The sequence below is a fragment of the Callithrix jacchus genome, chromosome 16 (genome assembly GCF_049354715.1).
Source record: "Callithrix jacchus isolate 240 chromosome 16, calJac240_pri, whole genome shotgun sequence".
Lineage (NCBI taxonomy): Eukaryota > Metazoa > Chordata > Mammalia > Primates > Cebidae > Callithrix > Callithrix jacchus.
In genome coordinates this window covers 73,801,946-73,946,124 of record NC_133517.1, presented here as the reverse complement: position 1 = coordinate 73,946,124, position 144,179 = coordinate 73,801,946, and the positions used below count along the sequence as shown (strand labels likewise).

General features: G+C 44.1%; 1 protein-coding gene, 1 long non-coding RNA gene and 2 pseudogenes across 2 annotated transcripts; 3 read left to right on the top strand and 1 right to left on the bottom strand.

The window, feature by feature from the left end:
• The first annotated feature begins 38,421 nt into the window (after nucleotides 1-38,421).
• Nucleotides 38,422-83,513, top strand: LOC128929926 (uncharacterized). The gene is made up of 4 exons (XR_008477250.2): nucleotides 38,422-38,506; nucleotides 63,908-64,005; nucleotides 75,513-75,677; nucleotides 77,988-83,513. It is a non-coding gene; the product is annotated as an uncharacterized LOC128929926 (long non-coding RNA).
• FBXO32 (F-box protein 32) lies at nucleotides 50,298-93,232 on the bottom strand. The gene is made up of 9 exons (XM_002759250.6): nucleotides 92,909-93,232; nucleotides 86,535-86,647; nucleotides 85,004-85,053; nucleotides 83,700-83,792; nucleotides 66,311-66,404; nucleotides 65,269-65,453; nucleotides 58,213-58,395; nucleotides 56,969-57,112; nucleotides 50,298-55,813 (listed from the first exon to the last, which is right to left on the bottom strand). The coding sequence occupies exons 1-9, from the start codon at nucleotides 93,022-93,024 to the stop codon at nucleotides 55,724-55,726; spliced, it is 1,068 nt and encodes a 355-aa protein (XP_002759296.3). The 5' UTR covers nucleotides 93,025-93,232; the 3' UTR covers nucleotides 50,298-55,723.
• Nucleotides 93,233-132,869: 39,637 nt separating this feature from the next.
• On the top strand, nucleotides 132,870-132,949 carry LOC118148746 (small nucleolar RNA U3; annotated as a pseudogene).
• LOC100389379 (actin, cytoplasmic 1 pseudogene) lies at nucleotides 132,945-135,747 on the top strand (annotated as a pseudogene).
• Nucleotides 135,748-144,179: the final 8,432 nt, after the last annotated feature.

The window sequence follows — 144,179 nt, the reverse complement described above, 5'->3', positions numbered from 1 at the left end:
AAAAATAAAAAAATTAGCTGGGTGTGGTGTCATGTGGCTGTAATCCTAGCTACTTGGGAGGCTGAGGTACAAGAATCACTTGAACCCAGAAGGCGGAGGTTGCAGTGAGCTGAGATTATACCACTGCACTTGTGCTTGGGCAATAGAGCAAGACTCCATCTCAGGAAAAAAAAAGTATGGGCCCCATGGGAGAGGTAATACTGGGCCAGAGTCATTTTTAAAACCCTTTCATTTTGAGTGAATTTAAGACTTAGAAGAAATTGCAAAAATAAAAGGGAGTTCCCATGTATCCTTCATCAGGCTTTCCCCTATGATAATGTAGAACCAGCATACATTATCAAAACTAGGAAATTGATATTGACATAGACACAATAGTGTGAACTAAACTACAGACCTTACCTGATTTTCATGAGTTTTGACATGCTCTTGTGTGTGCATGTGTATAAACAGTACTATGAAATCTTATCACACATATGGATATGTGTAATCACCACCACAACGAGTGTCCTTCACTGCAGAGAAACTCCCTCATGCTATAGCTTTGTAGTCAGACCCTTCTGCCAACCCTAACCCCTGGCAACCACTCATCTGTTCTCTACCACCAGAATTTTGTCATTTTGACAGTGTTCTGCAAATGGATTGTACAGTATGTACCCTTTTGAGATTGTTTATTTTTCACTCAGCGTAACATCTTTTTTTTTTTTTTTTTGAGACAGAGTCTGTTGCTTAGGCTAGAGTGCTGTGGCGCGATCTCGGCTCACTGCAACCTCCCCCCACCGCCCCCCGCCGGTTCAAGCAATTTCCGTGCCTTAGCCTTCTGAGCAGCTGGGATTCCAGGCCCCCGCCACCATGCCAGGCTTATTTTTGTGTTTTCAGTAGAGATGGGGTTTTGCCATGTTACCCAGGCTGGTCTCGAACTCCAGGGCTCAAGTGATCCAACCACTTCAGCCTTCCAAAGTGTTGGGATTACAGGTGTGAGCCACCATACCCAGCCAGCACGACATCTCTGAGTTCCATCCATGTTGTTGTGTGTGTCAATAGTGCATTCTTTCCCTATAACTTAGAGTCATATTCAGTTGTATACCCATTCACAGTTTGTTATTCTGCATGAGGGTCATTTTAAATTCTGTCCAAGAGGACCCTTTGGGAGGGTGAGAGAAAGCAAAAGAGTGAAGCCTGAGTGGAGGGGATTGCCAGAGAACCAGGGCTGAGGGCAGTGGCAGCTGGAATGGAATGCTTCTCTCTTGTCCTGAGAATTCCAACTGGAGAGGTTCCCAGAGATGGGAATCGCCAAAGATCCCAATAAGAATGCCCCAAGTGAGAGGCAGCTTTATATAGCTGCAAAGCCCAGTGAGCAGGAAGTCAGCTTACAACTGTGCCAGTTAGAAGCCAATTAAAGTAGCTCCAGACATAACAACTTACCTCTTTGCCTTCTGTCCATTTGGTCCTAGAATCTATAACAGCAGATAGTGAGTTGGGGAGGATTATGGGGCATGGTGCAAGACAGAAGAAAATGACTAATTTCCCCTCACCTCCCTTGGAACTGCCAGCTCTTACAAAGAAGGGGAAGAAACCTTTTGAGTGAAAATGGAATTGTTGATTAATAGAATGAACTGACTCATTGAATTACTCTAGTAAGACCATGTTTGTGACTTGATGTGACCATCAGACTGTCATTTCCTGAAAATGACACAGCAGGCAGGAGCCTGCAATTGTTTTCATCTGGAATGAGGACAAGATTCTTCCCTCCTGCTACCCCTCCTCCCTATTCCCCCTGATAAAATGTATACATGGATATGCAAATATCTCTTTGAGATCTTGTTTTCAGTTCTTTTGGATATGTATCAAGAAATGGGATTGCTGGTCATATAATTGCTGGTAATTCTATTTTTAATTTTTTGAGGACCCTCCATTCTGTTTTCCATGGGTGATACCAATTTACATTAAAGGGATGATGGAAGAAAAACAATAAAGTGGTATTTTGATTATGTTACCATATCAGCTACATATTTAACTTGGAAATAAGTATCTTCTGTATGTAAGCTCTTGTTTTAATAGTATAATTTCCTTAAAGCAAATTCCTGAGAATGGGATTCATAGGTCAAAGAACTTGGAAATGGTGGAGGTTCTTGAGACATATTGCCAAATTGCTTTTCTTTCTTTTTTTTGGAAACAGAGACTTGCTCTGTTGCCCAGGCCAGAGTGCAGTGGTGTGATCTTGGCTCACAGCAACCTCTACCTCCTGGGTTCAAGCATTTCTTCTGCCTTAGTCTCACAAGTAGTGGGACTACAGGTGTGCGCCACCACGCCTGGCTAAGTTTTGCATTTTTATTAGAGATGGAATTTCACTGTATTGGCCAGGCTGGTCTCCAACTCTTGACCTCGTGATCTGCCTGCCTCAGCTTCCCAAAGTATTGGGACTACAGGCATGAACCACCACACCTGGCCCTAATTTTTGTATTTTTAGTAGAGATGTGTTTCCACCATGTTGGCAAAGCTGGTCTTGAATTCCTGGCCTCAAGCGATCTGCCTGACTTGGCCTCCCAAAGTGCTGGGATTACAGGTGTGAACCACCGCATCCAGCTGCCAAATTGCTTTTCTAAAGGTTTGTGCCAACTTACATTCCCACCAAATATTGTATGAAGGTTTTATCACATATTAAATGGCATGAGATAATGTCATAAGATTGTAAATGTAACAGGGTTTAAGTGCCATTTTGATGTTTGGAATAATTTTTAAAGTGTTTTCATAATATGATAATTTTTGCATTAAGTATTTTATCAATGTCTCTAAGCTTGGCTTTAATATCGTGAGTATAGAATGTGGCTGAGAGTCTGATTTCATAAATTAATTACTGGCCAGTCATATCCAGGTTCCAGAGGGTTCCTTGGAGCAGTTATAACCAGACCAAATCCTGTAGAATTGTGGGCAAGGAAGAAAGGGAGAGGCAAGGGCCAGAGGAACAGTGAATATAAGAGACAGGTTCAAGGTCTCTATTTATTTATTTAGAGATGGAGTTTTGCTCTTGTTGCCCAGGCTGGAGTGCAATGGTGCGGTCTTGGCTCACTGCAACCTCTCTCTCCCGGGTTCAAGTGATTATCCTGCCTAAGCCTCCCAAGGAGTTGGGATTACAGGTGCCCACCACCATGCCTGGCTAATTTTTGTATTTTTAGTAGCGATGGGGTTTCACCATATTGGTCAGGCTGGTCTGGAACTCCTGACCTCAGGTGATCTGCCTGCCTTGGTCTCCCAGAGTGATGGAAGTTCAAGGTCTCTAAATGAGAGGTAAACTGAAGCAGGAGGCCAGAGCAATGAGATGGCCACCGTGATGTTAGGAGATGAGATGGGAAAGAGCCTCAGGAAATAGGGATTCTTGCATGGTCCCCAAAGAGGGCAGTGGGGTAGGGAATATGCTTCCTCCTACCCTAAACACCAGTAAGTTCAAAACTTTGTTTATGTATTTATTTATTTATGGTAAAAATATAACATAAAACTTAACATCTTAACCATCTTTAAGTGTGCAGTAGTGTTAAGTATATTTGCATTGTTGTGCCACAGATCTCCAGAAGTTTTCCTCTTGCAAATGGAAACTCTGTACCCATCAAACAACTCTCCATTTTCCTCTCCCCATATCCCCAGCTACCGATTTTCCACCTTCTGTTTCTACGAATTTAACTACTTTAGATACCTCACACAAGTGGAATCATAAAGCATTTATCTGCATTCTTTTATTTAGCTTAATGTCCTCCAGTTTCATTCACATTATAGTGTATGATAGGATTTTTATATTGATAGATTGAATAGTATTCCATTGTTTGTTTATATCACATTTTCTGTATCCATTTTTCCATCACTGAACATTTAGGCTGCATCCACGTCTTGGCTATTGTGAATAATGATGCAAGGATCTTGCATGTGCAAATATCTTTGTGAGATCTTGTTTTCAGTTCTTTTGGACATATATCAAGGAATGGGATGGCTGATCATATAATTGCTGGTGATTCTATTTTTAATTTTTTGAGGGACCTCCATTCTGTTTTCCATGGGCTGTTCCATTTTACATTCCACCAACAGTGCACAAGTGTTCCAATTTCTCTGTCTTTACCAGCAAGTACTTGTTATACAATCTCCCTTCTTTCTTTTTTCTTTTCTTTTTTTTTTGAGACAGAGTTTGGCTCTTGTTGCCCATGCTGGAGTGCAATGGCACCATCTCGGCTCACCACAACCTCTGTCTCCTGGGTTCAAGCAATTCTCCTGCCTCAGCCTCCTGAGTAGAATGCACCACCATGCCCAGCTAATTTTGTATTTTTAATAGAGATGGGGGTTTCTTCATGTTGGTCAGGCTGGTCTCAAACTCCTGACCTCAGGTAATCTGCCCCCCTTGGCTTCCCAAAGTGCTGGGATTACAGGCGTGAGCTACTGTGCCTGGCGCTTCTTTCTTTTCATAGTGGCCATCCTAATGGGTGTGAGGTGATTATTGTGGTTTTCAGTTGCATTTTTCTGATGATTAGTAATGCAAACATCTTTTCATGTGCTTGTTGGCCATTTGTATATCACTTTTAAGGAAATGTCTGTTCAAGTACTTTGCCCGTATTTTAATTGGGTTATTTGAATTTTGTTCTTGAGTTGAAGGAATTCTTTATATATTCTGGGTATTAGTCCCTTCTCAGCTGTATCATATGAGCATATTTTCTTCCATTTCTTCCATAAGTTGCCTTTTCACTATATAGATTGTGTCTTTTGGTGCACAAAAGTTTTTAAGTTTGATATAATTCATTGGTCTACTTTGCTTTTTGTTGCCTATGTACTTAGTATCATACCAAGAAATTATTGCTGGAAATATGTTTTTTTCATTTGTTTAAGCCTGTGGGAGGCAATGCTGTCTGAGTGGACTTTAACATCTTGGAGAAGTAAGCCTTGGTCAAGCTTACAGATAAGAGACTAGGCTGGCTATTCATCCTGTAAAACAGCCCTACGAATTTCCTGCACATTTACTCTACACCATGGAATCCAAGATCCCACTAACAATGTGAACTTATTCATTTTGTTTGTCTTCTCTCTTCTAATGTTATTTTTTTTTAACTGCAGGAAAAATCACAAAATAATAGAATTCTTCTTTTATAAGGTAAATATGGGAGCATGTCATCTTTTGAGTGAGGAGGAGAGGTCAAAATAAAATACTAAAATGTAAATAAAACTTTGAGACGATCAGATGGAGACCTAGTTAAACCTTTTCTTCGAATGCCACCAACACCAAAGAGCAGCAGCAGTTTGACTAATTCATTCACCAAAAGTGATTATCAAATGTCTACTATGTTCTGGGCACTAACCAGCCAAGGCACTATGGATGTGTGTAAGAGACAAGTTTCTGCTGTCTGTGAGTCTATGTACAATATCATCTTCTGTTAGAAGCATTAACAAATGTTTTGCCTGCCCTCCCTCTGCTAGAAGTTTGGGGAGCCATGTTATGGACTAAATGTTTGTGTCCCCCAAAACTTACATGTTGAGGCTTTAACCCCCAGTGTGATGGTATTTGGAAGTAGGGCCTTTGGGAGATAATTAGATATCAATGAGGTCATGAAGGTGTGGTCCCCATGACCTTCTTATTAGTGGCCTTATAAGAAAAGAGACAAGAGAGGTTCTTCTCTCTTTTTCTGCCACATCAGGACACAGTAAGAAAGCAGCTATCTACAAGCCAGGAAGAGGGCTCTCACCAGGATCTGCAGGATCTGAGCCCTGCTGGACCTTGATTTTGGACTTTCCAGCCTTCAGAGCTGTGATTTCTGTTGTTGAAGCCACCATCCAGTCTATAGTATTTTGTTATGGTAGCTGACACAGACTAATGCAAGGCATAAGGGACAGCGACATGCTGCTCATTTTCTCTCAAGGGCTCATGAACTTGTTACCATGGCCTCTGCAGTCCCTCTGTGTTCACTTCTCATTGCTAAGGGCAAATAACTGATAAGATGAACACATTCCATAACTGGAGGATAAAAGGGATGAGGCCCTAAAGGCTGAGGGTTGTAATCAGGTGTCTGAAGGAGTCAGTGTCCCACAATAGGACTGTCTGTGGAACTATTTCTCAGCATTTCTCCAGACTCTACTCCCCACTCGCTGGTTGAAAACAGAGTTTCTGTCATTTCAGTGGCCTAAGTGCTCCATTCAAGAAACACAAATTAGGATGAAAAGAGGTATTGCTTTTGCAAGCCACGACCTAACAGAGGAGACATTCAATAGCACTCTCACGTTGGCTGAACAAGGGCAATTGTGTATGTGTTAACCTACTGCTTGTTTTGCGGTTATTTGGCTGTTTTATTTCTTCCAGATGGAGTGAGAATGCACAGTGAGTTGGGGTTTCTTTTATATTGACTATTTTCTCAATACAATTTCTCTCAAGTCTTCATGATAAAGAGTTTTCAATATCCTGGGAGAGGTGTATTAGGTTTATGTAAGAAATCCAGTTCACAACATTCGTTGTTGTAAAGAATTATTTATGCTTAAGTTAACTATTAACCTATATATATTTCTCATTTTATAAATATAAGTCCAAAATATGTATTTTTTTTTTTTGAGATGGAATCTCGCTCTGTTGCCCAGGCTGGAGAGCAGTGACAAGATCTTGGCTTACTGCAACCTCTGCCTCTTGGGTTCAAGTGATTCTTGTGTCTCAGCCTCTGAGTAGCTGGGGCTACAAGCACACACTACCACGCTTGCCTAATTTTTGTATTTTTATTAGAGACAGGGTTTCGCCATGTTGCTCGGGCTGGCCTTGAACTCCTGGCCTCAAGTGATCCACCCACCTCGACTTCCCAAATTGCTAGGATTACAGGTGTCAGCCCCCACCCCAACCCCTATATTTTTTAAATAAAACTTTCACTTCGGAATATTTTAGATTTACAGAAAATGTGCAGAAGTTCCCATTTGTTCCTCACCCTGTTTCAGTTTCCCCTAATGTTAGTTAACATCTTATATTATCGTGGTACTTTTGTCCAAACCGAGAAGCTAACATTGTGCATTATCATAAGCTAAACTCTACGCTTATTTTAATTTCACCAGATTTTCCACTGACATCCTTTTTCTAGTCCACGATCCAATTTATTTATTCATTTATTTGTGTGGGTTTTTTTTTTTTTTTTTTGAGATGAAGTCTAGCTCTGTCACCCAGGCTGGAGCATCTTGGCTCACTTCAACCTCTGCCTCCCCGATTCAAGCAATTCTCCTGCCTCAGCCTCCTGAGTAGCTGGGATTACAGGCACATGCCACCATGCCTGGCTAATATTTATATTTTTGGTAGAGGTGGGGTTTTGCCATGTTGACCTTGAACTCTCAACCTCAAGTGATCTGCCTGCCTTGGCCTCCCAAACTGTTGGGATTACAGGCATGAGCCACTGTGCCCAGCCTGTCACTTTTAATGCATTAGTTTGTGATCTTCTTAGAGCCCAGAGTTAAAACATTTCTCTGGTACTTTTATTAAATGTAGTATTACTAAAAGCAGCTTTCTGAATTGGATAGACCCTAATGGACTCTTGCAGCCCATACACTGATCAGTTCTTGTAATTAAGAATCCAGTCCCCAGGAGGAACAACTGCAGGTGTGGGCTGCCCTGACAGAGTCCAGCCTTGGCCTGGTTGATACCGGTTTTGCTATATAACATGGCTAGTGTGTTAATCAGGCTCTTGCAAGGAAATCTAAGGCATACTCAGTTGGGATTTTGAAGAGGATTTAATGAAGGGACTGTAAACCTAGGTGGGGCAGTGTATTAGTCAGCTATGTTTCCCAGGCTGCTCTCAAACTGCTTGGCTCAATCAGTCCTCCTGCCTTGGCTTCCCAAAGTGCTGAGTTTACAGGTGTGAGCCACCATCCCTTGCCTCTGCTTCCTCTTATAGGGATACCAGTCATACTGGGTTAAAGGCTCACTCTGCTTCCCTGTAACCTCATCTCAAATTAACTAATTATATCTGCAACAACATGATTTCCAAATGAGGTCACATTCTAAGGTCCTGGGTATTAGGACTTTGTTGTAGTGAGGGTTCTCCAGAGAAACCGAGCCCATAGGATGGTTACGTATCTATATGTAGAAAGAAATTTTATTATAAGGAATTAGCTCACATGATTATGGAGGCTGGCAAGTCCCAAGATCTGCATAGTGAGTCAGGAAGCTGGAGACACAGGAGGGCCAATGGTTTAGTTCCAGGCCATGTCCAAAGACTTGAGATCCAGGAGACCTAATAGTACAGTTTCAGTCTGAAGTCTAGCAGGCTTGGGACCCAGGGAGAGCTGGTGTTTCAGTTTAGGTCCAAAGACAGAAAAAATCAATGTCCCAGCTAAAAGGCAGTCAGGAAGAAGAAACTCTCTCTTACTCAAGGGGGAATCAGCTTTTTGTTGTATTGAGACCTTCAATGATTGGATGAGGTCTGTCCTCATTGGAAGGGTAATCTGCTTTACTCTGTCTTCCAATATAATTGTTACTCTCACCAAAACACCCTTACATAAACCCCCAGGATAATGTCTGATTAAATATCTGGGCACCCCATGACCCAGTTAAGCTGAAACATAAAATTAACCACCACATTTGTAAAGCATCTTTTTGAGAAGCACAATGCAACCCATAAAAGTAACCATCATGCCTAGAGAACTTTTTTAGATGAAGAGATAGAAGGATTAATTCAAATCTGTATTTACTGCTTAGGGGTCTTACGCCACTCCCACCCATCAATGAAGGCGGAGGCTATTTTCCAGGATTTTAGGGTTGCTGGCAGCTGGGCAATGCCTCGGGAGAGCTGTGAGTGGGGCCAGAAAGGAAGGAAGTATGCCAAACAGTGCTAAAAAATACCCAAAGCTAAGACATGTGTAATTAGCTGTGACCTCCTTTGCCCTTCCTCCTTGCTAAAGCAGAGTGGGCAAGATGGCTCATAGTTATTGATTGCCTTCTGCTAGTCACTTTGCAGGCATGGCCTCCCATAGTGCTTACTCTGTTTTCTAGGGATGTCAGCAAATTACCACAAACTTGATGGCTTAAAGCAACAAAAATATATTGTCTAGAAGTTAGAAGTCTAAAATCAAGGTGGCAGAGGGGCCACGCTCCATCTGAAGTCGTCAGGGACTGAAGTCTTCAATCCTTCCTTGCCTCTCCCTGGCTTCTGGTGGTTCCTGGCAATCCTGGTGTTATTTGGCTTGCAGCTGGCTTCCCCACAATATCTGCTTCCATTTTTCTTTTTCTTTTTTTTTAGATGGATTTTCACTCTTGTTGACCAGGCTGGAGTGCAATGATGCCATCTTGGCTCACCACAATGTCCACCTCCTGGGTTCAAATGAGTCTCCTGTCTCAGCTTCCTGAGTAGCTCGAATTACAAGTGTGTGCCACCACGCCCAGCTAATTCTGTATTTTTAATAGAGATGGGATTTCTCCATGTCGGTCAGGCTGGTCTCGAACTCCTGACCTCAGGTGACCCACCCACCTTGGCCTCCCAAAGTGCTGGGATTACAGGCGTGAGCCACCGCTCCCAGGCTATCTGCCTCCGTTTTTCATGGCCTTCCCTCTGCTTCTCTGTGTGCCCCCTCTTCTTATTAAAACAGCAGTCATTGGATTTAGGGCCCACCACGATCCAGCATGAGTTGGTTTTACATTAATTACATTTGCAAAGACCCTGTTTCCAAAGATGTCACATTCTGAGGTTCTGGAAAGGCATGCATTTTGAGGGAGACACTATTCAACCCCTTATGGTTCCTACAACTCTTTTTCTGTGGAAGAGAAAGAGGCAGGGAGAGTAACTGGCCCAGATCACAGTTAAGTGGCTGAGCTGAGTTTTACCCATATTCACTAGCCCAAGAGTCTTCCTTCTTCCCCTCTGCCCTCCTTCCTTTCATCACCTATTTTCTTGCTGAAGGATGCCCTGGGTATTAGTTTACCTTCATTTGAATGGACAACAAGGCCCCTTGTTAACTGTTAACTGTTGGGGTGAGGAGATGGGAAGGTGTGCTGTAGAAGGTCTCTCAATCTCCTTGAGAGTTTTCTTTTTTTGTAAAAATGGAGAAAACGAAATGTCTCATTTGGTGATTGAATGTATTATTAAATCACATACAAGCAATCACAAAATCAATGTGTAAAAAAGTGTTCGGGAAAATCTTCCAAGGCATACAAGCCCTGAGGGACTTTTGTAGAAAATTATTCAGAAAGTAAAGCATCCATTACACACCTAGGGTATTAATTAATTTGTATTCTTGAATTTCTTTCTTTATTTTTATTTATTTATTTTTTTGAGATGGAGTATTGCTCTGTTGCCCAGGCTGGAGTGCAGTGGTGCAGTCTCCGGTCACTGCAGCCTCTGTGCCCTGGGCTCAAGCGATTCTCCTGCCTCAGCCTCCTGAGTAACTGGGATTACAGGTGCACGCCACCACACCCAACTAATTTTTGTATTTTTAGTAGAGATGAGGTTTCACCACGTTGTCTAGGCTGGTCTCAAACTCCTGACCTCAAGTGATCTGCGGGCCTTGGCCTCCCAAAGTACTGGGATTACAGGTGTGAGTCACCATGCCCAGCCTGTATTCTTGAATTTCTACATTGTTGACATGCCTTGAAGTTTTAGAAAATGAGCAAAAAACAGAAATCATGTAGCACAGATATTCAGCATTGCCGCATAATTTTGGGTTTCTATTTGATCTCTTTCAAGCAGTAAGTAATTTACTTGGATCTTCTCTGCTAGGTTATAACAAAAGTTGACATTATATTTCTGCCACTTACTAGAAATATCATCTTGTTCATGTTACCTAACTTTATGATCTCAGATTGTGAAGGGTAAAGGAAAGAGCACATATAAAAGCTCCTAGTACATTATAGGTAGTTAGGAAGTGAAAACTTTTTAAAAAAATCACATTGTTATTATATTACCGTTATTAATATCATTGGTATGCAAGACACTGAGTTATAAATATTTGACTTGTGAACATACTTATTTTAAAAATTGAAATACTTTTTGTCTTAAAAAAGTTACAAAAATAGTACAATTTCTGTATATTTTGTCACCCAACTTCTCCTATTGTTTAACATCTTACATAAGCACAGTATGATGATCAAAATGGAAAATTAACATTGCTACAATACTATTAAATAAACTATAGATTTTACTCGAATTTGCTAGTTTTCCCATAATTTTCTTTCTGATCCAGGATCCAAACCTGGATCTCCCATATGAACTTAGTTATGAGGAGACAAACTCAGTCTTTTATAACTTCGTTTTTCTTTGTCTTTCGTGATCTTGACACTTTTGAAGAAAGCTGATCAGTAACTTTGTAGAATGTTCTCCAATTTGGGTTTGTCTGTGTTTTCTCTGATTAAATTGAGACAATACAAGTTTGGCAAGAATATCTCAGAAGTAATGTTATGCCCTTTCCAATACACCATATCAAGAAGTATACAATGTTGGTGTATATTATTATAGGAGAAATTAGCTTTGCTCTCTTGGTTAAAGTGGCGTCTTCCAGGTTTCTCCACTAAATCACCATTTTTCTCTCTGTGACTAACAAATATCTTGGGGAAATACTTTAAAACTATGCAAATACTGCCGGGCATGGTGGTGCACGCCTGTAATCCCAGCACTTTGGGAGGCCAAGGCGGGCGGATCATCTGAGGTCAGGAGTTGGAGACCAGCATGGCCAACATGATGAAACCCTGTCTCTACTAAAAATACAAAAATTAACTGGGCATGGTGGTGCATGCCTATAATCCCAGCTACTCAGGAGGCTGAGGCAGGAAAATCACTTGAACCCAGGAGGCAGAGGTTGTAGTGAGCCGAGATCACACCATTACATTCTAGCCTGGGGGACAAGAGCAAAACTGTCTCAAAAAAAAAAAAAAACAAACTACGCAAATATCCTATTTCTTGTACCTTCACCCACTAGTTTTTTATGGTATTTGCCTATTAGGGATTTTCTGTTTCCTTCATTTCTTTTCTATTAATAGGAATTCTTCTGTAAGAAAGAGTCATTCCTTCTCCTTCATTTATTTTTTATATCAATATGGAATGATGAATATTTATTTTATTTTATAGGGTATAATCTAACACTGTCATTATTTATTTTGTTGGTCCATGGTTCCAGCTCTGGCCGTTAGGAGCTTAAACAGATTGGTTCTTGCATCCTTTCAACATGCCTTATTATTTTCAGTGCTTTCTTGCTTTTTGATGCTAACCTTTTAACCTAGGCTCATCTTGTACTTTCTTTGCCCCAACCATGGAATTGATCTTATCTCCAAAGAACTCTAATTGCGTTTCTTGGAAAATGGCGTTAGAAACCAAGATCTTGACATTGAGTATGCTTATTGCTACTGGGATGTCGTTGCTTCTACATCCTCTCAGTGAACAGAGTTTGGAAATATATGTAGGTATGCTAGCACACATAAATATGTTTACATTTATAAATTATAAAATTGTATAATTTAAAATTTTTATATTAGAAAATTATAAATGTTATTAATCTATATTTATTTCAACATATATCTGTATAACTACTAGAGACCGCAATGAATACATTCAAAGGTAAATGCATGAATATCTCTAAGGCGTGCTTTTACTTATCTCCCAAAAATAAAGAGAGTAAGTTCATTACAATATTGCAGAGTCATTAGTACTTGTTTACTTTCAAGTTTTATGTTGTAATTCAGGTAGCTGAAGTTGTCAGAGAAGAGACCTAGCCTTATATAATTCTGCAACCAGAAAAAAACATTATAGAAGTATCCAGTTCATATTTCCCGAACTGGTATTCCATGGAACACTATTTTAGGAGGTGTTAATAGTGTTATCCTAATTAAAGGGTTTTGTGGTTTGGTAAGTTTGGGAAACAGCATTGTAGATCCTCCACACTTGTGTAACACTGCTCATGGATTATTTTATTTATATGTTTATTTATTTTTAGGGGATGGGGTCTTGCCATGTTGCCCAGGCTGGTCTCAAACTCCTGGGCTCAAGCAATCCTCCCACTTCAGTCTTCTGAGTTGCGAGATTACAGGTGTGAGACACCATGCCCAGCATGCCTATAGATTATTAAAGGAGTTTTAAAAAATTTGTTTTCCAGGCTGTGTGCAGTGACTCACACCAGTAATCCCAGCACTTTGGGAGGCTGAAGCAGGTAGATCATTTGAGTCCAGGAGTTCGAGACCAGCCTGGGCAACATGGTGAAACCTCGTCTCTTGAAAATACCAAAAAATTTAGCTGTGTGTGCTCCCGTAGTCCCAGTTACTCAGGAGGCTAAGGTGGGAGGATCACTTGAGTCCTGGAGGGAGAGGTTGCAGTGAGCCGAGATCACGATATTGCACTGCAGCCTGAGCAACAGAGTGAGAGCCCACCTCGAAAAAAAAATTGTTTTACAGAATAATTCTGTGTTCAAAACAAAATATTTGTCTAATAATTTTATGGAGGCAGAAGCTACAAAAGAAAGTAAACATGTCAAATCTGTATGCATTTTCTGTTGCACAAATTTATTTGAGGTTAAATGTTGGTCTATGCAATAACCTGAAATGTTGCAAGTATTATAATTGTGACCAGATTTTTTTGTTTGGAGAGGCTGCCATAAGCTTGCTTCAAGTGGCTTTTAAAACCTAAATTGCATTAGCTTTACAAGGGGCAAATATATTCTTTAGAAAAAAGGTGTTCTCTATTCCTGCTGTTGAAATACTGCTTCACAAAACTTATGGCAAAACTAACAAAAAAGGGAAAAAATCCTATTTCAAAGTAGTCATTTTATGGACAAAGGTAGAAACCTATAATCTTTCCTCTACCACAGCATTTCATATTTAAACCTTCTATTTTTAACCTGATGGTGGGATTCATGGCTAATGCTTATGAGATCTGTGTCTAGACAGTTGAGAAAAACAGGAAATGAGTTACATTGTCCTAGTAACCTTTTGTTTTCTAGCTCCAAGCTGTGCTCCTTTAAAAAAACATTCCTTCTCTCCTGAGAAATTTCAGGGCGTTTAAGGAGCTATAATAATCCAAGGCCTCTTCAGGGAGCAGAGATAGCTGTTTTGGTGGAAAAGGAAATGAGAACACAAGTTTACTATGCTCGGACCGTAGAAATGAACGCAACCATTCTAAGAACATGTTTGCTGTCCTCTTCTGATTGCAAATGCGCTCCCAGCTGCTTCTGACCATGTCCTCCTAAAGGGCAGGAACTCATTCTCCATCTGTGCCGGACACATTGATGCTTTAGGATATGCAATGATCCCCAAAGGAGCAAGTTAAGAAGAGACAGCTGACATTTATGGAACACTTTTCTATGTGTCAGGCACTGAGCTAAGCACATTACATACATTATCTTACTTAATCCTCAAAGCTATCATCCCTAAGGTGTGGTTACCACTATTGCCCCCATTTTTTTTTCCCTTGAGAGAGGGTCTCTCTTTGTCCCCCAGGCTGGAGTACAATGGCGTTATCTTGTCTCACTGCAACCTCTGCTTCCCAGGCTCAAACGATTCTTATGCCTCAGCCTCCTGAGTAGCTGGGATTACAGGCGTGCACCACCATGCTTGGCTTTTTTTTTTTTTTTTTTTTGTATTTTTAGTAGAGACAGGGTCATCATGTTGGCCAGGCTGGTCTTGAACATAAGCACAAGTGAGCTGCCCACCTTAGCCTTGCGAAGTGCTATGATTACAGTCATGAGCCACTGCGCCCAGCCTATTGCTCCCATTTTACAGATGAAGAAATGAAAGCACAGAGAAGGTAAGAAATTGGCAAGAGTAGCACAACTGGCATCTGAACCCAAATCAATATTATTTTATAACCTGTGTGCTTACTTGGTGTGCTATACCCTTGGAGGCCTGTCGTGAAGATTACAGGAGATGACATGTGTAACAAACTTATCACAGTCCCCGGTCCATGATAAGCATCGCAATTAATTCCAGGTATTAGGTACATGTATAAGCAAAATGATGCTCTCTTACCATGTAAGTAGGCGATGCTACTCATTCTCTTGATGTATTAATAAGACACTTGGCACTTAATACTCTTAAGTATCTATTGATTTGAAAAGAATTGAATAGTGGTGGTGATAATTGGTGCTAAATGTATTTATATTATGCAGCATTGAAGATACAATGATGGTGACAGTTGATCAGGTTAGAGAGTTTGTAAACAAGTAAAACTGATCTACATTGAGATGAAGTCTGCAATGTTGGCTTGATTAACCATTGCTTCTCAGATTCTATAAAATGTCTATACAAAATATGTAACAAACATCGCACCAAGTGCCTGCTTTGTTAGACTCAAAGCCTGTAGGGATACAATGTTAAATAAGACTTAATCCTTTTGCCCATGGAATTTACAGTCTAGTAGAGAATTAAAAAAAAAATTGCAAATTATGGTAAGTGCCACCAAGAAAAATAATCAAAGAGTTAAGATACAGAATAATGGAGTTGGGACATGGGAAGGAGGGTCTGGATCTTCCTTTGTATGTAGTAAAGGAAGGCTTCCTGCAGTAGGTGACATTTAAGACCAGATGATGGGAAAGAGCTTAGGAAGAGGGAACAATACACACAAGGCTATGAGGTGGGAAAGAGCTTGACGAGTTCAAGGAGCTGGAGGATTGTTATATAATGCGTGGGTTCGGTTGCTTGGTGGGTGAACATCTTTACAGATGAAGAAACGAAAGTTGAAGAATTTGCAACAGTAGCAACTGGCATTTGAACCCAAATCAATACGATTCTGTATAACATAAGTTCTTGGGATGCTATACCCTTGTAGGGCTATTGTGAACCCAGTGACCACAATCAAGGAGAATACAACAGTGGGGTTTCAGTACTCGCAGCCAGTAAGAACACTGGGCACCGTTCCCAAAGCAGTGTCTCCTGGAATGAAGGTGAGAGCAGGGCTTTTATTGTGCTGCTGGCTGAGTCATTGCCTGTAAACGTGGGGTAAAGGTAGTGCAGGTGGCGTAAAGGTAGTGCAGGTGACGTAAAGGTAGTGCAGGTGGGGTAAAGGTAGTGCAGGTGGCGTAAAGGTAGTGCAGGTGACGTAAAGGTAGTGCAGGTGACGTGAATGTAGTGCAGGTGACGTGAATGTAGTTCAGGTGGGGTAAAGGTAGTGCAGGTGATGTAAAGGTAGTGCAGGTGGGGTAAAGGTAGTGCAGGTGATGTAAAGGTAGTCCAGGTGGGGGTAAAAGTAGTGCAGGTGGCGTAAAGGTAATGCAGGTGGGGTAAAGGTAGTGCAGGTGGGGTAAAGGTAGTGCAGGTGGCGTAAAGGTAGGGCAGGTGGGGTAAAGGTAGGGCAGGTGGCGTAAAGGTAGGGCAGGTGGGGTAAAGGTAGTGCAGGTGGCGTAAAGGTAGTGCAGGTGGGGTAAAGGTAGTGCAGGTGGCGTAAAGGTAGTGCAGGTGGGGTAAAGGTAGTGCAGGTGACGTGAATGTAGTTCAGGTGGGGTAAAGGTAGTGCAGGTGGCGTAAAGGTAGGGCAGGTGGCGTAAAGGTAGGGCAGGTGGGGTAAAGGTAGTGCAGGTGGCGTAAAGGTAGTGCAGGTGGGGTAAAGGTAGTGCAGGTGACGTGAATGTAGTTCAGGTGGGGTAAAGGTAGTGCAGGTGATGTAAAGGTAGTGCAGGTGGGGGTAAAAGTAGTGCAGGTGGCGTAAAGGTAATGCAGGTGGGGTAAAGGTAGTGCAGGTGGGGTAAAGGTAGTGCAGGTGACGTAAAGGTAGTGCAGGTGACGTGAATGTAGTTCAGGTGGGGTAAAGGTAGTGCAGGTGGTGTAAAGGTAGTCCAGGTGGGGGTAAAAGTAGTGCAGGTGGCATAAAGGTAATGCAGGTGGGGTAAAGGTAGTGCAGGTGGGGTAAAGGTAGTGCAGGTGGGGTAAAGGTAGTGCAGGTGGCGTAAAGGTAGGGCAGGTGGCGTAAAGGTAGGGCAGGTGGGGTAAAGGTAGGGCAGGTAGGGTAAAGGTAGTGCAGGTGGCGTAAAGGTAGTGCAGGTGGGGTAAAGGTAGTGCAGGTGGCGTAAAGGTAGTGCAGGTGACGTGAATGTAGTTCAGGTGGGGTAAAGGTAGTGCAGGTGATGTAAAGGTAGTGCAGGTGGGGGTAAAAGTAGTGCAGGTGGCGTAAAGGTAATGCAGGTGGGGTAAAGGTAGTGCAGGTGGGGTAAAGGTAGTGCAGGTGACGTAAAGGTAGTGCAGGTGACGTGAATGTAGTGCAGGTGGGGTAAAGGTAGTGCAGGTGATGTAAAGGTAGTGCAGGTGGGGGTAAAAGTAGTGCAGGTGGGGTAAAGGTAGTGCAGGTGGGGTAAAGGTAGTGCAGGTGGGGTAAAGGTAGTGCAGGTGGCGTAAAGGTAGTGCAGGTGGGGTAAAGGTAGTGCAGGTGATGTAAAGGTAGTGCAGGTGGGGTAAAAGTAGTGCAGGTGGCGTAAAGGTAATGCAGGTGGGGTAAAGGTAGTGCAGGTGGGGTAAAGGTAGTGCAGGTGGTGTAAAGGTAGTGCAGGTGGGGTAAAGGTAGTGCAGGTGGGGTAAAGGTAGTGCAGGTGGTGTAAAGGTAGTGCAGGTGGGGGTAAAAGTAGTGCAGGTGGCGTAAAGGTAATGCAGGTGGGGTAAAGGTAGTGCAGGTGGGGTAAAAGTAGTGCAGGTGGCGTAAAGGTAATGCAGGTGGGGTAAAGGTAGTGCAGGTGGGGTAAAGGTAGTGCAGGTGGTGTAAAGGTAGTGCAGGTGGGGTAAAGGTAGTGCAGGTGATGTAAAGGTAGTGCAGGTGGGGGTAAAAGTAGTGCAGGTGGGGTAAAAGTAGTGCAGGTGGCGTAAAGGTAGTGCAGGTGGCGTAAAGGTAGTGCAGGTGGGGTAAAGGTAGTGCAGGTGGGGTAAAGGTAGTGCAGGTGGCGTAAAGGTAGTGCAGGTGGGGTAAAGGTAGTGCAGGTGGGGTAAAGGTAGTGCAGGTGGGGTAAAGGTAGTGCAGGTGATGTAAAGGTAGTGCAGGTGGGGGTAAAAGTAGTGCAGGTGGTGTAAAGGTAGTGCAGGTGGGGTAAAGGTAGTGCAGGTGGGGTAAAGGTAGTGCAGGTGACGTAAAGGTAGTGCAGGTGGGGTAAAGGTAGTGCAGGTGACGTGAATGTAGTTCAGGTGGGGTAAAGGTAGTGCAGGTGGCATAAAGGTAATGCAGGTGGGGTAAAGGTAGTGCAGGTGGGGTAAAGGTAGTGCAGGTGGGGTAAAGGTAGTGCAGGTGGCGTAAAGGTAGTGCAGGTGGGGTAAAGGTAGTGCAGGTGGGGTAAAGGTAGTGCAGGTGGGGTAAAGGTAGTGCAGGTGGCGTAAAGGTAGTGCAGGTGGGGTAAAGGTAGTGCAGGTGGGGTAAAGGTAGTGCAGGTGGTGTAAAGGTAGTGCAGGTGGTGTAAAGGTAGTCCAGGTGGGGGTAAAAGTAGTGCAGGTGGCATAAAGGTAATGCAGGTGGGGTAAAGGTAGTGCAGGTGGGGTAAAGGTAGTGCAGGTGGGGTAAAGGTAGTGCAGGTGGCGTAAAGGTAGTGCAGGTGGGGTAAAGGTAGTGCAGGTGGCATAAAGGTAGTGCAGGTGGGGTAAAGGTAGTGCAGGTGGCGTAAAGGTAGTGCAGGTGGGGTAAAGGTAGTGCAGGTGGCATAAAGGTAGTGCAGGTGGGGTAAAGGTAGTGCAGGTGGCGTAAAGGTAGTGCAGGTGGGGTAAAGGTAGTGCAGGTGGCATAAAGGTAGTGCAGGTGGGGTAAAGGTAGTGCAGGTGGGGTAAAGGTAGTGCAGGTGGCGTAAAGGTAGTGCAGGTGGGGTAAAGGTAGTGCAGGTGGCGTAAAGGTAGTGCAGGTGTGGTAAAAGTAGTGCAGGTGGCGTAAACGTAGGTCAGGTAGGGTAAAGGTAGTGCAGGTGGCGTAAAGGTAGTGCAGGTGGGGTAAAGGTAGTGCAGGTGGGGTAAAGGTAGTGCAGGTGGGGTAAAGGTAGTGCAGGTGGCTTAAGGGTAGTGCACCTGCAGTCGCAGATCCTGCTTCTTCACACATGGCATGTATTGAAAATGGCGAATATAAAATTATTGACAGGCTCAGAGAAAATGTTCGTTTCAGCCCCAAGTGGCTACTGTGCCTCTTAATAAATTCCAGTCTTCTTTATGGAATTGGTTAACCCCTTTATTAAGCCCTCTCTTGCTTATATGTCTTGTATTGATATTTGAACCCTGTATACACAATACTATAACTCAGATGGTTTCTTCTCACCTAGAAGATATCAAACTATAAACGGTGCTGTAAACTGAACCACACAGGGACACGCCATTCTTCCGAGGACCCTTAGATCAACCCAGGAGGAGCTCTAGCTACTGTTCCCCATTTGACGCCCCTTTTCGGCAGGAAGTAGCTGGAAGGAGTCGTTAGTCAAAACCCCCTAGCAGCAGTTAGTGTGGCATCTCCACAGAGGGGAATGTTATAGGAGTTATTAAGAAATTATTTTAGGCACATAGAGAGGAAAAGGGGTGCTTGGGAAGTTTTCATTTTTTAAAGCATCTCCAGAAAAGTTTCTTGTAAAGCCCTTAGAGCCAGGCTGGCAACCTTTGATATGCAAATGCCAGCCATTAGAAACTGGGTCTACCCAGACATGGAGATTCCCATGGCCTAATTGCCCTTTGTCCACATGTTCTTAGCAACATGGCTGCCCCCACGAATCCCCATGTGTGTAGAACATCATGGCACCCTACATTTGCATAATACAAGGCTAGGGTGGGAGGGCCAACTTTTTTGAGGGATACATGAATGACATGCCCAGTCAAACCCATCCCGTGAGCCCTATAAAAATTAGACACCATCTCCTCCAGCCTCTGTATGTATACCTAGCTGGTATCTGTCGCAGGTGGGGTTCCATCTCAGCTTTGGAGCCCCCTCCTCTGTACAGGGGAACTTCTTCCTTCTCCCTTCCTTCTTGTCCCTTCTTGTCTATTAGACTCTCCGATCCTTTAAAAAAATGGCGAATAGACTCCCCACTTGGTGTGCTTTTTAGTGTGGTAATGCTGAGAATTCACCAAAGTTTATCTCTAATTGAGGCATCTCTACTTCCAGCTGGTTTTGGTTTTGCTGTAGCTGGGCTTCTTCCTGGAACAACAGAAACTCAAGGCAAAACAGTTACAAGTGGTTACCCTATCATAGTGTGCACCCAAAGACCGGGGACCCTGGGTTACAGGATGAGTGTGGCTGGAGCCTAACACAATGAGAGGAGACCAGAACCAGATCATGCAGGGTCTTCATGGCTCTTGATAAGAAATTGGGTTTTATTCCAAGTTTAATAGAGACTCTCCAAAGGGGCCTGAATAGATGAGTGCCATGATCTGATTTGCTTCCATGTGGAGAAAGGACTAGATGGAATAAGAAGGTTGTTGGACCTCATTGTGCAAAAAATGATGGTGGCTTGGATGAAGCAGCCGCTGTGGAGAGAAAGAAGCTGACAGATTGACATATTTGGAATTGACAAGACTGGATCCATGATACTTGGATGTGGAGGATGAGGGAAAGGGGAGAGATTAAGGTGACTCATAGATTTTAATTTGGGGAAAGACCATCTCATGGGTATTAAAGTAAACAAATATGTAAACTTATTACTATCTTAGCCAGTTTTTGCTAGGTTCTGCTCCATTAACAAATAGCCCTCAATTCTCTGTGATTTATACAGCAAACGCTTATTTTCCATTTGTGTTTTGGTCCACTGTGAGTCCACTGTGGCTTTTCAATTGGGATCCAGGCTGAAGATATAGCCCATATCTGGGACACACCAATCGATGGCAGATGGAGAAGAACTGTGGTAGAACCATGCAATAACTCTTGAAACCTCTACTTGATGTGACACGTGTCACTTCTGCTTGCATTATGTTACACATCAGAGCCCATATCAATGGGGCAAGGAAGAATTATTCTTTTAGACAAGAGGATAAATATTTGGAACCATAACATAATATACCCCAATTTCAAATACTGCTATGGAGTCAGCCCCAGGATATGGCTTGTTAGGTTAGGAACTAAGGAAGTAGTGCTACATGCTGGGTCTTTTTCTATGCCTTACCTAAGGAAAGAAAGATGGTATGCAGAATTTGAAAAGGAGTATTTTGTGGATTTTCCCAAATAGAAGAAAATTGTTTATTTATTTATTTATTTGAGACAGAGTCTTGCTCTGTCACTCAGGCTGGCTTGCTGTGGGGCACGATCTTGGCTCACTGCAACCTCTGCCCCCTGGGTTCAAGCGATTCTCCTGCTTCAGTCTCCCAAGTACGTGGGATTACAGGTGCCTGCCACTGCACCTGGCTAATTTTTGTATTTTTAGTACAGACAGGGTTTCACCATCTTGGCCAGGCTGGTCTTGAACACCACCCACCTTGGCTTCCCAAAGTGCTGGGATTACAGTTGTGAGCCACAGTGCCTGGCCAATAGTTTTTTTTCAAATTATTTTTTAACATATCATCTATTTATAAGATATCAATATCTCAAATTACAAAAGGGGCAAGGTGCAGTGGCTCACAACTGTAATCCCAGCACTTTGGGAGGCCGAGGCAGTTTATTACCTGAGCTCAGGAGTTTGAGACCAGCTTGACCAACATGGTGAAACCCCATCTCTAATAAAAATACAAAAATTAGCTGGGTGTGGTGGTGGAGCCTGTAATCCCAGCTACTCAGGAGGCTGAGGCAAAAGAATCACTTGAACCCAGGATTGCAGTGAGCCAAGATCATGCCATTGCACTCCAGCCTGGGCAATGGAGCGAGGCTCCACCTCAAAAAGAAAATAAACAAAATAATAAAATTACAAAGGGTATACAGTGACTCCTTCCTAATTCTGTGCCCATCAACCAGTTACCCTCTTGTATGCAACACAAAGTGTGTGGGACTTTGGAAGCCTGTGGAAGAGGGCATCTTGAGGAAGATGGAGTGTACAGGTGGTCAAGTATTTCCAAGAGGAAAAATGAATGGACATACTTAGAGAAGCTATGGTCATAAAAGGCCACCATAAGTTCAAGAATAAATTTATACCAAAGGAGTCTCATTGCTTTTTAAATTTATCATGTTACTGTATAAGACTAGTTAGAAAGGAGAATGTCCATCACTTCTTGGCCTTTTGGCTAAGATCAAGTGTAGAAAGGAGAATGCTCCAAGTGAAGTGTGTCTTCATTTCATTGTGGCAGCTGGCACAGGCCCTCATGATCAGATGTGGGTGCAATGGAGAAACGTGGCTGCTAAACACACAGCTGGAGGGCCTCAAGGCTGGTGGAGCCATGGCACCCTGATGGGCTGTCACAGGTTGAGAAACTTGCAGGTGGAGTATATCCCTTCATCTCATCCTCTTCAAAATATTCTGTTGCCAACTTGAATAAAGATACAGAATGTATAAGATACAAGAGAGATGACAGAAGCGAGACCTCCAAAAATCTTTGTAGACTTGAAGAAGAGATGGAAATCAGGATAACACATAACAGTAACGAAAATGTGAAGTCCTACAGCTAGGTATGAAAAAAAAGGTTCAACAAAAAGGTTCAATGTGATGGGGAGCCACAAGTTCTAGGCCTTTTAGTTGACAGAAAACACAGTGTGGGTCAACAGTAGGTCATCGTTGCTTCCCACAATTAATTTCATCTTAATATATATATTAAAATGTGATATATTAACACACACAAGGAATGCAGAAGAGGGAAGGGGATGAGTTGCCCTGTATCTGCACTGTTTGAGCCACATCTGGGTCCTGTGTCTTGAACTTCTGGAATGCTTTCAGAGGGAACAGGGCGGTGAAGGACTTAGAAATAATTGCAGAAGTCTCAGAGTTCTACCCTGACTGAGTGTGGTTTCTGTGAAAAGACTTAGGGCAGATGGCACAAGGGCTGTCTTCTGTATTTGAAGGGCTGACGTATGGACATGAATTAGATTTACGTTTGTGGCTTCTGGGGTCAGAACTGGACCAATGAGAAGACGGGGAGGTTTGTGCACAGCCCAGAGAAGAGCTTCCTTCCAGAGCTGTTGTAGGCGTCAGCTCCTTGCCACTGGAAATCAGTGTTGCTGGAATTAAAGCGGGGCCTGGATGACCAACTATTAGAGATGGAGATCAAAGAACTTTCCTTAAATGAGGAAGAGGCATTTCCACCATACCCTGGCCCCAGGTGGACATATCATGTATGCGCTGTTCAGCTGGTCTCACACTGTTCTCTAACACATCTCTTGTCCCCTGTGTCAAAATTGCTCATAAAATAGTGTCACCTGGATATCATCTGGGGCTTCCCTTCCCCTCAGAGATCTCTACCCTTGACCAGAATCCCCATTTGTGTGATAGCCTTGAGCCCTCCCATGGTTCCTGTGATTCTGGGGCTTCCTCTCCTGGTCAGTCTCTGTGTCCCTCCAACTCCTATCATGAGAAAGGCCTGTGGCTGTTCAGAGGAGAATGACAACTACAGAGGGTTTGTGTGGGACCAAGGGACAGTCTAGGCTGGAAATGCAGAATAGGGTCCTGTCATGGATGGTTCCTTTGTCAGAGTCCTGGTAAGAAACAGATGCAGTACTCCAACTGGATCATTTGGAGTGTAACATCTCCCTTAACATAGTCAATGGAGTGTTTACAAAGGCATGGGCAGAGTTAGGAGAAACACCCAGGGATGATGCAATGGCCAACGTAATAAGTAACAGGGAGCTGTGGGCCGGGCCTGGTGGCTCATGCTTGTAATCACAGCATGTCAGGAGGCCGAGGCAGGAATGACAGTGTGAGCCCAGGAGTTCGAGACCAGCCTCTGCAACATAGTGAGACCTCAACCTCATCTTTACAAAAAATAAATAAAATTAGCCATGCCTGATGGCATGTGCCTGTAGTCCCAGCTGCTTGTGAGACTGAGATGGAGGATCACTTGAGCCCAGGAGGTTGAGGCTGCAGTGATCTGTGATCGCATCACTGCAGTCCAGCCTGGGCAATAGAGGGAGACTCTGTTTCAAATAAGATAAAATAAAAATAAAATGATGGAGAGCTGTGGCAGGCAGTGCAGCGGACTCCCAAAGTCCCCAAGTTCTAATCACCTGTTTTTGTGAATATTGCTAATTTGCATGATAAAAGAGACTTTGCCGAAGTGGTTAAGAATCTTTATGCAGGGAGATTATCCTGGGTTACACAGGTGGCTCAGTGTGATCATACATCCTGATCACTGGGAGGCTGGCTGTAAGGTCAGAGATGGAAAAGGGATGTGACCATGAAAGCCAAGGCCAGAGTGATGCTGGGCTGTGAATGGAGCAGCAAGGACACTTTCTAGAAACAGAAAAAGACAAAAAATGAATTATTTTCCAGAGCCTCCAGAAGCAATGGAGCTCTGCCAACCCATTTAGACTTTGTTTTTCTTTTTGGAGACAGAGTCTCTCTGTCCCCCAGGTTGGAGTGCAATGGCACGATCTTGGCTCACTGCAACCTCTGCCTCTCAGTGGGCGCCACCACGCCTGGCTAATTTTTGTATTTGTAGTAGAGACGGGGTTTTGCCATGTTGGCCAGGCTCATCTCAAACTCCTAACCTCGGGTAATCTACCCACCTTGGCCTCCCAAAGTGTTGGGATTACAGGCGTGAACCACTGTGCCAAGCCCCATCTTAGACTTCTGACCTATAAAACTGTAAAATAACACATTTGTCTTGTTTTACGGCCACAAGTGTGAGGTAATTTCTTATAGCAGCAATAGGGAGTGGATGCAGGGGGCTTCACAGCCCTTATGCTAAAGGAGCAGCAAAAGGAGGTGGGTGTGACTGGATCCCAGGGAGGCTGCATGGACAGTCAGCTGACATCCAGCAATCCTGTGGGCTGGCAGGGTGGTGTCAGTTGGAATAAACACTCTGCCCATACCCTGCCCTTCCTTCCAATCTTCCTGCCTTCCTTCTACAGGTCAGGCCTAGCCAGAAGCTACAGGCAAGGAACCCACAGGTGAAGTTCAGTGGGTCCACCTCCCAGGCCACAAAGAAGACAGAGAAGAGTGGAAAATGAATTAGAAGTGGAGGAAGGGTTGACTTGGAGCGGGTAATGCTTAGAGAAGCCTTTAATTGAGATGGGCTTTGCAGGGAGAGTTGGAGTTTACCAGCCAGACAAGCCAGGGAAGGGCATTCTGGACAATGAGGCCAGCATATGCAACAGAGGCATGAAGTTGGCCCCTCGTTCAGGGAGCTGCATGCCATTTGGTGTGGCTGGAACAGAGGACGCATATGGCTCTCGATGAGGCTTTGGGAGCACTGGCTTGTTGTCATGGTGGCAAGCTTGGGTGTTAGACCAGAGTTAATGGGAAGCTTCAAAATGATTCTAAAATTTATTACAAAAATGAAAAAAGTAACTCTTGGCAAACTTTGAAATAGTGCAGTTATTTTTTGTTTATATTTATTTATTTATTTTTTTGAGATGGTGTCTTGCTCTGTTGCCCAGGCTAGAGTGCAGTAGCATGATCTCGGGTCACTGCAACCTCTGCCTCTGGGTTCAAGTGATTCTTCTGCCTCAGCCTCTGGAGTAGCTGGGACTACAGACACGTGCCACCATGTCCAGCTAATTTTTGTATTTTAGTAAAGACGGGGTTTCACTATCTTGGCCAGGCTGATCTTGAACTTCTGACCTTGTGATCTGCCCACCTTGGCCTCCCAAAGTGCTGGGATTACAGGCGTGAGCCACTGCACCTGGCCTAATTTTTGTTTTTTTAGATGCCCTCTCTGTGTCCATCCACATCCCTCCTCCCATCCAAAACGAGGTAGACATTGTTAATGGTCTGGTGGCATCTTCATTGACGTATTACGTGTTTTGTGATATAACATTTCAAATCTGCCAAATACAGAGAAAGCAGTAAAAGGAATTATTTACCCATTACCCAGATTCAACAGTGATCTATTGAGTAATTATAAACAGGAGAGTGATATGATTAGGAATGTGTTCTAAAAAGACTTGTGAGACAGCTAAGCAGGTGGATTGGAGGAGCTCAGCCTAGAGGAGAGGAGATTGGTTAAGCATTTCTTGCAAAATTCCAGGCAAGCAATGCTGAGGGCTCATGTCAGAGGGCAGGTGGTGGAGGAGAGGCGGGAGCTGATCATGGAAAAGTGTTTAGAACTGATGGGCTACGTGTGTCTCAGTCACGAGTGTATTTCACTGGATCTAAGATGCTATGCAGGATTTGGGTATCTGGAATCCTGCTCCGCAGTATGGATTAATGAACATGTTTTATGCTTATGCTTATGAAGTGGAACTCGCTATTTGTGAGTAAAGAACATGATTTGGGGGATTCGTATGGTTGGGAACCTCAGAGGAGCCTCTTGGTTTCACAAAATGCTACCCTAGATGAAATGATGTCATTTATGAGGCCACAGTCCTCTTCAGGCAGGGGGGCAGCTATATCGTGTTTATTTAATAAAAATAGATGTTTTGAATGGTAGTGGCTTCCAGAGAAAGCTTGGATTCCACAGGCAGATGGAGCTATTATCCATGCTTTTTCTCCCCAGTGACAGGCTGCAAGCCTGTAATCACAGGGACCAGCAGCCCTCGTTTGGGAGCTGGAATGGTTCTACCAACACCACTTCAGTCCTTACCTCCTTCCCTGGCTGCTGAGGCCGCTGACCTGGGGGACATCCCTTAATGAGATACAGCAAAGATGGCTCAAACCCAGCTACCTTCTTGTTATCCACTCAATCGTGGAAAGCTCTCATACCCTTGTGTGCTGCTGGGGGGCAATGAAAACTGCCTCACCACCCGTTCAGCTCCCAGACCTCTGTCCTGTCCAAGTCCCTCTTCCCCAGCTTCAAGCGATATTTGCAAGTCTGTTGCCGCAACAGCCATGCATAGGGCAATGAATTGACTGCCTTGCATGCTGCTGGCACTTCGGATACAGGACATGATTTCATAATGTCCATCTCACATCCATCTGCAGTTCTCCTTTTCTCCCTGACAGTGGCTGCTAGTACCCTTGTAGCTGTCTTTGTTTCTGGAGCTTATGTGGGGGTCGGGGAATAAGGGCGTGGGACAGTGGTTAGGAGTAGGCAGAGCTGCCTCCTGACTTGGCTGTTCAAGAAGAGGTTTCTCTCCTTTTCCTGTGGGTTGTTGTGGGCAGGTCTCCCTGGGTCAGGCATTCCAAGCTGGCTATCCTTTGCGTCATGGGAGCAAGTCCTTTGGGAGTATCTCCCAATGCATTCCGCACTGGAGCTTCTGATAGAGGAGACAGAAAGAAATTGTTCAGGCAGGCTGGGTGCAGTAGCTCATGCCTGTAATCCAGCACTCTGGAAGGCTGGGGCAGGCAGATCACTTGAGGTCAGGAGTTAGCCTGGATAACATGGTGAAACCCTGTCTCTACTGAAAACACAAAAATCAGCCGGGCGTGGTGGCGCGTGCCTGTAATCCCAGCTACTTGGGAGGCTTAGGCAGGAGAATCCTTTAGACCCGGAAGGCAGAAGTTGCAGTGAGCTGAGATGATGCCACTACTGAACTCCAGCCTGGGTGACAGAGTGAGACTCTGTCCCCACCCCCCAAAAAAGAATTATTTAGGCAGACACTGAGGGTAAAAGAGTCTTCTGCAGGGCTTCCCTTTTACCACAAATCAGCCTAAGAAATTTTTTTCTAATAAAGAGCAGCCTGAAAAATCAAGCTTGCAAACATAGATAAGCAAGCTGGAAGCTTGCACGGGTGAATGCCGGCTGCTGTGCCAATAGAAAAGGGCTACCTGGGGTCCAGGCAGGTCCAATATGGAGGCTCCATCTTCCCTTTTATTTGTTACCATGTGTACAATAAAGAAATAGGCAACCTGGTGCCAGCCAGGTAGAGAACATCTGTATAATAAAAGATTAGGGTGGGGTGGCCAGAAATTCATACCCTATGCAAATGGCACACCTGGGCTGACCAATCTTTTGTCCCTGTGTAAATCAGACACCACTTCAAGGTCATCTAAAAAAACCCCTGCATTTGACCGTAGAATTGAAACCCTTTGGGGACCCCTCTCTCTGCAGCAGAGAGAGTTATTCTCTTTCTTTTGCCTATTAAACTTCCACTGTTAAGCTCACTCTTTGTGTGTCTGTGTCCTAGTTTTCTGTGGCCATGAGACAATGAATCTCAGGTATCACCCCAGATGAATGACACTGTTTTCACTTTGGGGATTTATGAATGATTCTCCTGGAGTCCCCAGTGTGACTTACAGGAGAAGATAGGCTCTTTCCATAAATACCGTTCTCCTTTCCAGGCTGTCCTTCTTTCTCCTCACCCCTTCTTTTATATTGATGCTGGGAATGGAATGAGTAAGATAAATTCTGGCCTCTTGGTAAGCCCTGTAGGGAGGTGGCTGGCTCCAACTTGTTATATGTAAATTTTTGGTACCACAAAAGAAGTAGCGCTTGAATAGAAATTTCCTCAGCGAGGCCATTTACTTCTATAGAAGGGTGCAGCTCACAGACGGAACAATGGTGAGAGCACACCTGGACGAGGGAGGGAAAGGGGTTCTTATTCCTGATGGAGGTAGCCCCTACTGCTGTGTCGTTCCCTATTGGCTAGGGTTAGACTGCACAGTCTAGGCTAATTCCAATTGGCTATTTTAAAGAGAGCAGGGGTATGAGCCAGAGTGGCAGGGTGGGTAATTTGGCAGGAAAGGCAGTTATGGGACAGGTCAGAGCAGGTAACCAGGGGTCAAAGCAGGTGACCAGAGCAGACGACCAGAGCAGGAGACCAGGATGAGTCAGAACAGACCAGGGGACTGGGGGAACAGATGTGAACTACTGATTAGAACTGGTGGAAAAGGTTGTTCACTGAAACTACAAGAAAGTTAAACTTTAAAATGAAGAATTAAAGAACGAGAGCTGAACATATTGACACACTGATTCTTTGAAGAGAAACTTAGAGTTCAGTGTATCTAACAATTTATTGAAACTGGAAACCAGAATAGCAGGAGGATTCTCAGTTCCATTTGTCCTCTGGACTGGGTTTTTTTAAAAAAAAATTATTTATTTATTTTAGTGACAGGGTCTTCTGTCACCCAGGCTGTAGTGCAGTGGTGTGATCATAGTTCAGCAGCCTCAACCTCGGGCTCAAATGGTCCTCCTGCCTGCTGAGTAGCTAGAACCACAGGCGCACATCACCATGCCAGACTAATTTTTTTAAAAAAACATTTTATAGAGATTGTAGTCTCACTATGTTGACTAGGCTGGTCTCGAACTCCTGGCCTCAAGGGATTCTCCTGCCTCAGCCTCCCAAAGGGCTGGGATTATAGGCATGAGCCACCATGGCTGGCCAGCATTAGGTTTTACCCAAAGTTCTGGGAAAATAAGATAAATTCCACTCAACATCTATTGTAGTAATTAGTTAATTACAAGAGTATGATGCTCAATTATAGTTTTTCTGGGGCAGATCATTCACATTTCTAGGTCTTGGTTGTCCATCTGTGAGATGGGGTGGTGGGTATGCCTCTAGGAAGGTGGCAGAAGCTGGATGGCGTCGCCTCTTCAGATCTGTCAGGTAGAGCTTTGAGTCCATAGAGTTCATGGTTTTAGGGTTGCTTGAGTTCAAGCTTTTTCTCTTCTCATCTTTGTTTCAAAAACTACATTCATGTCAAAGTACTTCATAGTTGTGAAGTGCCAGGCATAGAAAGAGGAACAACCATTAGCTGAGTGTGCTGGCACACACCTGTAGTCCCAGCTACTCAGGAGGATTAGGCAGGAGAATCGTTTGAACCCGGGAGGCGGAGGTTGCAGTGAGCCAAGATTGCGCCACTGCACTCCAGCCTGGAGACAGACTGAGGCTCTGTCTCAAAACAAACAAACAAACAAAAAAAAAAAACAAGGAAAGAGGGGGGGAGGACTCAAGATGGCGCTGTGAGAACAACCCAGGATTGGAGCTCGCATTGAATCCGCAAACGGTGAGTCAGAGCTGCATTTCCAGACTGATCTTTGTTGCCCACAGAACGGGGAAACTCCCAAGTATAAAAAGACATGGGACGCCAGGCAGTAGGTCTGCCTGGCGAAGCCGGCAGCCGGGGCGGCGGCGGCCGGCCCTACCCAGCAATCCCCACAGGGCGGGCTTGTCCGGGTGCCCTGTTGAACCGGCAACCTGAGACTTGAGAGGGCTGGACTTGAGACTGAACGAGACTTGGACAGTAGCCCAGCCCAGGGGATTGCAGGGACAGATCGTTTGGGATACCCAGTGGGACGAACAAAATCGCGATTTCAAACTATCCCGAGCAGACGGTCCGAGACGCTCTGTGGGGGAGGGGCGTCCACCACTACCGAGGCAACCCGCCCCAACTGAGATACACGCCCACTGCTGACGCAGCCAGCCGTTGCCGAGGCAACCCGTCCCTACTGAGATACACGCCCACTGCTGACGCAGCCTGCCGTTGCTGAGGCAACACGCTACAATGAAGAGACTCCGCTGCAGGGCGTGGCGGAGACCACAGCAGAGCCTGCAGGAATAGGGCGAATCACACAACAGCAGGGTGGAGCCTTGGCAGCCAAACAGTGGCTAGTCTGCCTTCTAGCTGGGCAGGACACCTCATCAAACATCCAAAAATAAAGCCCAAACCCCTCAACACAGAGCATTTGAGAAAAAAAAAAAAGGGGTTTTTAATGAGCTCTGTTGCAGCCGAATCAAACATAGCAGCCTAACAGCCCTGAATGAACAACAGAGCGCACAGCTCAGCAATTAAGCCCCTATAAAGTACAAACTGTCTCCTCAAGCAGCTCCCTGACCCCTCTATATCCAAAAGACTGACATTAGGCAGGCATCATCCTCGGACAAAGATAGCAGAAAAAGAAACTGGTAGCATCCCTCACTGTGCCACAGCTGCTAGAGGTGCACCCCAGACAAGCAGGGTCTGGAGCGGACCTCAGCAGTTGTACAGTGAAGGGGCTAGACTGGTAGAAGGAAAACCAAGCAACAGAAATACTTCATCATCAACATTCTGGGTGTCCACTCAGAGACCCAATCGAAAAGTCAGCAACTACGCAGACGACCAGCAGACAAATCCAAAAACATGGGAAGAAACCAGCGCAAAAAGGAGGAAAACACCCGAAACCAGAACACCTCACCTCCTAGAAAGGACCAAAACTCCTCACCAGCAAGGGAACAAAGCTGGACGGAGAATGACTGTGATGAAATGACAGAATTAGACTTCAGAAGATGGATAATGAGAAAATTTTGTGAGCTAAAAGATCATGTATTAAATCAATGCAAAGAAACTAAGAACCTTGAAAAAATATTTGAAAAAAGATTCGAGGAAATGATAACAAGAATGGATAACTTAGAGAGGAATATGAATGAATTAAAGGAGCTGAAAAACACAATACGAGAACTTCGCGAAGCAAACACAAGTTTCAATAGCCGAATTGACCAAAGAGAAGAAAGAATATCTGAAGTCAAAGACCAACTCAATGAAATAAAACGAGAAACCAAGATCAGAGAAAAAAGCGCAAAAAGGAATGAACAAAGTCTCCAAGAAATGTGGGACTATGTGAAAAGACCTAACCTACGTTTGATAGGTGTACCAGAAGGGGACGAAGAGAATGAATCCAAGCTGGAAAATACTCTTCAGGACATCATCCAGGAAAATTTCCCCCACCTAGCAAGACAGGCCAACACTCAATTGCAGGAAATACAGAGAACACCACAAAGATATTCTGCAAGAAGAGCAACCCCAAGGCACATAATCGTCAGGTTCAACAGGGTTGAAATAAAGGAGAGAATACTAAGGGCAGCCAGAGAGAAAGGTCGGGTCACCCACAAAGGGAAGCCCATCAGACTCACAGCAGATCTCTCGGCAGAAACACTACAAGCCAGAAGAGAGTGGGGGCCAATATTCAACATTCTTAAAGAAAAGAACTTTCAACCCAGAATTTCACATCCAGCCAAACTGAGCTTCAGAAGTGAAGGAAAAATAAAATCCTTTGCGAACAAGCAAGTACTCAGAGATTTTGTCACCACCAGGCCTGCTTTACAAGAGCTCCTAAAAGAGGCACTACACATAGAAAGGATCAACCAGTACCAGCCATTCAAAAATCACACTGAATGCTAAAGAGCTTCAACATAATGAAGAATCTACAACAACTAACAGGCAAAACAGCCACTTAGCATCAAAATGGCAGTATCAAATTCACACATAACAATATTAACCCTAAATGTAAATGGACTAAATGCACCAATCAAAAGACACAGACTGGCAAATTGGATAAAAATCCAAAACCCATCAGTGTGCTGTATCCAGGAAACCCATCTCACATGCAAGGATACATAAAGGCTCAAAATAAAGGGATGGAGGAAGATTTACCAAGCTAATGGAAAGCAAAAAAAAGCAGGAGTTGCAATTCTCATCTCTGATAAAATAGACTTTAAAGCAACAAAGATCAAAAGAGACAAAGAAGGCCATTACATAATGGTAAAAGGATCAATACAACAAGAAGAGCTAACGATCCTAAACATATATGGACCCAATGCAGGAGCACCCAGATATATAAGGCAAGTTCTTAATGACTTACAAAAGGACTTAGACTCCCACACAAGAATAGTGGGAGACTTTAACACTCCACTGTCAATACTAGACAGATCAACCAGACAGAAAATCAACAAGGATATCCAGGGCTTGAACTCAGACCTGGAACAAGCAAACCTGATAGACATTTACAGAACTCTCCACCCCAAATCCACAGAATACACATTCTTCTCAGCACCACATCACACCTACTCTAAAATTGACCACATAATTGGAAGTAAAGCACTGCTCAACAAATGCAAAACAACTGAAATCATAACAAACAGCCTCTCAGACCATAGTGCAATCAAGTTAGAACTCAGAATTCAGAAACCGACCCAGAACCGCACAGCTTCATGGAAACTGAACAACTGGCTCTTGAATGTTGACTGGGTAAACAATGAAATGAAGGCAGAAATAAAGAAGTTCTTCGAAACCAATGAGAACGAAGACACAACGTGCCAGAACCTCTGGGACACATTTAAAGCAGTCTCTAGAGAAAAGTATATAGCAATAAGTGCCCATATGAGAAGAATGGAGAGATCCAAAATTGACACCCTATCGTCAAAATTGAAAGAGCTAGAGGAGCAAGATCAAAAAAACTCAAAACCCAGCAGAAGACAAGAAATAACTAAGATCAGAGCTGAGCTGAAGGAGATTGAGACACGAAAAACCCTTCAAAAAATCAATAAATCCAAGAGCTGGTTTTTTGAAAAGATCAACAAAATAGACAGACCACTAGCCAGATTGATTAAAAAGAAAAGAGAGAACAACCAAATAGATGCAATAAAAAATGATAAAGAGGAAATCACCACAGATTCCACAGAAATTCAAACCATCATCAGAGAATATTACAAACAACTCTATGCGCATAAACTAGTAAACCTGGAAGAAATGGATAAATTCCTGGACTCCTGTGTCCTCCCAAGCCTAAACCAGGAGGAAGCTGAAACTATGAATAGACCAATAACAAGGTCTGAAGTTGAGGCAGCAATTAAGAGCCTACCACACAAAAAAAGCCCAGGTCCAGATGGGTTCACAGCCGAATTCTACCAGACACACAAGGAGGAGCTGGTACCATTCCTTCTAAAACTATTTCAAACAATCCAAAAAGAGGGAATCCTTCCCAAATCATTTTATGAGACCAATATCACCCTGATACCAAAACCTGGCAGAGACCCAACGAGAAAAGAAAACTTCAGGCCATGATGAACATAGATGCAAAAATCTTCAATAAAATATTGGCAAGCCGATTGCAACAGCAAATCAAAAAACTTATTCATCATGATCAAGTAGGATTCATCCCAGGGATGCAAGGCTGGTTCAACATACGCAAGTCTATCAACGTAATTCACCACATAAACAGAACCAAAAACAAAAACCACATGATTATCTGAATTGACTCAGAGAAGACATTTGACAAAATTCAACAGCCCTTTATGCTAAAAACCCTCAATAAACTCGGTATCGATGGAACGTATCTCAAAGTAATAAAAGCTATTTATGACAAACCAACAGCCAATATCATACTGAATGGGCAAAAACTGGAAGCATTCCCTTTAAAATCTGGCACTAGACAAGGATGCCCTCTCTCACCACTCCTATTCAATATAGTACTGGAAGTTCTAGCCAGAGCAATCAGTCAAGAAAAAGAAATAAAGGGTATTCAAATAGGAAAGGTGGAAGCCAAATTGTCTCTATTTGCAGATGACGTGATAGTATACCTAGAAGACCCCATCGCCTCAGCCCAAAAACTCCTGAAACTGATAAGCAACTTCAGCAAAGTCTCAGGATATAAAATCAATGTGCAAAAATCACAAGCATTCGTCTACACCAATAACAGACTTAAAGAAAGCCAAATCAAGAGCGAACTGCCATTCGCAATTACTACAAAAAGAATAAAATACCTTGGAATACAACTCACAAGGAACGTAAGAGACCTCTTCAAGGAGAACTACAAACCACTGCTCAACGAAATCAGAGAGGACACAAACAGATGGAGAAACATTCCATGTTCATGGTTAGGAAGAATTAATATCGTGAAAATGGCTATACTGCCCAAAGTAATTTACAGAATCAACGCTATCCCCATCAAGCTACCATTGACTTTCTTCACAGAACTGGAAAAAACCACCATGAACTTCATATGGAACCAAAAGAGAGCCCGCATAGCCAAGTCAATTCTAAGCAAAAAGAACACAGCGGGGGGGGCATCACACTACCAGATTTCAAACTATACTACAAGGCTACAGTAATCAAAACAGCATGGTACTCGTACCAAAACAGAGATATAGACCAATGGAACAAAACAGAGGCATCGGAGGCAACACAACATATCTACAACCATACAATCTTTGATAAACCTGACAAAAACAAGCAATGGGGAAAGGATTCCCTGTTTAATAAATGGTGTTGGGAAAACTGGCTAGCCATGTGCAGAAAGCAGAAACTGGACCCCTTCCTGACACCTTACACTAAAATTAACTCCAGATGGATTAAAGACTTAAACATAAGACCTGGCACCATAAAAACCCTAGAAGGAAATCTAGGCAAAACTATCCAGGACATAGGAGTAGGCAAGGACTTCATGAACAAAACACCAAAAGCATTGGCAACAAAAGCCAAAATAGACAAATGGGACCTAATCAAACTCCACAGCTTCTGCACGGCAAAAGAAACAGTCACTAGAGTGGATCGGCAACCAACAGAATGGGAAAAAATGTTTGCAGTCTACCCATCTGACAAAGGGCTGATATCCAGAATTTACAAAGAACTCAAACAGATTTACAGGAAAAAAACAAACAAGCCCATTCAAAAGTGGGCAAAGGATATGAACAGATACTTTACTAAAGAAGACATATATGAGGCCAACAATCATATGAAAAAATGCTCATCATCACTAGTCATCAGAGAGATGCAAATCAAAACCACATTGAGATACCATCTCACGCCAGTTAGAATGGCGATCATTAAAAAATCTGGAGACAACAGATGCTGGAGAGGATGTGGAGAAAAAGGAACACTTTTACACTGCTGGTGGGAGTGCAAATTAGTTCAACCATTGTGGAAGACAGTGTGGCGATTCCTCAAGGCCTTAGAAATAGAAATTCCATTTGACCCAGCAATCCCATTACTGGGTATATATCCAAAAGACTATAAATCGTTCTACTATAAGGACACATGCACACGAATGTTCATTGCAGCACTGTTTACAATAGCAAAGACCTGGAATCAACCCAAATGCCCATTGATAATAGACTGGATTGGAAAAATGTGGCACATATACACCATGGAATATTATGCAGCAATCAGAAATGATGAGTTTGTGTCGTTTGTAGGGACATGGATGAATCTGGAGAACATCATCCTCAGCAAACTGACACAAGAACAGAAAATGAAACACTGCATATTCTCACTCATAGGTGGGTGATGAAAAATGAGAACACATGGACACAGAAAGGGGAGTACTAAACACTGGGGTCTATTGGGGGGAAAAGGGGAGGGCCAGTGGGAGGGGGAGGTGGGGAGGGATAGCCTGGGGAGAAATGCCAAATGTGGGTGAAGGGGAGAAGAAAAGCAAAGCACACTGCCATGTGTGTACCTACGCAACTGTCTTGCATGTTCTGCTCATGTACCCCAAAACCTATAATCCAATAAAAAATTAAAAAAAAAAAAAAGAAAAAAAAGAAAAAAAAAACAAAGAAAGAAAGAGATACAAATCCTAGCTGGGGAAAGAGGAGAGAGGATTGTATTCATTAGTCTATTCCCAGCTACCAGAGGCAGGGCTATTAGCACAAGACAAGAGTTCTTTCAGAGTTATTTGTCAGCAAGTCTTCCTCCAATCGAAAGCCCATTTGGTTGGCAAGGCTAATGAAAGTTTATCCTAGAGACCCTGGGTATCTGGTACAGGAAACGTATTTCACTGACTCTTCCCAAAGCATTGTACTAGGTGCTGTGTGGGAGAGACAACAGTGGTGTCATAAAAGAACACTGGCTAGGCTGGGTGTGGTGGCTCACACCTATAATCCCAGCACTTTGGGAGGTTGAGGTGGACGGATCACCTGAGGTCAAGAGTTTGAGACCAGCCTGGTCAACATATAGTAAAACCCTGTCTTTACTAAAAAATACAAAAATTAGCTGGGCATGGTGCTCAGGTCTGTAATTTCAGCTATTTGGGAATCTGAGGCAGGAGAATCACTTGAACCCGGGAGGCGGAGGTTGCAGTGAGACGAGATCATCACTGTACTCCATCCTGGGCAAGAGAGCAAGACTTTGTCTCTGAAACAAACAAACAAACAAACCCCAAAAAACCTAACACTGCCTATAGGGCTAGGCAGATCTGAGCATAGAAAGCAAAGACAGAAAAGTGGACTTAGTGAATATGAGTAACAAATGTTTATGTAAAGCTTACTGTGTGCCAAGCACTAGTCTAACGACATAAAATGTATCAAATCATGCAAGACGCACCAACTCAATGACTCCTCAAGGCAATTCTATGATGCAGATGCTGTCATCGTGCCCATTTTACAGATGAAGGGACTGAGGCATGTCAAGGTTGAACAGCTAGGAAGTGGTGGGCTGGCTTCAGATGCTGTGCCCTTCATCACCGTGCTATGCTGCCTCTCTGAAGGAAGTAGTGGCTCCTCAGGATATTTTCAAAATTAAGAAAGGATTAAATAGTAAAATATAATGAGAACATTCGAATACACATTTTAAAAGTACAAACAAGAGGGAGCCACACAGGCACGTTTATGTGGGTCAGGAGTGACTGTTTTGTTGCACTCTTTGGCATCTGCCAAGTGTGATGTCTCAGGATGTGGTGGTTGGCTGACTGCCCTTCCAGCCACTGGGTTCCGTTCTCTCTCTGATTTTTCTCCCTTTTCCCCTGCCCTCTGAAACCTTCCTCTAGACTTTCCTTGCCCTTGTTCTCTTTCTAGGAGCTTGTATTAGTTTTTGGAGAAACAGAACCAGTAGGAGGTGCATGTCTCTCTCTCTATAAATGTATCTATATATATGATCTGTCTCTAATTCGTTCTTTCTCTCTAGGATCTCTGTCTGTGTCTCTCTCTCTCTCATCTCTCATCTCCATATATGCTTATATAGGTAGTTTTTTTCTTTTTTTGAGATAGTCTTTCTCCTTCGCCCAGGCTGGAGTGCAGTGGCGCGATCTTGCCTTACTGCAACCTCTGCCTCCCAGGTGCAAGCGATTCTTGTGCCTCAGCCTCCCGAGTAGCTAGGATTTCAGGTGCACGTCACAATGACGGACTAATTTTTGTATTTTTTTTTTTTTTTGCAGAGACAGGTTTCACTATGTTGTCCAGTTTGGTCTCAAACTCCTGGCCTCAAGTGATCTGCCCACCTTGGTCTTTCAAAGCGCTGGGATTACAGGTGTGAGCCCCTGCTACTGGCTGATATATTTTATTCTTTTAACTACTTTATTACGTAAAGTGAAATATTTTATTCCTTGACCTATATTTGGCTAGGCACAATGGCTCATGCCTTTAATCCTAGCACTGTGGGAGGCCAAGGTGGGATGATTACTTGAGGCTAGTAGTTTGAGATTAGCCTGGGAAACAAAGGAAGACCCCATCTCTACAAAAAAAAAAAAAAGACTAGCCCAGTGTGTGGTGTGTGCCTGTACTCCCAGATATGCAGGAGGCTGAGGCAGGAAGATCACTTGAACCCAGGAGTTCAAAGTTGCAGTGAGCTATGATTGCACTACTGCACTCCAGCCTGGGCAACAGAGTGAGACCCTGTCTCAAAAAAAATTTTTTTGATCTCTCTCTATACATTTATCTCTATTTATCTCTATCATCTATGTATGTATGTGATGTGGTTTGGCTGTGTCCTCAACCAAATCTCAACTTGAATTGTATCTCCTAGAATTCCCATGTGTTGTGGGAGGGACCCGGGGGAGGTAATTGAATGACGGGGCTGGTCTTTCCTGTGCTATTCTCGTGATAGTGAATAAGTCTCACGAGATCTGACGGTTTTATCAGGGGTTTCCGCTTTGGCTTCTTCCTCATTTTTCTGTTGCTGCCCGTGATGTAAGAAGTGCCTTTCACCTCCCGCCGAGATTTTGAGTCCTCCCCAGCCATGTGGAACTGTAAGTCCAATTAAACCTCATTTTCCTTCTTTTTTTTTTTTAAACCTTGTTTTCTTCCCAGTCTTGGATATATCTTTCTCAGCAGCATGAAAACAGACTAATGCAGTATGTATGTAGATTTATTTTAAGAAATTGGTTTATGCAATTGTGAGGCTGGCAGGTCCAAAATCCCCAGGGCAGGCTGGCAGGCTGGCAGGCTGGAGACCCAGGGAAGAGGTGATGTTGTCATCTTGAGTCTAGAGGCAGAATTCCTTCTTTACGAGATGTCACTCTTTTCCTCTCAAGGCCTTCAGCTGATTGGATGAGGTGTACCCACGTTATTGAAGACCTTACCCACTGTCTACTAATTTAAATGTTATTCACACCTAAAAAATACCTACACAGCAACAACTAGACTAATGTTTGACCAAACAACTGGGTACCATGGCCTAGCCAAGTTGACACATAAAATTAACCATCACAGAACCACTTGAAGGGAGCTGGGGATCATTTGGCTTCTGTTAGTTTTCTAGAACACTGGGAAGGCTCTGGTACTGAGACCCCAGGGGACACAGCTTTAGTTCTCTCCAAAAGGGAACTCTGTTCAAACTTTAGAGTACTTTTTTTTTCCTTCCCAAGAAATCTATCAACGCACAGAATTGGACTTTGGTTGGTAAGTCTAAGTCTTGGTCTCCGGCCCTTGATTTCTAGTCCCATTTCTGGCTTCCAACGAAGGAGCTCATGTTTCATCCCACATTGTCCTCCTCAAAAACATGAACTCGGTTCTTCTTCCGACCTGAACTCCTCTAGTACGCTGTATCTGACTCTGGGCACTTAACACTTTGGCTCCTGTATTGTAATCGATACACATTTTCTAGCCCCTCCCACTCCTCCACCAGCGGGGTAAGTTTGCTGAGGGCAAGCCCTAAGCTCACATTTCTGCATGGCTGCTCCTGCGCCGACGACACTGCTGCTTCATAAATATTGCTCATTGGAGACAATTTGCAACACTGATTCCCTGTGATGTTTCTTGGGCAGAAACGCGATTGGTGGGTCAGCCTCAATTTAAGCCTGTGTAAACAAGGAAGGAGAAAACTTTACGCCTACCATGGGCAGAGGCTGACACCGCCTGTCTAGCTTTTGCACTTCCGCATATCTGGCCGTCAAAATAAGTCTTGCTGATGAATTAGGCTGTGAAGATGGTTGTGCCTTTTATTTTCAGACAGATCCTTGCTCAGCTTGGACTGAGGGCTATGTAGCATTAGGGACGGTGGGAGGTTGTCTGGGATGGGGATGGAACTGACGGGGAAAAGCTTTTGTAGGGGTGGGCTGCTAGACCTACTAGAGAAGCTGCATTGGTTTCCTATTACTACTGCAGCAAATTGCACTTTCAGTGGCTTAAAACAACACACATTCGTTATTTTTATAGTTCATCAGGTCAGATCTGACATAAGTTTTGGTAGACTGACATCAAGATATTGGCAGGACTGTGTTCCTTTCTGGGAGCTCTAGGGGAGAATCTCTTTTCTTGCCTTTTGCGGATGATAGGCGCTGCTCTCATACCTTGGCTGGTGGCCTCGTCCTCCGCTTTCAAAGTTAGCAAAGGCCGGTGGAATCCTTGTGTTGCATCAGTCTGACCTCTGCTGCATTTCTCTTCTCCTTTTTTTTTTTAATTGAGATGGAGTTTCGCTCTTGTTACCCAGGCTGGAGTGCAATGGCATGATCTCGGCTCACTGCAACCTCTGCCTCCTGGGTTCAGGCAATTCTCCTGCCTCAGCCTCCTCAGTAGCTGGGATTACAGGCAAGCGCCATCATGCCCAGCTAACTTTTTGTATTTTTAGTAGAGAAGGGGTTTCACCATATTGACCGGGATGGTCTCGATCTCTTGACCTCGTGATCCACCCGTCTCGGCCTCCCAAAGTGCTGGGATTACAGGCATGAGCCACCGCACCCGGCCTCTCTTCTCCTTTTAAAGACTCTTCCATAAGCGTTACATTGGGGCTGGGCGCGCTGGCTCATGCCTGTGATCCTAGCACTTTGGGAAGCTGAAGTGGGCAGATCACCTGAGGTCAGTTCAAGACCAGTTTGGCCAACATAATGAAACCCCTGTCTCTACTAAAAATACAAAAATTAGCTAGGTATGGTGGTGGGCACCTGTAATCCAAGATACTTGGGAGGCTGAGGCAGGGGAACTGCTTGAAACTGGGAGGTTGCATGAGCTGAGATTGTGCCATTGCACTCCAGCCTGGGTGACAAGAGTAAAACTCCGTTTCAAAAAAAAAAAAGGCGGGGCACGGTGGCTCACGCCTATAACACCAGCACTTTGGGAAACTGAGGTGGGCAGATCACTAGATCAGGAGGTTGAGACCATCCTGGCCAACATGGTGAAACCCAGCCTCTACTAAAAATATAAAAATTAGCTAGGCATGGTGGCATGTGCCTGTAATCCCAGCTACTCAGGAGACTGAGGCAGGAGAATTGTTTGAACCAGGGAGTTGGCAGTTGTAGTGAGCTGAGATGGTGCCACTGCACTCCAGCCTGGCAACAGAGAGTGACTCCATCTCAAAAAATAAATAAATAAGTAAAGTTACGCTGGGCCCACCCAGATAGTTACACTGGGCCCACCCAGGATAACCCCTGTATCTAAAGGTGCTTAATTTAATCACATTTGCAATTTTCCCTTTCCCACATAGCAACATATTCATAGGTTACAGGAATTAGGATGTGGAGGTCCTTAGAGAGCTATTATTTTACCTACCATGGTGGTCTTATGATTTCCATTTAAAATAAGTAATTAGTGTAAGATATAACTTTAAATGGAATTGTATGACAATTTTACTTGTTTAACAATGTTAGAGTTTTCTAGAGAATTTGAGATAAAATATATTTGTGCTTTATTTGTTAAATTTGTAACTTATTTGCTTGAGAATGTTTTGATTATTAAGGCTGTAACCTTATCTGAGCAGGTATTTGCAGTGCTTTTTTTTAATGTATAAAATCTTAAAGTTTATTATTATTATTTTTTAATTTTTTATTGCATTTTAGGTTTTGGGGTACATGTGCAGAACATGCAAGACAGTTGCATAGGTACACACATGGCAGTGTGTTTTGCTTCCTTTCTCCCCTTCACCCACATTTGGCATTTCTCCCCAGGCTATCCCTCCCCAGCTCCCTCCCCCCCACCGCTGACCCTCACCTTTTCCCCCCAGTAGACCCCAGTGTTTAGTACTCCCCTCCCTGTGTCCATGTGTTCTCATTTTTTATCACCCACCTATGAGTGAGAATATGCGGTATTTCATTTTCTGTTCTTGTGTCAGTTTGCTGAGAATGATGTTCTCCAGATTCATCCATGTCCCTACAAACGACACAAACTCATCATTTCTGATTGCTGCATAATATTCCATGGTGTATATGTGCCACATTTTCCCAATCCAGTCTATCATCAATGGGCATTTGGGTTGGTTCCAGGTCTTTGCTATTGTAAACAGTGCTGCAATGAACATTCGTGTGCATGTGTCCTTATAGTAGAACAATTTATAGTCCTTTGGATATATACCCAGTAATGGGATTGCTGGGTCAAATGGAATTTCTATTTCTAAGGCCTTGAGGAATCGCCACACTGTCTTCCACAATGGTTGAACTAATTTGCACTCCCACCAGCAGTGTAAAAGTGTTCCTTTTTCTCCACATCCTCTCCAGCATCTGTTGTCTCCAGATTTTTTAATGATCGCCATTCTAACTGGCATGAGATGGTATCTCAATGTGGTTTTTGATTTGCATCTCTCTGATGACCAGTGACGATGAGCATTTTTTCATATGATTGTTGGCCTCATATATGTCTTCTTTAGTAAAGTATCTGTTCATATCCTTTGCCCACTTTTGAATGGGCTTGTTTGTTTTTTTCCTGTAAATCTGTTTGAGTTCTTTGTAAATTCTGGATATCAGCCCTTTGTCAGATGGGTAGACTGCAAACATTTTTTCCCATTCTGTTGGTTGCCGATCCACTCTAGTGACTGTTTCTTTTGCCGTGCAGAAGCTGTGGAGTTTGATTAGGTCCCATTTGTCTATTTTGGCTTTTGTTGCCAATGCTTTTGGTGTTTTGTTCATGAAGTCCTTGCCTACTCCTATGTCCTGGATAGTTTTGCCTAGATTTCCTTCTAGGGCTTTTATGGTGCCAGGTCTTACGTTTAAGTCTTTAATCCATCTGGAGTTAATTTTAGTGTAAGGTGTCAGGAAGGGGTCCAGTTTCTGCTTTCTGCACATGGCTAGCCAGTTTTCCCAACACCATTTATTAAACAGGGAATCCTTTCCCCATTGCTTGTTTTTGTCAGGTTTATCAAAGATTGTATGGTTGTAGATATGTTGTGTTGCCTCCGATGCCTCTGTTTTGTTCCATTGGTCTATATCTCTGTTTTGGTACGAGTACCATGCTGTTTTGATTACTGTAGCCTTGTAGTATAGTTTGAAATCTGGTAGTGTGATGCCCCCCCCCCGCTGTGTTCTTTTTGCTTAGAATTGACTTGGCTATGCGGGCTCTCTTTTGGTTCCATATGAAGTTCATGGTGGTTTTTTCCAGTTCTGTGAAGAAAGTCAATGGTAGCTTGATGGGGATAGCGTTGATTCTGTAAATTACTTTGGGCAGTATAGCCATTTTCACGATATTAATTCTTCCTAACCATGAACATGGAATGTTTCTCCATCTGTTTGTGTCCTCTCTGATTTCGTTGAGCAGTGGTTTGTAGTTTTCCCTGAAGAGGTCCCTTACGTTCCTTGTGAGTTGTATTCCTAGGTATTTTATTCTTTTTGTAGCAATTGTAAATGGCAGTTCGTTCTTGATTTGGCTTTCTTTAAGTCTGTTATTGGTGTAGAGGAATGCTTGTGATTTTTGCACATTGATTTTATATCCTGAGACTTTGCTGAAGTTGCTTATCAGTTTCAGGAGTTTTTGGGCTGAGGCGATGGGGTCTTCTAGGTATACTATCATGTCATCTGCAAATAGAGACAATTTGGTTTCCACCTTTCCTATTTGAATACCCTTTATTTCTTTTTCTTGACTGATTGCTCTGGCTAGAACTTCCAGTACTATATTGAATAGGAGTGGTGAGAGAGGGCATCCTTGTCTAGTGCCAGATTTCAAAGGGAATGCTTCCAGTTTTTGCCCATTCCGTATGATATTGGCTGTTGGTTTGTCATAAATAGCTTTTATTACTTTGAGATACGTTCCATCGATACCGAGTTTATTGAGGGTTTTTAGCATAAAGGGCTGTTGGATTTTGTCAAATGCCTTCTCTGCGTCAATTGAGATAATCATGTGGTTTTTTTGTTTTTGGTTCTGTTTATGTGGTGAATTACGTTTATAGACTTGTGTATGTTAAACCAGCCTTGCATCCCCGGGATGAATCCTACTTGATCATGATGAATAAGTTTTTTGATTTGCTGTTGCAATCGGCTTGCCAATATTTTATTGAAGATTTTTGCATATATGTTCATCATGGATATTGGCCTGAAGTTTTCTTTTCTCGTTGGGTCTCTGCCAGGTTTTGGTATCAGGATGATGTTGGTCTCATAAAATGATTTGGGAAGGATTCCCTCTTTTTGGATTATTTGGAATAGTTTCAGAAGGAATGGTACCAGCTCCTCTTTGTGTGTCTGGTAGAATTTGGCTGTGAACCCATCTGGACCTGGGCTTTTTTTGTGTGGTAGGCTCTTAATTGCTGCCTCGACTTCTGACCTTGTTATCGGTCTATTCTAGTTTCAGCTTCCTCCTGGTTTAGGCTTGGGAAGACACAGGAGTCCAGGAATTTATCCATTTCTTCCAGGTTTACTAGTTTATGTGCATAGAGTTGTTTGTAGTATTCTCTGATGATGGTTTGAATTTCTGTGGTGATTTCCCTTTATCATTTTTTATTGCATCTATTTGGTTGTTCTCTCTTTTTTATCAGTCTGGCTAGTGGTTTGTCTATTTTGTTGATCTTTTCAAAAAACCAGCTCTTGGATTTATTGATTTTTTGAAGGGTTTTTCGTGTCTCTATCTCCTTCAGTTCAGCTCTGATCTTAGTTATTTCTTGTCTTTTGCTAGGTTTTGAGTTTTTTTGATCTTGCTCCTCTAGCTCTTTCAATTTAGACGATAGGGTGTCAATTTTGGATCTCTCCATTCTCCTCATATGGGCACTTATTGCTATATATTTTCCTCTAGAGACTGCTTTAAATGTGTCCCAGAGATTCTGGCATGTTGTGTCTTCATTCTCATTGGTTTTGAAGAACTTCTTTATTTCTGCCTTCATTTCATTGTTTATCCAGTCAACATTCAAGAGCCAGTTGTTCAGTTTCCATGAAGCTGTGCAGTTCTGGGTTGGTTTCTGAATTCTGAGTTCTAACTTGATTGCACTATGGTCTGAGAGGCTGTTTGTTATGATTTCAGTTGTTTTACATTTGCTGAGCAGTGCTTTACTTCCAATTATGTGGTCAATTTTAAAGTAGGTGTGATGTGGTGCTGAGAAGAATGTATATTCTGTGGATTTGGGGTGAAGAGTTCTGTAGATGTCTATCAGGTTTGCTTGTTCCAGGTCTGAGTTCAAGCCCTGGATATCCTTGTTGATTTTCTGTCTGGTTGATCTGTCTAATATTGACAGTGGAGTGTTAAAGTCTCCCACTATTATTGTGTGGGAGTCTAAGTCTCTTTGTAAGTCATTAAGAACTTGCCTTATGTATCTGGGTGCTCCTGTACTGGGTCCATATATGTTTAGGATCATTAGCTCTTCTTGTTTTATCGATCCTTTTACCATTATGTAATGGCCTTGTTTGTCTCTTTTGATCTTTGTTGCTTTAAAGTTTATTTTATCAGAGATGAGAATTGCAACTCCTGCTTCTTTTTGCTCTCCATTTGCTTGGTAAATCTTCCTCCATCCCTTTATTTTGAGCCTTTGTGTATCCTTGCATGTGAGATGGGTTTCCTGGATACAGCACACTGATGGGTTTTGGATTTTTATCCAATTTGCCAGTCTGTGTCTTTTGATTGGTGCATTTAGTCCATTTACATTTAGGGTTAATATTGTTATGTGTGAATTTGATACTGCCATTTTGAAGCTAGCTGGCTGTTTTGCCCATTAGTTGATGTAGATTCTTCATTATGTTGATGCTCTTTAGCATTTAGTGTGATTTTGGAATGGCTGGTACTGGTTGTTCCTTTCTATGTGTAGTGCCTCTTTCAGGAGCTCTTGTAAAGCAGGCCTGGTGGTGACAAAATCTCTGAGTACTTGCTTGTTCACAAAGGATTTTATTTTTCCTTCACTTCTGAAGCTCAGTTTGGCTGGATATGAAATTCTGGGTTAAATGTTCTTTTCTTTAAGGATGTTGAATATTGGCCCCCACTCTCTTCTGGCTTGTAGAGTTTCTGCCAAGAGATCTGCTGTGAGTCTGATGGGCTTCCCTTTGTGGGTGACCTGACCTTTCTCTCCGGCTGCCCTTAGTATTTTCTCCTTTATTTCAACCCTGGTCAATCTCACGATTATGTGCCTTGGGGTTGCTCTTCTTGCGGAATATCTTTGTGGTGTTCTCTGTATTTCCTGCATTACAGTGTTGGCCTGTCTTGCTAGGTGGGGGAAATTTTCCTGGATAATATCCAGAAGAGTATTTTCCAGCTTGGATTCATTCTCTTCGTCACATTCTGGGACGCCTATCAAACGTAGGTTAGGTCTCTTCACGTAGTCCCACATTTCTTGGAGACTTTGTTTATTCCTTTTTGCGCTTTTTTCTCTAATCTTTGTTTTCTCGTTTTATTTCATTGAGTTGATCTTCGACTTCTGATATTCTTTCTTCTGCTTGGTCAATTCAGCTGTTGAAACTTGTGCATGCTTCGCGAAGTTCTTGTATTGTGTTTTTCAGCTCCTTCGATTCATTCATATTCCTCTCTAAATTATCCATTCTTGTTATCATTTCCTCGAATCTTTTTTCAACTCTTTTTTCAAGGTTCTTAGTTTCTTTGCATTGATTTAAAACATGTTCTTTTAGCTCACAAAAGTTTCTCATTATCCACCTTCTGAAGTCTAATTCCATCATTTTGTCACAGTCAATCTCCGTCCAGCTTTGTTCCCTTGCTGGTGAGGAGTTTTGGTCCTTTGTAGGAGGCGAGGTGTTCTGGTTTCGGGTGTTTTCCTCTTTTTTGTGCTGGTTTCTTCCCATCTTTGTGGATTTATCCACCTGTCTTCTGAGTAGTTGCTGACTTTTTGATTGGGTCTCTGAGTGGACGCCCAGATTGTTGATGATGAAGTATTTCTGTTACTTGGTTTTCCTTCTACCAGTCTAGCCCCTTTACTGTATGACTGTTGAGGTCCACCCCAGGCCCTGTTAGTCTGGGGTGCACCTGTAGCAGCTGCGGAACAGTGAGGGATGCTACTAGTTTCTTTTTCTGCTATCTTTGTCCCCGAATGATGCCTGCCTAATGTCAGTCTTCTGGATATAGAAGGGTCAGGGAGCTGCTTGAGGAGACAATCTGTACTTTATAGGAGCTCAATTTCTGAGCTGTGAGCTCTGTTGTTCATTCAGGGCTGTTAGGCTGCTACGTTTAATTCTGCTGCAGCAGAACTCATAAAAAAAATACCCTTTTTTTCTCAGATGCTCTGTCTTGGGGGGTTGGGGCTTGCTTTATGAGTGTCCGTTGTGCTGTCCTGCCCAGCTAGGAGGCAGTCTAGGCACTATTTGCCTGCCGAGGCTCTGCCCTGCTGGTGTGAGGTCTGCCCTTTTGCTGCAGGCTCTGCCCTGCTGCTGCAGTCTCCGCCCTGCTGCCACAGGCTACACCCTGCGCTGTTGTGGCAGGTTGCCTTGGCAATGGCAGGCTGCGTCAGCAATGGGCGTGTACCTCAGTAGGGGCGGATTGCCTCGGTAATGGCGAATGCCCCTCCCCCACCAAGCTGCACCGTTCTGGGTTCAGCTGTGCCCGCAGTGAAACTCTCCACCTGGAGCATTTGAAATTGCTGTTTTGTTTGTCCCACTGCACTGGCCCAAATGCCGTTTCCCTGGAATCTCCTGGCCTGGCTCACTGTCCACGTCCCGTTCAATCAGATGGATATGCCAATCTGCCCTCTCAAGTCTCAGATTGCTGGTTCAACAGGGCTCCCAAACCCGTGAGCTTTGTGCATAGTGCTGTGGAGCGCTGCTGCGCTGTAGCGCTGGCCGCCGGCTGCACTGGCCACTGGCTGCACCAGCCAAAACCTCTTCACTGGCACCCCGCATCTCTTTTATGCCTGGGAATTTCCCCGTTCTGTGGGCAACAAAGATCGATCTGGAAACGCGGCCCTGACTCACCCTCCGCGCGTTCACCGAGAGCTTCAATCCTGGGTTGTTCTCACCGCGCCATCCTGCAGTGCTTTTTTAAAAAGCAAATGCGTTCAATTTATAATTGAAGTGCTTAAAAATTAAATGTATCAGATTTATAATTGCAGCTTTAAAATGTTTAAAGGAATTTTTAAAATTAAGTTTGTAAAAGAGAATTACTTTTTAGAGGGACTGCAGTCTGTTAAATTTGAGTTTATTAAGAGTAATAAAATGTCCTATTATTTTGTCTTAAAACTTACGAGATCTGTAAATTAAATATCAAGATTTGTTAGATGAATTTAAAGGAAACTTTAATGAAAACTGGGTCTCTGTATTTGTTCCTTTATTAATGAACATTAATTTTAAACCAACAAGCTGTAAGTAATTCTATCTATGCACATAAACTCATGCCAATTTTTGTCTAGTTAAGGATAGATATGTGGTCCTAAGACTTGCAAAAGTATTTTTTAAATGTGTATATCACCTAACCTTTTTGGCACTAAGGACTGGTTTCTGTAGACCAGAGGGATGTGGGTGGGGGGATGTTCTGGAATGAAACTGTTCTACGTCAGATCATCAGGCATTAGATTTTCATAAGGAGCACGCAACCTAGGTGCCTTGCATGCACAGTTCACAACAAGGTTCACGCTCCTATGAGACTCTAATACCACCACTGATCTGACAGGAGGTGGAGCTCAGGTGGTGACCCTCACTTGCCTGCTGCTCATCTCCTTCCTAACAGGCCATGGGCCAGTACTGGTCCATAGCCTGGGGATTGGGGGCCCCTGGTATATATGGTTTTATTAATTCATTCAGCCCTGGTACTGTGCTAGGTACTATGCAATTGCCACATATGATGTAACAAAGTCCCTAGGCAAAGAAGCGTGATGGGAAATGAGATTTATTCAGCTGGGAGAGGCTTTAGTGAGGCAGTGGCTTAAAGGTGCTAATCAGATGGTTGGTAGATGGTAGGGGAAGAACATTCTAAGTAGGCACACTACCTGAGCAAAGAACGCTTGTCATATTTAGGAAATGGCGAGATTTTGTGATCCTGGTGGAGGTTTAACAAAATGATCTCTAATTACTCTCATGCACCTTTTGTCATTTTCTGATTGACAGTTACTGGCCAGATCAGAGGGTGTTCCAGAGCGAAAGTATCAAGTAAGCCAGTCTCCCGCACATCAGTCACTTGAATAAATCATACCCGCCTGGAAACACAGTACAATTCTGAACCTGATTCTTAGACTCTTGTTGCTAAGGGAATAACAATAATCATTAACATTGACTCAGCTCATAGATTGTGCCTGCCTCCAAGCACTTCATAGGTGTTAGTTCACTTAACCGCCTGAGCCATAAGAGTTAGGTGTTCTTAGAATCAAGGAAATTGAGACACAGAGTGGTGAAGTGAGGTGACAAAGGCCACTCTGCAGGTAAGTGGCAGGGCCATGATTTGAACCTTGTACAGCTTGTTCTTTTTCTGGAATGCTCTTGCCCTCATTTCTTTGGGGCTGGCTCCTTCAACATCACTTCATCAGAGAGACCCCTGCTGCTTCCGTCCTCACTGTCTTAAGTGGGTCCCAGTTGTTATTCTATATCTCAACACTTTGTTTATTCCCTTCATATTGGTTATTACAAATAATTTGTACTTGATTTCCCTCCCCTCCCCTCCTCTCCCCTCCCCTCCCCTCTCCTCCCCTTCCCTTCTTTTTCTTTCTTTTCTTTCTTTTTTTTTTGAGACAGAGTCTGGCTTTGTCAACCAGGCTGGAGTGCATGGCACTATCTCAGCTCATTGCAACCTTTGCGTACCAGGTTCAAGAGATACTCCTGTCTCGGCCTCCCGATTAGCTGGGACTACAGGCATGTGCCACCATGCCCAGATAATTTGTGTATTTTTAGTAGAGATGGGGTTTACCATATTGACCAGGCTGGTCTCGAGCTCCTGACTTCAAGTGAGCTACCCACATTGGCCTCCCAAAAGTGCTGGAATTACAGGTGTGACCCACTGCACCTGGGCTGCCTTTCTTACTAGAATCTAAATTTCATTAAGGCAAGGACGATCCCATCTTTGTTGCCAAAAAAAAAAAAAAAACCAGAAAAACCAAAAACAAACCCTGCCCCCCCCCCCACATAAAAGGCAAGGACAATTTCTGTTTTATTCAACACCCTATTCCTAGTGCCTTGCACAGGTCTAGCATATAGTAGCTGTTCCATGAATGCCTGTTGATGAATAAATTGATGTTGACTTCAAAATTCATTATTCCCTAAATATTCTGCTATGTAAATAGTATATGAAAATATTCAACTTAAGCATAATGCTGTATTATAGACTCAGGTTGGTATTCAGCAACAAGCTGATTTTTCTATGGATTCCTAGAAATTCTACAAAAATGGTAACAAGTTTCTGGGGAAGGAATATAAGCCTCAATAGGCAAAAGATAAACATATTTGGTATAATAAAAAGCCAACTTGAATTGAGACACACTAAAAATGCACCAGTGTGTGTTGTTGGAAAAACATTTATTGCAATTCAGTGTCAAAAGTTTTTTACAAAAATATGCCACCGTCTGGTACAAACAACTATAAAAAATCAGTTCACATGCAAGAAAAGTGTGCAAATAATTTATACAGAAGGACTCAGCTCACACAATATTAAATAAAGATCTTTACATGTAATTGGTCTAACTTTATGCTTTAATTACAATGTTCAACCCCCTCTAATATTTTCCATTTAAAAAAGTACATTAAAGCTTCTAAGCTTAGGACACAGGCTGTAATATACACCCACTTTAGCCAGGGTGATTGGCACTTAGTAGAATATAGATGGCACCAAGGGTTCCCAAGTATAGAATACAGCTTGGGGCCTTCTGCTTAACAGACTTGTGCATTGTTAATGAAACAAACACATCTATACTCAAAGACAGAAAAAGTCATGTTTAAACTCCAGAATTAATGTTGTAGCAGATGGAGTTTCAAGAAGTTCAGAGTTTTGGAGAAGCCATCATTTTTGGCCAAATGGAGCAGGGCCTAAGTTTTGAGAGATTCTCCAGGAAGCTTTGTTTGCTGAGTGAATTCAAGGACGCTTTGAAAAATGCCCAGCAGACAAAGTCATGAATATCACGGCCCCTTGCTCCTGGCTGCCTCATGGAATAATCCCCCTTTGGTTAGTAAAAGATGAGGTTTAGCAGGGAACGAACATCTGCTAGGATAGAAACGCACTGAATCTCATAGCTGGTCCTGAAGGAGGAAATGGAGAAGATGGATTAAATGTACCTCTGAGTCTAGGGAGAGGAAACACCTGCTTCGGAATCAGTTTCTAGGAAGCAAGCCACTGCCCAGCCCTTCTGTCTTTTTCATAAGGGCCGTTTTTGTAATAAAAATGTTAAGTACCCAAGGAAAAAATAAATTTGTCAAAATTTGCTGCTTTCTATATAGCAGGCAGGTTGTACTCATTGGAATGCCACATTCACAACAGAATCAGAGTTCTGTAAAAACACTAAGCGGCTCCTTAACTTCTCTAGTAAGAATCAGGGCCTTGAAATGGAAATGTTAACGGCCAGATGGCCAACACTGGGCAGTCTCTCCCATGCCTTTCACAGTGAAGGTCTTGAGAAAAATCACATCCAGTGTCATATGTCTCCAGCTATACCAAAAGGTGCTTGGGGTGGAGGGCTGGGGGCGCCTGAAGTTGGCATTCAGTTCTGCCACTGAGTACTAGGTGGGCTGAGGCATGTCCCCTAAACATTCTGGACCTCTTTCTCATCATGAAAGGCAGAAGCTCTAAGTCTAAAGTCTGGGATAGGAGTTTCCAGTCTTTGGAAAACCAAAGAGGGTTACTCTCCTTAATGAAACTGAGAAGAAAGTATCTACAGAAAACACTGAATATAAAGGAATTATGACCTTGTTTGTTAAAACCATCAAGGACCCAAGATATATCAAAGAGCAACATCTCTGTATCGGCCTAGAGGTTCAGAGTGTTTTGAGGTCTGTTTAAGCACTAATAGGATTTTAGGCCAGCATCCAGTCAGAAGAGATGGTTCACAGACTCAGAGAGTTGGAAACAGATTAAAAAAAAAAGATGTCAACATAGAAAATGATGATAGAGTTTAGTTAAAAAAAATGTACACATAAAATTACAGTTAAAAAATTCACACATAAAATGGAGTGTTTGCATAGCAAGACATTATTGCACTTACAGCCTGGTAGAAAAACATAAACTCAGGTGTGTATTTTATAATAAACATTGTATTGAATGCTAAGAATGATATACTGTTGAACATCTCTTGAATGGTTTGCCTCCTTGTAAATCATACCACTTGTTTAGACAATTGAAATTCCAAGCTCTTTCTCTTCTCCCATATAAAAACAACAGATACAAGGAGCCTCTGTTAGTAGCAAGCTCCTCATGGGAAACAGTATGTGAATCCACAAAGATGAGAACTGTGGCAATAGCAGAATACACATCTACTACCTTACTTCCCAAGTGCCAGTAGGACCTGCTCTAGTGTTAAGAGTTTTGTAGTGCAAACTGAGTTCCTCTGAAATACGTCCTTCAAGCCACTTGAATGTAAACCTGATCATCATTACACGAAAATCACCTCACAACTGATACATTGGGGATGCTTTCACCTAATGGCTTTTGTTCATCTGCCATTGGCCCTCCGATCCAATTGATTTGTCCGTTCAAAGTAACAGCATTGAGTAATCATGCAATCTAGTTTAAAATGCCATTGGATTTTTTCTGGGTCTTGCTCTCTAGTGTGAGCACTCTTGAGCTTCACATATTCTCCTTGTCCCAAACGCAGGGCCTTACTCTCAAGAGACTCTAGGCTCACTGCCCATAAACCTTTGAGTTGGACCAAATCTTAACATCCCTGTGGATTTGCTCATACGGCCCTGGGCAAACTCTTTCCTTATTTGGAAGTCTGAATTACTTCATATTTGACATCTATTTTGAAATTCTGTTTTACAGGGTTTAGGATGGGGGTAGGTAGGCACAGGAAAGAGAGTAGAGCATTCTCTCTCTTCCAGCAATTTCCATTGTTGTGCCCCTTCTGGCTTTTAGACCAGAAGCAGTTCTGAGACAGGCATTATTTGCTTTTGTTTGATAGGTCGGGTTGTCCGGGATGGTTTGCTAATATTATTGTTCAAAGAGCAAGAATTGTCTTAACTCTACTTACTGATATGTGAGGCTCTGGCCATACTTCACAGATACCATGTCGCACTAACACAGATACACTGTGCCTGCTGTGCTGTTTCATCATCCCCACACAAGCCACAACGTTAAAGACATGCCATTTCCATTCCTTTCCCTTTCCCTCTCTACGTGCCATTTTCTTCCTTATTCTCCTCTTCCAATGAAAGAGAACCACAAAGGTTGATTTCTTTTTCATTTTCCTTAAAAAATTTCCTTGACTCTGTCATACACCAGCTCCAATAACACAGAAGGACAAGGGGAGAGCCCACCAGCACCATCTTGGTAAACATTTCAGAAGACCGTAACCCTTTTCTTGGGGCAGGGGTCGTCTTGCACAGATGCACATGGTTGCCTGGGGTCAATCGTGCAGGCACGTGCACTGCTGACAGTCTAGCCGAGACCACTGTCCCAGTTTTGTGCTGACAGTCCACAGCAGACAGTGTTTCTGGGACTGCAAACCTGAAGGCGATGAGGAGTTTCTACTTTGTTGATCAGCATGAAGGGGCAAAGATCACAAGTTGATGGCGAGATGTGGAAGGTCACGAACCCCTAAATCTAAAAATGTCACTGAGAGTCAAAGGTTCCAGAGCTGTCTCAGTGACAGCACACCCAGCTCCACCCGTCTTTAAGGAAGCTGCTGAGAAATTGGAGAGAACCTGACAATTACGGAAGTAGCTTAAACAGACTAGGTCCCGCATTCCCAATGTGAGATTGATTCAGGGGAGGGGGATTGCAAAAAACAAAAAACAAAACAAAACCTTAGATATTACAGTGGTTCGTGACCCTCCAAAGCTCAATCTTACCCAACAAAATCCTATTTTTTCATATTTAATTTTTCGGATTAGGGAAAATTTAAATTCAGTGTAATTTTTTTTTCCTTTGGGGGATGATAATGAAAAAAAACTTGAGAAATCCTGGTGTAAGCACAAACATTGCAAAGTGAGGAGCACCGAAGAGTAGGTTTCTTCTCTTCAGAAAGCTGATACGTGGGTGGTGTGCTACTGAGGGCGGGGATTAAGAGGTGTTCTATCACTAGCTTGTCTCTTTCCTCCTTTCTCTTCATGCTTAGCCATATCCCCCCTTTCCAGGTGACCCCACAGGTCACCTCTTAAAGACACACTGTTCCTCAACTTGAATGTGGATCAGGGTCCTATTTCTGCTTCACTTATTTGCCAAGGGCATGCAAACTTTATTTGGAAAAAAAAAGCATATACAACTGCACATATATGTACACTGTTGTAGGAAAGCAACAATATTCTATAAAAAGTGAAAAACAAAAACACCCCCCCATCTGCTCCCAGGAATATCTTACAAAGAACTCATTAGGTCCTGAGATTTCCTTTCTTCCACAGTCACCTGCTGATATTTGCCTTGCAAGATCCCCTTGGAATCTTCGTGTTTTAACTAACCATCCCGGAAGCAAACTTAAGATGAACTTGTGGTACCTCTCCTCCCTATTTAGCTGGAACACCAGCCTTGATTTTTAATCACTCACCTTTGCAAAAAGCCCCAGCTCAGATGGACTCATTTTGATGTTAGCCCTAAAGAAAAGAAGCTCCTCGGCTCATCTCCGAGACAAGGGGAACAGCAATTGGTAAGCTGTTTAACGGGCTGATTGTAGAACCTGTCTTTCAAGCCTCAGCACTCCAGCCCCACTCAGTCCACAGACACAGGCTTATCCATGAAGATACCCAAGGAAGGAAGTTGAGCAGGAATAAGGAAGTCTTCACAGCTATTTTATTGGGTGACTAATTCTATCATCTTTTCTGCAGCAGGACGTCCTCTGGGACAGCTTTGTTTTGTTTTGTTTTGTTTTAGAGACAGGCTGGAGTGCAGTGGCATGATCATAGCTCACTACAAACCTCGAACTCCTGGGCTCAAGCGATTCTCCCCTGGGGACTGTTTTAAATTAGCCTTCTCTTCCCCCAAATTAGCTACAACATGAAAGGAAAAAAGGAACATGTACTTTGGGGTTGTTCTGGTAAACAGACAACTCCAAGGAGGGCCCTCTTTGCCTGAAAAGGAAGTCTGAAACCAGAGGACGGTTGCCTCCAATATCCCTTTCCATTTTAAATCACTTTTTATAGTGATGAAAACACTTACAAGAAAAACAGACACTGCCTACTGGATCACATGCGTTGTCAGAGAGGGCACTCTACGCTTTTAGAGGTAGACCATTGTGTGGTATCTCTGTAGGGTAAGGTTCTGTGCCCATGCAGGTTTACGATGGGTGGCGCTTCCTCCGCCTTCTCAAAACAAACACCAGATCAAACCCCAAAGCCCAAGGGTTTCTCCTATGGAGTTTTCTTTCTTCTTCTTTTCTTTTCTAAACACACATTCACATTGTAAACAAAGCATTCTATTCTGTATTGAGTTTTGCCCTTTTCTTCCTAGGGAACTCTAAAGGAGTTTCCGTGAACATCAAGAGAATTCCATTTTCACCGCTGAAACAGAATTATTGCCCTTATAGTCTTGCTGGCAAATTGTTAGAAAAAAAGTTTATTTACAGTATTTCTGCTTTTCCATACCAATCCTAGTGAGCAGTTCACATTCTTAAATTCCCCGTCAGCAACTGCATTTCTCCCCTCCAATGTCCTCTCCATGACTTATCTCTGAAGATTTGAGCCAATGTTTAAAATGTACACTATTTACAAACGAAGTGTCCAAACGCCATATTCCCAGCTCTCCAGGCAGCAGGGGGATCCTTCTGAAGTGTTGTCATGTGCTGGGGTTCAGAACTTGAACAAGTTGATAAAGTCTTGGGGTGAAAGTGAAACGGAGCAGCTCTCTGGGTTATTGGCAGTGCATGGATGGTCAGTGCCCTGGAAAGAAACACAAGGTTATGACATGGTTAGGTTCAAGTTCTCAGAGGCCGCTCATTGGCTTTTGGCACCATAAGGCATTTTCCAGCTTCAAAGCAACGATTCTCTGTCAGTAATGCCACAGGCCTAAATGGTACATGTTCTCTCTTGTATGTGGGAGCTTTAAAAGTAGATTTCATGAAGACAGAGAGTAGACTGGTGGTTACCAGAGCAGGAAAAGGGAAAAAGAAGGGGATACAGGGAAGTGGATCAATAGGTACAAAGATGTGGTATGATAGAAGGAGTAAGACCTGCTCTTAGATCAGTAAGTGAATACAGTTTACAATTATCTATTGAGCATTTCAGGCTGGGCGCAGTGGCTCACACCTGTAATCCCAGCACTTTGGGAGGCTGAGGCAGGTGGATTACTTGAGGTCAGGTGTTCAAGACCAGCCTGGGCAACATGGCGAAACCCTGTCTCTACTAAAAATACAAACATTGGCTGGGCATGGTGGCACATGCCTGTAATCCCAGCTACTTGGGAGGCTGAGGCAGGAGAATTGCTTGAACTTGGGAGGTGGAGGTTGTAGTGAGCTGAAATTCTACCACTGCACTCCAGCCTGGGTGACAGAGTGAGTCAGACTCCATCTCAAAAAAAAACCCAAAAAACAAAAAACAAAAAAACTGTTGAATTTTTCAAAATAGCCAGAAGAGAACTGGAATGGTTCTAGCATAAATAAGTGACAAATATTTAAGGTTATGAATGTGTCAAGTACATTGATTTAATCTTTACAAATTACATGAATTCCATTATCACATGGAACCTGAAACTACGTACATCTGTGATGCATCAGTGAAAAAATTTTACAGGTCTGGAAAAACTAAGAGCTGTGTGTTTCCGTGTGCAAGTGTGTACCTGTACACACAGAGAGAGGCGGATTTAAGGGTGGGTGGGTGGAACATAGATAAAAATAAACATAAGAAGGTGAAGAAAATGGAGGTCTGTAAAAGTCCTCCATCTCCACCCTCCCAGGCACTGAATCAGTTTGCCCTCACTTTCAGCTAGGGACTGTGATGGGGAAGAGGCAGGCAGGTGCTGGCCTCACCATGCTGGCTGGCACTCTTGGCTCTTAGGGGTGGGCTGGGGGTCTGTGGCAGCCACTCTGAGACACATACCTTCCAGGAAAGGATGTGACAGTGTTTGCAAAGCTGAAGGGTATCTCCATACTGCTCTTTCCTTGGGTAACATCGGACAAGTTTAAAATACATCCTCTTCCAATCCAGCTGCCCTTTGTCTGACAGAATTAATCGTTTGCGGATCTAAAATGAATAAGAGGAATTGCAAGAGAGTTTGTCAAGAAGATGGCTTGTGGTTTTTCTGGTTCTGAGAAGGTTTACTCTCATCCTCTTTCTCCTCTTTTGATTTCTCCGATAGCCAGGGGGGAGAACTGTCATTATAGAAAGAAGTACCTTCTTAGCGCTCCTCAGTTAAACAGTAGCTTTTAACCAAGCTTAAAACAAAACAAAACAAAACAAACCAGGTGGCTGGTGACATGTTACTAGTGACCTTTACTAAACTGTGGCTGGATGGTCCTTTAAAGTTTAGGTGATCTCAATAAACAACTTCAACCTTTTCTTTGCTATAGCCTCGAGTGATCATTTCCAGGGAGCTGTAATAACTGCTTGGCACTAGGGCTCTATTTTCTATCTAAATATTAGTGGCTTCATGAACAGAACTTGTTGAACTCACACATCCATATAAAGAAACTGGAAAAAGACCAACAGACTTGAGGCATCATGATGGAGGGAAACAGGCTTGGAGCTGGTGTCTGAGGCCCGGATTCAAGGTCAGGGCCAGTTTCCTCACCCAGAGAGCCACTTCACTAATTCAGATGTGTCACTGAGCCATTTGTGGCTTTAGTCCCTTCATCTGTTTAAAGTGGGCACAACAATACCTATCCTTCCCTGGACCATTAGAATAAAATGAAATAATATCTATAAAAGTACTTTAAGGCCGGGCGCGGTGGCTCACGCCTGTAATCCAAGCACCTTGGGAGGCCGAGGCAGGTGGATCACCTGAGGTCAGGAGTTTGAGACCAGCCTGGGCAACATAGAGAGACCCTATTTCTACAAAAATAATAATTAAAAAATTATCCAGGTGCGGTGGCATAAGCCTGTAGTCCCAGCTACTTGGGAGGCTGAGGCGGGAGGGTTGCTTGAGCTCAGGTAGCTGAGGCTGCAGTGAGCTATGATTGCATCACTGCACTCCAGCCTGGGCCATAGAGTAAGATGCTATCTCAAAAAACAGGGAAACCTGGAGTAGGGAAAACCCAGACCTCAGGCTCGAGCAGGGTGCCAAGGAAGCTGGGGTGGGAGGTGGAGAAGGAGGGTGGGAGGAAAGCCTGCTGGGCCTTGCTGACCTGCCGCTCGGAGAAGTGGTACTGGCAGAGTTTCTTCCACAGCAGCCGGTCTTCGCTGAGCACGTGCAGGTCGGGGGCCGCCTGGCCCAGGCTGACCAGGTCCCGGCCGTCGCTCAGCCTCTGCATGATGTTCAGTTGTAGGCACAAAGGCAAGTCAGTGAAGGTGAGGCCTTTGAAGGCAGGCTGCAGAGAGAAGGGTGATAATAAGTGAGGGGGCCGGGGAGCAGCGACTCACCAGGCCACACCCTCCAAGCATGCAGCTGTCCCCCTGTCCTCCACCCTCGAGGCAGTTTATTGGTAAGAGGTCTAAAGCAGTAGTAAATCTCCCCATCCTAAATGCAGACACAGGACCATGGCCATGACCCAGAAAGAACAGCGTGAGGTGGGCTGAGCTGAGAGGCGCCAGAGGGATCTCCTTACATTTCACGAAGCTTTCCACCTTCACTCTTGGAGACTCTCCAAGTAGGGCATGTTGGATCCTCATGCTTTACTCAGTTCACACAATTACAAGATTCACTGCCTTCCTGAAGGCCTCACTGCCCTGGATGGAGTAGCCCAGCCTGCCACCCCAAGTCCCATCTCTCTGGCACCCTCCAGACCTCAGGTCCCTCCAGGTAGATTTACTCACTGGCACCCAAAGACACCTGGCGCAGCCTGAACTCAATGCCTCCACCTCCCCAGTCCTCTCTGCTCGGCCACATGGTCCTCCTGCTCAGATCTAGTTCAAACCCACTTCCTCTGAAAGGCCGTTCATGTTTACTCCTTTACTCACTGCACCTTCCTAGGATTCTTGGGATCTTTTCCAGACACTTTTTGCAATATCCTTTTTGTCATGAACATGAACTTTTTCCCCAAAAGAAACTTTGAAGGGAATGTTCTTGCTGGAACTTCAGCTCTATGAAGGTAGGAATTTTAATCTTTTTTCACTACTGTGTTCTGGGTGTCTACAAGAGTGGCCAGCACATAGAAGGCACTCAACAAATATCTGTGGAATAAACGAAGCCCAAATAATTAAATAGGTAGAAAGCAACACCACAAAGACTCTGTGCTGGGGTGTGTGTGTGTGTGTGTGTGTGTGTGTGTGTATGTGTGTGTGCGCACGTGTACATTGGGAATGGAAGGTCCAGAACCCTTTGGCCCAAGCTCCACCCTCCCTTGAGACATCTCTATTCCAACCTGGGGCTTCGTGGAACATTTTGAAAACTGGTGGTCTGTGGATAATATCTTAGCAATTAATCACGAGCTTCTCCAAGAGCTTCTGGTACATCCCTGAACTTTTTAAGCCTTTATTGTTTTACATTTTGATGAGCTCATGATACCCTGCCCAGATACATCATCCTTGAAGGCGGGGTCTCACTTTGTGTCACCTTGTGTCCCTTGTAGACTAGCGCAGCACCAACCACCTGAGTGCCTCCTATGGCCTAGAGCTAAGGCTGCTGCAATCAGCTCTTGGCTGGTGAGAGACCCAGAAGCAGAAACAAATAACTGTAAAGTAACATAAAATAATACAGTAAATGGTGTCATGGAGGGAAGCACAAAGCGCTGTGGGAAGAATCTGGACCCGAGGATCTGCAAATCTATTTGCTGATGTGCCTCGAATAGCAACAGGCTGCTGCCATCCAGATCAGTCAACAGACCACCTGGGACTGCGGTTCCTTGTCCTGACCCTGCTGGTTCTGGGTGAGATCTTGATTTTGGACTACTTACATTTTTACATCAATGTTCTGTGACCTTTGAGAGGTCACAGAAAAAATAATACAGGATGAAGAAACCCGTACTTAGCTCAGGGGAAAATATCCTGAGAGTAGGTATCAATTTCCCTCCTCACATTTTACAGGAGCCAAACTCTGTACGAAGCACATTGAAGCCCAAACACATAAAGGATTCCAGGAGACACTTGGTCTGGGCAATTCTATCCCAGCAAGGCAGGGTAGGCCCGAGGTGGGGAGGGAGCAGTGGCAAGGGGGCTTGAAGTGGCTGAGCCGTGGAGAAGAATGGGAGGTGCAGGGGAGGGACAAGATGGACAGGCAGCACATCCGCATCCCAGCTCCCCTGGGAAGTTTCCCCATGTCCAAAATGAATGGCTTAGGAGACTCTGAAGATCCCTCCTGGCTCCAACAATCTCAGATGTAGAAGGACTTCAGCCTCCTATTTCATTCAAAGTATCTATGATTTGACAATTTCTACCCCTCGGTTCTACCCCAGGCTGCGGGACAGAACTCTACATTGTTTGCAAGCTTCGGGTCTTTGCCAACTGCAGAAGGCCCTAGACCTATTTATCGTTTATCATCTGCTGCTGATCATATGAGCTAATAAAACTGCCATGAGATTTTCTTTTCGTTTCCAGCACTTCAAAGCCTCTACTTTTTTGGTTAAAACTCCCAGGCCAATTATTACATTAACTCCTATTAAAGGCAAATCCACTTGGCAGAGTTCACTCTGTCAAATTTTCAAACCTGAACTTTTCCAAAATCCTTGCCCAGAACCCAGGCTGAGCCCTTCCTCCTGATAAGTGGTTAACTGCTTACATGCCTCTTCCTTTCGAATCTAAACATATACAAGAAAAATTAGTCACTCTCGCTCCTGTAGTCAAGCATTTGGCTGACATCCACTCGGGTCTATGTCACCGCTCACATGCTTCAAAACAGTGCCCCACCCACCAGTTACTGTCATTGCACCTGATTTTTTTCCCCCTAAGGACCCAGTTCTCTTAATTTTTTTCCTTCCTTCTTTATTATATTAATTATTTTGCCAATAAAAGTTGACTCCATAGAATTAGATATGAAAATTTTGCAGGAAAACAAGATTTTATGCTGGGAGGAGACTGATAGAACTTTGGCAAAATAGAAAGCATTTACTCTGAAAGTCGACTTCATATTTGCATGTAATAACATACTTGTCTTTGGGTCAAACTGTTAAAAAAAAAAAAGTAAGTTGTAAAATACAGTCCAGACTGAAGTACTTAACTCCTTTCTCTTTCTCTCTCTCTCAATTTCACTTTCCTCTGGAGGGTTGAGCATCTGTGTGGAGGCTGGGTGCAGTGGTTCATGCCTGTAATCCTAGCACTTTGGGAGGCTAAAGTGGGAGGATTGATTGAGCCCAAAAGTTCGAGACCAGCCTGGGAAAGATGGTGAAACCCTGTCCCTGCTAAAAATACAAAAATTAGCTTGGTGTGGTGGCAAGCGCCTATAGTCCTGGCTACTCAGGAGGCTGAGGTGGGAGAATCACCTGAATCTGTGCAATGGGAATAAGACCTTGTCTCAAAAAGCAAAACAAAACAAAATGAAACAAAACGAAACAAAACGAAACCAAAAAACCAAAAAAGAAAAGCCCTTTAAAGCTCTGTTGTTTCCAGCACAGCTCTCAATATAAGGAAGCTCAGAGCCAAGGAGGGTTGGGATGGAGGACAGTGGGAGGCAGGTGCAGTGACTGAAAGCACAGCCTCTGTAGACAGACCTGGAGTCAGTCCTTGTATCACGTCCTACCGAGCAGGAGGCCTCAGCCAAATTATCTTAACCCCTTGGTCTAATTGTTCTTATTTAGAACGTGAAAAAAATCTTATCTTACAGTGTTCCTGGGTGGGGCGGATGAGATAATACATAAAGGCACTCAGTGCAGTGCCCAATAAATGCTAGCCACTGTCACGACTCCTATTTACAATTCTTCACTAGGTGAGTTAATTAATACATGTAAAGGACTTAGACGAGCGCCTGCACAGAGCCAGCCCTTAGTCATAACAGCCGACACACTTACAAGACTTACTGTGCATTTGGCACTGCGCCATCTGCTTTCTATATATTAACTGATTACATCTCACACCACGGCTATGCATACATACTGTTGCAACTATTTTCCAAATGAGGAAAGTGAGGCATGGAGAGACTGCATAACTTGCTTCAAATCCTGCATTTGGGGCCGGGCATGGTGGCACATGCCTGTCATTCCAGCAATTTGGGAGGCTGAGGCGGGTGGATCACTTGAGGTCAGGAGTTTGAGACCAGCCTGGCCAACACGGTGAAACCCCATCTCTGTTAAAAAATACAAAAATTATCATCAGGCATGGTGGTGCATGCCTGTAATCCAAGCTATTGGGGAGTCTGAGGTGGAAGAATAGCCTGAATCCAGGAGGTGGAGGGTGCAGTGAGCTGACATTGCACCACTGCTCTCCAGCCTGGGTGACAGAGACCCTGCCTCAAAAAAAGAAATCCTGCAGTTGGTAAATTATTATCATCATTCATAATACAGGGCCATATTTTCCAATTGTGTTCCTTTGACCATTGAACGAGTGAACAAGTACTCAGGCAGGGAATGGGAGGAGTATTTCAACCATTCATTAATTCAACTCAGATTTGCTGACTGTCTCCTGCTCTGTGCCAGAAACAGGGAATAGATGGGTAATGTATTTTCTCTGTGGAGCTTATAAGCCAGTGGACAGAGACAGAAAAGTGCACACACAAGACAATTTCAGATCATAACTGCTCAGAAGAAGGTGACATGATAGTGACGTATGGTGATGTCCATAGATTGGAGGGTCAAGGAAGGCAGCAACCTTCAAAGCCCCGAGGCAGGGCCAACTTTGGCATATGCAGAGAATAGCTTGGTTTGGCTGGAGCTGTTCATGCAGAAGAGTAGTGAGTGAACTTCAGTGTTTGATCTCTTCTTCATAGGATCTCATTGGATTCAAGAGGGTCTTTTAAAAAGCTAGATCATTTGATAAATAGCTGGAAGAAAGCTGGACTGAAAAAGTTTGGAAACCACTGATGTTGAGCAAGCTTTGCCATTTTAGGAATACGGAGTCCAGGGTTCCGGCTTCAGCTCCGGCCCTAACTGCTGTGTATAGCTAAGAACGTCACTGGGCATCTCTGGTCCCCACTGCACTTCCACTCCAAGAGGGGTGACAGCAGCTATAATAGTTGCCTCAGAACGGTGTTCGTGGATGAGCTAAGGGGGCTCTGAGGATATAAGCCTATGGCAGTGCGGGGTATACGAGCAGATGTGGCCAAGAGGGGTCCTTAGAGGTGGACAGAGGGAACAGAGGCAAACTCTGGGCAAGTGTGACCATCTAGAGGTTTTCTTTTCCTTGAGACGGAGTCTTGCTCCATCATCCAGGCTCGGTATGCAGTGGCATGATTTTGGCTCACTGCAACCTCCACCTCCCGGGTTCAAGTGATTCTCCTACCTCAGCCTCCCAAGAAGCTGGGACTACAGATGTGTACTACCACGTTTGGCTAATTTTTGCATTTTTAGTAAAGATGGGGTTTTACCATGTTGACTGGGCTGGTCTCAAACTCCTGACCTCAGGTGATCCACCTGCCTTGGCCTCCCAAATTGCTGAGATTACAGACATAAGCCACCACGCCTGGCCAAGCGTGACCATCTAAATGGGTGTTCTGAAGTTGCTAAAGGGAAGATGCCTTGGGAAATATGGACCTGCTTGTTGATATCACTGGCTGGGCAATTCTCTCCTGGCCTTAGAATAATCCCAGTCAGTCAGTCCAGGTCATACAGAATGGCAGAAATCAGGTAGAAAGTGTATGTGGGTTTCCGTGAGAGAAGCTGGGAACTTGGGTCTCACATTTACATGGTCAGACTATGTGCCTACACTTGAGCTGTGGAAATGGGGTACGTTATTAGAATGAATTGGGTTAGTTTTCATAATAAATATGCACATTCTCTTTTTTTTTTTTTTGCCCAGGCTGGAGTGCAGTGGCGCGATCTAGGCTCACTACAACCTCTGTCTCCCAGGTTCAAGTGATTCTTCTGCCTCAGCCTCCCAAGTAGCTGGGACTACAGGTGTGTGCCACTATGCCTGGCTAAGTTTTGTAGTTTTAGTAGAGACGGGGTTTCACCATGTTGATCAGTTGACCTCGATCTTCTGACCTTGTGACCCACCTGCCTCGGCCTACCAAAGTGCTGGAATTGCAGGCGTGAGCCACCGTGTCTGGCCCACATTCTCTTAAAAAAATCAAATACCTGAGACAGTTTCTGAAAGATGACTTGCATCTGTGCTCTGCCCTGTGCGTGTGTGTCTGTGGGTGCAGCGTGTAGGTGTCGTAGCCTAAGTGACTCTAAGGAAGTCACATAACTCTGAGGCTTCAACTTACTCTGTTTCGCAGCTTCAAAAGGGAAGGTATAGAGAGGTCGTTACCAGTAAAGTCATGGACATGCATTTTAAAAACTTCATCTAGTAAAAGAGTTATTTAAAAGAAGTCAAGGGATTTCTTCCTGCTACCTTCTCCTGCTAGGGGGCAACCTCAAACTGTATCAGTGTGGGTCCCGGAAACCACTTGAGCCAGCTACGGTCAGTGATGAGATAAGTAAGCAAAGTGCTTCATGAGCCGCCTGACTGTGTTTGTGCATTAGTGAGTCCTAAGAGATTACACCAGTGTCTTCCTCCCATTACTGTTTTTTGTGCCTGGGTCCTCCTGCTCGCTAATAGGAGGAGAAGAGCTGAGGGCCAAGTTATGTTGTGAAAGCCAAACAAAATGACTGCGACAGGTCGCCAAACTTCACTGGTAATACAGGGCCTTTTCTTTGTGCTTTGAGACTTGCTCATCCTTTTCCCACATGTAAGCTCACAGTCTTTAATCAAAGGCTTCCTTTGTCATAACTACCAATAATCAGAACTAGGATTTTAAAAGGCTGGTACCAGTTCTCCAAGCCGCTGCCTTCCCAGCTCTGTTGTATTCAAGACAGCAACCTAAAGCTGCAAACAACTCATCCTTTAGGAGGAAATGAGCAAAGAGAGATTGCTGAACCCCGCTAAAGATTTCAGCAGGACAGCCAGCATCTATCTCCCCAAAAGCCAAGATTCCAGCTTTCCCACGACGGTTCACCAGGCTGTCATCTTTCATGTACTTTGATCCTGTTTTGCCAAGTTTTTCTTCCCACCTCCCTATATCAGGAGGTCCCCCCAGCCCACCCTCAGCACCAGGACAAGGCAGCAGATCAGAAAAGACCAGACTCTTCCGTCACGGGAGTGAATTCAAAGTCTTGGCGAGGCTGTCCAGTGTCTCTTGGAGGGACCCACTGTGGGAGGAGGCTGGGCCGGCTTACCCTGGTGATCTGAATGTTGTTCAGCTGCTGCTGCCAGTGGAGAATCGTCTCCATCCGATACACCCACATGTTAATGTTCCCGACCAGCACAGACTTGCCAACTCTTTGGACCAGTGTACATAGGGACGTGTAGAGGGTCTGGAGTAGCTCCCTTATTAGTCTAATGTTTTGCTGGTCTTCAAGGACTTGAGTAGGGAAGAAAAAAATAATTGAAGTTACGATTCTGGAACACCCTGTATTTTAAACATGAGCTTTTTTCTCTGTCTCTATTCTGCTCACGTTACCCAGGCACTGCCTCTGGGGATATGGCTTTCTTTCTCACCGGTGTTTATTGTACGCTTGGCCAAGCTTCTGCACTTGAGGTTAAGGGGTAGAGTTTCCATTATCTAGGTCCCTCTTTGTTCACTTCTCTCTCATTTTTTATAAAGCCTCTTTCTCTTTTCATTGTTCTCCCAGCAGCCATGGCTCACCTGATCAGAAGGCCGCTCTGTTTGCCCAGAAGTGACCCCCCAGTAGGACAGTCAGTGGAAGGAGCACAGTTCCAGGGGTTTGGAGCCTGGGTTCTAATCCTGTCTGGCTGACTCTGTGTGATTATGGACAAATCACTTCTTCTGATGGGCCTCAGTTTCCCCATGTGTACAATGAGACAGTTGAACCAGAGACCTAACGTTCCTTCCAGCTCAAATAGTCTATGAATCTATTCTGACTTTGTACACAGGTCGATTTTCTAGGAATTTGGAACCTGGAGGCTCCATAGCCAGCACTGGGACCTGTGCCTACACTGAGAAACCTACGAGGATTATAGTAGGGCAAGTTGATGATCCCAAAGAAAGGACAGGAGGTGACGGTCTCACCCTTTGTCATGAGGATGAGTTGCACCCCTTTCTGAATTGGAATCTAGTGCTTCTGAAATGTAGCTGGAGTTACTCATTTCCATCCCTTCACATGTCTTTAAATCAAATGACATGTCCACTCCATTGGAAAACCCATCTGCCCTCCCCCATGCCTATTAAAAGGGGCAAGAGATTGAGAGAAGGCTCACCTTTCAGTACCACTTTTTCCAAAATATTCATGAAGTTCTTTTGGGCGATGCCACTCAGGGATGTGAGCTGTGACTTTGCTATCAGCTCCAACAGCTGAGGATAAAAATAGAAGTTGCCAGGCTTAGAATACAGAGATATTTTTCTCCTCTAATCTTCACTTTTGAGTCCCATGACACGTGGATACAGACTGACGGGGAGATAAATGGCAGGCAGGGCCACAGTGCAATAAAAAGCAGATGCTCAGAGTGAAAGATAAATGGGGTAATTCAAAACCCAGGATCGGGCTGAATATTTAACTGCCTTTCTTCTTTTAAATATAAAGAATTTTGGCTTCAGCCAGGGCTAATTCATTCTACTTGTCCTACTTCAGCAAGTGAAGCTGACGTACCCTGAAGGGAACAAAATCTCCCAAGACCTGTGAATGGCTGAGTTCTGCAGAATCACCTCCCAGGGGGAATTCTTCTGCCCCCGCATGAACTTCTTCCTTATTGGCACTGACTGCTCACAAGACACCTAAAGCCCGTGTTCAGCAGCCATATGCACTTTCCATGGAAGTGGAAAGTCTTATCCTGATACCTCCTGCTTCTGCACTGTTCAATAAACATGTCTATTAATTAGACTCTTTCATTGCACTTAAATTTCTGTAGAAAGATGTCAATCACGGGAAAAGGAGAGAACTTCAGGGATGTATTTTGTATGATGTCACTGTGGCTAAAAACTAGGATCCTTGTAGCTCTTGGCCTTAGATTCAATCTTGATTTGATCGTGTATTAGCTCCGTGATGATGGGCAAGTTACTACATTCCTTGGTGCCCCACCCAGTTTGTTCACCTATATTAATAATACCTAGAGTTCCCAAGGTTGTTGTGACCAACAATGGGAGAATGCACATAAAGCCCTCAGCAAGTGCCTGGCACTTATTAGGTCCTAAATAAAGGTTAGTTTTTTGTTTTGTTTTTGAGATGGAGTCTTGCTTTGTTGCCCAGGCTGGAGTGCAATGGTGCGATCATGGCTCACTGCAGCCTCCACCTCCTGGATTCAAGTGATTCTCCTGCCTCAGCCTCCTGAGTAGTTGGGATTACAGGCATATGCCACCATGCCTGGCTAATGTTTCTTTTTGTATTTTTAGTAGAGACGAGGTTTTGCCATGTTGGCCAGGCTGCTCTGGAACTCCTGACCTCAGGTGGTCCACCCACCTTGACCTCCCCAAATGCTGGGATTACAGGTGTGAGCCACTATGTCCGGCCAGTTTGTTTGTTGAAAAAGTATGTCCCATTCCTACGACCCGCACAATTACCAAAAGTAAATGAAGATAAAAACTGAAGTTACTGCATACTTAGTCCAATCTTTCTTTCATTCCATAGCAAAATTCTTTACCCACGTGGCAAGATTAAAAAACAAATAAAGGCCAGGCACAGTGACTCATGCCTGTAATCTCAGCACTTTGGGAGGCCAAGGGAGGTGGATTACTTGAGGTCAGGAGTTTGAGACCAGCCTGGCCAATGTGGTGAAACCCCATCTCTACTAAAAATAAAAAAAATTAGTTGGGTGTGGTGGCAAATGTCTGTAATCCCAGCTACTTGGGAAGCTGAGACAGGAGAATTGCTTGAACCCTGGAGGTAGAGGTTGTAGTGAGCCGAGATTGCACCATTGTACTCCAGTCTGGGCAACAGCGCAAGACTCCATCTCAAAAAATAAAAATAAAAATAACACAAAGATTCTGTTGTTGAAAAATGAAACTTTAGACTGGAAGGAGTCTTAGAGACCATCTAATTCAATCTGCTTAACAGATGAGCAAAGTGAGGCTCAAGAGACCCATCTTAAGAGCCACTGCACAACCAGTGAGGACTCGGCAGACTCCATCTCAACACAGGAAAGTAAAAGGACACAGGTCATGCTTTCAAAGACTTAACAAACAAAAGAGGTTGATGTAAAGAGAAAATAATTAACTTCATGAGAACCCACCAGGCCCCCAGAGAAAACTAATTAGGTTGATATGAAAACAGCTGTGGTAATATCCAGCCTGAGACTCAATAGATGAGATGTAGGGAACCAAGACCCCTCCTTTACATTGAAGCTAGGATCTCTGTTCCGAGGACGCTTTCCAAGAGAGTTTCATCTCCTCGCCAGGCCTCAGCCCAACCTCATTTCAGGTCAATAAACACTGAGCATGACACTGTGGTGGGTGCTGGAATCAAGGCTGAGTAATTCCATCACCCACCCCAGTGTCATGCTCAGTGTTTATTGAGCATGCAAAATGAAATGTTAAAAATCGGTTTGCAGAGGAGAATGGAAACTTCTGGATCGAGGCCCTAGGCAGTTCAGAGCACCTCTGCTTCCATGGCATTTCTATAACATTTTTGTCCCCATGCAGCCCTTCAGGAGCCTGTTAAACCACACACAGACTTTTAATTTCCTGAATGTAATTTTACTTACACACACACGCTCCCAAACCAAACTCCATTTTCTCCCTGGTTTCTGTATCTTTTCCACATGCAGGGAGGGATGAGGCTAGCTGACTTGGAGAAGGAGGTGGTTTGTTACAATTAGTACTGGTGATCTAATTGGAAGTGAGGAGCTCACTGATGTCTCCTAAAAGAGGCAGGAAATTAAAACACCAGTAGAGACCATGGCCATGGGCGGTGAGCACACCAAATGCTGTGGTTTAGCTTTGCCACCAACCAGCACGTGATAGGTAACAAAGGAGTGAAAATGGCACAAAGGGGTTGCCAAACCTTTCATGTATCTCCCTGACCAACAGCAAGATTCAGAAGGCCGAGGCGATATTCTATTAATACTCTGATCCTCACATGACCAACATGAAGCAAGATGAAAGAAAACAAAAGCCTTGGGTCAGCTCTTGAAGGGTAGTCGGCTGTGTACTGTGACTCATCACTGGGTAGGAGGTGGGGCAAGGGGTTGGGAGGAAGGCAGCCAGAGCTCTGCCTGAAATCCATCCAAAACCCAGATTCCATGTGACTACCATCTCATGAGGGTGTCAGTTTTAATCTTGTCTAAATATGCACCAATCACAAGGACAAGTAAACTCTCAACACCATGACTGTGCATTGGAGGAGAAACGAACCGACCTTTGGTCTAATCTCCTTCTTTGACTAAGGAGAAGGAGGTAATAGCAAAACTTTGTCAACTGACAGCATAATGACATGTTAACCAATCTGTGCTTCATTCTATCTCAAGAGAAAGCACCCCACCCCCACCCCCACCCTGCCGGCAACAGCCTTTTTTTTTAAACTGTCAGACAGCTGTGGAGTCAGGAGAAAGAACTCTGGAATAGGAGAAGACCTGGATTCTCTAGCTGCGTGACCTTTGTAACTGTCATTCATTTAGCAAGTATTTTCTGAGTGTCCACCCTGTCCTAGCATCGTGGTAGGTGACAGGGACATGATGATGAAGACACATGATCCCTAGACTCATGAGTTTGCTCTCCAGCCTACAGTGTAAGTCATTTAATCCCTCTGAACTCCAGATTCTTCATTTCTAACATGGAAATAAAAAGGCTATTTACTTCACAGGATTCTTATAAGAATTAGGCGAGATAAATATGTATAAATCCACGGTAAATACTAAACATAGGCATTTTTATTATAAAGTATTATTTCTTTCCCTTCTAAACTCCAGTCTTTTTGTGAGTTTAAAGTTGACATCAGGGGTTGGCAAACTTTTTCTGTTAAGCGCCAGAAAGTAGGGGTTTTAAGGTCTGTGGGCCACATGGTCTCTTTAGCACCTACTCCACCCTGCAGCTATAGCACAGAAACAGCTCTACACAATGTGTAAATGAGTGGGCATGGGTGTGTTCCAATAAAACTTTGTTTAAGAAAGCAGGTGGAGGGCCAGATTTAGCACCTAGGCTATATCATAGAGTTTCTGGTATATATCCCAGAGTTTAAGAATGAGGGCTCCAGAGGTGAACTGTCTGCCCCAGTTTTCCCATCTGTAAAATATACGCAGTAATAGTACCTATTTCAAAGTTGCTGTGCAGATTAAATGTGTTCACATAGCACTCATAACCATGCCTGGTACAAAGAATGTACTCGGTACATTATTATCATTAGCTTTTATCATAACACAGAGCATTACTAAGTAAAGTTATTGCCAGTCAGGAAATAGTTAACAGGGCAAAGTATAACCCATTTAAAGACCTTCAGAATCACTGTATTCCGATTGTGCCTGTTGTCAAACAAATGCATAAATGCTTTTAGACTGTAATATTCCTTTCTGTCATTTTACTATGTCCGTGATTCATTTAACAGCACCCTATCTGTTGAGAAAAGTTAATGTTGATACATTTTATGACTTGCATAGTGTTATCTACCATGGAGTCTTATTTTGCTGACAATAAGGTGCTTACTATGTGTCAGCAACTAAGCACTGTACAGGTGTAATCTTGTTTATCTTCAACAACCACCCAATGAGGTAGGTTCTCCATTTAACCAATGAGGGTACTGAGGCTCAGAGGAGTATTCATCTAAAGCCATACCAGCAGTAGTAAATGGTACAGCCAGGACTTAAGCCCAGATATGTTTAACAGAGAACATATTTTCTTTCCTTCCCCTGCCTCCCTTCCTTCCTTCCTTTTTTCTTTTTTGACACAGTCTCACTCTGTCACCTAGGCTGGAGTGCAGTGGCACAGTCATGGCTCACTGTTGCCTTCACCTCTGAGGCTCAAGCTATCTTCCCATCTCAGTCTCCCAAGTCGCTGGGACCACAGGGTCACACCACTACACCTGGTTAATTTTTCTATTTTGTAGAAACAGGGTCTTGCTATGTTACCCAGGCTGGCCTTGCACTTGTGGGATCAAGTGATCCTCCTGTTTCAGCTTGAGAAGTGCTGGGATTGCAGGCATGAGCCGCTGTGCCTGGCAGAACATGTATTCTCATAGTGTCAGGACTTCAGGTTGTCAAGCCAAATCGATTTACATGGAGGGCCAAATTTTAGTTCAAAAATGGGAGCAATACCATTTATTGTTATGTTCTGGGGAAACAGAGTCTAGAAATTTTATATATCATGGTGTGACTAGTAATCAACTTTTAATATTAAGGGTACGATAATGGCCAGAAAGTGCTAACAGCACATTTAGGATGAGGCGATTGCTCTGGATAAACCACTGGGTCTAATTTCCATATCAGCATCACTCTATAGGCCCAGAACTACTAGGTAGTGATGTATGGAACTGGTAGTGAAGAGAGCAGAATTTACTGATTTTTAAATTTTTTATTTTTGAGACAGAGTCTCACTCTGTCACTTAGGCTAGAGCACAATGGCATAATCTTGGCTTACTACAACCTCCGCCTCCCCGGTTCAAGTGATTGCCCTGCCTCAGCCTCAGCCTCCTGAGTAGCTGGGATTCCAGGCCCAAAATAAAATAACTTTCGTATTTTTAGTAGAGATTGGGTTTTGCCATATTGGCCAGGTTGGTCTTGAACTCCTGACCTCAGCTGATCTGCCTACCTCAGCCTCCTGAAGTGATGGGATCATAGGCATGAGCCATCACGGGTAACCCATATTTACTGATTTTATTTGTGTTAGGAGAGCTGTGTGGCTAGGAAAGTAGGTTTGTATCTAGCAATCTGTGTACCAAGATGACTTAGCCAATTGGATTCTTCGCCCCTAGCCACAAGAGAAAAAGAGAACAGGGGAAAATGTCTTCTTTGGAAGTGGCTGCTTGTTTTTGACTGGGCAAAGTTTAGCCCAGGTGCCAGTAACTTGTGGCTATGTTTAAAGAGAGGCAGGAGGAGGGAAGGGGAAGGAGGAGGAGGCTTCTCGGCTCCTCTGGAATTCCATGGTGTCATTATCGTGTGGGCACTCTGGGCATCCGGCAGGATCTGCAGTGACGAGTCGTGCAGTACCAGGAATGGCTTTGAGCTACTGGAGGGAGGGATGGTGGTCACCGCATGCTGAAACCACATCCTGCCCTTCAGCTTTGGCTCATGCTAGTTCTGGAGGCAATGAGTAGGAGAAACATCTAGTTGCAAGCAGTATCATATAGCAAATCTCAGAGCAGATATCAACTAAAGTTTGAAGTGGTGTGTGCAAGATGAATGGGCAGAAGGGAGATTTCCCTCCTAGCTCACTGCACTCGTGTACAGAGCAGGCTTCTTAAGTTTTCTTCCCTGCAGTTTATTTTAGCATAGCATTCATAGTTTTAAAAATCCATCAGTTCATGTTACTTCTTTGCTTAAAATCCTCAAATGACTTCCCTTTGCACATAGGAAAAAACTCAGTCTCCTTACCGTGACTGGCAAGGTTCTCCCGGATCTGGTTTCTGCATTTTTTTCCAGCCTAGTTTTGCATAAATTCATTCTGCCCTGGCTACACAGGCTATTGGTTTCTCGAATAGGCCAAGCTCATTCTCACCTCCAGACCTTTGCCTCTGCCACATCTTTACATTCTCAGCTCCATCCCATCTCTCAGGTCTCAGTTCAAATGTGGCCTGCCCCAGGCTCAGAGAGCCCTGCCCTGGCCATCCTATGCAAAAACCTCCCTGTTGCCATCTTTACCTTACGATGGTTTCATCTTTATTGTTCCATTTATGCATATCTGAATTGGTTTTGTTCACTTACTTGCTGATTGGCTAATTAGGATGGAACCCTCAAGACAGCAAGTGTTGCCCTGTTTCCCACTGTACCCCCAGCCTGGCACATGGTAAGCACTCAACAAATAGAGTTTTTTTGTTTGTTTGTTAAGACAGAGTCTCACTCTGTCACCAGGCTGGAGTGCAGTGGTGCAATCTCAGCTCACTGCAACCTCTGGCTCCCTGGTTCAAGAGATTCTCCTGCCTCAGCCTCCCAAGTAGCTGGGATTACAAGCATGTGCCACCACGCCCAGCTTATTTTTGTATTTTTAGTAGAGATGGGGTTTCACTATGTTGCCCAGGATGGTCTTAATCTCCCGACCTCGTGATCCACCTGCCTCGGCTTCCCGAAGTGCTGGGATTACAGGTGTGAGCCTCTGTGCCCAGAAAACAGTGTTTTTTTTTTTTTTTTTTTAAAAACATACATTTGTCTTTTTTTAATCTAAGAGTGTTGTAGCTAGAAGGGACCCAGGAAACAGTTTACCCAAATTTCCTCCTGCTATAGATGAGGCAGCTCATGATGGTCAAATGACATATCCAGGTCAATGGCGGGCCATCTGGCTATATGGGGACTGGTTCCAGACTGATGCCCCGGGAGTGGCATGGGCCCAGGAGTCAATGACTTAGAATATAAACATATCTCAATCCCTTTCCAGAAGGGCAAGCAGCCTGAGGTCTGGAGGGACAGTAAACATGTGGGCTTTCAGAAGCATCAACAAAAATAGCAGCTTCCTCTACCTGTTAGTTTCAAAGGACAAAACCGCAAGGCTGTTACCTAAGCATACGCTATCATTCCAGAGATAATTGTTAAGAATAAGAACACAATTTATCCCCAAATTCCTCTATCTCATACGACAGTGGGTGCTACAGTATGAGGTATGTCTGACTGGAAAATCTCCCAGAGTCATCAAAGGCAGAAACGAGTCCCAGCCTCAAGCAGCCCTGCCGTGCCTCTCATGCTCAATACCCAAGTCGAGTGCCCATCTATAGGAAGGCTGCATCTTCTAGAATAAACCCTTAGTTTATTGGGCACTGCCTCTCCCTGCTCTGTGTGCTGGGCACTTCCAAGACCCTTATTTACTCAATGGATAACACAGATTAAAAACCTAGAAAGTCTTGTTCTGACTTTGAGCTTGAACACTGACAGGTTGAAAGAGAAAAAAATTTCAGCGACATTAATAATCTGCAGGCATATCAAGATTGGGTAAATATTATTTGCAAGTGAAACAGCTCTCTAACGGAGGCAGTTAAAATTATAAGAAGAGCCAAGTTTACATGCATTAATTGGAGAAACTTGCCACTTCATCTTTCACCTATCCTGGTTACTTTTTTTTGAGATGGAGTCTTGCTCTGTTGCACAGGCTGGAGTGCAGTGGTGTGAGCTCAGCTCACTGCAGCCTCCACCTTTCAGGTTCAAGTGATTCTCCTGCCCCAGCCTTTTGAGTAGCTGGGACTACAGATGCCTGTTAACATGCTCGGCTGTTTTGTATTTTTAGTAGAGATAGGGTTTTACCATGTTGGGTAGGCTGGTCTCGAACTCCTTTCCCAAGTGATCCACCTGCCTCAGCCTCCCAAAGTGTTGGGATTACAGGTGTGAGCCACCCCACCTGGCCCTGGTTACTTGTGAATTGACAATGGCAGTTTATTCCCCATTGCATCAATCTGAGCAGTGATGTTTGGCTTGGTGATCTTCCTTAAACTGAGCTCCCTTCTATTTCAGCAAGCTTTACCTCTGCTCTATGGTTTTATGAGGCTGAATGTCACATTGCCATTGGCTCCTGACCCACAGTCATTCGTTCCCATTTCCAGGTTCCACTTATATCTCTTGTCCCTGCAAAGATAAGTGAGACTTATCTTTAATGGTGAGACTTGCCTCACCATCTGGCCAAATCCTGGCCATCCTTCAAAGGAGAATTTCAGGTTCTACCTCTTTCAAGAAGCCATCTCTAATGCTCCTAGACTGTATTAATTCAGCTTGCCATTTGAATAGTTATACTTTGTCCCCCAGGGTAGCCCAGAAGTACCTGACAAGCAGGGGCCAGATCTGATATGATTCTCAAGTGGCTACGGCAACACTGGGTGTTCGGGCCCAATACAGAAATACCTGTACGGGGATTCGAAAGCATTCACTTGAATCAATTTGCTACGTATGCAGACCTAACGGGAGGATGCGGTCAATTCCCTCTCCTTGTCATCAGAGACCTCGTCCTTTAGTGGATTCATGAGGCCTTCAGATTCTGAGGCCCAGATACTCAGAGCACAGTGTAAATACTCTCAAGAGCATATCTCCTTGGATGAGAAAAGGTCTGTGGTACCGGCACTGAAAACCCAGCTCACCTGCCCAATTTGGCACATCCCACGGTATAAGCCCCCAACGGAGCCTAGATGCTTAGGTAGAATCTTGTTAGAAAACATTGCCAGGATACTGGTGGTATAGGTTTAGATCCCAAGTCCTCAAGGAAAAAAAATTATACAAAATGGGCACACTTTTGATCCAGCAGTCTCCAAAGTGGTACTGGAAAGAAAATCCCGTAGAGAAATAATAAAACAGAAACTGCAGTATTTTATGTCATCTTAATCTCTGGTTTTGTGTATTTTCTAATGCCCAGAATAAGGTACCTAACATTGATGAGGACAGCAACAGCAACAACCACTCCACTCATTGAATGTTATCACGTACCAGGCGTGGTTCTACAGCATTTTCCAGATTGCAATTCGATTTCATTCTCACAGCAACACTGCAGGGTGGACATCATGACTGGCATCTTTTAGAGGTATGTGAGTGATATGTGAATTTCTAAGTATGCATGCTTAAGTTATTTTGTACAATTAGGACTATATGCTCTAGTCTCTTTGTCTTTCCCCATTTCTTTGGGAGCCCCCAATTCTGTGGGTTCCTTTACTTCTGGGGTGGTATGGGCATCTCCCACTTCTTCAGGTGGCCTCCTTTTCCTGCACAGCCCCCTCCAATTCTGTGGCCATGTCCTCCTGTCTGTGAGTGTCCCCCACTTCTAAAGGCAAAAATCCCAAGAGATGTAGACTTCCTCCTGTGAAATCACTAGCAGTTTAACCACCAGTCATTGAAGGATCCACTCTGTACCTTCAAAGTCAATGCCCCCAGTACCAAGTTGTGGTAGAGGCAGATATGCTATGAAGTTTCAGAAGGGTGGGATCACACTCATTTCTATGCATCACTTCTTTTCCTTTTTCTATTTCTTTATTTTTATTTTTTGAGACAGAATCTTCCTCTGTTACTCAGGCTGGAGTGCAGTGGCCTGATCTTGGCTCACTATGACCTCTGCATCCTGGGTTCAAGCATTCTCATGTCTCAGCCTCCAGAGTAGCTGGGACTACAGCAGTGCGCCATCAGCCCAGCTAATTTTTGTATTTTTAGTAGAGATGGGGTTTCACCATCTTGGCCAGGTTGGTCTCGAACTCCCGACCTCAGGTGATCTGCCTGCCATGGCCTCCCAGAGTGCTGGGATTACAGGTGTGAGCCACTATGCCTGGCCCGGTACATCACTTTCAAATGGGCCCGTGGCTTTGCTCTTTTGACTTTATTGCTGCTACAGCACCATCCCAGACAGCACTAGTTTGAAACCCAGGTGGCTGGGGCCACCCTCCATCAGAGGAAGGCCACCACCTGTACAGCCTCAAGTGAATCCAAGGTCACTGTGGCAGAGGAATCTGTGTGAAGGGGCCAGGCTGCTGATGCACATGAAGGCCCACCAAGGGCTTGGCAACAGCATGCCCTTAATTTAAGCCATTGGGTTTAAATTTGACTCACCGTGCCATAGTCCAGCCTTTTGTTTGCCAAACCGCCAGTCAACTTAAACTAAAACATGTTTTTGGAAAATGCTTTCAGGGGTGGTAGGAATGCAGTTACTTGCTGGGAACATTCAAATACACTTAGGGTGGTAATGCAGGAGAAAAACAAGAACACACATCAGTTTAGGTTGTGATGCTCTGCTGCAGAGGGACAGAGAAACTGGGGTTGCAAGCTTCTATTTGTCCTTGATCCACTAGCACATGTGGGTCAGTTTCCTGCAGTGAGAAAATTGGTACTCAAGTTCTCCATGACCTTCCTGGGCTGTGAATGGCAGCTACAGTTATTGTATAGTTGGGCTCATTCTCATCCCATAGAGAGAGCTAGGAGCAATCAGATCATTCTGGCATTAAGGCCCTCTCCTGTGAGAGCATGTGTGCATGTGTGCAAATATTTTAGTGATGATAAAAGGCGGGCTCCATTTTGCATTTTGCCCTCTAAGCAATGCAGTCGAAAGGAGAGAGCACTGAAGCAGGAGTTGGTGAAGCAGGCTCAGGTGTCCTGCCTTTATTTCACATCCTTTGTAAATCCAGTGTAAATACTCTCAAGAGCATCTCTCTTATCTTGTATGATCATTTTATAGTATCTTTTTTTTTTTTTTTTTTTTGAGAAGGAGTCTCCCTTGGTCATCCAGGCTGGAGTGCAGTGGCGCAATCTCGGCTCACTGCAACCTCTGCCTCCTGGGTTCTAGGGATTCTCCTGCTTCAGCCTCCCCAGTAGCTAGGTTTACAAGTGTGTACCACCACACCCAGTAGCTAGGTTTACAAGTGTGTACCACCACACCCAGTTCCCTGGCCTCTGCTTCCTCACCCCTAAAATGGGTTAACATTTGCCTACTCCACAGCTTGACCGTGCCTATCAAAGGTGTAGATATACAAAGATGGAATTTGTAAACCACAGGGTAACAGATTTGTAGTTTGCTGGTTGATGGCATCTGGGAATACCAGAGCCCGTTTGAAGTCATGACTTTCAGCACCACTGCTTGGCCTTGGCTAAGGTGCTCTGTTTCTTGTTTTTTTTTTTTTTTTTTTCTGGTGGCTTCCTCCTGCATACTAGACAATGTAGCCTCACACTCAAAGCTTCTTCTCAAGTCTGTCCAATCTCCTTTTCTAGCCATATTTAAATGAACCTTTTCTAGCCATCACTAGTGTTTATAAACTTCTTACTACACATGATTAACACACATCAACTGGCTAGCTTATTTAGCCCTCCTCATATCTAGGAGCAGGGTGCTAGTGTCATGATTTCCATTTTACAGATGGGTGAGAGAGGCGTGCCCAGGATCATCATAACCAGCTTGTGGCAACATGCTTCGATGATCTTATATATATTCTTTGAGACAGAGTTTTTAAAACAACAGCCTCTGTTGCCCAGAGTGCAGTGGCGTGATCTCAGCTCAATGCAACCTCCACCTCCTGGGTTCAAGTGATTCTCCTGCTTCAGCCTCCTGAGTATCTGGGATTACAGGCATGTGCTACCACGTCTGGCTAATTTTGAATTTTGAGTAGAGACAGGGTTTCTCCATGTTGCCCAGTCTGGTCTTGAACTCCTGACCTCAGGATTGACCTGCCTTGGCCTCCCAAAGTGCTGGGATTACAGCTATGAGCCACTACCCCAACTTCTTTTAATGCATACTTCTCAGGCTATCAGTTAGACTATACAGCAGGGGGCAATAATTTTTTTTTTCTGTGAAGTTCCAGATAGTAAATATTTTAGGCTTGCAGGCTATAAGCTTTCTGTCGCTCAACTCTAAACCCAACTCTGCCATTTTGCACAAAAATAGCCATAGACGATATCTAATGAATGAGCATAGCTGTGTTCCAATAAAACTTTATAGATACTGAAATTTGAACTGTACATAATTTCCATGTGTCATTAAATATTATACTCCTTTCAATGTTTTAAAACATTGAAAAACATGCAAATCATTCTTAGTTCATGGGGCATATAAACAGCAGCAGGTTATTGAGCTGAGAGCTACAAGTTTGCCGACCCCTGCTGCAGACGTTCAAGACAGAGTCATACCTATTTTATCTATTTCCCTCACTGGCTAGTGGTAGGGCCTGGAGAAAATAATACAGGTTTTAGAGGTGTATATGTTTGAGTTGAAGTTCAAGCTCTGTATTACACTGTACTCAGCAAAACAGATACTCTGTAACAGTTGGTTTTCTGCCCTTTCAAAGTCATATTTTTTAAGGTACTGCTCAGTTTTTATCTTAATTCCATCTTATCCCAATAATGCAGTTTCTCCAGTGACTCACTAGGGACCAGGGGAAGAGGGGCAGTTATTTGGGTAAATGTTGGTGTTTTCTGTCATTAAGCCTCACTGAAGAGAATATAAAGATTTAAAAAATGTTGGGAGCCACAGTGGCTCCGGCCAGTTATTCAGGTGCTTGAGGAGGCAAGGCTATGAGTTCAAGGCCAACCTGAGCAAAATAAGAAGCTCTCATTGATTAATAAAAAATGTATAACCATTCTAAGGACCTCAAAAGTCCCACTGCAAATAGGCAAATCTCTACCCCCAACTGTATCTGGTCTATGAATGGAGTCTGCAGGTTTCAATCACCCTTGAAAGATGGTTGCATATGCTAAAATCCTACTTAACTTTCTGAAAAGTAAGTTACATTGCATTTTGAAATTTATATAACACTTTCACACCCATTGCCTTTATTTTTACATTTTATTTTTTCATTCTCATAAAAATGCTTCAATACAGGTATGGGCTTATCCTAGTTTTACAGTTTAGAGAAGTAAAGTGATTGATTTGCAGAATCACCACAGAAAAGAGCTGGAATAGAGGAGGGGCCGTCCTCTTTGCATCACTAAATTCCTGATGGACCTCAGTACACGCCCCAGAAGTCATATCTAGAGCTTAATGTCTCAGTGCACTTCATTTAAAAATTCTCCTTAATATGCAAAGTATAATATCTAGGCTCCAAAGTAGTTTCTGAGCTGGTTCGTAAACTTGAAAACTGGTTGGGATCACTAGGCAGGTATTTTAAAAGTAGCAATGCCTGGGTACCACCTTCAGTTAACTAAATCAGAAGCTCTAGAGGTGGGCTTCTGTAGTCTGACAAGCTTCAGAGGTGATTCAAATGTGCAAGGACCCCTGGGGTCACAGCAGGCTCACCTTAGAGCTGTTAAGTGGGTAGTGGCCTCTGAAACTTTCTCCCGGTTGACTTGATGCTCAAGTCTCACTTGATCCTCTGACCTCTCTATTACCTGGTTGGTTGGCACTCACCTCCTCAAGGTCACAAACTTCCCGTCTGACTGGCTCAGACTCTGGAATCCTCTCTAGCTCCCCATGAGAATTTCCAAAATGCATTGGTCTTGAGGTGTAGGGTAAACTATTTTTTAAATGTCCTTCCACAAATCAGCAGGTTGCTGCTTCTAGAGATGTGAAATCTTTAAAACACATAGCTAGAACTGTCTTTATGTCACTGGGGCTGTGTAGAGGTGGGAGCAGGGCCAATGTATATAGCTTGAAGCCAGTGAAAATGATGTACAAATGTTACATAAACATCTTTCCAAGTTATAGTAAAAAATCTTCTGACTCGAAACATTCCATGAAATTTTCATGCTGAGTGATAAAATGATAACATTTTGAGATAGTAGTGTTAGCCGTCTCTCTGATTACCTCTGCATGTCTTTTTTGGAAGATGGCAACCAGCACGAACGTAACAGATTTTCAGAAAATGTATTTGGCTCTCAAGGCTTTAAACTTTTTTTTTTTTTTTTTTCCAAATGGCCCTTAAAATTGGTTTAGCTCCTTAGCGAAACCAGTAATCATTGAGCATGTAAACACCATTAGGTCAAGTGGAAGATGGGGATGATGTACTGGCAAGCTACTTTCCAGAGCTGGCTTAAGGATAAGAACGTATGAGAAGTATATTGAGCTCCTAAGAAGGAAAACCTCAAAACACGGTGGCTATCATTAAAATGTTTTCAAGTTCTTTATAAAAATAACATATTATTTCTCAAATTACAGAGGTCTCTAATAGTGATGGGGAAAAATTTGTTCTTTGCAAAATAGAAATATTTTTCCACTATTTCTGAACCTAACAACTTTGAAAGCATTCAGCAGTTTTTCTAAGATTATTTAAAGCAAAATGCCCATGATGTATTTTACAGTTAGATACTCTTAGTGTTCGCTGTGCTGAGTCTCAATCAAGTGTCAGATGAACCAACTGTGTTTTTAAAAGTAGAAAACATTTTAATTAACTCAATTGAAAAGGCATTTTAGGGGGAAATCAATAATTTTGGTAAGTAGGCAATAATAAACATTAGTGGCTGACTTTGCACAGTAGATTCTAGGCTGCAAAGTGCTTCTATTTATATCACTGAGTTTCCCCAGCTACCCTGGAAAGTTGAGATAAGTCCTTTTATAGAGAAGAAAACCAAGTCTTAGGAAGACTGAGACAGTTTGAAATCAGTGGAGCTGGGACCTGCCCTCAGGCTGTTTTACTTCAGATCCTCTGCTCACAGAGAACTTATGGTAGCAGTTAAAAGTGTTGACTCTAGGACTGCCCAGATTTCAAATCTTGATTTCATCTCTTTGTGACCGTGGACAAGTCATTTTATCTTGCTATACGGCCATTTGTTTAAAGAGAGATCATAAAAGCACCCACATTTTACAGGGTTATTGAAAAGATAAAAGATGAAAACTAACATACTGCATGAAATAGATTATCACTATCCGGATGCTTGTTCCTTTGCTTTATTTTTTGTAAAAAAAAATAAAAAAAAAAAAAAAAAGCAGGCAGAAAGGAAGACCATCTAAAAACTGACCATTTTGAAGATCAGTTTGTAATAAGACATCAGATCTACGTTCTTCCTCTAATACCTAGAAGATGGAAACTATTCGTATTCTTAGCAACGGAAGTTTCCAGACCATCCTGGGCCTGTTTCCAACCAGTGTAGACTAGTTTGTGGGCCCTAGGAGGACTAGGTGACCTCCGTGAACTTGCAGAGTCACACTGAATGGCATGAACATTTCACCCAAGAAGGTCTCTTATTTTTATCCCTTTTGGATTGGAAGAAGAGCTTAGCTGGAGTGAATGGACCTGCTCATGTGGTCACAGGCTCAGCTCACAGCTCCTAACCTGCTCCTTGCAGGCCTGGGTTTTTGTCAGGTCACTTTGGACAGCCAAGCCTGCATCTGCCGAGATGACAGGTGAAGGATCCAGGTCTCAAGGGGCCTTGAATGTCATCACGCTGGCTGAGTCTCTGCAATCATCTGACTCAGTAACACGGCACTGAGAAGCACAACAACCCAGGAAAAAGAAAATAAAAACCAAACCAACCCACACTCACAGGGGGAAATTTCCCTACTTCGGAGCCTAAAACCCAAACAGCTGCTACCTCCCAGGTTGAACTTGTATACAAAAGTATACAAGGGAGCTCTGGAGTGTGGGCAGGGGGAACGAAAGAGTAAACCAATGAAGAATCATCAATAACATGATAGTCCATACCCCACCGTTAAGCTGATTTCTTTACTACCTTCATCATTAATATTTTGCTAAAGCTTATTAACTTTTTTCCCCCCCAAAATATGGTTTAAAATGGAAAGCAACAGAGCTAAACAAGGTATTTTTTTTTAGCTGGAGTCTTGCTTCTGTTGCCCAGGCCGGAGTGCAATGGCACGATCTCAGCTAACTGCAACCTCTGCCTCCCAGGTTCAAGCGACTCTCCTGCCTCAGCCTCCCAAGTAGCTGGGATTACAGGTGTGCACCACCATGCCCAGCTAATTTTCTTGTATCTTTAGTAGAGATGGAGTTTCACCATGTTGTCCAGGCTGGTCTCGAACTCCTGACCTCAGGTGATTGACCTGTCTTGGCCTCCCAAAGTGCTGGGATTACAGGCATGAGCACACGCCCAGCCAAAACAAGCAGTTTTAAGCTTTAGGTAGACACGGGACTGAATACTCTTATCACATGGGGGTGGAAGGGACCCACAGGCAAGAAACATGGAAGTGCTTTAACTCAGCCAGTTTTGTGGCCTCATCTGAGAGTGCCTCGGAGCCCCCCTCAGAGTCAGCTGAAGTGGGACAAGAGGGAGACAGTGAGAACAGTCAGAGGGTAGGGATTTGAAACAGGCCAAAGTGCTCAAGGGCTTGCTTCCTGTTGAATTCTGTTGTGCTAAGGCTGTTGCCAGGGCCAGTGCTGCCTGTGACATGTTCCCCTGTATCCTCAGGGCAGGCTTGAAAGGGGCTTGGCGTGACATTTCACCTCAAGAGAGAGGCTCACTAACCGACTCACTGGGGTATTACGATGGTCCTTGCCCGTCCTGGCCAATCTCAGGGACATCTTAGTAGGACCCACTTAAGAACTTGAAGTCGCCTATAATCCCAGCACTTTTGGGAGGCCGAGGCCGGTGGATCACGAGGTCAAGAGATCGAGACCATCCCGGTCAACATGGTGAAACCCTGTCTCTACTAAAAATACAAAAAATTATCTGGGCATGGTGGCGCGTGCCTGTAATCCCAGCTACTCAGGAGGCTGAGGCAGGAGAATTGCCTGAACCCAGGAGGTGGAGGTTGTGGTGAGCCAAGATTGCGCCATTGCACTCCAGCCTGGGTAACAAAAGCGAAACTCCGTCTCAAAAAAAAAAAAGAACCTGAAGTATGTTGAAGAAGAAAGAGATTAGGGATAACGGGGTGAGGGGCTAGGGGAGGGATAGCATTAGGAGAAATACCTAATGTAGATGACGGGGTGATGTATGTAGCAAACCACCATGGCACGTGTATACCTATGTAACAAACCTGCATGTTCTGCACATGTGCACAATAACTTAAAGTATAATAAAAAAAGTAAAGAAAAAAGAAAGAGATTGAGGGATCTATCTTCTGCTTGCCTCAAAATTCTTAGGGTCCTAAAAAGTTATTTTTTGGGGAAACTACTTCAAGACAACCCAAAGAGATGATTCAACTTGGGAAGGAGCCAGGATGAGCCTTTGGGCCTTTGAGACTTACCCGGACCACATAGTTAAATCGTCGGGAATCCAGAATGGCAGTTGAGAAGTCCAGTCTGTTGAAAGCTTCACCCAGAGTGCAATATCCATGGCGCTGAAAGTGAAAACAAAGGCACAGAAGTTACTCCTGCCATGCAGAGGTCATCCGAGTCAGAATGAGCCAGTTAGAACAACCCAACTGGCATTTGCCGAATGAGCCTGATGCCCATCTTAGGTGACCTGGGGCACTGGCTTCTTTCCCTTACCCACAAGCCTTTGAGAGCCACCGAGATGGGTAACCCAGCCAGCAGCTGCCTCAGGCAGCCCCTCACATGTTAAAATCCCCCTTTTTGTGACTTGTACCATTTGGGACCTTGCTTATGATTTTTCCACGCATTAGTCTGGAAAAACAAGTAATTGCTTATTAAGAAAAGAGTGGGAGTAGGGTATGGGACATGGGAGGTCATGATGGTTGTGACAGTAACGTACTCTTGGGAAGAGAATTAGACCTACTTGAGTCAACTGTGTCACCACCTTGCCTTATACCAAGAGTCCTTTTCTCATTGTGATCATCAAAAGTGTTTTTAAGGTTTTGGGAGGAAGTGAAAGAAGTTTTGATCTTTTCACCTAAGAACTCATGGGGAATTGGGAGTATAGAGTCCTGGGTCACAGTCCCAGCTCTGCTCAGAGTATCTGGGTGGTCTTGGGAATACCACTGACCTCTCTGGGCCTCAAATCACAGAGAGAACTAGATGTTTGCCAAGGTCCCTGAGAGTGATAGAAATTCTTCCATATTGCCTATATCCCAGTTATTTTAGCAAATGCCTGTGTGGAGAGAAAATATACATAAAAGGGCTTTATAGAGTGCCATACAAATGTGGTTATTATATCTTGTCCCCTTCCACATCACACTGAGCAGGCACCGGCAAATTCTACTATATTTAATGATTAGCCCTTCCAGTGCTGAAATTTAACTGAGTTGAAGTCCAAAGATTTCTTAGAACAAAAGGGAGACACTGCCCTGAGGCAAAACCCAGGACAATATGATCATATCTTTGAGATGGGCACGTGAATCTTTATAAAGCACTTTAACATAAATAATCTCATTCAACGACTAGAGGGTCCAGTTAGTGACTTTTGCTTCTTTCTCTCTCTGTTGTCCCAAACTCTGATGGTTGGCTGGATAGTAGACTAATAGCTGCCAAGTCCCCTGTCCAAGAAGACACTCACGATTTGAAGTAATCCCCCTCCCACCATATTCCTCCCAATGCTATCAGGAAGGGACAAGGCTTAGCACGACTGTTTAGTAAATGGACGGAGGTTCACCTCTTTCGTGCTTCCTTTGTGAACATAGATCCATTTTTCTTGGTGGAAATCTATAGAGACAAAACGAATACACAGCTTTAACATTTGCAACATGCCCAAGATTTAAAACATTTCATTTCATTTATTCCAAAGTTTTAAAAGTTTTGACAAAAAAGATAATGACTCAACTAACAACTTAAGAAGTTTCAAGTGCTTCATTTCTGCAGTGTAGAAATACTGAGGCTATCAGTTGCTCTCCCTGAAGCACTCTAAATCTTTGCTAGCCAGATTTCATATACCAAAGCTCCAAAGTATAATTTTTTTTTTCCTGAAACCTTATGTTGTAAGAAATTACAGGCTGGGTGCAGTGGCTCACACCTTTAATCCCAGCAGTTTGGGAGGTGGAGGCAGGCAGATCACTAGAGGTCAGGAGTTTGAGATCAGCCTGGCCAGCATGGTGAAATCCCATCTCTTCTAAAAATACAAAAATTAGCCAGGTGTGGTGGTGGGTGCCTGTAATCCTAGCTACTTGGGGGGCTGAGGCAGGAGAATCACTTGAACCTGGGAGGTGGAGGTTTCAGTGAGCCAAGATTGTGCCACTGCACTCCAGCCTAGGCGACAGAGGGAGACTCTGTCCCCCACCTCCAAAAAAAAAGAAATAAAAAGAAAATAGATTTTGACAGACTGAGTCACATGCTGTGAACAGAGGTGGGTGGATCGTGTGAGCCCTGGAGTTCGAGACCAGCCTGGGCAACATGGCAAAACCCCGCCTCTACTAAAAACACAAAAATTAGCTGGGTATGGTGACAGGCGCCTATTATCCCAGCTACTCAGGAGGCTGAGACACAAGAATTGCTTAAACCCAGGAGGCAGAGGTTGCAGTGAGCTGAGATTATGCCACTGCACTCCAGCCTGGACGACAGAGCAAGACTCTGTCTCAAAAAAAAAAAATGTTTTTTTACAAAGGTCCAAATTAAAACAAAAACAAAAAACACTAATACTTAAGTACAAGTTTATTTTAAATGCCAAACCTGAAACTTATATAAGGCCATGAAAAGTAGAAATCAAACAGATAGCATGAGGAAAACATGCATTACAGATAAAATAACCTATAATTACTGCTGATTAACAAAACTTTATACTCTCTGCTGATACTTACATATAGCATCTAGAAATGTTATACAAAGAAAGACGGAGAAAAATCTATTTTCAAAGCCTCGAAACAGTTCAAAATAAAAGTACACACTGGAACTGATTTGGCTGACCATATCACTATAAAATAACCTACGTCAAATACAAATGACTAGCAGGAAAAAAAGCCCTCAACTAGCAACTGACTTTTATAAACAAGACTATAAAGAACATGTTAATCTTGCTTGTAAAGTGCACAGCCAGGTTTCTGAGTGTTAGGATCCCAGTAACCTTTGTCAGTGACACAGTAAAACATTGAGGCCGATGTGTGACATGGGAGGTGTTATTTTTTTCCCCTCCAAGAACCAATCATAACTATCTTCAAACAGCTTTTTCCTTAAGTTCAAAACAAATGGCTTACACTGAGTTTTGGTTTTGCTATTCAGCATGTCCTTCTTTCTCTTCTTGGCTGCAACATCATAGTTCAGGCTGTTGAAAAGATTCTCCTTATTGTATACCTCCTTGTTGCAGTAACTATGAATAACAGAAGACAAAGAAGATGAGATGTAAAAGCTATACATGAACCTGAGTTGTTTCTATAAATAACTTAGTGAGTTATAAAACAAACAAACATACAGGCTTCACAAACAAAATAAAACAATAAAATGATCACTCAAAAATAAGTCAGCCAGGGGTGGTGGCTCACGCTTGTAATCCCAGCACTTTGGGAGGCTGAGGAGGTCGTGACTCCTGTCACGAGGACAGATGTTCAAGACCAGCCTGGCCAAATGGTGAAACCCTGTCTCTACTAAAAATACAAAAATTAGCTTGGCATGGTGGCTGAGGCAGAGAATTGCTTGAACCTGGGAGGCAGGGGTTGCAGTGAGCCGAGATCATGCCACTGCACCCCAGCCCCGGCAACAGAGTGAGATTCCATCTCAAAAAAAAAAAAAAAAAGTCTATACAGGCACAGACTTCCCCTTCAGGATGAAACATTTTCACATCTGTGTGGAAGGCAGGGATGGGGGCTTCTACTTCTTTTGAATTCCCTAACAGTGCCTTGCATTGTAATTAGAAATACAGCACTCTACTCTTCAACTAAGAGCAATGCAGAGAACTACAATATTACTTTAAACAAAAATGATGGATGGGGGAGGGCTGATTACTGACATCATGTACTACACAATGCCTCCATTTTGCAAAAGCATCTACCCCAAGCTGCTGCTGCTTCTTAAAAAAAAACAAGCTTCATTGAGATAAACTTCACATACCATACAATTCATCCATTTAAAGTAGACCCAAGCTGCTTTTAAGTAGCATCCTCCTAACATGTCTTTAAAACATGATGTTTACAAATATCTGACATATAAACTCCATTTCTAGGAGATGCTTAAGTTTTAGGTAGTGCCTGGACTGACACACACTAGGCATCGTGCTGCAAGGTGAAGACCCTTGACTAAACAAGGTAAACTTATAATTGATAAATTTATAAGGGCTGAACAGACACTGGATGTCCCTGCCTAATTCACAGGTCATTGAAGGATGGGCAGCTTCCACGTGGGCGCTTATTTCCCTCAGTGCACTGAGCGATCATTTGAGGGGTAATGAGCTACTCTACTATACAATATAACTTCCAAGTAAATCTCTGAATAATTTCCACAGAAAGAATGTAGGAAAAACACTGAGGTATGATGATAAGATAGGTTTCCCACTTCCCTCAACCCCCATGAAGTATGTAAAACAGGATTTATAATGCCAACTGGTAAAACATAAATGAGGGTGTTTTTTTTTTTGGCTATACCACTGATATTTCATACTCCTTCAATTTTCTGAGTTTCTCTGCTGAATTTAAAGTGTAATTTGATTTCTTTCTTTTTTGGATATACATCTGTTGGGTACAATTATGTACATCTGCACTTCTCTCTTTCCTTGGCATTGTGTAAATGGTAGAAAAGAAGAGAAGATTTGAAGCAATTTCCAGTATCTTTTTGTTATTAAGACAATAGTCTCTCAAGTAGCACTTAGATTAGGATAAGTATCTTGCTAATATGCTTACATGCGACATCTCCAACAATATACTCAGTACTGCTTTTCTGGATCTTTCAGGACAAACTTGATAAATAATCATTTGTTAATCTTCCTTCTTAAGGCCATGCTTCATACCATTTATTGAGTTTCCTACTAAACTCAATAGTGTTCTCCTGTTCATTCAGGGAAACAGGATATTTTTAGGTTTCAGATAGAGTCCTGCAGAAACGTCCTCTCAGAAGCACTTTCAAAAGCAAGCCAAGGTTGAGTGTTTTGGGCCAGGCTTTGTATAACACATGAGTGTGTTTCTGTCTCCTCGCATGACTACGGGGGTACAGAATTACTGACCAGTTGATTATCTGCTTCAAGGTCAGAAGGAAAAGAGGGACAGAACAAAGAGCAGAACCGAGTCCCTGAGGCTAACTTAAGACATTTCAATCAATGCGGAGAAAAAAAAGAGCAAAAGATAGGTCATTTGAGTGGTCCACGATGTACCACAGCTGAGAACAGCTTTAGAAAGCAAAGTTAGAACATTTTGTGTGCAAAAATACCACATGAAGGCTTACTTTGAAAGAACACACACACCCCCCCAACAACAAAAACCTACAGTATAAATCCACATATAGAGAATCATAAAATGAGGCTGTCTTAGTCTCAGTGACAACATTGAAGGCCCGGCAGCAGATTTGCCCGGCCTGGGCCGTAGATTGTGATCACTACTTTGCAAGTTCAAATATTTATATTTCATCTTATTCTCTTCCAATTGAAAACATTCTTCAAAGGAATTGGCGCACTCACTTTCCTCAGAAGCTACCATAACCTGCTTTAAGGCTGAGTGACTCATTTCAAAAGCTAGTTTAGAAAGAATTTTACATAATTGATGATGTTCTCTCACTGTAGAAAAGTTTGAACCAAAGAGCAACCCTATACTTTTCCCTTGGTACTAGGTTTTGGATTCCGGAGGTAGGGCCTGGAAAGAAGGGCTATGGGGTTTATTTGTGTTGCCTACTTATATGTTTTCTTTTAAGCAATAATATATTCAGTTAGAGGCTATTTTGAGAGCCCAATTGTGTCCTTTTCAAGGAAATGCAAAGCCAATGGAAAATTACAACTGAAATTTTTAACAAGAAAAACCACCACCATTTAGGAATTGTAGCATTGGATTTTTTTTTTTTAAATAAGCAAAACCATCTCAACGAGGCTGCTTTCTTCACAATATTCAATACTAGCCAGCAAATTGCTATTTTGTGTCACTTTTTACTAATCTTGATTTTTATAGGTGCAGGTCTAGAATAAGAAAAAGACCCCAGCCCCACATTACCACATACCAAGACACTTAAGGCAACTTTTTAAAAATTTCAAAATAAGATCATAAATAAGATGGTTTTGGCAGCAGATAAAAGGAATTAAAAAAAAAAACAGAGCCCTATTTCTCATTTCATTTGCAATAAAAACCATTTAAGAAAGCTGTGACGTGCCCCAAGAGGCTTAATTGTAGTCATAGAGCCTTGATTAAAACCAGTGAGATTCCTATGCTAATTGACTGATGCATCTCTAGATCGCCAGACTCACAAGGTTAGTACCCAGAATGCTCTGGTGAAACAAACAGCCTAGTGTATAACGCTCATAGAACAGTGTCTGGCACACAGCAAGCTCTTATAAAATCTTAACTATTATTTTTACCCAGGCACCAAGGTAAACTTCCTGCTTCTGGGTCCAGCCTTAGCTATACAGTAAAGCAAGAGTTGAGTCAGTTTTCAATGACAGAAGTGTAGGCTTAGAGAAGAGTGGCAGAGGCTCAGACAGTTTAGGTTACTCATCCTGGGGGTGGGCGGCGAGGGGGTGGTTGCTGACGAGGGCTGTGCGGGCGCCTGAACCACCACTTCCTTGAAGCATTCTTGGATCATCCCCATTCACACCAAGCTCTTTCCTTGCATTTTTAATCTGCCCCACCATATTTAACACTTGCCATTCCCCTTGTATTTTATATAATGTCAACATTTTTGAGAAGGGGTCTTGCTTTAAGCTTATCTTAAATCCTCCCATGATCTCACTCCTGGGCACATGGCTGAGACTGGATTTGTAACATACATTGGAGGAGGATGGAGTCCTGGGCCACAGAGAGGATGGCCAGCTGAGTCCAGAATGGGTATGCTGTGTGGACAAGCCTTGGTCAACACGAAACAACAGCACCAGGCTGAAAACCACCCGACGCATCCTTCATTCATCCCTTGCTCTTGTTTGGGCGGCTCACAGAATGGTCCATGGAATCAGAGAAGTTGGTCTACCATGTCTCTGCAGTCCTCTGTTTCAGGGTCCCTCCCTGCTTAAGGACCTACCTTTTGTTTTCTCAGAACAGGAGAGGCATTCAGCTTCACCTGTGTCGCCAGGCACGCAGCCCAAACCTGACTTCACAGGGAAACTTCACCAAGACCAAAAACAGTGAGGATATCTGAGATGACAAACCCAGACCACAGAAGGCCAACTGCTTTAAGTAGTTGGCAGGCTTCTCATGCTAAGTAGGGAAGGGATTGTTTACAGTTGCTGGAAAAAAAATACCCTGCAAACAAACAGCCAGCTGCTTTGTTAGGAGGCTACCAAATGATTCTTAAACGCTGACTCAAAGGACCACAGGTGGTCAGACTATCAATGACTATTTGCAGTAATGATGATGGATGTGACAGCTCCAGCTCAGGTGTGAAACCGGAGGAACGAAGAGTGAAGGGGACACCGGAGGGGGGCTGTGCAGGAAGCCACCTGATCCCAGCCCAGTCTAAGCTTTTGTGGTAAGTTAAAACCATCTTCAGGTCTTCTCTCCTGTGAAAACAGAGCTACCACTTTATTTCTGAAGGAGACTGACACCAGTTTATCTTCTGATGCTGGTATAGGGTATTTTAAAACAAATTTTAAATTCTCAGTTATTTTTAGAGCTAGAGTCTCTTTCTGTGGCCCAGGCTGGAGTGCAGTGGCACAATCATGACTCACTGCAACCTTGAACTTCTGGGTACAAGTGACCCTCCCACCTCAGCCTCCCAGGTAGGTGAGTATGAATAGGACCCTACATTTTAAATCCTCTCCTGCTGAACCCAGTCATCTGCTCCCGCTGAGGAGCAGTCTGCAATTATATTTGGGTGAGCGGCTCTAACATGGCTCTTCAGACCCTTTCTGCACCATTACAGAAAGAACCTGAACTTGTATACAGAAATAAAGTACCAAAATATTAGATCATTGTCCTTAGGAACAAGGAGAAAGGAAGTTTCCCATTTTGTTGAGGGAATAATTCAGGCATAATTGGTAACTCCAGTCAATAAAAGACGCAGTCTGTCAATAGCAGTTGGTCTTACTTTTCTGTAAATAAATTGCCTGATTTTGTGTAAATAAGATTTCCTTATGGTGATCCTTAAACTCCTCTGGGACTGTCTCCAAGTAACTTCAACATAAATGGTTATATGCTGGCGGTTAGTACTTTCAGGTCTCCGGACAGACTCCAGGATTAAATAATGTCTTTCTTTACTTTGCGAGACAATGGGAGTTTGACGCATTACAAATCGCAAACAAATGGGAGGCACGGGAGGCCGAGCTGCCAAAATAACCACATTTTCTTGATAGTTTTCTCAAAAATTATTGCCAGTGCTTTATCCAAGCAACCAGTGGTAAATCTCAGTAAGTGGGAACCTGGCCCAGAAACAGAATTCTCCATCGAAGTCAATTTAAGGGTTCAGGGGCCCATGGTTTTAACCAAAGGCGGCTGGAAAAGGCACCCAGGGGTGACCCTGGCTGCACCAGTCCTTTCTGGAATCACTTTCATGGCACCCCCTCACCGGGCTAAATGGTAATAGTCTCTGAAAGTCAACTGTCGAGGTCAGGGGCTGACAAATTCCAGGCAACCTCACTTATTAGCGGGCGCTGGCGTAGTTAGCCAAGCTGAGAGGGGAGCGCAGCAGACCTCAAGTTTCCCACCAGATCACAGAGCTCAGATGAGACCTCCAATCCAGGGGCTCACCCAGGCCAGGCAGGCTTTCCGCAGCTGACAGGCACCCCTGGAAACAGTGCACGCTCTATACAAAGCAGACCGACCGAGAGGGCCACCAGGAAACAGGTGCAAGAGCCCTGTCCTCCCAGAAGCAGAGCGCTGTTGAGTTTCATCTCCTGCCCCCAGCCCCCTCTGCACCTCCGCAGCCCGCCCAGTAAGCAGCTCCCCCAGGGACCATCTGGCTGTCCCTTCCTGGTTACTCATCCTCCCGGCCACATCGTGGTTGCCCGTGCCTGGGCAGGGCCTGGAAGCGCTCCAGGTGGGACCCGCATTGCAACCCGCCACCGGTCGCGTCCACCGCGCTTGGACGCTGGGAGCCGGCGACGAGGAGGTGAAGGGGCTCAGCCCACCCGCCCGAGCCACCGCACGCGCAAAGTGAGCGACTCTGGGGTCCTTAAAGCAGGGAACACTAAAGCTGTGTGATTAAGTAGGAGCGAGCGTTTGGGGACACTACCCGCGAATGTCGTCAGATTCTTAGAGGGACCAGGTGTTCCGTAAGGAGTCGTGTCCACTTGGGGACAATGACCTTGAACAATAAGAGAAACCGGATTCCCCGTCTCCCGTACTCTGGAGACCTCTGCAGAAATGCGGGCACCGCAGTCCCACCCTCCCGGTCAGGGTCTCCCTCTGCAGCCCGCTCCAGCCCCGCCTGCCCCGCATTCGCCGTCCCTGCGCCCCCCAGACCAGCCCGGATCAGTGTCGCCAGGCTGGAAGTTGGTGGCGGGTCCCCTCACCTGCTGAGGTCGCTTACGAAGCTGCCGCTCTTCTCATCCAGGAAGCGCTTCCAGCCGTCGGCCGTCTTCACCCAGCTCTGCCCGGGGGACCGCCAGTCCTGGCCCAGGAATGGCATGGCACCGAGAGCGGACGGGGCGGACTGGGAGACGGGACCGGCCTGGCGGCCTCGGGGACGCGCCACCCGGGGCGGATGCTCGGGGTGAGGGGCCCGCGAAGGGGGCGGCGGCCGGGAACTGGCGAAGGGGGCGGCGGAACGGCGCGCGGCACCCTGCGGGGCTGCGGACGCGGGGAGGGTCTCGGGCGCGGCAGGCTCCGGGAGTGCTGCGCGGCGCTTGCGGCCGCAGTATTTATCCCCGCCGCCGGCCGCAGCTCTTTGTTGCCGGAAGAGCCGCCTGTTCTTAGCCCGGCCCCCCGGCCCGGAGGCCACGTGGCTTTGTTTATGGGCTCGGCTTGTTTTCCGTGGCTCTCGCTCCCCTCCCGGTTGCACAACCGCGCGGGTGGAAACTTGAAGCGGCGCTGCCAGGCCGGGTCCCTTGCCGCCCCTGCCACCTCCGCGCGCCCTCCCCTCCCCCAGGGCACCGCCGCCCCTAAGCGAGGCACAGTGCTCTGAAAGCTGCGCCCGGGTCTCCCGAAGCTCCTGGGCTGGCGAGATGCAGGGAGGAGGCTGGAGCTGCGTCTGGATCCCTGCTAGGTGGGCGTGGGGAGCAAGGCCAGTCCCCTCCTGCCCCGGAGCTGTCGGGATCGACCTCCGCAGCCAGATCAGCCTCCAAGGGCGTCTGCAGAGCTGGGGCCCGCAACGCATGGCCCGGGGCAGAGTAGGGGACGCAGCCTCCTGGCCTCACTCATTGCCCCTACCCCGCCCTGGCACGGGGGTGTTGGAGCGGGGAGGAGGGACAGCCTCCCAGCCCTCCTGGGCCCGAGTTGTCACTAACCAGTCCTCCATCAGGCCTGTCCCTGAGGTGGCAAAGGGAGGGGAAGGAGGGGGTTCTCGCAAGGTGGGAGTAAAGAAAAAGAACAGTGTAATCCCAGCACTTTGGGAGGCCGAGGCGGGTGGATCACGAGGTTAAGAGATCGAGACCATCCAGGTCAACATGGTGAAACCCCGTCTCTACTAAAGATACAAAAAAATTAGCTGGGCGTGGTGGCGCGTGCCTGTAATCCCAGCTACTCGGGAGGCTGAGGCAAGAGAATTGCCTGAACCCAGGAGGCGGAGGTTGCGGTGAGCCGAGATCGCGCCATTGCACTCCAGCCTGGGTAACAAGAGAGAAACTCCGTCTCAAAAAAAAAAGAAAAAGAAAAAGAACAGCCCCCCTGCCCCCACCACCCGAACACTCTAAGAGAGGGGTTAAGTGATGTACCCAGGGCCAGTGCTACAGTATAATCTGAAACTACCCCGTTTGCTTTTACTTTTTGTTGTTATTGTTGTAACAATCTACCCCATTCTGCAGTAGAGACTCCATGAGAGCTGGTCTGTCTTGTTCCAGAGGCATTTCAGCCCCTGCACCCTGCCAGGCCCAGTGCAGGCCTTCAACAACTATTTGTTGTGTGAATAAGTGAATGGATATGGGAGGCTGCTGGCATGAGGGTGGCTTCTTGCCCTTCATCACCTCTAGTTACGATGCTTTACAGCCTGGTCTATTTGGCAATTAGTTTGCATAGGGCAGCAGCAGCAGACTAAAAATCCCATGCTCAAGCTTCAGCTTCAAACGTGATTCTTCCATACTCCGCAGCCATCAGTATCACCCCTTCCATTGACTCAGTGTAATCTTTAAGGTTCAGGCAAAGAAATTGTATGTGCCTTATGAGGCTACATGTTGGACTGTGAAGATGTTTTTAATAAAGTTGTTTTCAAGTAGCTGGAGCTTTCTGATTTAGATTTCCCACTGTAAATAATTTATTAATGTGGTAATAGTAAAAAAAAAAAGCTTGTAAAAACATGCAGAAGTTCCAAGCAAATGTTAAACACTGTGATAGTGCTAACAAGTGAGGCAGCGTTGGGTCTGGTCTCTGTTGGAGGGAGTTGGTAACTGCATAATTAAGGGATGTGATTATTATTATTATCATTATTTTTGAGACAGGGTCTCCTTCTGTCACCCAGGCTGGAGGGTAGTGATCATGGCTCACTGTAGCTCAGCCTCCCCAGCTCAAGTGATCCTCCTGCCTCAGCCCCTGATCCCCAGTCGCTAAGACTACAGGCAGATACTCACCACTGTACCAGGCTAATTTTTAAATATATTTTTTTTTGTAGAGATGGGGTTTTGCCATCTTGCCCAGGCTAGTCTTGAACTCCTGGTTTCAAGTGATCCTCCTGCCTTGGCCTCCCAAAGTGCTGGGATTATAGGTGTGAGCCACCACCATGACTGGCTGGGACGTGATTATTAAAGATGTGTGTTTGTTATGTATTAGTAAGCTAACTACATCCCTATAGAAACCACAGTTGGCCAGAAGGTAGAAGATTTGAATTCTAATTCTGCTGGAGCAGTATCCTACCTGTCCTCCCTTGGATGAATGACTTAAACTCTTAGGGCCTCATTTACTCAACTGTCAAGAAAAAATGGAGCCAATAATACCTACCTTTCAGTATGGTTCAAAAGCAGTGGTAGATGAGTTATTGGTACCAATTCTTCCCTCCTTTCCAGTAGTCCTGCACCCACACTTTTTGGTGATGTGTATTTTTTAAATTATTGACAATGAGCTTGGCCATGTGACTGGCTTTAGGATGCTGATGGATGTGATGTGAGCAGAGGACCTGATGTATGTCATTGGTTGGTCTTGACATTTCCTGTGCTCACCTGCTTCATGAAAAGAGCATGCCCTGAGTAGCCACTGCTCCTGGAGTGGCTTGAGTGGTATAATGTGTCCCAGGATGTGGCACATCCTGGAGCAGATGCTCCAGTTGACCCCACAGATGTGTTAGCAAGAAATAAATGTGTCTTGTTGAATGCCACTGAGATTTTTGTGATTTTTTTTTGTTATACGCCATTGTTATACATATTGTGTCAATAGCTGACTACTATAAAGAGTTGAGTGGCTCAAAGTTGGTGAACGTTTAACTTCTAAAATTCAAGCACAAATAGGAAATTAGAATTACTTTTATCCTTGTCTTTTGTCTGATAAGTAATCTTAGGAAGCCTTAGCGTTTGTCTCTAGTCCTTCAGCTTTCTCTTCCTCAAAAAAAAACCCCCCAAGTTGTTGCTATCATGTCTTAATGCAGGCTGCTTTAGATTTCTCTCACCATACAAAATCTAACTTGATACTACTTTTTTTTTTGGAAACAGGGTCTTGCTCTGTCACCCAGGCTGGAGTGTACTGGTGCAATCATGGCTCACTGCAGCCTTGAACTCTTGAGCTCAAGTGATTCTTCTGCCTCATTATCCCTAGCAGCTAGGACAACAGGCGTGCACCACCATGCCTCGTTAATTAAAAAAGTTTTTTGGAGAGATGGGGTCTTGCTATGTTGCTCAGGCTGATCTTAAACTTCTGGCCTCAAGTGATCCTCCTGCCTTGGCCTCCCCAAGCGTTAGGAGTACAGGCAAGAGCCACCAGGCTCAGCTGGCACTGATTTAAACACATGGTTTCTACTGGGGAGTTTTGTAATGCTGGACCCCTCAAGGTAAAGAATTCTCCAGGCTATGTCCAGAACAGTTACCCTCACATCAGATGCCGCCTTGACTTTGCAAAGACTGTGATTGGAAGCCCTGTCATAGCTGAGAATTTGAGAATCACTAAAGGCAAATATCAGTGTTATAGCTTCAAGCTGAAGACATAGTGACACGTGGATACTCACAGAATTTCACAAAGCCCAGCACAGACTGGCTTGGACCCCATGCCGCCTAATGGTTTGTGCAGCGTATACAATATGTGTACCATGGCTGTGTTTCATTGCTTAGACACTTAGTTACTGCCTCTCCTGCACAGTTTTATATAACACATTACCCAGATTACATGCTGGGTATTTGATTTCTTTTGTGTTTTCTTTTCCCCTTTAGGACTGTGAGCTCCTTGATGGCAGGGCTGTGTCTTAAGGAGTTCAGTGCCACAGTGTCTAACAAGGTTCTTGGTACATGGTACATTTACATCAATAAATCAACAAATGGGTCCGACAATGTAACTCACACCTGTAATCCCAGCACTTTGGGAGGCCGGGGCAGGCAGATCACCTGAGGTCAGGAGTTTGAGACCAGCCTGGCCAACATGGTGAAACCCGTCTCAACTAAAAATATAAAAATTAGCCGGATGTGGTAGTGAGCACCTGTAATCCCAGCTACTCGGGAGGCTGAGGCAGGAGAATCTCTTAAACCTGGGAGGTGGAGGTTGCAGTGAGCAGAGATTGTGCCACTGCACTCCAGCCTGGGTGACAAGAGGGAGACGCCTAAAAAAAAAAAAAAAAAAAAATCAACAAATGTTGTTGAGCTGACCTGGAAGGTTTTTATTCCCATGTGTTTACCTGTTGACATCTTATTACTTCTAGGGACATATCAGGATGGGGCAAAGGGAGGGTGGCAGCCCTTAGTCCTACTTTGTATAGCTGCATTCTCCAATACTGATGCTTTACAGCTTAGTGAGGCAGATAGGGAAGGTCATCAAAGGGCGGCATCTTAGAAAAAAAATGTTTGAATGTCCTATTCCACTGATGATAGATGCCTGCCATGCTGAGGACACTACACATTGTTTGTAGAAAGTGCCAGTCACTTTGCAGACACAATCCTGTTTCATACTCATAAAACCTGTGAGCTAGGAGTTGCTATTCCCATTTTATAGATGAGGAAACTTTGGCTCAGAAAAGTTAAATAGCCTGCATGGGATCACCTAGCAAATGCGGTGGGACTCCAGCTGGTGCCCAGGTATATCTCTAACCCTGACTACAGCAAGACTGACTGGGTTCGAACCACATTCCCCACTTAAAAAGCTGTGTGATCTTGGACACATTACTTAATATCTCTGTACCATGTTTCCATTCGTTTATAAAATGGGAATAATGATAGCACCTACCTCAAAGGATGTTTGAGGATTTATTGAGATAATAATATGAAGAACTTCTAACAGTGCCAATGCCAATGGCTTTTTCTTGTCACTATCTTTATGCACTGTTTGCACTGTTTTTACTTGGTTAAGCCATGTCCACCTTCCCCATCAAACTGTAAGTTTTGAGGGCATGGAGCATAGCTCATTCAACAAATTTCCAGATGTGGGACAAAGGTGTCTATGGGAGTACAAGTATAAGGAAAGAATTCCTTGTATTTCATTAGTTACTATTTATTATACTTGAGTTATGGAAGTGAGGCATATTCTGTAGAAAATGTGGAAGACTATATTTTCAGAGATACACACAACACAAATTTAGCCTGTCTACTTCCTCATAAGACTGTTGACAGAAATTGTTTGTAGAAAGGACTGTGAAAAGAATCGTAAATATAAAGCATTTTGTTGCTTCTAAACCAAATTGACATTCGTTTATAGCATTGGCTGAGGGGCTGACTACTTCTCAGTAAAGTGCAATGGGTATTTTGTTTTTTCATAGTTTCTCTTTCTGAAAGGGGATTTTTTTTTTTTTTTTTTGGTGAAAAATACTTATCAGCGGTAGTTGTAAGTTAAAAATAACTTTAGCTTGTTGGGCAGGGCAGTAACAGAAATCAGCTAAATCTGTTTAAGTTAGAGGGAATTTTATAAAGGAGCTAGAGGAATTCAGTGTATTAAATTCAACCTGTTAGTGTGGTCACAAGGAATGTGTGTTTAATGTCACAACAATTTGCATATGACCTTACACCCCATCTGTCTAGGGTGTGGCATCCCTGAAACAGTGTGAAATACGTCTGTTAGGTGTGTGAGCAGGAACTGCCAGCCATGTGTTATTTTTGGGTCTCTGGCTGCCACAAGTCCTGCCAATTAAATTAAAGTCGGTCAGACACATGTCACTGAAAATATGCTCATTACTTTAATGAGAATCATTTGGCATTCCTCAAATGGTGGCCTGGTTCTGTTTCTGAGAGACGGTCAAGGGCATTTTGTAATCCTCCTCCCTCTGCAGGCCAATTGCTCAGTTTTAATGAAAATTCTTTTTTTTCTCTTAATAAGTAGCAAAAAGGATTTGAAGACAAGGCTGCTAACTTTGGTGTAATCTAAGGAAATGAATGAAACCACAGCATTCATATCAATAGGTCAAACTTTTAGTGTATCTTTATAAAAAAGATTTTAAAGTGAGGATGTAAAATTGTCACGGTCCATTTCTATGTTATGCAAAGCTTTCAATACAATATTAACACTTGAAATTGGTTAAAACCAGCCTATCAGTAATCCTTCAAACGGTATCTTGGATGAGTGAGGATCTAGTTTTAGTTTGAAATTTCCTGTATGCAAAAATAGCTTGGGCTGTAATTTGTCTACATATTGTGTCTTGTGGCTTACTAACTTGTATCAACAATGTTCATATAACTTTGCAAGGTTGATCTTTTTATTCCCATTTTACAGATGAAGAGACTGAGGCTCAGATGTGTTAACTTACTCACAGGTCTGTTTACAAATCAGAGCAGGAGTTTGGTGTGGTGGCTCATGCCTGTAATCTCAGCGACTTGAGAGGCTGAGGCAGGAAAACTCCTTGCCCAACCAGGAGTTTGAGACCTACCTGGGCAACATAATGAGACTCTGTCTCAAAGAAACAAAAAATAAACAACAACAAAAAACCCAGAATAGATCTTAGAGGTGACCTAGTCCAATCCTGCTTTATCTGTGAGGAAGCTAAGCCCCACAGAAGTGAGACTCACTGAGCTACACAGAGCTAGCTGGTAGCAGCAGAATTGGACACCATGAAACCAAACCAACAGGGATAGAATATTCTGTTACACTTGCTGTTTTGACCAATGTCCCTGAGAAATGTAATTCTGAAGTAAAATTCAGATCATCTGATTTACACATTCCAGTAACTGAATTTTTTCAGGACTTCTCATCTAATGAGTTTAGTCCAAAGAATACAAGAAAAACAACAGGTACTTATGCCCCCAAAGCAATTACTCTTTAAAGTCAGCCAGGATCCTAGAGAAACAACAGATTTGAAAATCCGGCACCCTGTAAGTCCTTACCTGACCACCAGATTAAATGCAGGTCTGCTGCGGGTTATTCCCGGACACATTTTTGTCATCACTGCATGTTTTGACTGGTCGACTTTAGTGATTGGAGAAGCATTTTGTGAGTCATTTAAGTGTGTTTCCTCATATGAGTCAGCTCTGGATTTGCTGGGTTTTGGAGAAGTCATGTAGCCTCTTTGGTGCTCTGGTTTCACACTTGTACACACGTTATAAAGATGGTGTGGTTGTATGGTTCTTTTTTTTAAGACAGAGTGGTGCTTTGTCACCCAGGCTGGAGTGCAGTGGTATGATCTTGGCTCACTGCAACCTCTGCCTCCTGGGCTCAAGCAACCTTCCTACCTTAGCTTCCCAAGTAGTTGGGACTACAGGTGTGCACCACCACGTCCGGCTAATGTTCATTTTCATTTTTTTTTTTTTTAAGAGATAGGGTTTCACCATGTTGCCCAGGCTGGTCTCCAACTCCTGAGCTCAAGCAATCTACACACCTGGGCCTCCCAAAATGCTGGGATTATAGGCGTGAGCCACCATGCCCAGCCATGTTGTATAGATAACTTTGAGATCATTGATTGAAGGATAATCATTAATAACAATGACAATCTCTCATTAGGAAATAGAAAAACACAATTCCTCCGATCCTTTTTCTTGAGTGGTTTGTCTACTTCTGCCTGTTCTGTCACTTTTTCACAGAAAGCAAAAGTCTGCCGTTGTATTCTGCTCAACTTTTCACCTCTTCATTTTTTTCCAAGTGATACTCCCAGTTCTAGAGCAATCTATAGCTTTTTATATGAGGTGCCCAACACTCACTCACTCAAGTGCTTCAGTCTTTGGTTTATTTCATGCACTGTGCCTTCAAAATAATTTTTTTTTTTTTGAGATGGAGTCTCACTCTGTCACCCAGACTGGAGTAGTCTTGATTCACCACAAACTCCGCCTCCTGGGTCCAAGTGATTCTCCTGCTTAGCCTCCTGAGTAGCTGGGATTACAGGCGTGTGGTACCATGCATGGCTAATTTTTGTATTTTTAGTAGAGATGGGGTTTCGCCATGTTGGCTGGGCTGATTTTGATCTCCTGACCTCCAGTGATCTGCCTGCCTTGGCCTCTGAAAGTGTTGGGATTACAGGCGTGAGCCACTGCACCTGGCCTCAAAATAAAAATTTTAAAAGGGACTTTAAATGAAGTTGAATAATAGTTTTTAAAGCTTAATGTGTAATTTATGTGAAATCTAACTGTAATGAGGTCCTTTCTGTTTTTTATATGTAAACAGATCTATTAATCTTGTATAAAAGTTGGTTTATGAAAAAAGATATACCTGATGCTTGGCACATAGTCTCAGTGTGTGTCATCTGTGGTCTGTCAACTGCAAACCATCTTACTGCTTCTCTCAGGCGATTCAACACAAATAAAAAGCAAAGAAACCCATAATTTCATTTAAATAGTGCATTCATTTCAGGAAGAAGAAAGTGATTTAAAAAGAAGTACAGAATGTTCATCTTCTCTTTCATTCCAACTACACCCTGAGAAATTCAGTCCCTTAAGGGACATAATATTTTCAACCATGGTTGACTGTTGATAGTAATTTAAGAAATAATTTAGTCTTTTAAACATCTGCTTTGCTAAAAATGGTACACCATAAAACCTTTGCTAAATGTCTTGAAACTGTGTATTTGCTGAAGAGATGGTACATATCTTAGATTTTTTTCCCCTCTTCTGTCAGCTAAGCAATAAGAATGCTTATCTTTAGTTCTGTTTTAGAGCATTTTTGGGGTGGTAAAATTTGTTATAAAATATTACTCATTCATTGTCTCAACAGGGATGCATGACATCCTTGCTATGCTCCTGGTGCTCTTCTAAAGCAGCTTTGAGAACACGAAGAAGAACTCTTACCCTTAGTGGGTGAGCAGGCTGTAAGAGAGAGAGAAGACATTAATATGTATACCTAAAACCACCTATGTGCAGGGAGGTGGGGGCAGAGAGGGAGAGGGAGGGAGGGAGTGGGGGGCGGGGGAGAGAGAGAGAGAGAGAGAGCATACTATTGGAACACTTACGAGGATAAAGCACTTAACCAGCCTGGAATAGTCAGAGAAAACTGTGGAGTTGGTCTTGAACTAGGTCTTGAAGAATGGGTAGGAACTAATCAAGCAAATGGAGGTAAGGATGCGAGTGGATGGAGAGGAGACAGTAGGAACAATGGCAGAGAGGAGAGGAGCAGCATAGGACATGGTGAAGAATAGGATGTGGAGCAGGGCATGAGGAGAGCTGGTGATGGGGAATAGACAAGGATGAGATTGCAGAGGACTCCATGTGCCTCACTGGAAAGCCTGGCTTTATCTGAAACAATGGGAGCCACGGAAGAGCTGTAAGCAGGAGACCACCAATGGGCAGATAGCACTGTAGGGGGATTCTCTTGTGGAGTAGAGAGATGGATAGAAGAAGCACATGACAGGAGGCAAGAGACTGGTTAGGAGTATGTGGCTGTTTCCAGGCAGCAGTTGATGAGCAGCAGAACTGGAAGAGCCACAGATTGCTGGGACAGACTTACACCGTGTTTTAGAGGCAAGGGCTGTGGCACTCGCTGACTGCTTCCTTGCAAGGGATGCGGAAAGGGAAGAGCCAAGCAGGTTTGGTAAAAGAAGAAATAAATGGTTGAGTGGAAGCCTGAGGACTACAGTCTCATTGTTCTGAGACAGACTCACTTTCGCTGGCTTTAGAGCCAAGAACAGAACAAATTCTGTGCTTCCTCTGCCCCTGGGGAGATTGCCTGTGTTGCTGGACGGACTTCTTCCTAGCCGCCCAGGCCTGCCCAGAGGAAGAGGCAGGAACTGTATTGGAGTAATACTCAGAAGGGGTCTGTTCTTGTTATCTTCATCTATCTGAACCACCTTGAATAAGATGATCTTTCTCTGCCAGTGGTTACAGCACTCCTGTACATGTTCCATTTTCAAATGCCTTAAAAATGTTATGAATATATATATAGTGCTATTTCTCTCTATAAAGTAGTTATAACAAACTTTCTTTTAACCAAACAAATAATGAAATTACCAAAAATCAACAAGTCGATGAACTCATGGTAAAAATTGATCTTTCTTGTTTTTTTTTGAGACAGAATCTTGCTCTGTTGCCCAGGCTGGAGTGCAGCAGCATGATCTCGGCTCACTGCAACCTTTGCCTCCCGGGTTCAAGCGATTCTCTTGCCTCAGTCTCCCAAGGACCTGGAACTACAGGCATGTGCCACCACCTCTGGCTAAATATTTGTATTTTTAGTAGAGACGGGGTTTCACTGTGTTAGCCACGTAGGTCTTGATCTCCTGACCTCATGATCCGCCCACCTAGGCCTCCCAGAGTGCTGGGATTACAGGCATGAGCCACCGTACCCAGCCTGCCTGATATTTGTTTGTTTATTTTTGCCATCTAGTTAGGACCCCTGTTCTGCTAGCCCTGATTTTTAGAGGATGCTTCACTGTGTGCAGTCTTGGTGCGAGGTCATGCTCTCTTCCAAAAATAGGACCTAAAGGGACCTGATCTTTTCACTGTCTGCTGTAGTCCAGCCAGGGTCAGGCATGTGACTTAAAGGTTTGACAGATGACACATTCTTCTGAGGGAGTGAAGGAAGGAGGTTGCAGGTTTTCTGTTGGAGGACATTCCTGCCAGCATCGGTGAGGGGTGCTGACCGCAAATGGTTCCCACTGTGGGAACTTTGCTATGGTTCTTGCTGCCTGGTTCTCTGGGGCTTTCTAAGTTCCTGCATTTCCCAAGTCTGTGTTTTCAGCCTCTTGCTGATACGATTCACCCAAATAGTCTTTTAAAATCTTTGCCTGAGCCAGGGTTGATTTCTGTTGCTTGCAAACTGGTCTTGACAGTGTAGACTTCCCTTGCAGGAGAGGTATCCAGAGACAGGGTCATGCACACTCACCCTCCCCTTCACCTGTTACTCCCCAAAGCCCCTCTGATCTTATGTGCTCATGTGTGTTTATGGGGGGCCAGAGGTTGAATTAGACCAGAAAGAATGATTTGTATTAGGACTTACCAGAAGTAATCATCTGCTGAGAAAACTGGACTCAAGCCCAGAGGGATCTTGCCTTGCACAAAACTGGCAGATTCAGAAATATTGAGACAGAAAAGAATGTTGAATGATCCTCTGTGACAGTCAAAGATGAGGCATTGAAAAGCTTAGATCTGTAGATTTCTCTTATAAAACCATGGGAAGAGTATCATCACCGCAGCAAGGGTGAGCCCAAGAAAGTGCATTTGGTGAGATTTTACAAACGTACCCAAGGCATGCGTTTTGTTGCAAACAATTTCTAAAATTCATGCTTCACACATGAAATTTATTTTGAAGAAGGAGGAAGGGAGCAACAATTATTGAGTGCCTATTGTGTGAATGACTTTTATCTGCATTGGTTTATGGATTTATTTTATTTTTGAGACAGGGTCTTGCTCTGTCACCCAAGTTGGAGTGCACTGGTACAATCATAGCTCACTTCTGCCTCAAATTCCTGAGCTCAAGGGATCTGCCCACCTTGGCCTCCTGAGTAGCTGGGATTACAGGCATGTGCCACCACACTCAGCTAATTTTTTTATATTTTTTGTAGGGACAGGGTCTTGTTATGTTGCCCAGGCTGGTCTTAACTCCTGGACTCAAGTGATCCTCCCCGCTTGGCTTCCCAAAGTACTGGGATTACAGGTGTGAGCCATCACTTCTGGCCTTACATTGGTTTATTTAATTTACCCCAAAACCCTACAAGGGAGGTATAACATTTCTATTGTATTCACAAGGAAACTAAGTTAGGTGACTTGCTCAGAATCATACAACTGACAAGTGGCAGAACTTGGATTTGAATCCAGGCCTTTTGACTCCAAAGCTTGTGTTCTTCCTCTCATACTATCTGCCTCTCAAAGATTTCATGAAGTCAACAGGGAAGAAAAGTACACAGAGAAAGACTTTAGAATTTAGAAGAACATTCTTTTTCCAGATAAATGAGAACTGGGACTGGAGACATAGCTGATCGGTTTTTCATTGTCTTGGTAACTCACACAATATCACCTCTTGGTAACTCACACAATATCACCTTGAAATAACCAAGAAACTCACATTGCAGCAAAAGAAGTACAGGCCTGTGTTCTTTTTGACAAAATGAACTGACCTTTAAAGCTTCTGAGTAATTCATCACTCAGAAACTCAGAAGCTTTATAGAACTGCAGAACTCAGAAGCTTTATATGACCTTCTAAAAGACTGGCTGAGAAATAACATTCCAAAAATTTAGGGGTACCGGCCTACAGAATGAGGTCAATATGGTGTTGTTCCCCCTATGTCCAGAATACATGGTCTTGGGACCAAGGGCAGCAGGAATGAGTGTAACCCCATCTCTCTTTTAGACTATTACACTCAGTAACTTACATGTAGACTTTTGGGTTTCCACCCCTGAAACCGTGGGTTGGTGCATTTGGAGGTTCTGATTTCCACTGGGGAACACAGATATGCTTCTATTAAATCTGAAACTGAAACTGTCCCTTAGGCATTTTAAGATCTTCAAGCCACTCAGTCAACAGACAGACAAGAAGGTTACTGTAGTGACTGGAGTGATTGATCTTAGGGGAAATTAGGTCACTGCTATCTAATGATGGCAAGAAAGACCATGTTTAGGAGCTTAGAAGACTCAGTGGGTCACTTCTTAGCACTTCTACATGCAATTATGGTGGTTAATGGCAAACTGTGACAACTCAGTAAATACAGAATCACTAGGGCTTGGATCCTAGGCAATAAAGGGTTGAGTCATCCTATTGGGTGAAAACTCCACCCACCTGAGATGCTGAGGGTAAGGAGAGGTGAAATGGGCATTGGAAGGAGGAAGCTGTGGGTGTTATTTCCATTTCATGACCAGCTACTGAGGTGTGGACTGTAACTGTCATGCTCATCTTATCTAATGCATTATAATTTTCTTTTCCCTCTCACCTTTCTACTCCGTTGTGTGAAGGGCACATTACAATTTAGGTTCCAGGTGAGAATGTGACTGTATTGACATCTCTTTCCATGACATGGCCGCGTATGAGACTCTCTGTCTCGAAAATGTAGGGGATGAGAGTTTCTTCACCTGAGTGAAGGGCAAGATAGATACCGAGTGGATACAAAAGGGTGGACCGTGCAGGTCGTTCTCTGCTGCTTTCCCCTTCACTTCCCTCCAAGCCGTTCTCTAGTCTTCTGTAGACCCAGGGAGGCTGAGCCCTCCAAACTGCCTTACCTGGGTTATCTTGCCATCTGGTTTCCAGTTGCTGTTGGTCACTGAAGGTTTTTAGAAGAAGATGAGAGGAGCTTAGGCTTCAGCACCTAAGTCTTAGTTCTTCTGTGACCTCAGTTCCTGCCAGGCAGCCCCTGTGCCCTGATATCAGCTGTCACTGGATTCTGTGAAATCACTTTCCTCCCCTTGCCCCTTAAGACCCAGAGGTAGCAACAGCTTCCTGCAGCTGCTGATCTCATAGTTTCCATTAACCCTATCCACGCCTCTGTAACTGGTCCCTTTATTAAAAACCTCTTAAGTCAAAACGTTTGCACAGAGTTTTGCAACCTGCTGGGTCCCCGCATGATACAAATTGGGAACCGATTTCATTTTATTGAAACAGTCTTCATTTTCCCACAAGATATGTACAGTATTTCTTGAAAACACATGTCTCTGTGATATTTAAGTCAATTGGCTCTCCAAACAGCTGATTTATATGCAGACTTCCAAGAAGTCATGCCAGGAGTCATATAAAATAGGGGGAGGAGGCTACTTTAAAAGTTGATTTTATCTAAGGAAGTTAGATAAATGTATTTTCCTCCTGGCAGAATTATCACAAAAACGTCTGCGTCACAAGTGAGAAGATTGACTTCTACAGACGTGTGGTAGAACTTGGCTGTTCCTCCACCTTTTTCTATTGGCTATCATCAAATGATAATCCTTTGGGATTTGCAGTAACCAAACATTCATGTATTCCTTCTCCATGCCTTTATTTGGTAGTTTTGAGTGCCACGCAAAGGCCCTGCCATTGGTGAAACAAAGATAAGTGAGCTGTGGCCTTTGCCCACCAGGAATAAGCTGGGCACAGTGTGAGAGGCCATGGGCAAGTTCATTCAAGTCTGTACTTTAGAGTGTTTTCCTTTTTGGTGTTTGTATTTGTTTTGTTTTGTTTTCTGAGATGAAATTTAACTCTTGTTGCCCAGATTGGAGTGCATTGGTGCTATCTCGACTGACTCCAACCTCCGCCTCCCGGGCTCAAGTGATTCTCCTGCTTCAGCCTCCCGAGTGGCTGGGACTACAGGTGCCTGCCACCACGCCCAGCTAATTTTTTGTATTTTTAGTAGAGACGGGGGTTCACCATGTTGGCCAGGCTGGTCTCGAACTCCTGACCTCAGGTGGCTCGTCTGCCTCGGTCTCCCAAAGTGCTGGGATTACATGAACCACTGCACCTAGCATTTTTTCTTTTGAGACTGGGTCTCACTCCGTCACCCGGGCTGGTGTGCAATGGCTTGATCTAAGCTCACTGCAACTTCTGCCTTTGGGGTTCAAGCCTCAGCCTCCTGAGTAGCTGGGACCACAGATGCATGCCACCACACCAAGCTAATTTTCATATTTTTAGTAGAGATAGGGTTTTACCATGTTGCCCAGGCTGGTCTCCAACTCCTGAACTCAAAGTGATCTGCCTGCCTCAGTCTCCCAAAGCGCTGGGATTACAGGAATGAGCCACCATGCCCAGCCTAGAGTGTTTTCATGTGTAAAAATAATATTGCCTTTCATTCATTCACCAGTTACTCACTGAATGCTTGCTATGTGTCAGTGCAGGCAGTGGAGGTAGGAGACTGAGGGGAAAAAATCCCAAAAAAGAAAAGGAAGCAAAACAAAACCAAAAAATCCTTCAATACAAGAAGAAAAGAAAAAGCATCAGAACAAAACATACCCCAAACAAACATAAATCCCACTTACTAGATTGTCTTTGCAGTCGTGGCATTTGTGGTCCGGGGATCTCCTTCACAGAGTTGTGAGAATTAAGTGAGATGAGAATTAAATGCAGCAGTGGGCATATAGTAGATAACTAATACATGCTAGAGATTATTTATGATCATCCACTGGGGAGACAGACCCATTCCAATAAAATGTAATGCATGGTATGTACATGTGTGCAAAGAACGGAGAGCAGAGAAGGAAAGAACTTATTCTGTTATGGGAAAGTATGGAGGGTCCCATGGAAGAGGTGATATTTAAAAGAAGAGCCTGGGGTTGGTGTGGTGGTTCATGCTTGTAATCCCAGCACTTTGAGAGGCTGAGGTGGGTGGATTGCTGGATCTCAGGAGTTCAAGACCAGCCTGGGCAACATGCTGAAACCCCATCTCTACAAAAAAGTGCAAAAGTTCGCCAGGCATGGTGGTGTGCATCTGTAATCCCAGCTGCTTGGGAGGCTGAGGTGGGAGGATCCTTGAGCCTGGGAGGTGGAGGTTGCTGTGAGCGCAGACTGTGCCACTGCACTCCAGCCTGGGCGACAGAGCAAGACTGTTTCAGGAAAAAAAAAAATCAGAGAGGAACCTGATTTCACTGGACAAATGATGAGGAGGCTGACATTCCAGGGAGAGGGCAAAGCCATGTAAGAGTGAGAGTGTCTGTGGTGTTCTGGAAAAGGTGGTGAACTCAGTTTGGCTGGAGCAGAGGCTACATGGAAGGAGATACAGAGGAAGAGTGGAAGATAAGTTAGGGCCTGCTGTGAAGACCTGCCTCTGCCATATGAAGTCTTCAGCTAGAGTACAAGCAGAGAGCTCTATGTGAGTGAGGTGAGCATCTTCCATGGTGTTCAATGCTAGAACATTGGAGGCATGTTGAAACCAGTTTACCATAGATAGTTTAAATGGCTGAAGCTGCATTAGAAGTCCTTAAGCAAGGGGAAATAGTGGGTTTCCCCAGAGTATTGTCTTGAAGTACAAAGTCTCCAAATATTGGTACAGGACAATCATGTGTAAATAGCATCCCTTCCTGGCAGAGTTCCTTCTAGATAAAGCGCATGGATTGTGTGTGCCCGAATCAGTTTCCTTTTACAACATATCAAAAATATAAGATACAACATGAAGAATGAGCTTCTGGCATGGGTGGACATCAGGAATCAATGTCAGTGCTGCTTTATTTTTCTTATCTCTTTTCTAGGACTAAAGGGAAGGAAGAAGGGCCAAAAAGAGATGGACAATATATAAAACCGCGTTTATTGAGTGCATAGACTATACCACGCTCAGTGTTAGGTGCTACTGATTCACGGATGAATAAAGTGATATCTGTGGTCTGAGAGATCAGACCAGTTTAGTGCAGGAGATATGCCTACAGGCAGAGTGTCTGCTGTGTGTCATACAATGTGCTGGGCTCATAGATGTTATCCCATAATGACCTTAGGGCATTAGTATAGTTGTCCTCATTCTCAGTTGTAAGACTAAGGTTCCAGAAGTTGAGTAATTTGCTTGAGGTCACCTAGCTGGGGTATCAAATCAGGGTCCCTATAGGAAATAGATGGCACTCACAGATGGTGGGGGGATTGAGAACAGTTTATTGAAAAGACAGTTTACAGTGGAATGGGCAGTGCAAGGGAAATGAACAAAGGATGGTGAGGCAACCTGGGGATATCCGTGGGGAGGGACACTGCCATCCCTAGGCCTAAAGGGACAGGCAGAGGGAGCAATTACAGGGCCCTGGAGAGAAGGGCTATGATGTAGGGGAGGGCCTCCAGATAGAAGCTGTGGCCTTTGGTAGAAGGATGCAGCCAAAAGGGAAATCAGTATTCTGAACTCACTCTCCTTCTGCCTGTCAATCTCTTGCCAGTGCCTTCATTGGCAAAGTCCCACAAGAAGCTAGAGACCAAATGAGCCCTTTGATGCAGCCCATGTGGGTCAGCCTCCCAGAGCACAGACTGAGGCAGAGAAGCACAAAGTGTTGGGTCTGGAAAGGAAAATGGAAAATACCCAGTGCAACCAGTAAGGGATAAAGAAGAGATGCCTGGTTCGGGTCCCTTGCCTTGTCTGCTCTGCGTGTTAAAGCAGCAGCTCTTCAACGTTTACACACATCACCTTTACAAAAGTCTGAATGAAGGATAATGTGAAAAAGCACAGGTTGAATAGCTCTGGCATGGTGGAGTGGAGGTGTGTTGTTTATCACTCTGACGCCCATGTCCTCCTGTCTTTGGTGGCAGCACCCCCATTTTCCTTGATGAACCTGCCCTTCCAGATACTTCACACATGTGCATCAGGTGGGCTGCCCCACCTGAGGTGACAGTGTGGGCATGGGGCCCAGGTGAAACAGTTCTCAGATGGCTGGGTTGAAGGTTTGGAGAAGCCAACCCTGAATCTTACAGAAGTCACAATCTTACCGATGTGGTAAGCACGGAGGGTTTCAGACTGGAAGATGTTTTGAAACTACTTCTTTAGGTTACTCGTTTTCCTCGTAGGAAACGCATTTGGGTTTGTGGTGCTGGGATTCTGCCTGTACAGGCTGAGGAAGTCCTGTTGAAATCACTGCAGTGGTATGCACTTGCAAAAAGTCCTTTCGTTAGCTACGTCACCTGGATCTGACATCTACGTTATAGGAACAATTTGTCCCTGGGTCATCAGCGCCATGTGGCTATATGGTTCCTGGGTTATATATCTTCTTCTGTGGTTATATCACATATCTATTGGTTGAACATCCCTAATCTGAAAATCTGAAATCCAAAATGAAGAGCATTTCCTTTGAATGTCATGTCAGCACTCAAAAAGTTTTGGATTTTGGAGCATTTCAGATTTTGGATTTTCGGATTAGGGATATCCACATATTCCTAAATAAAGCGTGGGTAACCATATATATGTATGGTTTCAGGCATCACACATGGGCATACAATTACAGTGGTGGAATGGGGTGACCAGTATGTTGACTTGCGATTTTTTTTCTGGAAGGTCTAGGAGGCTGAGTGCCAGCTTGGTCAGTCATCCTTCTGGATACAGTGGTGCATTCAGGGCATGTGACCCAAATCAGGCCAATCAGAGCCAATTGCAGGACTTCTGCCAGTGAGACTGGGAAGGTCCCTTTCCACAGGTATAGCTGAAAGGGTGGGATATAACCCTGGAGCTGTTGGCTGCCATCTTGCCTCTGTGAGGGGAGAACCTGCCAGAGAATGGAGTTTAACACAGGGCACAGCATAACTGAAGATGTCGACTAGGGTGAGAAATGCATCCCAGTTTGCCTGAGACTGTCCTGATTTTCAAACTGAAAGTTCCACATTGTGGGAACCCCTTCAGTTCTAGGCAAACTGGGACAGTTGGTAACCCCGATGGGAGAGTGAGAATGTGTCCTGAGGACACTGTGTGAGTCCCAGATTCAACCCCACCTGTGGACTTCTCATGTTTTCAGTTCTTTGCAACCAAATGGGTCTTGACTAACTCAGAAATGGGCACTTCACGGGACAGGAACATCTGTGTGGATTTGACTAAGTCAACTAAAGCCTTCCAGTCAGTTCTCCTTGATTTGCTGACCTTTAAGATGAGCAGGGGATTGGTTTTAATGTCATCTTCCAGCCCCAGAAAGTCTATGAATCTGTATCATGCCAGTCTTGCAATCTTTCCCTCTCCCTTTTTGCAGTTAAAAAAAAAAAAAGCCCTCGGTGCAGAACATTCCAAGATACAAGCAATGTGCTTGAGCTGATGTTATCGTGTCTTTGGGCAGTTTTACCCAGATGAAAGCAAGGACTATTACAATATCTGCTTACAACTTTTATGTGAAAAGAGGGCTGGAACACCAGGCATGAAATGGTATTTACTGTGCTTATGATACTAAGCAGCTGGAGATTCTTCAAGAATTAGGCAGTTACTCCATCGACAGGGATGGCTCTCAGGGTTGAGCTTCTGAAGGGGAGCCTGAGGCAGGGTATTTTCTAAGTCCCAGCTCTGCAGAGTAAAAAGGGCCCTCATCTGGGAGTCAGGAGTCCTGTGTCTTAATATAATAACAACATAGTGGTTTAGCGTTGATGATGCATTTTAATATGTATTATCTACTGTGAGGCATTCCTGCTGCCGATAGGAATCTTGCTCAGGTACTTCACTATTTCTACTTATTCTCTTGGTCTCAGCTTTAATGTCTTCAAGGAGAGGCTTGCTGGTGACCCCGAGAACAGGCTTGGTTTCTGTAGTGATCACAGTGGATCAGGATAGATGTTGGTGGCCAAGTACACCATCTCATCCTTCGTTTTTTTTTTTTTTTTTTTTTTTTTTTTTTTTTTTTGCTAACTGCCCCTCCTTTCCTTTGGGGAAAAATTTTCCCTTTTCCATGGGGTTCTGGTGGGGCCGTTCATCACAGTACCCTCTCATCCCACAGCATCGACGGGTTGCCAGGTAACAAAGCTGAGCCACTTACAGTTTCTATCCTCCGGAACAGTGATTGGGCCACAGATGGGCATGTGACCCAAGTAGGGCCAATCAGAGTCTTCTTTGGAATTGATCTGGGGAGATCCCCCAGAGAGGGAGGGCCTCTGTTTGACGGGGCTGCTAAGCCAGAGGGCAAGCATGGAGGGTTGCCAGAGGCTTTCTTAGCAGTGCTGAGGACAACTGTCAGTTTTAGGAGAGAAAGGTGGGGCATAAAGGGAAACAGTGATGAAGAACTGAATACATGTGAAAGCCCTCTTTTGGGATATAATCCACGTATCTTACAATTTGCCCTTTAAACATGTAAAATTCAGTGGTTTTTAGTATATTCACAGGTTTGGGAAACCATCACCACGAATTCCAGAAGGAAATTAGAAGTCAATTAAATAGACCTATGGACTTTCAATCAGAAGCTGATGCTGCAGAGAACTAGGGCCAGTGGAAAGGGCATTCTGGTGGGGCCAGCAGCAGTAGCAATAATCAGATGAGCCTCTCACATTATTTCCGGAAGGAAATTCCAGAAGAAAACTCTATAACCTTTACAAATCCCTGTTCCCTCACTAGCCACTGGAAACCACTAATCCCTTTCCTGTTGCTATGGATTTGCCTTTTCTGGACACTTTGTAGAAATGGAGTCATGAAATATCTGGCCTTTTGTGCCCATCTTCTTTCACTTAGCATGATGTCTTCAAGGTTCATCCATATTGTATCATGTATCAGTACTTCATTTCTTTTTATAGCTGAATGATATTTCGTTGTAAAGACAGAGGAGAATGATTCTCATTTCACAAACAGGAAAACTGAGTCAGGGGGATTAAGTAACGTATCCAAGTCATATAACCAGTACCTCCATCAGAATTCCTAATTATAAACAACAGAAGCCAACTCTGGCTGATTTAAGAAAAGGAATTTATTGACAGGCTACTGGGGAGCTCACAAAATCACCAGGAAGACCCAGGCTTGGAACATGAGTTGGAACAAGGAAAGCAAGATGGCAGCCCAGACCATGCCCAAAATCATACCTGAGGAAAGCCTGGTGAGGACGCTGCTGGTATCCCTGCAGAGCCAACAACATCACCGAGTGTACCACTGCTACCGTCATGGCTCCTGCATATCAGACATTGTGGCTACTGCTGCTGGCCCCACCAGAATGCCTTTTCCACTGACCCTTCTTCTTTGCATCATCAGCTTCTGATGGAAAGTCCATAGGTCTATTTAATTGTCTGTGACTTAGCTGCAAGGGAAGCCAGAAAAGTGAATATTTGGTCTTTTTGGCTACTACAGTAGAAGTGGGCTTGCCTTACCCTGTAGTGGGGAAGTTCTGTAGAGCAGGAAGGTTCTGTGTTGGGTGGAGAAAAAGAATTTTCACTCTAGTAATAGGTAGAAAGCCAAGTTTGAATACCTTATAGTTGTTGAACAGTTTCTGACAAAAGGCCCAGTTCCCTGAATCTTTTGATTAATTGAAAGGCTTACCATATTATTTCCCATGTTCTCCCCACTATCCAAATGTCAGGTGTCAAAGCTATGACAGGTCATCATGTACTCAAGAGGCCTATTAATTTCTTATCTGTCCCTTACCTTTTGTTTTAAAAGCAAACCTTGCCAGAACACAGTGCCCTTTTAAATATAGGCAGAATTAATCGCCTTAAAAAGCAAAAACTGAACCAAAACAAAAATTCTCAGAAAAAACACTAGGACTTCAGCCTCTAATCTTGCCATGCATGTGAGAGAGGGGAGTTTCCCTGCTGCCTTAGCCCCTGAGAGTTGTGGCCTGACAGCAAAACTTCTCCTACCCTCTGTCCTAAAGGAAAATATATTGAAAAACACGTGGATTGTTTCTTGGCTAGTGCCCCCAGGACTTTTCATGAGTAAACTCCAGTATCTTCATCATCATCTCAAGAGAAGCCTGCCCCAGACCATACATCTAGTGCTCATGGAAACAGAGATGTTACACCAGATGAGAAGCCTCATCCTGAATTAAACAGGCTTTGATAAGATCAATGTAAAAATGCATCCACTCTCCTCTGCCCTTGGGCACATGGATAATTAAATCACATACTTATTTACAACCATGGCGGGGATGCCAACCTGCCTGTATTTAAGCCAAGAGACCTCACATTTGTCAGACCAGATGGGAAGGACGTTCCAGAGAACAAGATTGTCTCTTCATTATCTTGGGTATTTACACTGGAGAGACCTTAGAAACAATCCAGTTCCAAGCCTCCCACTTTACAGAGGTGGAAACTGGGGCCTGGAGGGGAAAAGCTCAGGGTTCCTTAGCTCAGTAGTGACAGGGCCAAAGCAAAAGCTTTGGTTTTCCACAAACGGAGGTCATAAAAATAATAAAATATTTTTCCATGAATCTCAAGCTTATGACATTAAATAAGTAAATATGTGTGGAAGGATTACGATATGGATATTAGGTAAAGTTAACAGAACTTGAGCAAGTGTTTAATCTCTGTGCCTCAGTTTCATCACCTGTGAAGTGGGGGTAACATTTGTTCCCCCCTCATTAGTTCTGTGAAGATGAACTAAGTTAAAACATGTAAATTGCTTGGGATGGAAATTGGCATATTGTGTGTATTTTATGGCTGTTATCTATCACGTTGGCTTATTTAAGCTAACATCCAGAGGGACCTTCGATTAGGCTCTGTTACTTAACTGATTAATTAAAAAGTTTAATTAACTGATTAACTTTACTCCCCTCTCAATTTTCTTATTGGAAATATGTCCAAAAGATAACTTCTCACTGTTCTATTTTTAACAAGCCCTAAAACAGTAGGGGAGGCTGTTGTGGGAGACGGGAAACTGTCATCTTTCTAAACATGCAGCCTCTCAGTAATGCACTGCAGGTATGAACTTGTTTTAAATCCTGGTTCTAGTGGTTGCTGGCTGAGTTCAGATGGACTCCTTTCTCTATTTGGGCATCTCTTTCCTTGCCTATAAGACAGGTGAATAGGCTTTTTCAGCTCTAAATGTCTCTGCAGAAGTTGTGGCATTGGACATGAATTTATTGATTTCCTAGAACAAGAGAGTATAAGTTAAGCCCGTGGACTCAGAACTCAGTGTCCTGAGTTCAAGGGCAGACTTGTAGTTGCTAGGCAAGTTATTCAACCACAGTTGTAAGCCTCAGTTTTCTTATCTGCAAAATGGGGACAATAACACTACTTCCCTCAAGGGTTATGAGGATTCAATCACATCATGTGTGTAGGCTGGGCATAGTGCCTCATGCCTGTAATTCCAGCACTTTGGGAGGCCAAGGCAGGTGGCTTGAATTGAGCCCAGGAGTTCAAGACCAGCCTGGACCACATGACAAAAGCCCATATATATAAAACATACAAAAATTGGCTGGGCGTAGTGGCATGTGCCTGTAGCCCCAGCCACTTGGAAGGCTGTGATGGGTGGAGCATTTGAGTGAGGAGGCAGAGATTGCGGTGAGCCGTGATCACGCCACTGCACTCCAGCCTGGTTGACAGAGGAAGACTCTGTCTTAAAAAAAAAAAATAAGCTACTCAACACTGTGTCCAGCACCCCATAAGCTCCTTGTAAGTATTGGCCATTATCAAAACATCCACTGGAAGATTTTGGTTTCTAGAGCAAACCTCGTAATTTCTTTTTTCTTTCATTTTTCCTTTTTTTTTTCTTCAGCCTCAAATAGCAAAGGTAGATAAAACCTGGTAATACTAACTTCTTCCATGTTCTTAGTCGTCTCCTCTGAAGTCGGGTACAAAGCTTTGAATAACTGAGAATCTGGGTATGCTGAATGCTGGTTAACCAAGAATTGGCTTCCATGCATTTTTTCATTCATGGATGTTTATGGACAGAATTTGCAAGGGGACTGCTGGGCATCAGATGGCACTTATCTTGAGTACATACATTCTGAGGGGAAAAAACAGATGTATGAATAGTTTCCCACATAATGGTCACCACTTTCAAACCATGAAGCCTTCTGGAAAATCCAGGTCAGACAATAACCTACCAGAAGTAGAAGCAACTTCTTAAAAAAATTATCTGATAGGTTTTATCTGAGATCATCAGGGAATATATTTTTCTTGGAGATGAATAAAAACATCAACCTCTCCATCCACACAAAAGTAATAAATAGTAATAAAATATCCTGTGAACAGCCACTTCTTAGTAACCTGGACCTGGAAGATGTGGGTTCAAAGTCATGTTCAAGAACACGGAGAACTTGGTTATAGATTTATGACATGTTTATGAGGCTGAATATTTGCTTTTTAAGAGCCTCCCTGCCATGGTTTGCAAAGGAAAGGTGGCTCTAGACAGTGTTTCAACTCAGCCTCCTGGAGGGTGATGGGGGTAGGGGATAGGAGAGGCAGAGGGGCTGTTGATCTTGTGATGGAGGAGCAAGTAAGCAACTGAATTGCTTGAGTCTCAGCCCCTTTGTGTAGGAAGTTAACTGGAGTCTTGGTGTTAGGTCAGCATTCTGGGTAAGTGTACCTTCTGGAAGAGAGGTCTTAGAGGGGTTTTACCTCAAGCCAGCTCTCGAGTTCCAGGCCATGGAGTCTTTGGCATGTTGGTAATGGAACCACTTCTTCCATGGCTCTCAGCTCTCCCCCAACAGCCTCTCATCCTCTCTGCACCTCCCTGCTCTCGAATCTTACTGTCTGGTGACCTCTGCTCTGGGCTGGTCATCCAGTGTCCTAACTGTAGCTCTCCCAGGCTTTCTTTCAGTGGGTTCTCTGCCTTCACCATCTGCCCATCTATGGAGCCCATTACTTTGTCCTGGTCAATCAATTATCACTATCTTAGTTCTTATAATAACATGTAATTGAGTACTTCCTTCCAAAAGGATTTTAGATAATTTTTGTGAAGAACCTAGCAATGAGCACGTAGTAGGTATTTGTAGCTCCAATTTTTAACGTAAGATTGAAGCTCAGCTTGCTTACTTGATGCTTACTCTCTTCATGGTGCTAACCTTAGACTGGGTAATTTATAAAGAACAGAAATTTAATTCTCACAGTTCTGGAGTTTGGTACATCCAAGATCAAGGTGCCATCAGATTTGATGTCTGGTGAGGGCTCACTCTCTGATTCCAAGATGGCGCCACATTGTCGCATCCTCAAGTGGTGGAAGGGACAGAAGGAACAAACTTGCTCCCTCAAGTCCTTTTGTAAAGGCATTCATCCCTTCATAAAAGTGGAGTGCTCCTGGCCTAAACATGCTAAAAGGCCTTACCTTTTGAGACCATTGTCTTGGGAATTAAGTTTCAATATAAATTTTGGAGGAGACACAGGCATTCATACCGTAGCACCTGATTTGTCCAAAATTGCACAGACAGTTAGTTGCAGAGCCAGAATTCTATCTAAAACCCTCTCTCCAAGATCTGGGGTCTTTGTACAACCTCTGTAGTTTTCAGGCTCCATGTCATCAAGGGAGTTTTCTCAGAATAAAGTCATATAGAAGATGGATCAATGCAGAGCTGTTCTACCTCATATGTTTACAATGAGGCATTCATTTGGAATTACATGCTAGATAAAATTTATTAATTCAGTAGAATTGAGTTATTTTTGAGCACATACCTTCTTGTTGTAAGCGAGACCCTGGGCAACTAATTTACCCTCACTGGGTTTGTAAAATGGGGATGATAAGGGCTTCTTGGTAGGTCGTAGTTGGCTTTAGAGAAGGTAGTAGCGTCAAGTGCCTGGTACCTGGGAGGCACTGCATAAACGGTGGTTATTAGTATGATTTCACACTTAATTTTAGACAGAATATTAATTTCTCATTTAATTAGTGACCTGAAAGGATATTGGTGTCCTTAAAGTCACCAGAATCCAGATGAAATCTCAAGGCTCTCTAGCCCTGCAGTATGGAGAAGGTCCCATCCACCTGGGAGAATGTGAAGGGTACGAGGACATGTTTAAGTCTGTGAAGGGATGTGCACACCTGCTCTCATGAGCCAGGGACAATACCCACAGGGGATTCTGAAATGGGACACTTATGTTAGTGATGTGGCTTCTCACTGGCTCGGGAAATTCTTCAGTTCCACAGCTCCTTGTGGTAACTCCAGGAGGCTCTGGTGTTAACATTACCCTGCATAGCAGATGGCTAGGTAACACTTATCTCTACTAAATGTCTTTCTTAATGGCTGAATTCCTGGAAGGTAGTATTCCTGCTTCAGGCTGCCTTTCAAGATGTGACTTTCACTTGGAACAGAGCTGAGAGCTGGACTTCAGGGAGGGTCTCAGCCACGAAATGCTGTGCTAGGGAGGAGCCTTGGGGAGAGAGAAAATACCTCCATTCCCTTGCAGCTGCCGCTTAAAGAAAGCAAGCTGTTTCTTCTTTCTCTCTGGGGTCCTCTTCTTCCTGCTGCCACAGGTTTCCATATGGATGTCCTGTGAGTCATGGAGACCTGCACTTACCCATGAGTATTTGTTAGTGCTTCTAGCAGATGCATAAGGAAGAGAGAAGGCAAGTTTGTCAGGTGGGACCTCTGGTTACCTGAGACATTTCCCATGCAGAATAACAGACCTGGAGAAATTGTGTATGCCTTTGGGCTGAGCTAGGCCAAGGGACGTCAAGGACATTTGAATATTAATTAGCGCATATAGAAGCTGGAAGGGACTCACAGCCCTAATCATTGATTTAGAATGATAGGAGACACTCCAGGGTTCAGGGAAGTTGTGACTTGTCCCAACATATATATATATATATATATATATATATATTTTTTTTTTTTATTTTAGGCTGAGTCTCACACTGTCACCAGACTGGAGAACAGTGGTGTGATCTGGGCTCACTGCAACCTCCACCTCCTGGGTTCAAGCGATTCTCCTGCCTCAGCCTCCCAAACAACTGGGACTACAGGTGCCCACCACCATGCCCAGCTAATTTTCATATTTTTAGTAGAGACGGGGTTTCACCATATTGGCCAGGATGGTCTCGAACTCCTGACCTCATGATCCACCCACCTTGGTCTCCCAAAGTGCTGGGATTACAGGCATGTGCCACCATGCCCAGCCCCAACATATATTTTTTGAGTATATTAATGAGGACACTTGGCTTCAAATGAAAGAAACTCAAATTAAGGAAAAACACAAGAGCGGAGGAGATGTATTGGCCCATGTGCTTGAAAGCCCAGGGGTGGATCTTGGGCTGTGGGCATGGCTGGACGTCCCGTCTCTGTCTCTTTTTTTTCCATTTCAGATTCTTGCTCACTTCTGCACTGGCTTCAACACCAGAGGGCTTTTCTGAGTGGTGACAAAGATGGCCACTAGCATTTCCCCGTTTTCACTGTCCTCAGAACTGGTGATCCTAGAAAAAAAGAATATCAAAATTCCAGCCTAAGTTCCAGAAATGACATGTCTGACCTGGCTTGGATCACAGGCCCATTTCCTGAAACAATTGCTTCATCCAGAATTCTGATTGGCACCATCTCTGAAATTTTAGCTTGGTTGGAGAATATGGTATGTCCTTGCTCCCTCTACAGTGATACATACGATTTTTGCCACAGTTGTCTGTGGTAGATAAAATAATCCCCTGCCACCACACCCAAAAATGTTCACATCCTAATCCCCAGGACTTGGGCGTCTGTTATGTTTCATGGAAAGGGTGGGGAGGGTGAACTGAAGTTGCAGGTTGAATTAAGGATGCTACTAAATTGTTCTTAATGAGAGTATTCTGGATTGTGCAGGTGTGCCTAGTGTAATCACAGGGCCCTTAAATGGAGAAAGAGGGAGGCAGAAAAGAGGCAGAACTAGAGAGATGGCATCGCAAAAAGGACTCACCCAGCCATTGCTGGCTTTGAAGATGGAAGGGGACCATGACTTAAGTCGTGCAGACAACTAGAAGCTGGAAGAGGCACAATAGATTCTCCCCCACAGCCTCCAGAAGGAACCAGCCCTGCTGACACCTTGATTCTAGCCCAGGGAGACCCACTTTAGACTTCAGGACTCTGGATCTGTAAGATAATAGATTTGTGTTGTTTCAAGCTGCTAAGTTTGTGGTGATTTGCTACACAGCAATAGGAAACAAATATACTGCCCCAAATAAAGAGGACTCTGCCCAGCTTTCCCTGCATCCAGGTGTGGCCATGACTAAGGTCTGGGCACAGGAGGAAGAGTTGTGTGGCAGCTTCTGGCAATGCTAGACTCCCTCCCTCCCTTTCTCTCTTTCCTGCTGCTGTCTAGACATGGATGCCAATTGGACCACAAGGATGAGGCCACACCCTGCAAAGACTGGAGGCATGAGCCGGAAGGAGCAGAGCCACAAGATCAGCCTTGGGGTTCCCACCTCCATGAGCCGGAAGGAGCAGAGCCACAGGACCAGCCTTGGGGTTCCCACCTCCATGAGCCGGAAGGAGCAGAGCCACAGGACCAGCCTTGGGGTTCCCACCTCCATGAGCCGGAAGGAGCAGAGCCACAGGACCAGCCTTGGGGTTCCCACCTCCATGAGCCGGAAGGAGCAGAGCCACAGGACCAGCCTTGGGGTTCCCACCTCCATGCCTTCACTTGGGCAAGAAGTAAACTTCTATCTGGTTCAAGCCACTTTTTGCTTTTGTTGTGAGAGTTTCACTTTGTTGCCCAGGCTGGAGTGCAGTGGAGCAATCTCGGCTCCCTGCAACCTCTGCCTCCCAGGTTTAAGCTCTTCTCCTGCCTCAGCCTCCTGAGTAGCTGGGCTTAGAGGTGTGAGCCACCACACCTGGCTAATTTTTGTATTTTTAGTAGAGACAGGTTTTACCATCTTGGCCAGGCTGGTCTTGAACTCCTGACCTCAAGTGATTCCCCCACCTCGGCCTTCCAAAGTGCTGGGATTATAGGTGTGAGACACCACACCAGCCATGCCACTGTTATTTTAGGTGTTTTCAAAACGCACAGCTGGAGCCAATCCTAACCATTGTGGAAAGAAACGGCCTTAACTCAGACATTTGAGGAGGCCCAACAGACCCAGTGTCTCCACAGGCTATCTGGGAGCATCCTGAGGGTATCCCAGAGGTGGCTCAGGAGCCGTTGACTCCATTCTTGGCTCTCCCCAGTGTCTTTCCTATTGGATGCCACAGTCTTGGCGTCCCTGCCCTCCTCTCTGTCCTGCCTCTTGCCGTTGCTGCTGGTATCTATTCTTAGGCAACCCTCACCATCCCTGAATCAGCCTGACCCTCTGGCTCTCTGGACTCTGCAGCCTTGGTGAGTACCCATGAGCCAGCTCTGGTCCTATGGAACGTACTCCCACCCTAGCTGGCCTGGCCCCACATCCCACCCAGAGAAAGCTAAATAAAAATGCAAGACATAATTAGCATGGAAGACCTTGTCTTAGGTCTCCGTGTGACTTCACAGGAAATGAATCACTTATAATAGCTAACATGTACTGAATACTTTCCATGGAACAGAAAATTAAGTGAACTGTTTTTTAACTTTATCAACAGAGCAACAGTAGAAGGTAAGTACTGCATTATCTTCCTTTACAGGGAAGAAAAGTGAAGCTGTACTAATAATTTATCTAAGAGCACTCATCTGCTAAGTGGCAGAAGCTGTGTATAAACCAGGCCGTCTGATTCTGGAGCCCAGGTTGTGATATATCTGTGTGCTACCTCCCAAGCTCAGTGACTTTCATCTTCTGAGTAGCACCTCATGTAACAAAATGTTTAGACAATCATGATAATGGCTCTGGGCACCTGGCAGGGCTGCCATGTACGGTTGGGTGGACTGTGCACTGCACAACTCAGGAGGTGCCATTCACATTGTCATATGCTAATTGTAACTCCTTGAGTTGTACAGGGGACAATCTGTACAACTACATGTGGCCGCTCTGAGGCCGTGGGGCCTGCACAAGTCAATAGCAGGAGGTCGCAGGGAAATGCCAGGTACACAGTTGAGGGGCTATTAAAAACTCCTTGGGTGTTGGTGTTAAAAATTAGGAATCAGGGAAGTCAGCCAAAGTAATGGGAGACAGGAACACAGAGGCCTCTTGCTGGGGCAACCTGACAAAATGCTGGGTGGTTTCTTCCACACTCAAACCTGCACTAGATAACTTTTACAAAGCGGGGAGGGGAGGGAGGGACTAGTTTTGTTTTTGCGTCATCAAAATAATACCTGCTTATTAAAGGCCATTTAGGGAATGCAGAAACATTTAAATAAGCTTAATATTTTAAATAATAAAATATTAGCAGTGGTTTCTCCTATAACCCAAAGAAGGCCACTGTTCATATTTTATCATATTGGCTGTACCTCCTCTAGATTATCTCTTTCTATGTTTATTTCCGTAGATATCTATGCATGGAGTGAGAGCTCTCAAGGGGGAGAGACCATATATGATTTGTACGTGGTTGGTCCTGCCAGAAATGTGAATACTATTTGTACAGTTTTCACCTGGACTTCTAGAAACAGTTCAGATGGGACTGTGCTGACTCTTGCTTGTGTGGTAACATCTTAAAGGCTCCTCTTTGCTGATGGCACAGCTACGGAGGGGCTTTGGAGAACTAGCAGGAAATGGGATGGAGAGGCTCTCGTAGGTTTGAAGGGAGGAGCAGGAGCTTCTCCTTGGTATGGAGAATGCAACCCTGTTGAACACAGCGTCCTGGTGGTGAGGGATCTCTGAATTCAACAGGCCAGTGGAAGGTCTTGAGCCTGCTTGTACACCAGGGGGGTAGGTGGCCTCCCTGATGATAAAGTCTTACTCCTAAAAGAGACCCTCGAGGGGATGTAGTTCAGCGCCCTCCCTCCTCTTTATTACCTTCCCAGCCCACCCTAACAGCACAAACACATTTCTTAGCTGAGGAAACTATGCCTTAGGGTGGTAAGTTGACTTACTTGAGGTCATACAGTGAGTCAGTGTCATACTGGGACCAGAACTTGGGGCTCTGGACCTCTTTCCAAGCCTGCAAATGTGTGCTGTTGACCAGTCTTCCTCTTGAAAGAGACTTTCAGGGGCTCTTGCTCTGGAATGAAGAAGATGCTAGAATAAAGAACCACATTCTGGCCAGGCATGGTGGCTCATGCCTGTAATCCCAGCATTTTGGGAGGCTGAGGCGGGTGGATCACCTGGGGTCAAGAGTTCAAGACCAGCCTGGCCAACATGGTGAAAATGTGACTGTACTAAAAATACAAACTATTAGCTGGGCATGGTGGTGCATGCCTGTAGTCCCAGCTACTTGGAAGATTGGGACAGGAGAATTGCTTGAACCCAGGAAGCAGAGGTTGCAGTGAGCCGAGATTGCGCCACTGCACTCCAGCCTGGGTAGCAGAATGAGACTCTATCTAAAAAAAAAAAAAAAAAAAAAAAAAAAATTAAATAAATAAAAGAACCACATTCCTCTGGAATAAAGAATGTTCCATGGTCAAACCAATGTGCGAAGGCTGCACGTTGCAAATTCTCTCTTGGAGATTCGTAAGCACCTTAGCTTGCTAAAGCCTCAGAGAAGGTCTGTAGCAGAGAAACCTGTTTAACCTGGTTCAATTCATTGTTGCTTGAACTTTGTGGATGTTTCCATTGCTCATCTAGTCATGCCTTGAGGAACACATGTTGGGAAAGAGGCTGTGCTAGGCCACGCTGCCTGTCCACTGAAGCCAGAAAGGATACCTGAGGACATAGGAAATGTCATGCTGGGTGAGAGTATCGTCCTTCCAGCCCAGGAATTTGCTCTCTGACAGGGCCACCAAGAAAAGTGTTGTAACAGCATGTGGCTGCCCTTTGCTGAAGCCAAGCTTAGAGGCTAGAGGAGGTTTTTTTTTTTTTGTTGTTGTTTTTATTGGAGAGGCAGTCTCACTTGGTCACTCAGGCTGGAGCACAGTGGTGCGATCTCAGCTCACCGCAATCTCTGCTTCCTGGGTTCAAGCGCTTCTCCCACCTCAGCTTCCCGAGTAGCTGGGATTACAAGTGTGCGCAACTATGCCAGGCTAATTTTTATATTTTTAGTAGAGATGGGGTTTGCCATGTTGGCCAGGGTGGTCTCGAACTCCTGACCTCAGGTGATCTGACCACCTTGGCCTCCCAAAGTGCTGGGACTGCAGGTGTGAGCCACTGTGCCCAGCCTGAGATGGGTTTTAAAAAAATGGCCTAATAGCTTTATCTGATACTGTTGTCTCCAAGTGGATTTAAACTTTTGAAAATTCCAAGTAGCTTACATTAAGTGCCAGGTGAGCACATTCTTGTCTGTTGTGTTCACCTCTGTATCCTCAATGCCTTGAACAGTGACTGGTACACAGTAGGTACTCAATAAAGACTGGCTGAATAAATGGAATTAAATTTCCGATGACTTTTGGAGGCTAGAGTTCCAAAATAACTTTCCTCTGCATGCCATAAAATCTTTAACTTTCCTCTTCCAGGCTGTGAGATTTGCAACTTACCATATAGATTCAACACATGCTTATGCAATTCTTAATGTATATAAACCCTACGCTAGGCATATTCTCATATAAAGAATCCCTTAATTAATATTGTCAGTGACTCCGTAAAGTACAATGGCAAAAACGGCAATTACTTTTGCACCAACCTAACATCTCAGTTTTCCAGGTGAGGAGGCTGAGGTTTGGAGGTGTTAGGTGATGTAACCAAGGTGGCGTTCTTATTAAGTGTTGAGGTGAGATTTGTGAGCCCATAGCCACAGCTGGGATAGCTTATTCATGGAGCTTCCCCAGAATGATAAAAGTAGACTTCAGAGAAATCAACAAGAGGCAGGCCCCAGAGGAAGTCTCCTCCAGGTTATAAAGAAAGGCACTTCCTCTTCTGAAAAGTTGTCTGCAGTAAGGACTGGTTATTATGACCGTCCTGGGCACCAAACAGGGACTCTAGGCCACCTGTTAAGTGTCTTTGTGGAAAATAATTCTGCTTAAGGCACAGTAACTCTGAGAATTGAGAAATAGGAATAGTTCCCAGCTGATGGAACAGCTGAAGCACTAAGCCTCCCCAAGCCTTGGTTACAGCAACACAGTATCATAACACAACAGCTCGACTTCAGATTTCCCCATCCACTCAGTAGATTGATAGTTCTTTTTCCACCCAACCCTTTGAATGCCCAGGTATTGATCTTACTAGTGCTAGAGTAACTTTGTCATTTTTAATTAAAGAATGAAAAAAAGATAGCCATCCTAACACCTGGTTGCCTCCTGAAAACTGTGTCTATTCCTTGCTAGCACAAAGTGCTGTTAATTACACTTTGTTCAAGAGAGTGTCTGGCTGGATGGGAAGATTATGTCTCAATAGATTTGTGGGATGTTTGAGCTGGGAGGAGCCCTGAGATCAACCTGTCTCTCATTTTATGGAATAGGAAACTGAGGCTCTGAGGCCACCCAAGATCCTGCTCTTGATTCTTGGGGCAGTTTTTTTTTTTTTTTTAAACCCTGCTATCTTGAACATACTCTTGGCTTCATCACTCATACCGTGTGACTTTAAGCAAGTACTTAACCTCTCTGTTCTTTAATCATCTGTAAAATGCAGGCAATAAGAGTTACCTACCTCATGGAGCTGGGGTAAGGAGTACCTGAGAGTTTGCCAGCAAAGTGTATTTCCAAGTGCCAGGCACACAGAATTGCTCAGTAAATTAGACTTTTAAAACCTTTAGCAATATTGTCATTGTTTTCCCCTCCCCGCTTTTTTCCTTCTATAACCTTGTAATCTCCCTAGTTGGGAGAATGAGCTCTGGGAAGGAACGGGTCCTCTCTGTTAGTTCACCCCTTGAAGCTTGGAGATGAAGGAAGAGCACGTTAGTGGTGTTTGTAGCAGGCGTTTCCCTGCATGCTAGTTTCCATGGTTGCTGGAAGTATAGAGTTCTGAGACCCTGAATGTGTTCCCTGAAAGTTTATGGGTTGAAAACATAATTGTCAGGCATAGAATGATACAATGGACTGTGGGGACTTGGGGGGAGGAGGGGGAAGGGGTGAGGGATAAAACACTACAAATTTGGTGCAGTGCATACTGCTCGGGTGATGATTGCGCCAAAATCTCACAGATCTCCACTATAGAACTTATATAATCAAATACCACCTGTACCCAATAACGTATAGAAAAATGAAATAAATTTCAAAAAACCTGAATTACCATTATAACAGTAGTAAGAGCTAATTAGGCCTTGGGGACTTTGCCCTCATAACTGGATTAATCCCATTATAATGGGAGTGGGTTAGTAATCTCTGGAGTGGCCCATGATAAAAAGGATGAGTTCAGCCCCATTTTTCTCTGTGTCTGGTGCACTTGCTTGCCATGTGGTGTCTTCTGCCATGGCATGACCCTTGCCCAATGCTGGCACCATCTTTGGGCCTTCCCAGCCTAGAGCACTGTGAGCCATATAAGCTTCTATTATTTTTTCTTTTTTTTTTTTCAATTTTGAAGGTGTGCATATCTGTTTGCAGGCTAGGATTTCAATAAACTTCTGTTCTTTAGAAATTACCCAGTCTGTGGCATTCTGTTATAGCAGCAGAAAAATGGACTAAGAAACTGGGCTTTTCCTGATGCTGAGAAAAGTAGTCTGCTAAATCCACTGACATTAAGGTGACAGTGATAATATTTTATTCCTCTCAGGAGTAAAACATTACTCCTGAGAGTAATGCCTGGGAAATGATATTTAATGCAAAGTAATTCATTTCCCAGGGTAGTGGGGAGGAATGTCAGGTAACAGTGCCAGGGAGATAGGAGATAGAATTTGGATCTTGGGGCTGGGTCTTCCTGGTGCCCCAACAGTAAACCCACAGAAGATGATTCTCTGCTTGGCCCAGGCCCAGGGCTCCTCTTGCCCACTGCTGGAGATGTGATGTGTTCTCACAGGGAGGACTTCCTGCCAGGGAATCTAGGCCTGAAGGAGCTGCTTCTTGGTGGTGGGAAGGAGGAATCAAAGCCCCTGGGGTGTGGGCCACACTGTATGAGCTTGGACGGGCTGGTCGAATACTGTGAAGCTTTATTGTTTCTGAGACTCTCCCTGGGCTCAGGGTTCAAAATCAAAAGCTTCTCGCAGGTAAGATTAGCTTAGTGAAAACCAACTGCACTTTCTCTAAAGTAGAATGGTTTAAAAATCAAAGCAGAGGGTGCTGTGGCTCATGGCTGTAATCCCAGCACTTTGGGAGGACAAGGTGAGTGGATCACCTGAGGTCAGGAGTTCGAGACCAGCCTGTACAAAATGGTGAAACCCCGTCTTTACTAAAAATACAAAATTACCCAGTCGTGATGGTGGGCACCTGTAATCCCAGCTACTTTAGAGGCTGAGGCAGGATAACTGCTTGAACCTGGGAGGCAGAGGTTGTAATGAGCCGAGATCACACCAGTGCACTCCAGCCTGTGTGACAGAGCGAAACTCCATCTCAAACACAAACAAACAAACAAAACAAAGATATCAAAGCAGAGAAAATATTACAGTAAGCACAGTTGGCAAGACAGTCCATTTAAATAGCACAAATTGGTTTTAATTTTATGTCAATAAAATTAAACATTTAATTCAACATTTAAATAAAAATTTTTTTTTGTATAAGATGCAATTATCTGTGCAAGACAGAAACGCTGGAGTACCCTTGTGTCTTTCTCTTCTTTGCCTCCTATTTTGAATCCAGCTTTGAGTTGTGCTGTGCTTCTAAATAGCTCTCGAATCTCTCTACTTCTCTTCCCATCACTTCCACCGCCTCCATCATTGCTCCACTGGATGTTGCAGCAGCCTCCTCCATGTCTTCTCTGGGCCCCTCGGTATCAATCCAGTATGTACTGCAGTAACTCCAAGAATTTGCACACAATACGATCCATTGGCATGTAGGCAGAAGCCAGTAGAATTTTAATTTTTGTTTATGTTAAGTAAAATTAAGAAAGCAAGCGAGCTTTCATGACATTCAATGACTGGCTTGACTGTGGCTCCTTGCCCAATTCTTCTGTCAGCCAATCTAATGCCACGTTTGATTCAAGAGGTATCTGGGTATCCAGGAACTCCAGAACACGACCATGCTCTGAGGGAGCCTGCGTGGTTTTGTTCGCTCTCTGTGTGTTGCAATGAAGTGCAGCTTTTATCTTCTCCAGGAGAATGCTGTTCATGGATTACATTAAGTAGTACCAATTAAACAAACTTCCAAAAAATAGATAAGCAACCTAAAAGGATTCCTGCATCTTTTTTGAAGATGAAAGATACAATCATGCTATGCATAATAATGCTTTAGTCAATGATGGATGGTATATATGATTGTGACAGTGACAGTGTCCCATAAAACTATAATGGACCAGGCATTGTGGCTCATGCCTGTAATCTCAGCACTTTGGGAGGCCGAGGTGAGCAGATCACCTGAGGCAGGAGTTCAAGACTAGCCTGGCCAACATGGCAAAACCCGTTTCTACTAAAAATGCAAACGTGAGCAGGGTGTGGTGGCGTGCACCTGTAGTCCCAGCTACTCAGGAGGCTGAGGTGTGAAAATCGCTTGAACCCGGGAGGCAGGGGTCGCATTGAGCTGAGATGGTGCCACTGTGCTCCAGCCTGGGCAACAGAGTGAGGCTCTGTCTCAGAAAAACAAAAACAAAAACAAACCAAAAAAACCCCCCAAAACCAAAAACCATAATGGAGCTCAAAAATTCCTACCACCTAGTGAAGTCCTAGCCGTTGTAACGTGGTAGTGTAATGCATTACCTATTCTGTGTTTAGATACACAAATGTCATCGTGTTGCAATTGCTCACAGTGTTCACTGCAGTAGCCTGCTATACAGGTTTGTACCTAGGAGTAATAGGCTATACCTCATAGCCTAGGTGTGCAGTAGGCTGGGACATTCAGGTGTATGTGAGTATACTCTTTGACGTTCAACCACAAAATGGCCAAACGACACAGTCCTCAGAACATTAAGCATGATGAATACTAAAGGTAAACAAAGGGGAACAACAAGCTAATCAAAAATATGGGATGAAATATGGACAAATATGTACTATTGTTTATTAGTAACAACTCTTACTCTAAGTGTATAATGTCCTTAGTGATATATAACTAATGATAACTTGCAGTCAAATTTTTTCAAGACTTAAAATCATTTCACTGGGGACATGTTCAAACACACATAAAATAGAAAATATAATCATGAGGCTGGGGGTGGCTCAGCCTGTAATCCTAACACTTTAAGAGGCTGAGGTGGGAGGATTGCTTGGGGACAAGTGTATGAGACCAGCTTAGGAAACATAGCAAGACCCTTTCTCAACAACAAAAAAATTAAAATAAAAAAATTTAGCTGTGCATGATGGTAGATGCCTGTAGTCCCAGCTGCTCAGGAGACTGAGGTGGGAGGATCACTTGAGCCCAGGAGATCAATGCAGTGAGTTATACAGTCCAGCCCAGGTGAAACCACTGCATCCAGCTGGGGTGAAACCACTGCACTGCAGCCCGGGTGAAAGAGCAAGATTCTGTCTCAAAAAAATTAATTAATTAAAATTATGACCCCTCACGTGCCTATTGCTTAACTTCGACAGTTATCAACACTTTGTTAAGACTTCAAAAAATATTTTTTGTTAGCTCCCTTTAAAACAATTTCTATATTTGTATGTTTTATAATGTACATAAACTATACAGTGTACACACACACATGCTTATAAAAACACATACATTTACATAAACCAGACGTGTGTACTCAAAACCTTACCACTTGTAAGGGTGTGTAGTCAAAGGCTTAGAGGAGTCTGCTCCATGCTGCTGTCAAGAGACCTTTCCAATATGCAAATTTGATCATGTTGCTCTGTGTTGCATAGCCCTCAGTGGCTTCCCATTGCTTCTAAGAGAGTTCTGCAAGAACTCGCCTAAGTCTCTTGCCTGACTCCCCACCTTGCTTTCTTTGCTCTGGCCCTGATGCCAGTTTGCAGTGCAGATTTGCGCACAGTGCACATATGGGCCCACGTTTCCTCCTGCCCAGGGTCTTTGGGTATTACTCTTCCTCTGCTTTCCATCTCAGTGACATTGTCACTTCCTTAGGAAATCCTTTGATTCCCTCTAGTCCAGACGTGGTTTCCCAAATGTGAGCCATTCTTATGGAACTGAGTTCTTTTCCTTCATTGCATTTTTTTCAGTCTGTCACATTAGTTTCATTTTAGTGATGGCTAATGTCTCTTCCTTCCTCTAGACTGTAATGTCCAAGAAGATGTGACACATGACCTTTTCTACCTGTCCCCAGTGTCTAATGATGTGACCAGCACATAGTAGGTGTTCAACAAATTGTGGATTAAGTGAAGGTTTGTCCTAGTTCAAGGTTAAAAAAGTGTGAGGGTCAGCTGTGATCCCTGTGAACCAGTTGGAGGATGAATCATCATTGCATAAGTTCAACACTGGAAGAGATAAAGAACAATACAAGACAACAAGTTCACGGGTGGTGTGTGGCTAATTGCCCAGAAAGCACAGTGGATGTCAGATGCGTTAGGTTCAAAGAAAGAACACTGTGAGGTGAGCTGGGCTGATTTCAGATGGTATTACCCTTTGAAATATAAAAGCCACATGTGAACAAACACATATGGATATCCTGGAATCTGAACTTCTTGCTTGCAATACTGAAAGCATAATTTAATTTTGATTTACAAGAGGCTCCAATTTGACCCTGAAGTCATAGTGATAATGTCATCTTCCCAGCTCATTCCAACGTGAATGAAATCTGCTCTTTTATCAGGCTCTGCATCCATCAAGCCTTGAAGATGGGGCTGTGGTTTATTAGTTATACATCTTTCTTTAGGTCTTTCAAAAGTCCTTCCAAGTCTGACCCTTGACTGAGCTTTCCTATGGTTTTTTTTTTTTTTTTTTTTTTTTTTGCGGTTTTGTAATAAAAGGATTTGTTTTTATATGAGCTGGTAGAGAACCAATGCTTGGTATTAATTTAGAAGGTTGTAGGTTGATTTGGGAAGCTCAGCCTGACATTCATATGATCTGAACTTCTTTTTTCCCAAGAGAAGCTACGTTTGCATCGGTTTTAGCTTCAACATACACTTGTTTATTTTATTGGTTTCTAGCTTGTCTTCCTTCTCTAGAATGTAAGCCTCTTGAAAACAAGGAACTTAACTGCCCTGTCTCCAGTGTAACCTCAGCACCTAGGACAGGGCCTGACACAGAGCAGGTACTCAACACACATTTGTTGAACGACTGACTGTAGGGTGACGGTCTGAAGGAGAGTGGAGTTTATAGTTGCTTATGAAAGCACATAGGTCAGAAGCCTCTGCCCTGCTATTTCAAAATCTCTCATGTTTGTAATTTGAGGGTAGGGGACATTTTTCTCCCCATCTTTTTATTTTCTGACATTGGTACCAGATGCTTGTTCATAGTAGATGCTGTGAGCACATCAACTAAATAAATCAAAGAGAGTTCTTGATCATCATTTGACCATGACAATGGAGAAGGAAGAGCAGGTGGTAGAGGACTGGTTTTAGAATAGGCAGTCCTAGAGTGAATTCCCAGTTCTCACTCACAGAGCCATGTTAGGCAAATCTCTGGACTTCTCAACCTCAGTGTATTCATCTGTATAATTGGCACATCAATAGTGGAGACTGTCCCAGGGCCACTGCAAGGCACTCTTTCTGGGAAGCATTCTGTAAGCAGTGAAATGCCTAGAAACAAGAGTCATAGTGGGCACTGGCCAAGGCAATCAGGAAAGGCTGGAAATTCCCATAGGGTTATTGGCGATGTTCTTGGCCTTTAGATGGATATTGGACTCAGAAGCTGAACTGCTGGGTCCAGATTTGCAGGTCTTTGTCTCCAAAAGCTCCTCTTGTCACCACCTTCCTTTGTCCCCTCCCTCCCTCCCCGACTCCAGTCTTCCTTTATGCTGGTTCATGCAGCCTGTATGAACTGCCAGATGAAAGCAACTCAATAGCCTGAGTTATCTAGAATTACATTTCAAAAACATCTCTATGTTTCCTCAGGGGAGGAAGGGAAACAGGGACCAGGGCACAAGAGGGCATAGAGTACCCTCTAACTACATTCTACCTTTTCCTTTGTATAATTTGGCCTATGGTTTCCTAAAGGATTTTCCCCAACCATGGTCAGCCCTGTAGATGGAATCATCTGAGGGGAGTTGGATGACCCTGCCCCAATCTCTCCAATTGGCCTGAAATTCTCACTACTTGAACTTTTGGTTTTGAAGCCAATATGTTTCCATTGAAGGTCATAATTAGCCATTATCACCTGAGCTTCCATTTGGGTTATCTCGAACTCCCTGGGGCCTGAAAAACAAAAGTGACAACTTTTGATAGAAAAGATAGTATCTGGCCAGGCTTGGTGGCTCACACCTGAAATCCCAGCACTTTGGGAGGCTGAGGAGGGCAGATTACTTGAGACTAGGAGTTCAAGACCAGCCTGGCCAACATGGCAAAACCCTGTCTCTACTAAAATTACAAAAAATTAGCCAGGTATGATGGCATGCACCTGTAATCCCAGCATCCCAGCTACTCAGGAGGCTGAGGCATGAGAATTGTGTGAACCTCAGAGGCAGGGGTTGCACTGAGCCAAGATCATGTTACTGCATTCCAGCCCAGGGGGACAAAGTGAGAGTCTATCTCAAACCAAACCAAACCAAAAAACAGGATTAAGAAACTACTGCCTTGAAAGGACATCATGAAGACTGTACTTTCAGGGATCATTTCTATAGTTTTGATACTAGAAAAGTTTCTCTGAATGTGTAGAGCACCAACAGAAACTGGACCCCTTCCTTACACCTTATATAAAAATTAACTCAAGATGGATTAAAGACTTAAATGTAAAACCCAAAACCATAAAAATCCTAGAAGAGAGACTGTGCCCACCCCATGATCACAGAGCCCCACCCTCACCGCTCTACCCCGCCAGTCCACATCCACTGCCAGCTCACCATGGATGATGATATCGCTGCACTTGTAATCGACAACGGTTCCCACATGTGCAAGGCTGGCTTTGTGGGCGACAATGCTCGCTGGGTTGTCTTCCCCTCCATCGTGGGGTGCCCCAGGCACCAGGACATGATGGTGGGGATGGGTCAGAAGGACTCCTATGTGGGTGATGAGGCCCAGAGCAAGAGAGGCATCCTGACCCTGAAGTACCCCATCGAGCACGGCATTGGGATGACATCGAGCATACCAACTGGGATGACATGGAGAAGATCTGGCACCACACTTTCTACAATGAGCTGCATGTGGCTCCTAAGGAGCACCCTGTGCTGCTGATGGAGGCCCCCTGAACTGCAAGACCCACTGCGAGAAGATGACCCAGATCATGTTTGAGACCTTCAACACCCCAGCCATGTATGTGGTCATCCAGGCTGTGCTGTCCTTGTACGCCTCTGTCTGTACCACTGGCATTGTGCTGGACTCCGGTGACGGGTTCACCCACACTATGCCCATCCATGAGGGTTACGCCCTCCCCCATGCCTCTTTCTGGACCTGGCTGGCTGGGACCTGACTGACTACCTCGTGAAGATCCTCACCGAGAGCGGCTACAGCTTCACCACCACAGCAGAGTGAGAAATCCTGCATGACATCAAACAGAAGCTGTGCTATGTCACCCTGGACTTCAAACAGGAGTTGGCCACAGTGGCCTCCAGCTCCTCCCTGGAGAACGGCTATGAAATGCCTGACAGCCAGGTCATCACCATCAGCAACGAGCGATTCCGCTGCCCTGAGGCACTCTTCCAGCTTTCCTTCCTGGGCATGGCATCTTGTGGCATCCATGAAACTACTTTCAACTCCATTATGAAATGTGATGTGGACATCTGCAAAGACCTGTATGCCAACACATTGCTGTCTGGCGTTACCACCATGTACCCTGGCATTGCCGACAGGATGCAGAAGGAGATCACTGCCCTGGCATCCAGCACGATGAAGATCAAGATCATTGCTCCTCCTGAGTGCAAGTACTCTGTGTGGATTGGCGGCTCCATCCTGGCCTCGCTGTCCACCTTCCAGCAGATGTGGATCAGCAAGCAGGAGTACGCCGAGTCCAGCCCCTCCATCATCCACTGCAAATGCCTCTAGGAAGACTGTGACTTAATTGTGTTACACCCTTCCTTGACAAAACCTAACTTGCACAGAAAACAAGATGAGATTGGCATGGCTTTATTTGTTTTTGTTTTATTTTGTTTTGTTTTTTGGCTTGACTCAGGATTTAAACACTGGAACAGTGAAGGTGACAGCAGTTGGTTGGAGTGAGCATCCCCCAAAGTTCTACAATGTGGCCAAGGACTTGATTGTACATGGTTCTTTTTTTCAAAGTCATTCCAAATATCGTGAGATGCATTGTTATATGAAGTCCCTTGCCCTCCCAAAAGCCACTCCACTTCTCTCTGAGGAGAATGGCCCGGTCCTCTCCTGAGTCCACACAGGGGAGGTAATAGCATTCCTTTTGTGTAAATTATGTAATGAAAAAAAATTTTTAATTTCACCTTAATACTTTTCTATTTTGTTTTATTTTGAAAGATTTTAGCCTCTGTGGCTATCCCCATTTTGTCCCTCAACTTGAGATGTATGAAGGCTTTTGGTCTCTCTGGAAGTGGGTGGAGGCAGCCAGGGCTTACCTGTACACTGATCTGAGACCAGTTGAATAAAGCGTGTGCGCGCACGCGTGCACACACACACACACACACACACTCCCTAGAAGAAAACCTAGGCAATAGGAAATGCCATTCAGGACATATGCATAGGCAAAGATTTCATGACTAAAACCAAAAACAATTGCAGCAAAAGCCAAAACTGGCAAATGGGATGTAGTGACACTAAAGAGCTCTCTGTACAGCAAAAGAAGTTCTCATCAGAGTGAACAGGGAACCTACAGAATGGGGTGAAATTTTTGCAGTCTCCTCATCTGACAAAGGTCTATCCAGAATCTACAAAGAACTTAGATGTACAAGAAAAAATCAAACCACCCCATCAAAAAGTGGGCAAAGGATGTGAACACACTTCTCAAAAGAGGACATTTATGTAGTCAACAAACATATAAAGAAAAGCTCGTCATCACTGGTCATTAGAGAAATGCAAATCAAAACCACAATGACATACCATCTCAACACCAGTTAGAAAGGTGATTATTAAAAAGTCAGGAAACAACAGATGCTGGCAAGGCTGTGGAGAAATAGGAATGCTTTTATACTGTTGGTGGGAATGTAATTTAGTTCAATCATTGTGGAAGACAGTGTGGCAATTCCTCAAGGATCTAGAACCAGAAATACCATTTGACCCAGCAATCCAATTAGTGTTTATATACCTAAGGAATTATAAATCATTGTACTATAAAGACACACACACGCGTATGTTTACTGCAGCACTATTTACAATAGCAAAGACTTGGAACCAACCCAAATGCCCATCAAAGATAGGCTGGATAAAGAAAATGTGGCACGTATACACCATGGAATGCTATGCAGCAGTAAAAAAGAATGAGTTCATGTCCTTTGCAGGGACATGGATGAAGCTGGAAGCCATCATTCTTAGCAAACTAACACAGGAACAGAAAACCAAATACTGCACGTTTTCACTCATAAAAGGGAGTTGAACAATGTGAACACATGAACACAGGGAGGGGAACATCATACTCCAGGGCCTGTAGAGGGGTGGGGGTCAAGGGGAAGGAAAGCATTAGGACAAATACCTAATGTATTTGGGGCTTAAAACCTAGATGATGGGTTAATAGGTGCAGCAAACCACCATGGCACATGTATACCTATGTAACAAACCTGCATGTTCTGCACATGTATCTAGAACTTAAAGTAAAATTAAAAAGAAAAAGAAAAAGGACATCATGAAAGGAGATCCATGGTAGCTGAGTGTATAAGGAATCTTAAGAACTGAGCCAAGGGGGAGGATGGAAACATTAAGCTAGGGGAGTGGGAGAGAGGAGAGGAGGTACTTACAAACTGTCTGCATCCCAGATCTGTCCAGGGGATCTGGGACAGATGTGACTATTTCAAAATAAAATAGTCTTGTTGATTTGACAGGTTCTCACAATGTCATTATAATTTTATCTACTTTCATTGTTATTAGACAATCCAGAGGAGACTGTGAGCTCCCAGATAAATAGCCTGTGGCCTCTGCCTCATGCTTCCTCCCCATGTCTGCAGTTCTTCCCCCTGCCCTGTTCTTTGCTTGGGCTTTTCCTCTCCTTGGACTGCTTTCACTCTCTAGCTGTACCTGTTGAAATCCTTCAGAGTTAAGCCCACACTTTATCAGCCTGGGAAAATTCTCATGATTTCTGTGCCATGTCCTGAGGTCCTGAGCAGCACTTACTCATTAGCTTTCTCATGCACCCTCATGTCTGTCCCCTGGCACAGAGTTAATGGTGGACTTGCTTTTTTGTTTGTTTTTCTTTTTGAGATGGAGTCTCTCTTTGTTGCCCAGGCTGGAGTGCAGTGGCACGATCCCTCACTGCAACCTCCACCTCCCAGGTTTAAGTGATTCTCCTGCCTCAGTCTTCCTAGTATCTGGGATTCCAGGCATGCACCACCATGCCCTGCTAGTTTTTGTATTTTGAGTAGAGATGGAGTTTCATCATGTTGGCCAGGCTGGTCTTGAACTCCTGACCTCAGGTGATCTGCCTGCCTTCACTTCCCAAAGTTCTGGGATTTCAGGTATGAGCCACCATGCCCAGCCTGGACTTGCCTTTTAACTCCACTCCCCACCATCTCCTACCTGATGGGTGAGATGCAAGAAAAACTCTCTTCCTTATCATTGTATACCCCAATTGGTGCTTAATAATATCTGTTTAATTAAGTTGCATGCAGTAGTTGCAATATGGATTTCTGTAGTCACTTCAGATGCCTCAGAAAGAAAATACCCACCTCCCTGACTGATGCCTGAAACCCCCCCTTATAGTCTGTCTAAGGTTTTCATTCATTTCAAAGGCAATGCTTGTCAGAAGTGCTATAAGGTTCCAGTCTCCTGGGAAGGTCTGAATTCTAGGTGAAACATCGGAACCATAAAAATCCAAAGTGTTCTACATTGAAATAGAAGCTATTTACCTAAAAATACACATTGTGTTCCATATTCCATATACTACACAAAGAGGTCATATGATGTGGTAACCAATCAAGCTTGGGCTCTTGGACCAGTTTGTCTGGGTTCTGATTTGAACTGATTTGTTGCCTGATTAAATGGATTAATATTCATGAAATGTGTGCTGCTGTGCTGGGCATGTGGTTAGTGCTCAGCAAGGATGGTTGTTATTGTCAGGTTGTTATTATTGCTCTTATCCATCTAATCTGAATATGACTCTACCCCTTTGGGCAGCCTCTTCTCATGCTGTGTACCTACCATGGGACCAAATTCAACACTTTACTGTATTCCTCTTTAAATCAAATTGAATGCCAAAAGTTTTCCTGAGAAATACAACTTTACTGAAGATTTCTTAAGGAAATCTGGAGAATAACACTGTGTACCACACAGCAAAACTTGCCCCAGAAATCCCTTTTAAGGCATCTCTGTTCTTTCCCCAAAGTTCCTCTCTCAACATTAGCAACCTCATCACTCCTCCCTTCCCAAATATTCTCCCATACCTTTTGATAGCTTTTCCAGAAATCCAGGCATATCTTTGGGATTCAGCTTCCTTGGAAGGTAGGGAGATTATAGTAAAAATAATCCTTTTTCCTTTCACATTTAGGATGTTAATTAACATGATGCTATTTATTATATATGTCAAAGATTAAATGTGAATGCCAGATACTCAGAATTTCTGGATGACCCCAGCCTGCAAAACTCATTCAGGTTACCTGCTGGGTCCAGTGGTGTTCTGGAGATGATTCACGTGAGCTCACGAGAGCCCATCATGTGCATCTCTTTGCAGCTCTGCTTTCACTGATGCCATGTTAGTAACTTGAAATCTGCCATGATGGGAATATTTACACCCCTGTAATTGGCAAAAGCTACAGACCAGAGATTTCCCCTTCCTAGAGAGTAGATTGTTAGACATTTATCAGTGTACTGTTGCTGTGGCCATTAACACTATGTCTTTCACTGTCCTGCAAGACCCCAAAAGTACAATTTCATGGCTTTCTGTCCCTTGAATTCTTGGCATTTTGAGGCAAACCTTGAGAGTAGGTGACTAGGAGAATTGTCAGTTATTTAAGCTCTATGCCAGCCTAGCAGTCTTTCTCTTTCTCTTCCTTGGCCTTAACACTGTTTGTTTTCCCTGGAATCTGAGCTCTTTCCTAGTTGATGAGCCTAGATCATGCCTCAGCCTGTTTCAGGGTCACTTTCTCTCTTTTCGCTTAAGGTCCCAGAATGCTATGTGGCAGGTGCCTCATCAGTTTTGATACAGACTGTGTAAAATTCAGTCACAGGAATTTGTCATTCAATGATGCTGGGGAAGGATCAGTATTGCTATAAAGTCAGGGTTTCTGCCACCAGCTAGGCTCTCATTGCAGTTCAGTAGTCAGTGATTCTCCACTATGGCTGCATAGTCAAGTCACCTGAGGAGTTCAAAAACTCCCAGTGCTCAAGCTACATCCCAACCAATTAAATCAGATGAGATCCAGGTATCACCTTGCCGCTTAAGGTCTAGATAAGATTGACTTGGATTCCCATTCCTCAGTTTGTGGAAGGCCCAGTATTCTCCCAGTGGACAACTCATTTTGCATTTTGTGGTCACCTCTGCTCCCGAAATCCTTCCTCTACTGTACTGGTTTGGTTTAGGAATCATCTTATCATCCCATGGATGCTTCTCTGTTTCATAAATCCATCCAGATGTAATTCCCTCAGGAATGCCTTCCTTAATTCTCCAGTCTAGATCAAGTCTTCCTGTTAGGTATATTTTTAAGTCACCTTATACTTTTCTTTTTTTCTTTTTTTAATTGCATTTTAGGTTTGGGGGTACATGTGAAGAACATGCAAGATTGTTGCATAGGTACACACATGGCAGTGTGATTTGCTGCCTTCCTCCCCTTCACCTATATCTGGCATTTCTCTCCATGCTATCTCTCCCCAACTCCCCACCCCCTACTGTCCCTTCCCTATTTCCCCCCAACAGACCCAGTGTGTGATGCTCCCCTCCCTGTGTCCATGTGTTTTCATTGTTCAACACCTGCCTATGAGTGAGAACATGCAGCGTTTGATTTTCTGTTCTTGTGTCAGTTTGCTGAGAATGATGTTCTCCAGGTTCATTCATGTCCCTGCAAAGGACACGAACTCATCTTTTTTGATGGCTGTGTAACATTCCGTGGTGTATATATGCCACATTTTCCCTGTCCAGTCTATCATCGATGGGCATTTGGGTTGGTTCCAGATCTTTGCTATTGTAAACTGTGCTGCAATGAACATTCATGTGCATGTGTCCTTATAGTAGTTTTCTTTCATAGCAGTTAAACTAATTGGTAATTATGTATTTAGTTTTGTATTTGGTTAACTAGATTGTATACTCCATGCAGATGTGGATTGTGTCTATTTTTTCCCACCACTTAGACCTAGTGCTTAAAAAACTCATGCTTGGCACACATTCGGTGTTTGGTGAATAATTGTTGAACACTGAGGAGGTACCTGTAGGAAGGAATGAGGCTGGGCCTTAAAAAGAAGCTGCAACCAGGAGTGAAACAACTGACCCTGACATCTTATACACGTTTCTCGTTCTTCCTTTCTCTTTCTGCAGACCAGCCTTCTATGCCTCCCAGTCTACTTGGTAGGTAATAGAAGCTACCACACAGCTCCTTAGTTTACATCACTTCCATTTAAGAGACCAGTTCAGGCCAAACCAGACACTTGTAGCACCAGTTCCTAGACAGCAGAATATGATGGGCTCAGATTGGTTCAGGTATCCAACTTTGGTCCGGTCAATACTGTGGTGAGCACAGGATATAAGGCAAACATATAGATGCCAAAAGCCCTTGTGAGTAAAGGGTACAACTAAGGAGTCATAGTAAATGGGCAAATTCCCTAAAAGATTTTCACTGTAGCCTATACAGAACCACTGTCACAAGTAGAAATTGCCCTATGAGTGGTGATAAAGAACTGAGAAAATAAGAGAGAAGAGACAGGTGGGCCCAGGGGGCTGAGTGACAGCAAGGAGCCCCCACCAGTCAACAGGGGGATAGGTTGGTAGCTTGGCTCCCCAGATCCAATTTTTAGGCTCTAATCCCAAGGGCCTGGAAAGGCCAAATATTCCCAAGACTGATTTCCTGGCTGCCTCTAAGCTTCTCATGCCAGCAGAGGGGAGAAAATCAAATGGACTGGTGCCATTCTGCAGAGAGGAACTGGCTGGCTTTGCATTGGGCTGGTGTTATCCAGACCTCACCCGACTAACATGAAGCTGTCCACAGTGGGGGAGTGCAAGAGAGGGTAGAAATGAGAAAGAGAGAGAGAGAGAGAAAAGAAAAGAGAAGAGGAAGAGAAGAGGAAGAGAAGAGGAAGAGAAGAGAAGAGAAGAGAAGAGAAGAGAAGAGAAGAGAAGAGAAGAGAAGAGAAGAGAAGAGAAGAGAAGAGAAGAGAAGAGTGTCATAAGAAGCCTGAAACTCTCAAGGGCAGAGTCAGCTATAGAATAACCATAACCATCCCGGGCAGTGAACTCCCTTCTATAGTGTGAGTTCTGAAGCTCTGAGAGGACAGGGATCTGGTCCTATTCATGATTTTGTAAATAACAACTTATTGAATGCCTACTGAGGTCAGAGAATATAATAGTGAATAAGACCTGGCCTCTGCCATTATGGAACATAGTCTATTGCGGGGAGACAGAACACAAAGAACACGATCTTGTCATTACAGGACAATGTGGTTGATGGATGCTCTAAGAGAGGCATTGATGCCAGGGAGGCACATGAATGTGGTACCAACCCATGGATGCCAGAGAAGGCTTCCTAGAGGAGGTGATACTTAAGTTGGGAAAAAATAAACAGGATTTAGCTAAGTAGATGAAGGTCATGGTAGGGAAAAGTGTGGGGAATAGGATTTCAGGCATAGGGAATGGCATTTACAAAAGCCTACAGATGAAAAGGGCGTGGTATGTTGTCTAGAAATCACACATTGTCCAAAAGTCTGAAGCACTGACTATTGGGACTTGGTGGCTGTGTTGCGCATGTTGTGCTATTCCCTCACTGGTTTGTGGATGGGAACCGGTTTCCCACGAGTGGAAGGCATCCCTGAATATCATGGGCTTTGACATCTATGAGAGCAGGGCATGAAGGCGTCACAGTATCTTCATTAACCTCTTCAGTCTTGGTTTTCTCCTCTGGAAATCAACTGAGATAAGGAATGTGAAAGCAATTTGCAGTGGAAGGGGGTGTCATACTTCTTTTGGGTTCTGCTGTAGTTCTGTCAAAACTCTTTGGATTATTGAATTGTTGATTTGACCAGAGCTGCTTTCTAGGGCTGCACTCCAGTGTCCTGCTCCGTTTGTAGATGGCCTGACCCACCAGTGCCCTGATGGTGATAATTCCATGGCCTCCTGTCCATCCCCACACTGGCCAAAAAATGCTTCTGACATTCTGAAAGCCTAGGTACACTGGAGGAGGCTTTCTCTGGGTGCAGGAATGTTCCCATTGTGACATCTGTGGCCCCATGGATGGCCAGGGTGGATTGTGGGGCAGGCCTCTCTTCTCTGTCATATTGCTCTGTGCATGCCACCTCTTAAGCTACAGGACAAGTGTAGAAGGAGCCAAGGTGGAAGAAGACAACCTTCTCAACTAGACGAGGTGTAGTCTTTACCTGAGTAGTTGTGTTCCTTGTAAGAATCTCATAACCTGCCTGGCCCAGTTTCTTTATTCATGACACATGGAGATGAGACAGATGCTCTTTGACTTGTTTGCCCACATGCTGCATAAGAACACTGGCAGAGGTAACATGGGCATTTGGAGGGAGATAGATGGGTAGGATGATCTGAGGGGGAGGCTATGGGTAGGGCAGGGTGGAAAACTCAAGTCACAAGAACCCAGCTAACTGAGGGAACTGGGCAAACTAGCTGCCCTTCCTAGTGGGGCCTGAGCTCTCCCGTTTCCACAGTCACCTCCACAGTCCTCCCATGGCTCCATTGTTCCATCTGGCCCTTCTGATTGAGGGCATACAATGAACTCTCCAGCCTTAATTCCCTCCCTGATCCCCCTGACATTCCCTCTCCCAACTTACCCGTGACCTGACTCTGGGACCTCTTCCACCCTCTCTGAGTCATCATGGTTGCCTACATCTGTTGAGTAATTTACATTTGCTGTGTCTGGTCCTGTACTCATATTTTCCACACATTATCTCACAAAATCCTTATGAAATACCGTCTGAAGCACGTTCTCCCTGGAACGTGCTTCTCCTCGTCTTCATGTGGCTGGTTTTTTCCCATCATTCATATCAGCTCAATTATTTCTTCTGTTTCACTGCCCCTTCCCCCCATCAATTTCTATCTCTAAATAGCATCTGCTGAGGACATGATCCTACTTATTTTTTGTTTGTCACTCTCCCTAGAATTTAAATTCCCCAAGAGCAGGGACGTTTTCTGTTTTTCTCACCATTGCCCTACCCCTCCTCTGGCACCCACAAGAGCGCCTGGCACATAGTAGGTGTTCATAAACATGTGTTGAATAAAGTAATTCTATTATCACCATGTCAGATATGAGAAAACTGAAACAGGGAGAGGCAGAGCTCGGGTTCAAACCCAAGTTGCAGGTTGCCAAAATAAACACCTCGAACGCTGATACTATGCTGGCCTCGTGGTGGTGTGACCTTTTTTTTGCCTGCTGTCTCTTACTAGGCTGAAGTAGGCTGGATTACTTTTCCGCTCTGGCAATGCCACCTAACTGGTGCTGGGCCTTGCTTTTGTTGATGTGGAACATGATTTCTGGGAACTGTGCCTCTTACTTCTCCCTGCCTCCCCCCTGTGTAAATAGTCCCTGGTGAGCCTGAGAGCATTTTTCTCATGGGCCTGGAAACTACAGGCACCAACACCCTGTATCTCTCTCTATAAGCCTGAATTTCAAAAGGGCTTCACATTTATCATCACTTTGGATCTTCGATATCATGACACCAAGAATGAGTAACAGCATTGAGATTTGATTCCTTGAAAAAGACTCTGGAGGGAAGAAGAAGTAAAATTCCAAAGCCCATTTATTTTCTTGGTCATTTTGAAAGGAAGTTTAAGAATAAAAAGGCTTGTTCTACTAAGAAACTCTCTACAGATGAAAGTACAGCAGAATCACGTGTAGAATTGGATAAGGAAAGCAAGAGCAAAACACAAAATTCCATCCCAGTTTGGAGAAGAATCGGAAGGAAAGGGATGTGTCTAGTTCTGTCCTTTCTCAGATTTGTAGCTTTGGCATTTAAATAATGAAGAAATTGAAAGAGTGCAGATGGGAAGGAGGAAAACTATAGGCTTCCAAGAGATACTGACAAGAGGTGCTTGAAGCCCTGACTTTACCCTCACAGTGTTGTGTCTGAGAGAATGCTAAGCAAATCCCAGCCCTGCAGGATCCTACACCGTAACGTCAAAAGACAAATACAGGTCAATTAAAATGTCTTGAGCTCTCCCAACCCCCATGTTTTTTTCTTTATCTTATACATCCATAAGTTCTCTGTCCCCTGCAAAAGTCAGTCTTGATAAATGCTTTAAATGAGTCATTACTGAAATATACTTCTATATTTAAATTTTTCTCCCACATTGAAACATGAAATCCCTTAAATAAGAGAAGATAAAATCCCAAGGAAGTCTGATTCAGAAATAGAGGCTCCCACGCTTTTTTCTGTCCTTATGTCTTTCCTGCTAAGAGAAATTTCTTTAAAAAATAATCTCAGGAGGCTATGTTGCCTGAAACGAAAACAAGCAGCTCAGTCGTCTTCACTGGAATTCTGCCGAGGAGACAGCTAAGGTCTAGCGCGTCATTCCCTTGTTGATGCCACTGGAGTTAGCTAGAGCAAAAGCAGCAAGACATTCAGTAAGAAACACTGCAAAAAGGCTCTTCTTTGTCCTGGGAGTGAGTATAATACACTCGATAAGATCGGATATAGA

Coding starts and splice junctions, on each gene's coding strand:
- FBXO32 (XM_002759250.6), bottom strand. CDS start 93,024: ATGCCATTCCTGGGCCAGGACTGGCGGTCCCCCGGGCAGAGCTGGGTG. Junction 66,405..83,699: donor GATTTAACTATGTGGTCCGG/GTAAGTCTCAAA, acceptor TTTTATCCTCAG/CTGTTGGAGCTGATAGCAAA. Junction 57,113..58,212: donor ACCACTTCTCCGAGCGGCAG/GTCAGCAAGGCC, acceptor TATTCATTTTAG/ATCCGCAAACGATTAATTCT.